Below are 140567 nucleotides of genomic sequence, written 5' to 3' on the forward strand. Positions count from 1 at the left end.
TTTAAACTTTCGATAGGCAAAATCCACTTAACTGGTGGCGGGACCCGCTTTGAAAGCACCCAAACCCAGTTCTCTCCCCAGTGGATTGTGGGAAGTGTAGTCCCGAGCTCCAGGTGCTTGAGTACAGAAAAGCGGGGAGTAAACTACAACTCCCAGAAGGGAAAGGAACGGGACTGTTTCCCAGTCGGGCGGTAGCGCTGTGGGAGGGAATTGGCAGTCTCGCTGCCTACGTGGGAGAGAAGGGAGGGTTGGGGGAAGTGTGGAAAAGCAGAACCAGAGCGGCTGCCGCCTGAGGCAGATTTGGTGGGAGAAGTAGAGGGGAGGAAACGGGTGGAGGGGTGAGGTGAGGAGGGCATCTGGGTCGCTGCTTCCGGGCGGCATAAAGTTCTTCGCGATGTGGCTGAAGCCCGAGGAAGTGCTCCTGAAAAATGCGCTGAAGCTGTGGCTGATGGAAAGGTCCAACGATTACTTCGTGCTGCAGCGGCGTCGGGGCTACCGGGAGGAAGGCGGCGGGGGGCTCACAGGTAAGCTTTGGCCATCCCCCTCACCCCCTCGCCTCTGGGCCGTGTTCGCTGGTACTTAAAAGGTGTTGAGGGACACAGTCGTCGCCGCCCGCCGCCCGATCCTAAACCCTGGGTGGGGGGGTACTGGGGTTCTTCTCCCGCCACCACCTTTCCTTCGCCCTCACTGAGTCCTGAGAACGCCTCCCTGGACCAGCAGTCGGTCTTTGGGTGGGACGGGGAAAGGGAGGAGGGGTTCCTTCTGAAGCCAAGGAAGAATCTGAGGTAAAGGAAGTGTTCTTTCTGAGGCAGAGTACCTGCCCTGTCGCTTTCCATGGGGGAGGGGGCTGGTAGCGTTAGACGTGGGCAGGTCGCATTTAGTCTGGTGACCCGGGCCAGTTCGCAGTTGTGCACTTAACTTTTTTCACAAGCCTCCCAGCCCCTCCCCTGCCCCCCATCGGTAACCGCCACGCTGGGGGTGGGAGGTGTAATTGTGTGGGAGGAGGGATGATGAGGAAAAAGGGAGGAGCTCCAATCCTGTCTCGAGGAATCGGCATCAAATGAGAGGTTAGGGAGTCAGGGGGAGGGTCAGAGGGAGTGCGGGGGAGGGTGAGGGGTAGGTCTCAGAATTGCTGAACCCTCCGATTTATCATCTTTCACTTTGTCTCCAACTTTTCAATCCTTGGGATCCCCTCTCAAAGCAACCTTCGTAATTCATTTCTCTCTGGAGGAAAGAGAGAAATGCCCTTTCTTTCAAAACCAAGGTTGTAAGCAAACCAGTTAAACAAACGGAAGTTTCTCTTCCCGCCTAATCTATCCTGCCTTCACTTCTTTGATTTACAAATCAAGAACTCTGTCTGGGTCTAGTGTTTAAAACCTCCAAGGAATTTTGGTCTGAGACCTGTCGTCTTGGGCAGGGGCATGCAAACTTTTGGTCATTGGGAGACCAGAGCTCTTTATCGTGACAACTTCTAGTTTGGTATTGTGGCCTTGAAGTGATGAACCAGGCTTAATTCAGCAGCGAGATGGAACGGGAAGAGTGAAGAGTCCCAAAACCTTCATGTTAGTCCCATCCTAATCTCCTGTTGAATTACATTCGACAAATTCTTTCATTTATTCAATCTGAAGCGCCTACTATGTGCCACATGGAATGCTAGGGTACAAAGATAATTAACATTCAGTTCCCTGCCTTCGAAGTGCTCTTAATCTGGCAGAGGGTCGGGTTTGGGGGAAGTAACCAGCAAACCAGGCAAATTATAATTATAACCCGTTAACTACTAAACCAGGCAAATTGTAATTAGAACCAAATAACTGAAGGGTTGGGTAAAGATTCATGGAGGAGGTGACATTGCTTTTTCTCTTCTGGTAAATGGTGTCTACCTCAGAGCTGAGAGGATAAAATGAAAGTTAACAGGAGCCAAATCAATGTGTTTTGTTAAGATGGTGATGAACATGTGCTGTTATTTCCTTTTTTTCCCAAGACCCCAGCAGTGTGGAGAGAATTTTGAGGTTCTATGGGACATTTAAAAAAAAATCTTGCATGACCTATTCATCCTATCCAGCGTCTGAAAAAGCTCTCTTGAAAATACGGCAACAAAAATTGCCTGATTAAACTTCACATTTTGTCGTTTTCTCATTCTCAAAAATTACGTGTTATTTTGCAGAGGAGTCTTTCCATTTATTAGATGTATATGTTTACCAGATTAAAACTTGAGAATCAATGGTCATAATTACCCAGTGACAATTCACCCACTTGAGTCCGTTGAGAACAGATCGGAATATATTTAAAACAGATTTTCCAGCCCAGTGTTACAGCACAATATTTTGGTTCCCCATAATCTTACTTTACCAGAATTTTTCTGGTACTCCTGGCCTCATCTACCAAAGAAGTGTATTTCACTTTGTTACAACTACTGTGTTCCTGAAAATTAATAAGTAAATCAGCTTTTTGAGAATTAAATCACTGTTATGTAGTAGTAAATGTTTTTTTACTTGTTGCAAATTTTCTTTATATAATCACTCCTTGCTTTCTGTGTTTGGTTTTTCATTTGACATAGTTTTTTTTGTTTGTTTGTTTGTTTTTTTGCCACGCGGCTTGTGGGATCTTAGTTCCCCGACCAGGGGTTGAACCTGGGCCCTCGGCAGTGAGAGCTCGGGAGTTGTAACCACTGGATCTCGAGGGGATTCCTTTGACATGCTTTCTTAGAGCATGGATCAGTTGCACCAGTTTCTTATCTCTATCCTACCCACTCCCATTTACTCTAGTCCTATCTCTTTAGAATAAGAGAGTGTTTATCTGAAGAAATAAACCAAGATTTCTTTTTATAAAAAATAAATTTATTTATTTTTGGCTGCATTGGGTCTTCGTTGCTGTGCGTGGGGTTTCTCTAGTTGCGGAGAGTGGGGGCTACTCTTCCTTGTGGTGCGCGGACTTCTCATTGCAGTGGCTTCTCTTGTTGCGGAGCACCAGCTCTAGGTGCGCGGGCTTCGGTAGTTGTAGCAGGCGGGCTCAGTAGTCATCGCTCGCAGGCTCCAGAGCACAGGCTCAGCTGCTCCGTGGCATGTGGGATCTTCCCGGACCAGGGCTCGAACCCGTGTCTCCCGCATTGGCAGGCGGACTCTTAACCACTGCGCCACCAGGGAAGCCCTAAACCAAGATTTCTGCCACACATGTATGTTGAGAACAGCCACAGCCCCATTTTTGTGGTCAGTTCGTATCTCTGCATGTTTGCTTTATCTGTTGTATTGTCAAGATGCTTGAAATTACCACATGAGAGCTACCACTATATTTCGTGTAAATTAAACAAAATAGATCAGAATGGAGCAAAGAGGTGTTTTTAAGGTTCGTTTGGTTCTTTGTGGTCCAGAGCAAAAGTGTGCTGATTTTCATGGCTGCTCGATTACTGTATTCTTACTTAAAATCGTGAAGCCAGAAGCTTTGATGTGCTTTACCACAAATCCACATTTGGATTAGCTCTCACAGGAGTTTGACTGTGTGCCAGCATAAGCTTGCCTTTGTCCATTTTGTTTGCTAAAATCCAATGTTACGTGCTCCCCCTTTAAGATATTCGTTTATATATTTTTTAATGAAGAAAAGATAATGACCATCTAGAAATGTTAATAGTTGTACTTTCTTTAAGATTTCATTTCTTGGCCATGTGATAATTGGCAATAAGCACCAGCAATGTAATGACTTTAGCTGTGGATTTGGTGAAGTTAGTTGACTCTTTTTTTTTTCTTTCATTCTAATAATGGAATTGGAGCAACAGAGAACGCTAGGATGGTTTTAGCAAGAGACTAATTTGGAAGTTAGAGTTCTTAAACCCTTTTCTAAATTTCTGAAACACTTCTAGTGGATATCTGGTAGATTACTTACCATTTGCCTAACTGTATCTTACTTAATTGTCCTGGTTCACAGCAGGGTGGAATATCTTGTGAAAATTTTTGTTATACATAAGATTATTTTTCAGATAAAGTGATCTGTACTTTATTACTTCTCATTTAGAGAAGTAATTCACCCTTCTGTAACTGTATTTTTGCAGTTACCTTGCATTATTCCTTGTTCCTCCTGTCTGATAAGTGTGATGACTTTTCTCTGGCACCTAAATTTAGCACCTGGCTTTATGTAATTAAAAATAATTTATGCATATTTGGCTTATTAAGCACAAATGAACAATTTGCTCTGCTTGGCAGATGGAAGCTACTACATGAGTGAAATTATGGGGCTACATTCTATTAAGTATTCTAGTGTATGGGACTTAGGAAGGTCTGCCAATTAGGAAGCTTTAATTTAGATAGTTTGTTGAGAGTATTTTGGTCTTGAATCTTCCATATCTGAACAGTGTAAGCAGGTTCTTGTGTGTTGGATTGACAGCCTCCCTCAGTAGGCCTCTTTTTTGGTGATGTAGAACAAGACTAAGAAATAAAACATGAAAATGGAGGATGTTTCCTTATCTCTTCTTTCATCTTGGCATCATTACTTTGAAATTAAACCATCTGTAAAAACTAGAACATGGTAATGTTTGAAATGAGCTTTCCATTTCAAAATGTTTTATGATATTTATATAAACTTAATAAATCACTATGTGAGTTATCATAATTAAACACATACATAAAAAACAATAAGGTAGCCTTTTTAAAAAGTTGTTAATGACCATCCCTCAAAAATACAAGGCTTTTCTCTCCTTTTTCCCTACCCCGAGCTCAAGGACCAAACTCTGAAAATGTTCTCAGTTTTCTTTGGCAAAATATCCCTGCATTCCATGCTCACAAAAGAACCATCTGGTAAAATTTTGGCCTCCCAGGTACCTCATTACTGGGACCAGGGTGCACAAATGGTGGCCTTGACATTTCATTTTACATAAGGAAAGATCAACCCTCCCCCCCCACACATACACTGTAAATTAGTAAATATAATTTGGCTTATTAAAGAGAAAATCCCATAGGGCAACCCCTAGGGAGGCAAATCACACTGTATGCTCCGCTCCTTTTTTCCCTCCCTGGAACCTGGATCCCTGTGAAATCAAGCAAACAATTGCCTTTAAAGATTTCCTAGAATGATAAAGGACAGCTTTGTAGGAGGTTTTGAGATATGAAGGATGGTCAGTGTCACCAATTTTTCTAGGTAGTAATGGAAGGATTATTATTTTTTTTGGTAGGGATACATCTATATTATTATCTGTCTAAAACATTAATTATGCTTACAACTGAATTTTTTAACATCTTTATTGGAGTATAATTGCTTTACAATTGTTGTATTAGTTTCCGCTGTACAACAAAGTGAATCAGTTATACGTATACATATATCCCCATATCCCCTCCCTCTTGCGTCTCCCTCCCACCCTCCCTATCCCACCCCTCTGGTGGTCACAAAGCACCGAGCTGATCTCCCTGTGCTATGCGGCTGCTTCCCACTAGCTATCTGTTTTACGTTTGGTAGTGTATATATGTCCATGCCACTCTCTCACTTCGTCCCAGCTCACCCTTCCCCCTCCCGTGTCCTCAAGTCCATTCTCTAGTAGGTCTGCGTCTTTATTCCTGTCCTGCCCCTAGGTTCTTCATGACCATTTCTTTTTTAGATTCCATATATATGTGTTAGCATATGGTATTTGTTTTTCTCTTTCTGACTTATTTCACTCTGTATGACAGACTCTAGGTCCATCCACCTCACTACAAACAACTCAATTTCGTTTCTTTTTATGGCTGAGTAATATTCCATTGTATATATGTGCCACAACTTCTTTATCTATTCATCTGTTGATGGACACTTAGGTTGCTTCCATGTCCTGGCTATTGTAAATAGAGCTGCAATGAACATTTTGGTACATGACTCTTTTTGAATGATAGTTTTCTCAGGGTATATGCCCAGTAGTGGGATTGCTGGGTCATATGGTAGTTCTATTTTAGTCTTTTAAGGAACCTCCATACTGTTCTCCATAGTGGCAGTACCAATTTACATTCCCACCAACAGTGTAAGAGGGTTCCCTTTTCTCCACACCCTCTCCAGCATTTATTGTTTGTAGATTTTTTATGATGGCCATTCTGACTGGTGTGAGGTGATACCTCATTGTAGTTTTGATTTGCATTTCTCTAATGATTAGTGATGTTGAGCATCCTTTCATGTGTTTGTTGGCAATCTGTATATCTTCTTCGGAGAAATGTCTATTTAGGTCTTCTGCCCATTTTTGGATTGGGTTGTTTGTTTTTTTGATATTGAGCTGCATGAGCTGCTTGTATATTTTGGAGATTAATCCTTTGTCAGTTGCTTCGTTTGGAAATATTTTCTCCCATTCTGAGGGTTGTCTTTTGGTCTTGTTTATGGTTTCCTTTTGCTGTGCAAAAGCTTTTAAGTTTCATTAGGTCCCATTTGTTTATTTTTATTTCCGTTTCTCTAGGAGGTGGGTCAAAAAGGATCTTGCTGTGATTTATGTCATAGAGTGTTCTGCCTATGTTTTTCTCTAAGAGTTTTATAGTGTCTGGCCTTACATTTAGGTCCTTAATCCATTTTGAGTTTATTTTTGTGTATGGTGTTAGGGAGTGTTCTAATTTCATTCTTTTACATGTAGCTGTCCAGTTTTCCCAGCACCACTTATTGAAGAGGCTGTCTTTTCTCCATTGTATATTTTTGCCTTCTTTATCAAAGGTAAGGTGACCATATGTGTGTGGGTTTATCTCTGGGCTTCCTATCCTGTTCCATTGGAAGGATTGTTGACTGCATACCTGTAAGCTTTGGGCCTTTCTTCAGATACCTGGTAATACACTGCTCTCTCTCCCTTTCCCTTCCCCTGCTTGCTGCTGGGGTCTTTCCTCCCTTAAGCATAGGCTGGAAAACACCACTCCAGTTTACCTTAGGGTCCTGAATCCTCAATCCTCAAGAGTTACGTTAAAGTAATAATGATGTAGATTGTATGCAATTAGGTTGGTTTCTTTTCTTTCTTTTCTTTTCTTTTTGTTAAGATATTGGAGATTTATAATGTAAGTAGGAAATTAATATTTGCTGTCAAGTAGATGTCGTTCTAATGAAGAGAATCAAGACTTAAAAGTGTTGATACTGACCATCCTTCATTTTTCAAAACCTACAGAGTTGTTCTTTATTATATCATTCAAAGAGATCTTTAAAGGTAATTTTTTACTTGATTTCACCTGTATCAAAATGTCCCAGGGAGGGAACTGAGCACAGTGTGATTTGCCCTCCCCAGGGGTTACCCTATGAGATTTTTAAAAATAAGTCAACTACAAGCTAAAATCCACAAATGCTTGAATACACCACCTAGTCCAGTGATTCCACTTACCCCATTCACCTTGCTTCCTTTATCTTCCCTGTTTCTTTAATATTTTTATGTGTCTATTCAGTTGTAATTGTTTTATAAAGGCTTTGTTTTGTCATTTGTAAAATGGGAACAAAACTTATTTTCCCTATCTCATGGCATTGTTATGTGAGTCAAATGAGTTTTGAAACCTTCGAGCAACTATATAAACATTTGAAGTTCATTTATCTATTAATGAAGGTACGAGATGTTAAGTGCCATTTTCTTTACCCGAAGACCAAATGAGGATCTATATTTGTACCATTTTCCCTAGTAATTACTTTTCCCATGTTGTATATAGAAATTGATTTGGAGTAGTAACATTGAGTATATACAATATGCAGTGATATCACTACAAAATCAAAACACTGATAGTTAATCACTCAAGAATTTTGATATGATAATGACTATGCATCTATGATTTTTTTGGTGGTTTTTTGGCCGCATGGCTTCTGGGATCTTAGTTCCCCAACCAGGGATTGAACCCGGGCCCTTGGCGGTGAGAGCGCAGAGTAATAACCACTGGACCACTAGGGAATTCCTGCATCTATGGTTTTTAATCAAAATAATATACAGCAATTAGAATAAAATAGCAGGACAGAATTTCTTTTTGAGCTACAATTTCCCCAAACCCAGAAGTTCTCAAACAGTGCTTCTGTAGATACAAGTATAAGCATCACTTGTCTTAGTGGTATTGAAGAGTATGTATAACTTTAGTTATCTTAGTTACAGTTTTCAAAACATAATACTTGAAGAAGAAATAATGATTCAGCTGGTGAGAGCCCGTGTTTCTGGTGGACAGTTGTGGAAGGAGTATAGATGTAAAGTAAGCTAAAAATTAATAAAATAAAGGGCACTATAAAGTTTACCATGTTGCTGTACAGCTATGACATGGATTTTATATTACCTTGATGTTAGAAAATCTGCCCAGTTTTTCACCTTTTGCTGCTGCCATATGAGCACAACAGGTAAGAGTAAATCCTAAATGTGATGTTACAAGATACATTCATTCAACAGATAATTACCTAGTGTCTTCTAAAAATCAAGCACTGTTTTAGGTGCTAGAGATAACAGCAGTGAGCAGAGCAAAATCCCCATTCTCATGGGGCTAACATTTTAGTTGAGGGAGGCAAATAAACAAATAATATATGGCTGGTGGCAGTAAAGGATATGAAGAAAAATAAAGTAAGGTATAGTAATAGAGAGGGGAGGGGATTGGTATTTTAGATAAATTTGGTGTAGGAACACTTCTTTAAGTAACCTATGCGCAGCGACCAGAGGGACTAGAGTATATGAGCCAAGCAGGTTTTTGGGAGCAGAGTGAATATACATAATTCTGTCTGGGAATTTCACTGTGAAGGGAAGCAGAGAAATGGGTAGTAGCTGGCTACTGTCCTGGGTGTTGGGTATACAGTGATGAATAAAGCAGAAATAGTTTCTACCCCCACAGACTTTATAATCTGGTGGGACAGACAACTAATAAACAAGTAAGCAAGCAAAAAACGTAATTATTGAGGTAGTCAGTAATAACATCAGCCTGGTTTGAGTGGCTTATAAATAGTCATGCATGAGGAGTATTTGAAACTCCCAAAGCAATTTTCCAGGACCAGATCTGGTGTAAAGTACGCTTATCTAATGGCCTGTTAAATGATACAAAGATTTCCTAAAAGCAGTGATTAATAACAATAGGTGGTATTCTGGTGGCAGAATCCCAGTGTGACATCTGTGGAGCAACTTGCCAAAAGCCAGTTTGGATTGTTTTTTAAAATTAAATCAGCCATCTCTCAGCACCAACAATATCTGGGCTGTGGTTTGGTAGAGAGAACTGGGGAGGACATTCTAAGTGGGAGGAATAATATGGTAGTGAAAAAGCAAAAGATGGCAGTTGTTGGGGACACAGCAAGTACTCCAGATCCATTTATTTGTGGTTGAAAATATGAGACTCAAGATATAGTGCCCTTAGCAACCAGAAAGGTTGTTGAAGAGCAATGTCCTCATCTATAGAAGAGGAAAACCCGGAAAACCAGAGAGAGAATATCAAAGGGACCTGAGAATTAAACCTTTGTTATTTTTTGTCTCCACTGCCATTTCAATTACCGCCTAGATGGTCTTGTTTTTTCCTCTCTCACTCCAGTATAAAAAAGTGAAGTTTTAATCATTAGTTCTCCTCTTGTTTTAAAGTAACCAAAATCATGGGGCCAGCTTTAGTTCTTCTAAATAATGATTTTAAAGCACTGTACCATGTATGAGTTTTCATTTGCTGCCACACTTACTTTTTGCTTTGCACCTGGGAATTCAGATGTTGTATTTTTAAAAATTTTCTGAGGGCTACTCATTTTGTACAGTGATGCATAAGTCTTGAAGTGTATTAAGGTACTGTAAATAAAGATGGTAACAATTCTCATATTTCTCTATGTTTTAATCTTTAGAAGTATAGCTGGATTCGATTAATAATTCATGTATGCTTTTTTATCCCCATGACACTGTAATCTGCCATTTATGTCGTCAGTTACTTACCTTTAAAAAATTCTAAATCCTTTAATGAAACAAAAATTTCAGTTAGGGAAGGAAAGGAGAGCTTAGGTATATCTAGTTTTCAAGTAAATGTCTTTAAAAAATGAAGGGAGAGGGAAAACAGGACAAAAGAGTTATTTTTATTAACAGTTTTCCAAAGCTCTTAGTGTAAAGTTGGCAGCTTTCAAAATGTCATCTGTGGCTCTTGGATAGTTGTAAAATAAGCATTCACAGTCTTGTTTTAAGGACTTAGAACTGGCAGCAAAAGCAGTAGAAACAGGAAAACCTACAACCTCTACTGAGAACACTACTTTCTCCTATTTGAATGTATTTCCTACTAAGAGTGCTGTCATTTTACTAATTAGTTTGTTCATCAACTTTTAATGAACTTGAGATTATAAAAAATTCAGTAAAGGTGTACTTGTTTGACTTTGTAAATACGGCAACTTAAGGCAAGATACAGAATCCACTATAAAGTTCCAGTAATCATTTCTATGGCCCCAAATTATAATCTAACATTTTACTTAGAATGGAAATTAAATCTTGTTTGTATTAGGAAGTTCATTTTAATGACTTCTGTAGCTAGAGCAGTGTTGCCTTACACAGTGTCCTCAATCTACTTTACAAGCAGAAAGAGCCACTTGTCAAATGAAAGTGTACTAAACTAGCACATTGATAATGAGTACCATTTTCAAGCTTTGGCTCTTTTATAGTGGACCTTCCTCCAACACTCAGCTCTTGGTCCTACTTGTTCATCATTATCATTAACCTAATATAAAAAAGAAATGTTTATCAAATTTGCAGGTGTCTGAAAATGGAAAGGGACAGTTAATACCATAGATCAGTTTTCTCAACACTGGCCGTAGATTCAACTGAGAACCTTTTAAACAAACTAAATGACACTGGAATATTTATGGGTAAAATGATATGATATCTGGGATTTACTTTAAAATACTCTAGGACGGATTAATGATAGAAGATTGGCAAAATGTTGATAATTATTGAAGTTATGTGATGGGCACATAGAAGTTTTAGTTTATTATTCTATTTTTGAAAATTTTTATAATACAAAGTTAAGGAAAAAAACAGAATACCCGGGCCCTGTCCCAGATGAATTAAATTAGAATCTCCAGGCTTTAGTAATTTTAAAAGTCGAGCTTGAGGAGTTTTTAAAAGTCCTCCAAATGATTCAAATTTGCAGTTAGGGTTGAGAATCACTATCATAGAAGGTAAAATCAAGATTCAGATAGAACTGGACAAGTTAGAATGCTCAGTTAAAATCAGTGAGCTAAAATTTATCATAGGTAAATGTAAACTGCATTTAGGTTTTTTTAAAAATCAGCTGTACAGGACAGAGAATACCTAGGTTGGTGCTTATGTTTGTGAAGAAGATCACAGTGTATTAGTTGATCACAAGCTTAGTATGATAATAATATGACATAAGGACTGAAAAAGCTGGTATGATCTTTGACGGCATTAATAGAACCATGTAGCCCACAATATAAGAAGCCTGCATTTGTTCAGATCTTATCTGGTATTCAGGTTTGAGTGACACATTTCATAAGAGACTTTGACAAATAGGTATGTTAAGAGAATGATAGAAGAAATAATAAGAGTCCCAGACAATCTCATGCAACAAACTGGTGAAAGAACTAGGTATATTTTAAGGTAGGCGAGGAGAAGAATAAGCAAGGGGAGACAAGGTAACTATAATAATACTTGAAGACCCATCATATTGAAGAGAGCATATGTTTTGTATTATCCCAAAGTTGCAAGGAAGTATTGAATAGCATTTTATTTATCCTAAGAAAGACCTTCCTTTTTCTTTTTTTTTAAGTGTATAAAGAAATACCTTCATTTTTCTATCTTAAGGGTTAAAAAATGTTCATTGTAAAAATTTCAGAAAATATGTGTACGTGTAAAAAAGAAAATAATGATCACCCATCATCCTGCTGCCTGGAGATAACCACTGTAACCAGGATTGGCTACCTAATGTGTGTGGCCCAGTGCAAAATGAAAATGCAGGGCTCTTTGTTCAAAAATTTAGAATTTTAAGATGGGTGACAGTAGCGTATTAAAGCAAGCACAGGGCCCTTCTGAGCATGAGGCCTTAATGGACAGGCCACAAGCTCATAAAGCCAGCCCTGATTATAACATCTGGATATATACAGTTCACCCTTGAGCAACATGGGGTTTGAACTGTGCAGGTCCACTTATATGTGGGGTTTTTTTCTCCAATAAATACAACAGTACTACATGATATGCGGTTGGTTGAACCTGAGGACGTAGAACCGCAGATAAGGAGGGCCGACTATGAAGTTATATGCAGATTTTTGACTGTGTGGCAGTTACCTCCCCTAACCCCTGTGTTGTTCAAGGGTCAACCATAAAATATTTTAGAAATAACTTTCTAATTAGTAGAAATTCCCACCAATGCAATAGGCTGCCTTGGGAGAACTCTGGAGTTTACAGGAAAAAGCCAGGCTTTCTATCAGGGATACCATAGAACAGACGAATGTATGGGTAGTTGGACTACATGACATGCTAGGGTGTTTTTCATCTCTGACATCAGTGATGCTCTATCTCTATCCATCCAAATAACTGGTTCATGAACAATAATCATTACCTGTAAATTGCCTATTTTTTAAAATCACAGAACCTTGCTTTTTTTGTTATCTTGCTGTGTCATTTAATAAAGTATTTCACATCACTTATGGTGATGAGTTTCCTTAAGAAGTTTGTTGCTACTTATATGTCAGGATGCTACCAAAACCACATAGACCTTTAATAGAGTCTAGAACATTGATACCTTACTCAGTTATAGACATTCAAAGAATGATTTGAATTTCTTGATATTTTTAAATCTCTTGTTCTGTCATGCAGCTGAGAGACCGTATCTATTCTGTTCCCAATTTAATATTGCTATAGAACTTCCCATGTGTAGGCTGATTCATGACCTTGGATACTCAGGCTGTCAGATGATAAACCTCTGTGTGTACGGAAAGGCAACCCAAAGTTGTCTGCTTGTTTTCTTGTACTTTTAGAACCCAGACATTGGTGCATATTAATTCCTAAATGACTTGCAGGGGCTTGATGATGATTATAGCTTAATGCGCTGGAAGACTTCCCCAAGTGACTAGAAATGTATTCTAGCACTAGCTTCCAAATTATTTGTTGCATGGTTTTACACTAACTGCCTGATTTAAAGCACTTACAAAAACCGAACAATTTCCTTTCTACGTAGTGTAAAGCACTTATAATCTTGCAAACATTTCTGTTGCAAAAAAATGACCTTTCCTGCCAGTGGTTTTGACCACTTTGTCTGTCCCCAGTCTCAAACTTTCTATCAAAGAGCTAATTGTTATTGTTACTCAGGAATGATTATCTGTGGCCTCTCCTTTCCTTTCTACCTCCTCACACATCCACACTCCCACTGTTAACTTTCAGCTGAGCCAAACTTTTCTTTACCTCTTTGTTCTTTTTCCCATTCTTCTAATACTGCTTTTTCTAGGATATATAAAGAAGAAAATAGAATTTGAGCTACTTTTATTTAAAATGTGGTAAACATGAAATAAATGATTTTCCTCGCAAATTTGAAAAAAATTTTTTGAAAGCTTTTTTAGATCTTAAATTCTTGGAAGCCAAATCCAGCAGCTTTAACAGTGCCGTGTTTAATGAATGCTTTTATTTGAACTCCTTTATTTTGACAGTTTTGTCAAGGTATTGCATGTTTATTTATATAAACAGACATTCATACACTTGATTTCATTTTTTCAACCTGAAGATAGTTACCTCTTTTGGTTGTTTTTTACTACCACTCTTTTATCTATTTTAGTATTTTCACTTTCCCATCTTCAAACTGAGAACATCCTCCTTTTTTCCATTTCCCGAATAATTTCAATTACATTGCTCTGAAGAAGCCAGCTGCATATGTTTAGCTCCCACGTTTATTTCTTTTTTTTTAAAGACTTAAAAAAATCATTTATTTATTTATTTATTGGCTGTGTTGGGTCCTAGTTTCTGTGCGAGGGCTTTCTCTAGTTGCGGCGAGCGGGGGCCACTCTTCATCGCGGTGTGCGGGCCTCTCACTGTCGCGGCCTCTCTTGTTGCGGAGCACAGGCTCCAGACGCGCAGACTCAGTAGTTGTGGCTCACGGGCCTAGTTGCTCCGCGGCATGTGGGATCTTCCCAGACCAGGGCTTGAACCCGTGTCCCCTGCATTGGCAGGCAGATTTTCAACCACTGCGCCATCAGGGAAGCCCCCACGTTTATTTCTTTATCTTTCACCAACTTCCACTTTTCTTACCTTATCCTTGATCTCTTAGCCAGATCTCCAATTTCTTACACTTTTTCACTCTGAAAGTGATAGATTTTGCCTTTTATCTTCAAGCCCTTCAGTAATTCCCTCATTATTAGTTGATATATAATCACTTCCTCTGTCTCTTCTCTTCATTCCCATTCTCTCTTCCCTGGTACTGTCTCTTTCATAATATTTGTTTGGATGTTCATATTTCTTTTTCTTAGTCTTCAATTCATATTATAGCTTTTTCATATCAGATAATTTCTTTTTTATGCAAACTTTACTTATTTATTATGTTTGCCTGCGTCGTCTTAGTTGCGGCATGCGGGCTCTTCCTTGTGGTGCACGGGCGTCTCTCTAGTTGTGGCGTGCAGGCTCCAGAGTGCGTGGGCTCTAGTTTGTGGCAGGCAGGCTCTCAGTAGTTGTGGCACGTGGGCTTAGTTGCCCCACGGTATGTGGGATCTTACAGCGACCAGGGATCGAACCAGTGTCCTCTGAATTGCAAGACAGATTCTTAACCACTGGACCACCAGGGAAGTCCAGATAATTTCTTCTTTCTATAAGCTGCACGTGTTGTGATTGCCAAAATCTTTCTTGATACTTGGCCCCCACTATCAAAACCCTCTGTAAGATTGCTAATTAATGTTATGCTGCATGTGACCCCTATTTTTACTTTTTACCAATTCCTACATCTACTTTCCCACCCATTTTTTTCAGCTGAGCCAAATTTCTCTTTATTTCTTTGCTCTATCTCCTACTCTTCTAATTTACCTCCTTCTATGCTTATAATAACTTCCTACCTCACATCTGCCAACCTACCTATCTTCTCATTCAAAGCTTGCTTGAAGTCTTAACTCCTTTTCAGTGGGTAAAGATAGGAAAATAGCCAAAGGCCTGTTTTATAATTGATTTATTTTTTCTAAGTCTATATGCTAAATAAAAGAGGAATGCCTCATAAAGTAAAACAAACACTCAACCAATCAAAGCTTCCAGAAAAGGAAGGTAAATTTATGTACTTCAGCCATCTCACTGATACAGTTAAGTCAACAAATTTTGCTCCTGTTGTGTCCAGCAATATGTTGAAAGTTAGGGATACAAACCCAGAGGTAGAAGACATGGTTATTGTCCCCAGAGAACTAATAATCTAGATAAGGAGGTAAGATAAATACACATGAAGCACTTAGAAAGTAGTTGTAATAACTAGCCTAATAATCAGAATTCTAGGTTGTGTCATATAGACTTTAAGTGCCATAAGTAATCAGACAAAAGGGAAGGCATAATTGCTTGGGGTTGCCAGTGAGGATTTCATAGGGGAATTGGGTCTTGAAGAAAATGTAGAATTTGGATTAGCCAGACTGGGCTACAAGACTTGCGTTAGCATTTCTAGGTTAAAAAGAGACTTGCTTAGCAAAGACTTTAAGGGAGAAATTAGTTGTTTAAGAAAACAGCAAACTTTATTCTAGGGAGGAGTAGGAAATATCAGATAATTAAATTGAAAAAGCTAAATGATCAAAGCCTTGAATTCCAAATTGAGAAATTAAATGTTAAAAAGAAATTCCCCTTACCTAAGCATTTTAATTAATCAAGGTTTTTTATCTTGTTTAAATATCCATTATTTTCTTATAATAGTATTAGCTAACACTGAGTCTTTTGCTATGTGCTAAGCATTGTGCTAAGTGTTTTATGTGTAATAATAACTCATTTCATCTTTACAACAACCTTTTGTGGTGGGCTCCATTTTTACCCGCTTATTTTACAAATGAGGATGAAGAAAACGTAATTACAACTGGCTCAAGCTGACACAAGTAAGTACCAGAGCCAGGATTCAAACCTAGGTAATCTCTGGTACCAGAATCTACATTCTTTTGTTTTGTTTTGTTTTTTTGCGGTACACGGGCCTCTCACTGTTGTGGCCTCTCCCGTTGCGGAGCACAGGCTCCGGACGCGCAGGCCCAGCGGCCATGGCTCACGGGCCCAGCCGCTCCGCGGCATGTGAGATCCTCCCGGACCGGGGCACGAACCCGTGTCCCCTGCATCGGCAGGCAGACTCTCAACCACTGCGCCACCAGGGAAGCCCCAGAATCTACATTCTTATCTGCTCTATACACAACCTTGTAAAGGAGGTAAATAAGTGCTGCAAATATATCATGAGGTTTAGACAACTGAACCTGACTTATTCTTTTATTGAAAGATAATATTTTCAAGAACTACTGACATTGGAGCAGTGTAATCTCTTCATTCTGAGTATATTTTTTCTTTAAGAAAAATCTCTATAAGGAAGCTTTGGGCTAGAAATTAAAAGAAAAAAACATTGGTTGTTAGTCATATGAAGCGATATTGATTTTATCTCTTGTAAAATCCTTGTTTCAACAGTCTCTTTATTACAATAGGGCTTCTGGTTGGGACTCTGGATTCAGTCTTAGACTCCACTGCTAAAGTAGCTCCATTTCGCATCCTACATCAGACACCAGATTCTCAAGTTTACCTGTCAATTGCTTGTGGTGAGTATGATTTTTAAAACATGGAATTCAAACAAATAAGGATCTTAAGAAATTGAATATTTAAATTTACTTATACTTCCCAGTTTTTTTTTTTTAATTGATTTTTATTGGAGTATAGTTGATTTACAAATAGAGTCACAGATGTAGAAAACAAACGAATGGTTACCAAGGGGGAAACGGGGGGGGGGTGAGGGATAAATTGGGAGATTGGGATTGACATATATACACTACTATATATAAAATAGATAACTAATAAGAACCTGCTGTATAGCACAGGGAACTCTACTCAATACTCTGTAATGACTTATATGGGAATAGAATCTCCCCAGTTGTTTTGATTTAGAAACGAGTTAAATGTGCAGCTCTATTTGAGAGACTAGAAAGATATCTATTTATTTAAGAAGGATTATAAATTATTTTTTAAAAATCCATTAACGTGAGGGACCTAAAGCATGTGTTCCAGCAGTGCTGATTCAGAGTAAATTTTGCTTAGTGCTACTGCTGTATGACTCCTTTCTTCAACTTATTGGGTTGGCCAAAAAGTTCGTTTGGGTTTTCCATACCATCTTATGGAAAAACCCAAATGAACTTTTTGGCTAACCCAATACCTCTCCTGCTTAACCCAACTGCTAGGAAGATGAGAACCTCCCCCATGAAGTACTTTGTTTCATCTCTAATAACTCAGATGAGGAGAATCAAGTTCAAAACTTAAAGGTTGATCCCTAAGAAAATTTAAGCCTAAAAATCTGAACCTTTTTTAGTTACACACCGACTTTCTCGCAAAAGGCACCATATCCTTGAAATATGAAGGGATATCTTACACATAATGCTACATATTCATCTATGCTGGGGTGGTTCAGATGCTTCCACATATATATTTTGTAGTAGAAAAGGAATTAGGATGGTTCTTCCTAACAAAGAAACTCAAAATTAAAAAAAATACAGTGACAGTTTACTTCTTTTATGATGCCATTACAATGTTGGTCTAAATTAGAATCCGAGATTTGTGGCTTTTTTAATGTTGAAAGGCTGCCTTTTTCTCATTCTTTCTCCCTTCTCCCCCCTCTTCTTTTAAGTATACATACTTTTTTAAAAACTAAAAGCCTGTCAATTTCTGGACAGTTCATATGTGTAAACATACAGCATACAATTAATTTTTTAAAATGTGTGGCTTGTTTTGTGCATCTCCCTCTAAACTTCCTTTAGTGTTTCTGGTGAGTGTTTTCTCCTGGCTCTTTTAAATTGAATGCTGTTTAAACTAAATGCAGAAGATATTACACCTGCTGACATCATGAGATGTCTATAACCTCAACTCTAAATCTCGTTGGTAGAAATTATTTAGAAAAAATTATCGTTTTTACTTTAAAAAATGGATGATAATACAACTTATTCCCCCAAATTAACCTGATACAGAAATATAGTAGTTACCTACTAATGAAGCTTCTTTATACCTAAAGGACCAAAATAAAGGCCTTAAAATTTCCCCATGGCTTTTATTTGTTGTTCATTAAAGAAAGATATTACACATGGTATGATGACTTGAGAAACATGAATACAATTCTAACTGAACTGTAGGAAATAGGCGATTTTGCAGTGTCAAATTTTTTAATGTATCACTCTTCCATATATTATAAAACGTACTTAGAAGTCAGGATATTTCTTTTGAATGAGATTTGTATAATCTGCAGTGCTAGAGAGATCTTAAAGGTATGTGGGTTATAGGGGGAAATTGATAGATATTGAAATGTTCTTCAAGCCAAAGCAACCCAGAGCTAAGTGTAGTATTTAGTCTGACCCTCAATAAACCACCTAACACTGATGCAGGAGGTCACAAGGATTTAACCTTGCTACAGGATTTCTAACCTCTTTCATAAAATTTCTTTAAGTTGAATAGACCTTTTAATGAAGGAGTTGACTCTGAGCAAAGGCTTCATACTTTCTGAGGTAGAGTTGCCACAGTTGAAATCCACATTTACACAGTGTGCATAGGATTGTCATGTGCATGCTGTTTTCAGTCACACAGATAGGCACAGTACTGACTGTATTATTTGAAGGCCAAAGATTAAATTATGTTTATTTATATTTTGGTACTCTATATATTCTCTTAAAAGAACTGGTTACCGTAGGCACCAGCTACTGGCACCTTGTTTTCAGAATTTTATATCTTTTCTCATGAGTTGTATTTACTTTTCTCCACTTTCCTTAAATATTTTATCCTTTCTACTTATAGTGTTCCTACCCACATATAGTGATGAAATAGAGAATAAATGTAGTACCCCTATTCTTTTATGATGATCATTTTTGAAAATGAGCAAATATAATTTTATTTCTTTTAAAACTAAGCTTATAAATATCAAGAACAGTTTTTTGTGTGTGGAGTTTTCTTTGACTCTTTCATTCTCTTTTATTATGAATCAGGAGCCAACAGAGAAGAAATAACCAAACATTGGGAATGGTTAGAACAAAATATCATGAAGACCTTGTCTGTGTTTGATTCTAATGAAGATATTACTAATTTTGTACAAGGAAAGATAAGAGTAAGTGGCATGGATATATTTTGTAGATGGAATACTAAAGTCTTTGACCCTCTTATTTGAGGATCGAAGCTGCATGGCAGGTCATTGTTTTACTGCCACCTTTCAGGATTGGCAGAAGCACATATATGAATATCAGAATCAGAACTAAAGACATTGTAAAGTTAGCAGTTAGTCTTTGGTGCCCTTGTGAGTGCTATTAGGGATATTTTCATTTCATAATCTTCTGCGTTTGCAGTTTGAATGAACCCTTCACTCAATCAAAATAATATTTAGCACCTCTATTTGTGGTAGCTCCTTGTGAGGCATTAGAAAAAGCCTAATTACAAAATTAAACAAAATCTGCTCACCTCTGTCCTAAGAGATGTGTGTGCACATGCATGTGTGTGTGTGTGTGTGTGTATACACAGTTTTATTCAATGAATTGTTTAAATATGTGAGAGATATTTTTGTTGGTAGGTAATTACTAATTTTCAGAAAATATTTTGTCTCCTTTAGGGATTAATTGCTGAAGAGGGAAAACATTCTTTTGCAAAAGAAGATGACCCTGAGAAATTTCGAGAAGCCCTTTTGAAATTTGAAAAATGTTTTGGTTTACCAGAGCAGGAAAAGTTAGTGACCTATTACTCGTGCAGTTATTGGAAAGGACGGGTTCCTTGTCAGGGTTGGCTATATCTTAGCACCAACTTTCTGAGCTTCTATTCTTTTTTGTTGGGATCAGAAAGTAAGTGGTTTCTGTTGCTTACTATGACTTTGAACTTGCAGACTGACCTATCAACTCTATGGTGGTGTTAGGTTGCATATAAAGTAATAGGATAGATATTAAGGGTAATTAAACTGTACGTTAAAAAGTTCACTTCATCTAGGGAAAGAATACTTTTAAGACTGGTTGTTTAACATTAAGAACCATTAGAATTGTGTATAGAATGCCTTGCATATTGTGGGAGACAAATGAATATTAAATGATGATGGTGATCTAGCATGTGACTCCTTTCTTTCACTTGTTCTAAACTACCTACTTTCTTTAATCTATGTTTTAATACTTGTTTTAAACATACAATATACATATAGTAATCATAGTACCTAATGGCTCACAGTTACAAAGAAGAATCAAACAGTACTGTTCACAGCAGATGTATAGCTTTTACACCAATGGTTATATAATTGTGTAAATTGAAATATCAAATTTAATATCAGGTTTAAATATCAAATCAGAAAAAATTAAAAATTATTTAAAATTATATCTGTTCCTAGGATCAACAATTATTGTATGTTCATTGTTATGCTTCAAAATTTTAACTAATATCTTGAACTCTAAAATATTTTAGTTGTTCATAGCATTTTTCAAGTGGTTAACTATTGTTTTGAAAGACCTGATTGATAAATATGAATCAACATTGAGAAATTTAATCATATCTGTTTATAATTCTTATTTGCAGTAAAACTCATTATCTCCTGGGATGCGGTCTCAAAACTTGAAAAGACTTCAAATGTCATACTGACAGAGAGTATTCATGTGTGTTCCCAAGGAGAGAATCACTACTTTTCAATGTTTTTGCATATTAACAAAACATACCTTCTTATGGAACAGCTGGCAAACTATGCTATAAAAAGAATTTTTGATAAGGAAACATTTGATAATGACCCAATCCTTGATGATCCTCTACAAATTACTAAAAGGTATTCAAAGCTTAATTAATATTTACTTTTTAAGTATTGTTTGACCAAAGAATGGTAGCATTGAATAGCATTAAAAGTTAACTGTTATTAAAAAAATTTAATTGTTCTATGTTATATGATAGTTTTTCTTTGGAATAATCATAGATGTGTGGGTTTTTTTAGTTTATTCATGTGCATTTCACAAATAGTATCCTCTCCATTCCATTATGGTTTATCACAGGATATTGAATATAGTTCCCTGTGCTATACAGTAGGACCTTGTTGTTTATCCATCCTATATATAATAGTTGGCATCTGCTAATCCCAAACTCCCAATATTTCCATCTCCCACCATCCCCCCCGCCACCAACAGCTTCATTTTTTATTAAAAGGGTAAGTTAGTAGAGTCAATGGAACATGCACTTCAGAATGAGAGTAGAGAAACCCTGGGACAAGTCATAATCTCTCAGGACCTCAGTTTTCTCAGCAGTCATTTGTACCTCAGAGAGCACTTGTGAAGAATGAGCAATATAACGTTTGAAAGCACTTTGTAAAATATAAAGCACTAGGTAAATGTTAATCATTATTAATGCCTGCATCAGAAGTATCTGTCTGGTAGCTGTTTGCCACTGTATTTGGTTTGCTGAAACGGACCAGAGCCATTTCATCCTGCTCAACACTCAGAACAGTTGACTGAAGTGAGCTGAGCATGCCAAAGGGGAGGGAGGGCAGAGAGGATCCAGAAATAGCTAGTGAGAACCACTTCTGGCAAGGAGGATGAGGGTATAGACTGCATGGGAAAGTGTAAATGAGACAAACCTAAGCTGCAGTCCTATGGATAGACCAGAACAAGTGACCTGGATGGTTGTGTGATTGCTACATAGCCCTAACTTGGGTACAGTTTTTCCTCTTGCCTATTCTTAAACCATTCCTAAAAGCTATATACATAAGGGTTCCTTTGTGAGCCTTTCTGCTTTTCTGGAAATAGATCAGTGAGGTGAATTTTTTTTTTTTTTTTTGCTATACGCGGGCCTCTCACTGTTGTGGCCTCTCCCGTTGCGGAGCACAGGCTCCGGACGCGCAGGCCCAGCAGCCATGGATCACGGGCCCAGCCGCTCCGTGGCATGTGGGATCCTCCCGGACCAGGTCACAAATCCGTGTCCCCTGCATTGGCAGGCGGACTCTCAACCACTGCGCCACCAGGGAAGCCCTGTAGGTTGTTTTGATTGGCCACCATAAACAAACATTTTTAGCCATTTTATTTCCCTTAAAATATTCTAAAAGGCCAGCTATCAATGAGTTATTCATTACCAAGTCTGTATTTAAATGAGGTATAGGAAATTCATTTTTGTCTATGTGCAGTTTTAAAAGAACCTATTGAAAATTGTATATATCTAAATCCTTTTTTCTAGTAAGTTAAAAAGAACAATAGCTTATTTAGACTTAGTCTCCAAATGACTTTTTTATAAACTGGAGTATCTTTATTGCTTTGGCTTATTGTTTTTACAAATATGTATTACAATAGCTAAATTCAGTGTATATCCTTCCAGGCCTTTTAATGCATGAATTAAAACTATTTGCCAAAAGCATGGAGGGGACCTAAACATCACATATTATTCTGCAATCTGCTTTTTCTCCCCCTTAAAATAATGTATCATGGACATCTTTTCATTCATGTAAAAAGTCCTTATCCTTTTAAGTAATAGTGAAATAGCCCACCAAATTACAATTTAAGTGAGGTAAAAATTAATGTGGTTCTCTGTTCATATTTATCAGAATTATTTTTGAAAGACATGGTGAACTGCCACATATTCAAATAGTATATGCTGGAAGGATAAATTTAGTTTTTAACTTTGTTGGCTTTGAGTTAGAACTTGCATAATTTACTCACTACCGCAGATGGCATTGCTGCTTAGCACAAGTGTTTATTGCCTCTAGAAAAACTGTACTATTTTAAGCAATTGTTTTTTATTATATACTTATGTATCAGTTAACAAATCATCTGTATTTATTGACACCCATTCTGTGCCCAATACTGTGCAAGAAGTGTTGTTTTATCTTGCCTCTACTTTTGAATTTTTTAAATATTCATTTACATTTTTGCTTCACTTAATTTTATTTATTTATTTATTTATTTATTTATTTATTTATTTATTTTGCGGTACGTGGGCCTCTCACTGTTGTGGCCTCTCCCGTTGCGGAGCACAGGCTCCGGACGCGCAGGCTCAGCGGCCATGGCTCACGGGCCCAGCTGCTCTGCGGCATGTGGGATCCTCCCAGACCAGGGCACGAACCCGTGTCCCCTGCATCGGCAGGCGGACTCTCAACCACTGCGCCACCAGGGAAGCCCCTTTAATATTATTTTTATGTACTAGTCTTCCCATCTAAATTTTGATGCCATAAATTTTCATTATTTTATTTTGTTTGAACTGGGTAACTCTTTTGACTTTCTGATAACCAGATGTAAAAATTATTGTCTGCCAAGATTGACTTTAGCCATACTCACATGTTATGAATATATAATAATATAGTAATCTTCCAGAAAATCACCCTTTAATAGATGGTTTGAAGACCTACATCACCTCTAACTGTTGTGCATTGTAATCTACTACTAATAACACAAAATTGGAAAAGAGAACAAACAAAATAAATTGGTTAGGAATCAGTGTTTCTTCCATTTCATAATTTGTTGAAGAACATAGCATGTAGTGCTTAATCATTCTGCTTTACAGTGCATTTAGATTAATCAATATGGACATGTGTATCCTTTAGAAGTCATCATTTGAGCCCCCCGTTTTTTTCTTTCCTATAGAGGTCTGGAAAATCGAGCCCACAGTGAGCAGTTTAATGCTTTTTTTAGGCTGCCCAAAGAAGAGACTTTGAAAGAAGTACATGAATGTTTCTTATGGGTACCATTCAGCCACTTCAACACTCATGGAAAAATGTGCATCTCAGAAAACTATATCTGCTTTGCTAGCCAGGATGGCAATCTATGTAGTGTAATCATTCCATTACGAGAGGTAAAATAAATTTAGTTACATATCAGTTTTTAGTTCAAAAATGTTACCATTCACAGAGTAAAATACCCTTTAATTCTGTAAATTATTAAAAACTCAATATGCAACATCCTTTTAGTAATTTTAAATAATAATTTTTAAGTGCAGTTATATTCTTCAGGGTAAGAGTACCATTCCTGAGGATAAGAGTACTAGGATAAGAGCCTTACAGCTCTTATTGAAAATGAAAAGAGAAAAAAATTAAAAATTAATAAACAAGATAAGGGTTTGGGATGACTCAACATGGAGCATGATCACTCAGATGTTTATGACATGGATACCAAAATTTATACTATCATATTTGATACACATGGTCAGAAAGAATAGAATTGATAGCTTTTGTGTAAGTCAGAAATCAATTGTCCATATTGCGGCCCTGAATTTTTACATTTGTATTGTCATTTTTAAAGGTTACATGTTAGTTAAACTTTTCCTTTAGAAGTGAAATATCTTGCACTAAGGTTGCTTGTATTAGTGGTACAACTAGTACCCAAAGTCTATTTCTTACTAAGTCCTACCACAGACCAAAACTTGTAGCCACAAAAAAATAAGCTAAACACATTTTGCCTGACCTTGTCAGTAACAAGGGAAAATGCGATTCATTTATCCCCCAGTCAAGAAAGATCATCTTGTTTTCATCCCCCAGGTCTTAGCTATAGATAAGACAAATGATTCCAGCAAATCTGTCATCATTAGCATCAAAGGAAAAACAGCTTTTCGCTTCAGTGAAGTTAAAGAATTTGAGCAATTGGTGGCAAAACTCTGGCTCAAGTGCGGGGCAGCTTCAACTCAGTATCACGATATTAGCACAGAGGTAAGTATCTAGCAATCAAGTCATTTTGATAAAAAGGTTTGTGTTTTGTGTGGTCCATACTTTCAAAAGGAATTCATAGTACCTTTCCTATTTATACTTAGGTTGAGTTTTTTTGAAAGATGAATACCAAAGAAATTATATTCTCTAAGGCACATCATAAAGCAAAAGTGAGAATTAAGGACTTTATCTTTTTTTAGGAACTCAGACTTTTAAAAAAATTATTATCATTTGATCTTTCTTGACTATATTTGCTATTTATCATATATACACTCCTTGTACTTTCACATAACATGGCTTTTAACAACTCAAACTATATTTGAGAATTCAATAAGGCATTGAAGAAGGACTCTCCTCTTATTGCTGTAGAGGGACAATCTATCTTTTTATTTAACATCAAGTAGGTCAGCCTTATTTGCATAATCTAGGCCAAAGCAAAATAGTGACATATCTATTTACTAGTAAAATATTAGAGAAGACAAATATTCTTGGCAGAGAGGGTGATCAAAAGCCTGATTTTGATGTTTGTCTTTTATGGAAATGTAGATAGTTTCAGTTCACATTAATTTTCTTTTTCAATGCCAAGGAATCTCATGTTTTAATAGATTGATAAAACATCACATTATAACTACATATATATATATATATATATATATTTTTTTTTTTTTTTTTTTGCCGTACGCAGGCCTCCCACTGCTGCGGCCTCTCCTGTTGTGGAGCACAGGCTGCGGACGCGCAGGCTCAGCGGCCATGGCCCACGGGCCCAGCCGCTCCACGGCACATGGGGTCCTCCCGGACCGGGTCACGAATCCGCGTCCCCTGCATCGGCAGGCGGACTCCCAACCACTGCGCCACCAGGGAAGCCCCCACTACTTATATTTTAATTAAAAATTCAAAGAAAAAAATCAACATTGGCTTTACTGGCTATATTATTTTACTTGGATTGGATTATAGAGGCTTTTACTTCTTTCTCCAGAGCAGAGACTGAAAATATTATGCTAAGTCAATTATAATGCAGGATTGACAAGACTAACTCTTCCTTTGATAATAGAAAAGCACAATGAAAACATAATTTTAAAAAATATGTGTATCTCAGTTCCAGACACAGAACTTTCATGTTGGCCATTAAGAGTTTTCTTGCCCCAATTTACTAATCTTTCACTCTTCAAATATATACCCAGGATATACCATAGTTTGATGTGAGGACATAAGTAAAATCTGATCAGTCTTGCTCCCATATTCTTGCTTATCTCACTTTTGTTTTTCTGTCCTAGTCCATTTCAGATTCAGTCTGTATGTTGGATGTAATGCTCTGCTTATATTTCCTTCTGTAATTTATCTGTGTCTCTTAAACCTGAATAACTGGAATTTTTTCCCCTGAAAACTCTCAGGCCCCTCTAATAGTTGGATATGCTCAGCAGTTAAGAAAGGATTTTGTTTCAAAATGTTTACCATCTTTTCAGATGTATGTCAAAGTTCTAAGCTTTCTAGTTTCTCTTAACCATTTTTAAAGGTTTTAATAAAGATATGTACAAAATACCAGTTGGTATACTGGGTCCTTGGAAATGTATTTTTTTAAAATTGTCATAACATTCTATTTTCCCTGAAGATTTTTATCTTAGCAATGAGGAAGAATATTAACTTGTTTTAGTATTATCTGTATATGTCTAGCTTTATTTATAGTACATTTTTTAAAATAGTAAAGAGAGAGCTTGTTAAACAGGAGCTGGTTCCATTTGATTTCTAAATAACAGAAATTGTAGTTACATTATTTTATAGCTATACCTAGCATACTAAAACAAAAAAATTATATTCTGTAATTTTACCAAATCTGGTAAAACTTACACAAACAACAAGAGTTTTTATTCTAAATCTCAAAGAAATTTAAATCAATGAATCTAAATATGAATACAGGAAGGACTAGGAAATTTTTCCTGTGAGTACATCAAAATGTGATACAAAGAACAAATGCTCCCAGAAACAATTGGGATTGTATGTACGTACCAGTTCTGTCTAAATTTTTAAATATGTCAATTAAAATTCTCCACATTTTGTTAAGTTATGTTAAAATCTGGGTGCATACATGGGTTTTGAAAAATTCTAATCAAATGCTTAGAAAACACATTAATTTTTTATTTTTTTATTAACACATATACTCAAGAAATATTACCAGATATGGTAATTTTTCAAAACTATACAAAATGAAAGAAAAGTGGGCCCTTTTAGCTTAATTTTAAGCAAAGTGGCCTAAGAGGGAAAATACTGCTAAAGATCCTTTACTTGATGCTTTGAGACTACATTATAAGTGGCTCATAGGAACTATAGAATGTCAAGAAGACGTAGAAGTTGAGCTATGTATGCATTGAAGTGTTTAGAAGGGCAAATATCTTCTACAGATTATCAAAGCATATATAAACATACTTGTTTCATTAGTTCTCATAACCAGCCCTATCTTTCTAAGTTTTTAAAATTAGAAGTAATGGCTTCCTTATCCTACACAATAATGCAGATAAGAATAATAGTTTAACCCACACAACTGGTGTTTGTTTGCCTTAATAAGAATAAAGTAATATGTTTTCTGTAACTATAATATAAATTAGGCTGTGTGGAGTAGATTTATTTCAATGTTAGGAAATCAGAAATTTTATTAAAAATAAAATTAGCGCTAATTTAAAATTACGTGCTATGAACAGGAGCCTATTTTAAGATAAGCTTCTGATATCTAAGAGAAGAATTTCCTTGTATTTTTGCTGTAATTTTTTATTTTACAGGTCAACTCTGGCCCCCAACCATCATTATTATGCTGAGTTCGTGAGATATTCTAATTTAAATCTAATAGTTTGTAGAAAAGTTACACATAAAGAAATATTAATCTTTACCCTGCCTTTTCTTCACCTTTAGAAGCCATATGCTATTTCTAAAGTCAATAGCAGATACCAAAAACCAAACCAAGTCTAAGAATACCTGTTATAAAGTCAGCAACCTGTGTTGCTTCCTCATGTGATTGGATTTTGCTCAGGCACCAAATGTCTGATGAGTGCCAAATTTATAACTGTCACAAGTGTGAGCACCCGAATAAATGGATATATAAAATTGGTATGGCCATGGGGTAAAATCCTCCCATTCAAAAGAGCCAGAGCCAAAAAAAAAGTTAAGTAATTTAAGCTTAGTTTCCTGAATACTTTATTATACTCTTCAAACAATTCAAATATTAAATTGATTTAAACCAGCATCTTTGGAGGCGAATATGTTGATGTGATTTTTGTGAATACTTAAAAGGTAATCATGGATAGAAGCAGCACACTTGTCATCCCTTTTATATATTGATGTTTGGGGTTTCATAACTTAAGGGTTAATTTTTCTTTTCCTTCTTGGCTACTTTTCCTGTACTTTAGATATACTACTAATAGATAAACTGGTTCCTCAGTCATATGGCCTAACTTAAGGGAATGTACTTTGCTTGAGACCCAGACTCCAGCCATGAATTTTTAAATCGGTTTTGCAAAAACATAATCCCTCATTAGAACAGCAAAATGTAACATTAATAGTAAAGTAGACTTGTCAAAACAAACTTTTTAAAAAAGAAAAGTGTTGTAATATAGGACGTATACTCACTAATAGTTTTTTCCTTTGTAAGATTCTTCTGTCCTACCCTTATATTCAGACATTGATTTGAATACTCCTTTTAAACTTTCCCTGAATCCTCTTAACTTCCAACCCTTCTACGTCTTGTTGGCTTCTTGGGTTTCAAGGTGAAATACTACTGGACTGCTTTACCCTAAACTTCTACTTTTCCTCCACCTTAGTCATGGACATTCTTTTCATCTTTCTTAAGCTACTAAACTGAAAGGGATGATGTTAAGTGAGCCTTTTTTTAGTACCTCTAGTGGTAACTTCAGACTTCTGGTATAGTTACAATCCACAGAAGCTGGGTAACTGATATGTATTCAGAGTAAAGCTTTGGAGATCATAAAATTAATGTGGAAATGCAAGGGACCCAGAATAGCTAACACAGTATTCAAGAGGAAGAACAAAGTTGGAGGACTCACAATTCTCAATTTCAAAACTTACTACACAGCTGTAGTAAACAAGACAGCATTATCCTGGTGTAAGGTTAGACATATAGATCAGTGTAATAGAATTGAGAGTCTTGAAATAAAGTCTTACATTTATGGTCAGTTGATTTTTTAAAATTAATTAATTCTATTTTTGGCTGTGTTGGGTTTTCGTTGCTGCGTGTGGGCTTTCTCTAGTTGTGGCGAGTGGGGGCTACTCTTTGTTGCGGTGTGTGGGCTTCTCATTGCAGTGGCTTCTCTTGTTGCAGAGCACGGACTCTAGGTGCGTGGGCTTCAGTAGTTGTGGCACATGGGCTCAGTAGTTGTGGCTCGCAGGCTCCAGAGCGCAGGCTCAGTAGTTGTGGTGCACAGGCTTAGTTGCTCTGCGGCATGTGGGATCTTCCAATACTAGGGATTGAACCTGTGTCCCCTGCATTGGCAGGCAGATTCTTAACCACTGCACTACCGGGGAAGTCCCTGGTCAATTGATTTTTCAACAGAGTGCCAAATAAATGCAAAGAGGGAAATACAGTCTATTCAACAAATGGTGTGGGCACAATGGATATCCACATACATATACAAAAAAACATAAAGTTGAACCTTTTTTTACACCATACACAAAAATTAACTCTAAATGGATCAAAGACCTAAATGTAAGAGCTAAAACTATAAAACTCTTAGAGAAAACATAAGAGTAAATCTTCATGACTTTGAATTAGGCAATTTTTTTCTTAGCTGTGACATAAAAACACGACAAAAGAAAAAATATGCAAATTGGCTGCATCAAAATTAAAAATGTTTGTTGTACAAATGATACCATTAAGAAAGTGAAGAGACAATACACAGAATGAGAGAAAATATTTGCAAATTATATATCTGATAAGGGACATCTATCCAGAATATATAAAAAACTCTTACAACTCAAAAATAAAAGGCAAAGTTATCTAATTTTTTTTAACGGTCAAAGGATTTGAATATACAGTTCTCTAAAGAAGATAAAGAAATGGCCAGTAAGCACATAAAGATCTTCAACGTAAATAGTCATTAGGGAACTGCAAATCAAAGCCACAATTAGAGACCCTTTCACACCCACTAGGGTGGCTCCAATAATAAAGACAGACAATAACAAATGTTGAGGAGGATGTAAAGAAATTGAAATCCTTCATACATTGTTGATTGATTCTTTGTTTTAATAATTTCTCTTTGTTGATATTCTCTATTTGATGGGACATAGTTGTCATACTTTCCTGTTTTAAATCGTTTTAATTAATAGACTTTATTTCTTAGAGCAGTTTTAGGTTTACAGAAAAATTGAACAGAAAGTACAGAGTTCCTATATACACCCGCCCACCCTCTACTATGCCCAGTTTTCCCTATTATTAACATCTTGCATTGGTATGGTACATTTGTTATAACTGATGAACCAGTATTGATACATTATTAACTAAAGTGCATAGTTTACATTAGGATCCACTCTTAGTGGTGTACAATTCTATGGCTTTTGCCAAATACATAATATATGTACCATTATAGTATCATACAAAATAATTTCCCAGCCCTAAATATCCCTTGTGCTCTACCTGTTTATCCCTCTCCCCAACGCTTGGTAACCACTGATCATTTTACTGTTTCTATACTCTTGCCTTTCCCAAAATGTTATATAGTTGGAATCATACCATATGTATCCTTTTCAGACTGACTCCTTAGCAATATGCATTTAAGGTTCCTCCATATCTTTTTGTGGTTTGATACCTCATTTATTTTTTTTTGAATTTTTAAAAATTCAACAAATATTTGTTAAACTTCAACTATGTGTGTAAGGAACTGTTGGGTTCTTTTTTTTCCCCCAGATTTATTGAGATAATTGACATATAACATTGTGTAAGTTTAAGATGTACGATGTGATGATTTGATACACATATATTAAAATGATTACCACAGTAAGGTTAGTTAACATATCCCCCACCTCATGTAATTACAATTTTGTTGTTGTTGTAGTGAAAACATTTAAATTCTACTCTCATAGCAACTTTCAGATATACAATATTGTTAACTGTAGTCACCATGCTGTACATTAGATTCCTAGAATTTATTTTTCATATAAACTGGAAGTTTGTACACATCGACCAACATCTCATTTCCCCTACTCCTAGCCCCTGGAAACCACCGTTCTACTCTGCTTCTATAAAGCTGGCTATTTTAGATTCCACATATAAGTGAGATCATACAGTATTTGTCTTTCTCTGTCTGACTTATTTCACTTAGTGTAGTGCCCTCAATGTCCATCCATGTTGTTGCACCTTGCAGAACTTCCTTTTTATGGCTAAATAATAATCCTTTGTGTGTATGTGTGTGTGTGTATATATATATATATATATATATATATACATACATATACATACACACATACACACATATATACACACACCACATTTTCTTTATCCATTCATCTGTCAACAGTTAGATTTGTCTTAGATTTTGTGAACAATGCTGCAATGAACATAGGGGTGCAGATATCTCTTCAAGATAGTGACTTCATTTCCTTTGAATATATACCCAGAAGTGGGATTACCAAATCATGTGGTAGTTCTAATTTTAATCTTGTGAGGACCTCCATACATGTTTTCCATAGCGCTGTACCAATTTACATCATCAACAACAGTGCGCTTTGGCTCCCTATTTTCCACATTCTTGCCAACACTTAACTCTTGTCTTTTGATAATAACCATTCTAACAGGTGTGTAATTATACCTCATTGTGGTTTTGATTTGCATTTCCTGATGATTAGTGATGTTCAGCACCTTTTCATGTATTTGTTGGCCATTTGTATATCTTTGTAAAAAAATATCTATTTAGGTCCCTTGTCCATTTCTTAATCAGGTTTTTTTGTTCTGTTTTGTTTTTTGCTGTTGAGTTGTGTAAAGTCCCTTATATGTTGTAGATGTTAATCCCTTATCTGATTTATGGTTTGCAAATACTTTCTTCTGTTTTATATGTTGCCTTTTCATTTTGTTCATTATTTCTTTCTCTTTTCAGAAGCTTTTTAACCTTATGTAGTCCTACTTATTGATATTTGCTTATGCTTTTGGTGTCCTATCTTAAAAATTGTTGCTAAGACCAATATGAAGGAACTTTTTCCCCTATATTTTCTTCTAGGAATTTTATAGTTTGGAGTTTTATGATTAAGTCCTTAATTCATTTTGAGTTAATTTTTGTGCATGGTGTAAAATAGCAGTCCAATTTCATTCTTTTGCATGTGGATAATCAGTTTTCCCAACACCATTTATTGAAGAGACTGTTCTTTCCACATTGAGTAGTCTTGGTTCCCTTTTCAGATATTAGTTGACTATATATATGTGGATTTATTTCGGGCTCTCACCTCTGTTCTGTTAGCCTGTGTGTCTATTTTTATGCCAGTACCATGCTGTTTTGATTACTGTAACTTTGTAATATAGGTGGAAATCAGGAAATGTGATGCCTTCAACTTTGTTCTTTTTCAGGATTTCATTGTCTATTCAGGGTCTCTTGTGGTTACATGTGAAGTTTAGGATTTCTTTCCATTTCAATGAAAAGTGCCATTTGAATTTTGATAGAGATTGCCTTGAGTCTGTGGATGGCTTTGGGTAGCATGGACTTTCTTTTTTAACATCTTTATTGGAGTATAATTGCTTTACAGTGTTGGGTTAGTTTCTGCTGTATAACAAAGTGAATCAGCTATACGCATACGTATATCCCCATATCCCCTCCCTCTTGCGTCTCCCTCCCACCTACCTTGTCCCACCCCTCTAGGTGGTTGCAAAGCACCAAGCTGATCTGTGCCATGCAGCTGTGCCAGGCAGCTGCTTCCCACTAGCTGTTTTAAATTTGGTAGTGTATATATGTCAATGCTACTCTCTTACTTTGTCCCAGCTTACCCTTCCCCCTACCATGTCCTCAAGTCCATTCTCTACGTCTGTGTCTTTATTGCTATCCTGCCCCTAGTTCATGAGAACATTTTTTGGTTTTTTTAGATCCCATATATATGTGATAACATACGGTATTTGTTTTTCTCTTTCTGATTTACTTGACTCTGTATGACAGACTCTAGGTCTATCCACCTCACTACAAATAACTCAATTTCGTTTCTGTTTATGGCTGAGTAATAGTCCCTTGTATATATGTGCCACATCTTCTTTATCCATTCATCTGTCGATGGACACTTAGGTTGCTTCCATGTCCTGGCTATTGTAAATAGTGCTGCAGTGAACATTGTGGCACATGACTTTTTGAATGATGGTTTTCTCAGGGTATATGCCCAGTAGTGGGATTGCTGGGTCATATGGTAGTTCTATTTTAGTCTTTTAAGGAACCTCCATACTGTTCTCTATAGTGGCTGTACCAATTTACATTCCCACCAACAGTGTAAGAGGGTTCCCTTTTCTCCACACCCTCTCCAGCATTTATTATTTGTAGATTTTTTTTTGATGATGGCCACTCTGACTGGTGTGAGGTGATACCTCATTGTAGTTTTGATTTGCATTTCTCTAACGATTAGTGATGTTGAGCATCTTTTCATGTGTTTGTTGGCAATCTGTATATCTTCTTCGGAGAAATGTCTATTTAGGTCTTCTGCCCATTTTTGGATTGGGTTGTTTGTTTTTTTGATATTGACCTACATGAGCTGCTTGTATATTTTGGAGATTAATCCTTTATCAGTTGTTTTGCTTGCAAACAGTTTCTCTCATTCTGAGGGTTGTCTTTTCATCTTGTTTATGGTTTCCTTTGCTGTGCAAAAGCTTTTAAGTTTCATTAGGTCCCATTTGTTTATTTTTGTTTTTATTTACATTTTTCTAGGAGGTGGGTCAAAAAGGATCTTGCTGTGATTTATGTCATAGAGTGTTCTGCCTATGTTTTCCTCTAAGAGTTTGATAGTGTTTGGCCTTTTAGGTCTTTAATCCATTTTGAGTTTATGTTTGTGTATGGTGTTAGGAAGTGTTCTACTTTCATTCTTTTACATTTAGCTGTCTGGTTTTCCCAGCACCACTTACTGAATAGGCTGTCTTTTCTCCATTGTATACTCTAGCCTCCTTTATCAAAGATAAGGTGACCTTATGTGTATGGGTTTATCTCTGGGCTTTCTGTCCTGTTCCATTGATCTATATTTCTGTTTTTGTGCCAGTACCATACTGTCTTGATTACTGTAGTTTTGTAGTATCTGCAGTCTGGGAGCCTGATTCCTCCAGCTCCGTTTTTCTATCTCAAGATTTTTTTGGCTATTCGGAGTCTTTTGTGTTTCCATACAAATTGTGCAATTTTTTGGTCTAGTTCTGTGAAAGATGCCATTGGTAGTTTGATAGGGATTGCATTGAATCTGTAGATTGCTTTGGGTAGTATAGTCATTTTCACAATCTTGATTCTTCCAGTCCAAGAACATAGTATATCTCTCCATCTGTTTGTATCATCTTTAATTTCTTTCATCAGTGTCTTATAGTTTTCTGCATACAGGTCTTTTGTTTCCATAGGTAGGTTAATTCCTAGGTATTTTATTCATTTTGTTGCAGTGGTAAATGGGAGTGTTTCCTTCATTTCTCTTTCAGATTTTTCATCATTAGTGTATAGGAATGCAAGAGATTTCTGTGCATTAATTTTATATCATGCTACTCTACCAAATTCATTGATTAGCTCTAGTAGTTTCCTGGTAGCGTCTTTAGGATTCTCTATGTATAGTATCATGTCATCTGCAAACAGTGACAGTTTTACTTCTTCTTTTCCAATTTGTATTCCTTTTATTTCTTTTTCTCCTCTGATTGCTGTGGCTAAAACTTCCAAAACTATGTTGAATAATAGTGGTGAGAGTGGGCACGCTTGTCTTGTTCCTGATCTTAGAGGAAATGGTTTCAGTTTTTCACCATTGAGAACGATGTTGGCTGTGGGTTTGTCATATATGTCCTTTATTAGGTTGAGGTAGGTTCCCTCAATGCCTACTCTTTCGAGTGTTTTTTTAATCATAAATGGGTGTTGAATTTTGTCAAAAGCACTTTTTCTGCACCTATTGAGATTGTCACATGTTTTTTTTTTTTTTTTTTTTTTTTTTTTTTTGCGGTACACGGGCCTCTCACTGTTGTGGCCTCTCCCGTTGCGGAGCACAGGCTCCCAACGCGCAGGCTCAGCGGCCATGGTTCACGGGCTCAGCCACTCCGCGGCATGTGGGATCCTCCCGGACTGGGGCACGAACCCTGTCCCCTGCATCGGCAGGCGGACTCTCAACCACTGCGCCACCAGGGAAGCCCTGTCATACGGTTTTTATACTTCAGTTTGTTAATATGATCTGTCACATTGAATGATTTGCATATACTGAAGAATCCTTGCATTCCTGGGATAAACCCCACTTGATCATGATGTATGATCCTTTTAATGTGCTGTTGGATTCTGTTTGCTAGTATTTTGTTGAGCATTTTTGCATCTATGTTCATCAGAAATATTGGCCTGTAGTTTTCCTTTTTTGTGACATCTTTGTCTGGTTTTGGTATCAGGGTGATGGTGGCCTCATAGAATGAATTTGGGAGTGTTCCTCCCTCTGCTGTATTTTGGAAGAGTTGGAGAAGGATAGGTGTTGGCTCTTCTGCAAATGTTTGATAGAATTCGTCTGTGAATCCATCTGGTCCTGGGATTTTGATTGTTGGAAGATTTTAATCACAGTTTCAATTTCAGTGCTTGTGATTGGTCTGTTCATATTTTCTATTTCTTCCTGGTTCAGTCTTGGAAGGTTGTGCTTTTCTAAGAATTTATCCATTTCTTCCAGGTTGTCCATTTTATTGGCATAGGGTTGCTTGTTGTAATCTCTCATGATTCTTTGTATATCTGCAGTGTCAATTGTTACTTCTCCTTTTTCATTTCTAATTCTGTTGATTTGAGTCTTCTCCCTTTTTTTCTTGAGGAGTCTGGCTAATGGTTTATCAAATTTGTTTATCTTCTCAAAGAACCAGCTTTTAGTTTTATTGATGTTTGCTATTGTTTCTTTCATTTCTTTTTCATTTCTTTCTGATCTGCTCTTTATGATTTCTTACCTTCTGCTAACTTTGGGGTTCTTTTATTCTTCTTTCTCTAATTGCTTTAGGTGTATAGTTAGGTTGTTTATTTGAGATGTTTCTTCTTTCTTGAGGTAGGATTGTATTGCTATAAACTTCCGTCTTAGAACTGCTTTTGCTGTATCCCATAGGTTTTGGGTCGTGCTGTTTTCATTGTCATTTGTTTCTAGGTATTTTTTGATTTCCTCTTTGATTTCTTCAGTTATCTCTTGGTTATTTACTAGCATTTTGTTTAGCCTCCATGCGTTTGTATTTTTTACAGTTTTTTTCCTGTAATTGATACCTAGTCTCATAGCATTGTGGTCAGAAAATATACTTGATCTGATTTCAATTTTCTTAAGTTTACCAAGGCTTGATTTGTGACCCAAGATACGATCTATCCTGGAGAATGTTCCATGGACACTTGAGAAGAAAGTGTATTCTGTTGTTTTTGGATAGAATGTCCTATAAATACCAATTAAGTCCATCTTGTTTAATGTATCATTTAAAGCTGGTGTTTCCTTATTTATTTTCATTTTGGATGCTCTGTCCATTGGTGAAAGTGGGGCGTTGAAGTCCCCTACTGTTACTGTGTTACTGTCAATTTCCCCTTTTATGGCTGTTAGCATTTGCCTTATGTATTGAGGTGCTCCTACGTTGGGTGCGTAAATATTTACAATTGTTCTGTCTTCTTCTTGGCTTGATCCCTTGCTCATTATGTGGTGTCCTTCTTTGTCTCTTGTAATAGTCTTTATTTTAAAGTCTATTTTGTCTGATAAGAAAATTGCTACTCCAGCTTTCTTTTGATTTCCATTTGCATGGAATATCTTTTTCCATCCCCTCACTTTCAGTCTGTATGTGTCCCTAGGTCTGAAGTGGGTCTCTTGTAGACAGCATATATACGGGTCTTGGTTTTGTATCCATTCAGGCAGTCTATGTCTTTTGGTTGGAGCATTTAATCCATTTACATTTAAGGTAATTATCGATATGTTTGTTCCTGTTTCCATTTTCTTAATTGTTTTGGGTTTGTTATTGTAGATCTTTTCTTTCTCTTGTGTTTCTTGCCTAGAGAAGTTCCTTTAGCATTTGTTGTAAAGCTGCTTTGGTGGTGCTGAATTCTCTTAGCTTTTGCTTATCTGTAAAGGTTTTAATTTCTCCATCAAATCTGAATGAGAGTAATCTTGGTTGTAGGTTTTTCCCTTACATCACTTTATTTATTTATTTATTTATTTTATCTCCCTTGCTCTATACACCATAATTTATTAAACTGAATCCATGACCTTTCCAAACATTTCTTATTTTATCGCATTCCAGATTTTTGTCATTTCTTACTCTTTTTTTTAATTTTTGAATTTTATTTTATTTATTTTTTCATACAGCAGGTCCTTATTAGTCATCAATTTTGTACACATCAGTGTATACATGTCAATCCCAATCTCACAATTCATCACACCACCACCACCACCCTGTCACTTTACCCCCTTGGTGTCCATATGTTACTTCTCTACATCTGTGTCTCAATTTCTGCCCTGGAAACCAGTTCATCTGTACCATTTTTCTAGGTTCCACATATATACGTTAATGTACGATATTTGTTTTTCTCTTTCTGACTTACTTCACTCTGTATGACAGTCTCTAGATCCATCCACGTCTCTACGAATGACCCAATTTTGTTCCTTTTTATTGCTGAGTTATATTCCATTGTATATATGTACTACATCTTCTTTATCAATTCGTCTGTCAATGGGCATTTAGGTTGCTTTCATGACCTGGCTATTGTAAATAGTGCTGCAATGAATATTGGGTTCCATGTGTCTTTCTAAATTATGGTTTTCTCTGGGTATATGCCCAGTAGTGGGATTGCTGGATCATATGGTAATTCTATTTTTAGTTTTTTAAGGAAACTCCGTACTGTTCTCCATAGTGGCTGTATCAATTTGCATTCCCACCAACAGTGCAAGAATGTTCCCATTTCTCCATACCCTCTCCCGCATTTGTTGTTCGTAGATTTTCTTTTTTCTTTTTTTTTTTACATCTTTATTGGAGTATAATTGCTTTACAATGGTGTGTTAGTTTCTGCTTTATAACAAAGTGAATCAGTTATACATATACATATGTTCCCATATCTCTTCCCTCTTGCGTCTCCCTCCCTCCCACCCTCCCTATCCCACCCGTCTAGGTGGTCACAGAGCACCGAGCTGATCTCCGTGTGCTATGCAGCTGCTTCCCAGTAGCTATCTATTTTACATTTGGTAGTGTATATATGTCCATGCCACTCTCTCACTTTGTCACAGCTTACCCTTCCCCCTCCCCATATCCTCAAGTCCATTCTCTAGTAGGTCTGTGTCTTTATTCCTGTCTTACCCATAGGTTCTTCATGACATTTTTTTCCTTAAATTCCATATATATGTGTTAGCATACGGTATTTGTCTTTCTCTTTCTGACTTACTTCAGTCTGTATGACAGACTCTAGGTCTATCCACCTCATTACAGCTAGCTCAATTTCGTTTCCTTTTATGGCTGAGTAATATTCCATTGTATATATGTGCCACATCTTCTTTATCCATTCATCCGATGATGGACACTTAGGTTGTTTCCATCTCCGGGCTATTGTAAATAGAGCTGCAATGAACATTTTGGTATATGACTCTTTTTGAATTATGGTTTTCTCAGGGTATATGCCCAGTAGTGGGATTGCTGGGTCATATGGTAGTTCTATTTGTAGTTTTTTAAGGAACCTCGATACTCTTCTCCATAGTGGCTGTACCAATTCACATTCCCACCAGCACTGCAAGAGTGTTCCCTTTTCTCCACACCCTCTCCAGCATTTATTGTTTCTAGATTTTTTGATGATGGTCATTCTGACTGTTGTGAGATGATGTGAGATGATATCTCATTGTAGTTTTGATTTGCATTTCTCTAATGATTAATGCTGTTGAGCATTCTTTCGTGTGTTTGTTGGCAGTCTGTATATCTTCTTTGGATAAATGTTTATTTAGGTCTTTTGCCCATTTTGGGATTGGGTTGTTTGTTTTTTTAATATTGAGCTGCATGGGCTGTTTATATATTTTGGAGATTAATCGTTTGTCCATTGATTCGTTTGCAAATATTTTCTCCCATTCTGAGGGTTGTCTTTTCGTCTTGTTTATGGTTTCCTTTGCTGTGCAAAAGCTTTTAAGTTTCATTAGGTCCCATTTGTTTATTTTTTCATTTATTTATATTACTCTAGGAGGTGGATCACAAAAGATCTTGCTGTGATTTTTGTCAAACAGTGTTCTTCCTATCTTTTCCTCTAAGAGTTTTATAGTGTCCGGTCTTTCATTTAGGTGTCTAATCCAGTTTGAGTTTATTTTTGTGTTTGGTGTTAGGGAGTGTTCTAATTTCATTCTTTTACATGTAGCTGTCCAGTTTTCCCAGTACCACTTATTGAAGAGACTGTCTTTTCTCCATTGTATATCGTTGCCTCCTTTGTCATAGATTAGTTGACCATAGGTGCATGCGTTTGTCTCTGGGCTTTCTATCTTGTTCCATTGATCTATGTTTCTGTTTTTGTGCCAGTACCATATTGTCTTGATTCCTGTTGCTTTGTAGTTTAGTGTGAAGTCAGGGAGTCTGATTCCTCCAGCTCCGTTTTTTTCCCTCAAGACTGCTTTGGCTATTCGGGGTCTTTTGTGTCTCCACACAAATTTTAAGAATTTTTTTCTAGTTCCATAAAAAATGCCATTGGTAATTTGATAAGGATTGCATTGAATGTGTAGATTGCTTTGGGTAGTATAGTCATTTTCATAATATTGATTCTTCCAATCCAAGAACATGGTATATCTCTCCATCTGTAGCTATCATCTTTAATTTCTTTCATCAGTGTCTTATAGTTTTCTGTGTACAAGTCTTTTGTCTCCCTAGGTAGTTTTATTCCTAGGTATTTTATTCTTTTTGTTTCAGTGGCAAATGGGAGTGTTTCCTTAATTACTCTTTCACATTTTTCATCATTAGTGTATAGGAATGCAAGAGATTTCTGTGCATTAACTTTGTATCCTGCAAATTTACCAAATTCATTGATTAGCTCTAGTAGTTTTCTGGTGGCATATTTAGGATTCTCTGTATATAGTATCATGTCATCTGCAAACAGTGACAGTTTTGCTTCTTGTTTTCTTATTTGTATTCCTTTTCTTTTTCTGCTCTGATTGCTGTGGCTAGGACTTCCAAAACTATGTTGAATTAATAGTGGTGAGAGTGGACATCCTTGTCTTATTCCTGATCTTAGAGGAAATGCTTTCAGTTTTTCACCTTTGAGAATGATGTTTGCTATGGATTTGTCTTATATGTCCTTTATTATGTTGAGGGAGGTTCCCTCTATGCCCACTTTCTGGAGAGTTTTTATCATAAATGGGTGTTGAATTTTGTCAAAAGCTTTTTATGCATCTATTTAGATGATCATATGGTATTTCTTCTTCCATTTGTTAATTGGTGTATCACATTGATTGACTTGCGTATATTGAAGAATCCTTGCATCCCTGGGATAAATCCCACTTGATCATGGTGTATGACCCTTTCAGTGTGTTGTTGGATTCTGTTTGCTAGTATTTTGTTGAGGATTTTTCCATCTATATTAACCAGTGACATTGGTCTGTAATTTTCTGTTTTTGTAGTATCTTTGTCTGGTTTTGGTAGCAGTGATGGTGGCCTCATAGAATGAGTTTGGGAGTGTTCCTTCCTCTGCAGTTTTTTGGAAGAGTTTGAGAAGGATGGGTGTTAGCTCTTCTCTAAATGTTTGATAGAATTCACCTGTGAAGCCACCTGGTCCTGGACTTTTGTTTTTGGAAGATTTTTAATCACAGTTTCAATTTCATCACTTGTGATTGGTCTATTCATGTTTTCTATTTCTTCCTGATTCAGTCTTAGAGGGTTATACCTTTCTACGAATTTGTCCATTTCTTCCAGGTTGCCCATTTTATTGACATAGTGTTGCTCGTAGTAGTCTCTCAGGATGCTTTGTATTTCTGCGGTGTCTATTGTAACTTCTCCTTTTTCTTTTCTAATTTTATTGATTTCAGTCCTCTCTCTGTTTTTCTTGATGAGTCTGGCTAATGGTTTATCAATTTTGTTTATCTTCTCAAAGAACCAGCTCTTAGTATTATTGATCTTTGCTATAGTGTTCTTTGTTTCTATTTCATTTATTTCTGCACTGATCTTTATGATATCTTTCCTTTTGCTAACTTTGGTTTTTGTTTGTTATTCTTTCTCTAGTTCCTTTCGGTGTAAGGTTAGATTGTTTATTTGAGATTTTTCTTGTTTATTGATGTAGGCTTGTATAGCTGTATACTTCCCTCTTAGAATTGCTTTTGCTGCATCCCATAGGTTTTGGATCATCATTTTTTCTCTTTCATTTGCCTCTAGGTGTTTTTTGATTTCCTCTTTGATTTCTTCAATGATCTCTTGGTTATTTAGTTACGTACTGTTTAGCCTCCATGTGTTTGTGTTTTTTACGTTTTTTTCCCTGTAATTCATTTCTAATCTCATAGTGTTATGGTCAGAAAAGATGCTTGATATGATTTCAGTTTTCTTAAATTTACTGTGGCTTGATGTGTGACCCAAGATGTGATCTATCCTGGAGAACGTTCCATGCGCACTTGAGAAGAAAGTGTAATCTGCTGTTTCTGGATGGAATGTCCTATAAACATCAGTTAAATCTATCTGGTCTATTTTGTCATTTAAAGCTTCTGTTTCCTTATTTATTTTCATTTTGGATGATCTGTCCATTGGTGTAAGTGAGGTGTTAAAGTCCACCACTATTATTGTGTTACTGTCGATTTCCTTTTTTATAGCTGTTAGCAGGTGCCTTATGTATTGAGGTGCTCCTATGTTGGGTGCATATATATTTACAATTGTTATATCTTCTTCTTGGATAGATCCGTTTATCATTATGTAGTGTCCTTCCTTGTCTCTTGTAACATTCTTTATTTTAAAGTCTATTTTATCTGATATGAGTATTGCTACTCCAGCTTTCTTCTGATTTCTATTTGCATGGAATATCTTTTTGCATCCTCTCATTTTCAGCCTGTATGTGTCCCTAGGTCTGAAGTGGGTCTCTTGTAGACAGCATATACATGGGTCTTGCTTTTGTATCCATTCAGCAAGGCTGTGTCTTTTGGTTGGAGCATTTAATCCATTCACGTTTAAGGTAATTATCCATATGTATGTTCCTATGACCATTTCCTTAATTGTTTTGGGTTTGTTTTTGTAGGTTCTTTTCTTCTGTTGTGTTTCCCACTTAGAGAAGTTCCTTTAGGATTTGTTGTAGAGCTGGCTTGGTGGTGCTGAATTCTCTTAGCTTTTGCTTGTCTGTAAACCTTTGGATTTCTCCGTCGAATCTGAATGAGATCCTTGCCGGGGAGAGTAATCTTGGTTGTAGTTTCTTCCCTTTCATCACTTTAAGTATATCATGCCACTCCCTTCTAGCTGGTAGAGTTTCTGCTGAGAAATCAGCTGTTAACCTTATGGGAGTTCTCCTGTATGTCATTTGTCATTTTTCCCTTGTTGCTTTCAGTAACTTTTCGTTGTGTTTAATTTTTGTCAATTCGATTACTGTGTGTCTCAGTGTGTTTCTCCTTGTGTTTATCTTGCCTGGGACTCTCTGCACTTCCTGGAATTGGATGGCTATTTCCTTTCCCATGTTAGGGAAGTTTTTGTCTATAACCTCTTCAGATATTTTCTCTGGTCCTTTCTCTCTCTCTTCTCCTTCTGCGACCCCTATAATGCAAATGTTGTTGCGTTTAATGTTGTCCCAGAGGTCTCTTAGGCTGTCTTCATTTCTTTTCATTCTTTTTTCTTTATTCTGTTCTGCAGCAGTGAATTCCACCATTCTGTCTTCCAGGTCACTTATCCGTTTTTCTGCCTCAGTTATTCTGCTATTGATTCCTTCTAGTGTAGGTTTTTTTAAAAATTTTATTTATTTATTCATTTTTGGCTGTGTTGGGTCTTCGTTTCTGTGTGTGGACTTTCTCTAGTTGCGGCGAGCAGGGGCCACTCTTCATCGCGGTGCGTGGGCCACTCACCGTCACGGCCTCTCGTTGCGGAGCACAAACTCCAGACGCGCAGGCTCAGTAGTTGTGCCTCATGGGCCTGATTGCTCCGTGGCATGTGGGATCTTCTGTTCTTCTTCTGCGACCCCTATAAGTCGAATGTTGGTGACTTAAATGTTGTCCCAGAGGTCTCTGAGACTGTCCTCAATTCTTTTCATTCTTTTTTCTTTTTTCTGCTCCCTGGCAGTTATTTCCACCATTTTATCTTCCAGCTCACTTATCTGTTCTTCTGCCTCCGTTATTCTGTTATTGGTTCCTTGTAGAGTATTTTCAGTTTCAGTAATTGTATTGTTTATCACTGTTTGTTTGCTCTTTAGTTCTTCTAGGTCCTTGTTAAATGTTTCTTGTATTTTCTCCATTCTGTTTCTGAGATTTTGGATCATCTTTACTGTCATTACTCTGAATTCTTTTTCAGGTAGGTTGCCTATTTCATGTTCATTTATTTGGTCTTGTAGGTTTTTACCTTGCTCTTTTATCTGTAACAAATTTTTTTGTCATTTCTTTTTTTTTTTTTTAATGGGTGATGCTCTATTCCTGTCTTACTGGTTGTTTGGCCTGAGATGTCCAGCACTGGAGTTTGCAGGCAGTTAGATAGAGCTGGGTCTTGGTGCTGAGATGAGGACCTCTGGGAGGCCTCACTCTGATTGATATTCCCTGGGGTGTGAGGTTCTCTGTTAGTCCAGCGGTTTGGACTCAGAGCTCCCACCACAGGAACTCGGCCCCAACCTCTGGCCTGGGAACCAAGGTCCCACAGCCTGTTCGCTGGGGGTTCCTCCTGTTCCCTTAGGTGTCTATAGTCCGTCACCAATGCCTGGTAGGTTCCCTAGTTGTGAGGAGCCGCAAATTCCGTGTACTCCTAGTACGCCATCTTGACTCTACCCTTCAGCGTGGACATTTTAACAATATTAATTCCTTTTTAAAATAAATTTATTTATTTTCCTATTTTTTGGCTGTGTTGGGTCTTAATTGCTGCACGTGGGCTTTCTCTAGTTGCAGGGTGCAGGGGCTACTCTTCATTGTGGTGTGTGGGCTTCTCATTGTGGTGGCCTCTCTTGTTTCAGAGAACAGGCTCTAGGCAGGCGGGCTTCAGTAGTTGTGGCTCACGGGCACTAGACTGCAGGCTCAGTAGTTGTGGCACACGGGTCTAGTTGCTCCATGGCAGTGGGATATTCCTGGACCAGGGCTCGAACTTGTGTCCCCTGCATTGGCAGGCATACTCTTAACCACTGCGCCACCAGGGAAGTCCCACAATATTAATTCTTTTGATCCATGAACACAAGTTATCTTTCCATTTATTTGTGTCTTCATCAGTTTCTTTCATCAGTGTTTTATCAGTTTTGGTGTATAGATTTTCACTTTCTTGGTTAATTTATTTCTAGGTATTTTATTGTTTTTGATGTTAATGTAAATGAGATTGTTTTCTTTATTTTTTTTTCAGATAGTTCATTGTTAGTGTATAGAAACACAACTGATTTTGTATCCTGAAAGTTTACTGAGTTTGTTGATTAGTTCTAACAGTTTTTTGATGGAGTCTTAAGGATTTTCTCTATACAAGATCATGTCATCAGCAAACAGTTTTACTTTATTTCTGATTTAGATGCCTTTTATTTGTTTTTCTTGTTAATTTCTCTGGCCAGGATTTATGGTACTTTGTTGAAAAGTAGTGGTGAGAGTGGGCACCCTTATCTTGTTCCTGATCTTAGAGAAAAAGCTTTCACCTTTTCACCATGGAGTATGATGTTAGCTTTGGGCTTGTCGTATATGGCCTTTATTATATTGAGGTATGTTTCTTCTATACCCACTTTATTGATAGTTTTTATTATGAAAGGATGTTGAATATTTGTCAAACAATTTTTCTGCATCTATTGAGATGATCATATGATTTTTACCTTTCATTCTATTAATGTGGTGTATCTTATTTTGTTGATTTGTGTATTTTGAACCATCCTTGCCTCCCAGGGATAAATCCCAGTTGATCATGGTGTATGATCCTTTTAATGTGCTGTAGAATTCAGTTTGCTAGTATTTTGTTGAGAATTTTTACATCTGTATGCATCAGGGATTTTGGCCTCTAGTTTTCTTTTCTTGTAGTGTTCCCATCTGGATTTGGTTTCAGGAGACTGCTGGCCTTGTAAAATGAGTTTGGGTGTCTTCCCTCCTATTTAATATTTTGCAAGAGTTTGAGGATTAACGTTAATTCTTCTTTACATGTTTGGTAGATTTTACCCATGACACCATCTGGTCCAGGGCTTTTTGTTGTTGTTGTTGAGAGGTTTTGTATTAGATTCAGTTTCCTTACATATTATTGGTTATGTTCAGATTTTCTATTTCTTATGATTAAGTCTTGGTAATTGTATGTCTCTAGGAATTTGTCCGTTTCTTCTGTGTCATCCCATTTGTTGGCATATAATTGGTCAAAGTAATGTCTTATGATCCTTTTAATTTCTGTGTCATCAGGCATAAAGTCTCTTTCATTTCTAATTTTATGTTTGAATCCTCTCTCTTTTTTTCATGGTAAATCCAGCTAAAGGTTTGTCAATTTTGTTTATCTTTTAAAAAAAAACAGCTCTTAGTTTTGTTGATAGTTTCTTTTTATTGTTGAAAAATATTCCATTCTCTGGATATACCAGGGTTTATCCATTCACCTACTGAAGGACACCTTAGTTGCTTCCAGTTTTTGGTAGTTTTGAATAAAGCTGCTATAACCATTCATGTGCAGGTTTTTATGTGGGCATAAGTTTTCAACTCATTATGGTACATACCTAGGAACACAATTGCTGAATCATACGGTAAGACTATGTTTAGCTTTATAAGAAACTGTCATACCATCTCTTAAAGTACTGTATTGCTTTGTATTCCCGCCAGCAATGAATAAGAGTTCTTCTTGTTCCACATCCCCAGTAGCACTTGGTGTTATCAGTGTTCTGGATTTTAGCCATTTTAATAGATGTGAAATGGTATCTCATTGTTTAAATTTGCAATTACCTAATGACATATGATGTTGAGCATCTTTTCATATGATTGTCGTCTTTATATCTTCTTTGGTGAGGTCTCTGCTTTGGTATTTTGCCCACTTTTAAACTTGGTCCTTTATTTTTTTAAACAGTTTCCTTTAGTTCTTTGAATGTATATATATAATAGCTGCTTTCCATTCCTAGTTTAAAAAAATCTAAGAAGTAAGCCCCTTCTGGGACATTTTTTTTTTGTTGGTTGCCTTTTTTTTTTTAGTTCTTGTTTGTATTTTTAAGCATGGCTTCCTCAGATCACCCCCTGAGTCAGTCTAAATCAGTGGTCAGTCGATGATGGGCCAGAAGATTTCCTTAAATGCCTTGAACCAGTAAGTTCTCCACCTTTTGCCAAGAGGATCTTTGTGTGAAGGTATACTTCATACTTTAGGAAGTTTATAAATCAGCCTTAGTTTTCATTTCTTATTTCCAGAGTTGAATGACTGGGGCCTTCTCCTGTCCCATTTCTTTCCTGGGTAGGTTCACAGTCTTGTATACTCATGCATACTTTCAGATCCCCAAGAATATGTTGGAACCTTTCAAAGTTCCCCTATGGCCATCTGATTTTCAAGGTCTTCCTTTTAAATTTTTAGCCAGGCTCTTGTTTGCCCCAAATTGAAATCACAGCCTTAGGCAGCTGTGATATTATCAGAAGATTGCTATGGTTTTCTTGGAATGCCGGGGGGAAAGGACTTTTTACATAGAGCTGAGCTCTGAGTCAAATCAAATGATAACAACACCCTAGGAATGGAGATTTTCCAGGTAGCTGCTAGTTTGGTGAAAATATTGACTGTGTTCTGGGGATGGGGCTTTTAATAAAGTTTCAAAAGATCCACTGGTGTGATAATGCTGGCTTTCATGGCTACCATACCTCTGAGCTTGGAAGGGAGGGAGGATGGGAATAACCTCAAGTTAAAACTTCACAGACTGGTGTTCTTACTGAGGTTCATTAGTTTTTTTTTGAATCGATACTTTTCAGTTCATTCTGTGCCTTTGGTTAATTTCCAATGTTCTGACCTGTTTTTTTGAATGTTTTTCCTGTATTTTATTGCCCAAGTAGGGGAATTCACTCACTAAGGTCATGAGCTTGATGTTCTGGACATTAGTTTGTTGACATCTCTAATTTTGGTGGAAAAACAATGTTCTTCTGAGACATTGCTTTAATATTTATTATGTATATAAATTGTGGTTTGTAAATGACAGATAAAACATTAGCACTTTTTCTTTTTGCGGAAACTTTTAGGCACACATTTGGGACAATTATATTCTTTCTTTTTCAGGTTCCTATTAGTTCTGAGTCTGTAGACCCATCTGATGATATTGAGGTACAATCTTTGATATGTCAGAGAGAATGCAGCAAAACTGTGAACACTGAAGCCTTAATGACAGTATTTCACCCTCAGAATTTGGAGACTCTTAATTCCAAAATGGTAGGAAAACAAACTATTTAAATCTATAGATTGAAACAGTTGATCAAAAATAAAAATCTTAGATCAGACTGAAAACTCTTCTTTTTGGGCTTGAAGAGGTTTTCTAGCAGGTACTACTGTGTGACATGTTTGGTTCCATTACAAAATAGGACTGTTATCAAGAATTAAGATGAAAGTTGAACCTTGGGCTTTATTTGCATAGATTTCTAACAGTCAATCCTAATTGGGATGATTGGTGAGAATGATGGTTCAAAGCTTTACCTCCTAGGTGTCATGGTTTTACCATTTTAATATGAGAAGAACTAAAATAGTAAATTAAACCTGTTATTCTCACATGGATTTTAAAGATTTTTGTGATGACAGTGGTGCAGGGTTTAGCCCATCTGTGAATACTGATTTTGACTTTCTGTGTTCTTGTTTTCCATAGGTATTGTTTCATGGTGAAGAGAGTTATTGAGTTATTTGAAACTTAATTTCAAATTAAGTTAATTTCTCACCATGTTTAGTTGCTTTGATTTTTTTGTTATAGTTGAAAGAAAAGATGAAGGAACAGTCCTGGAACATCCTGTTTACAGAATGTGGGCGTGGTGTTAGCATGTTTCGGACCAAAAAGACTCAAGATCTGGTTGTAAGAGGGATTCCAGAGACCTTAAGAGGAGAGCTCTGGATGCTTTTTTCAGGTATTACATTTATTCACTTTATTCATTTAACAGACATTATCTATGCCCCTTCTAGGAGTTATGTACTAAGCTAAATAAAAATAATTACAAAGATGGCTAGGACTAAGTCTTATCATGAGTTCAGACTAGTCACAGAGAGTACGGTAGTTATGTGTACTTACCTATATATCCATACATCCATTGTCTGAGCAGATTAGTTTATTAGGCAATAGCTAACTGCAAGAGACAGGATGGGAATCTCTAGTGTCAGAAGGAAGTTAAAGGGAAAAGACAGTTCATGAAAATGTTATTCTTTTGGATAAGATTCCTGTCCTGATGTTATAGATTCTAGTGGGAAGCTTTTCCTTTTATTTGTTTGTACTCAGATAACACTTGAGCATAAAGCTTAATTTAAAAGTAATCCAGTTCTTCATGTATATAGGCAAGTAGTAGCTTTGTTATGTTCCTCTTCTTTTGTATGTTAATGTGATCATCTGTACAGGTGCTGTTAATGACATGGCTGCTAATCCTGGCTATTATGCTGAAGTGGTTGAGCAGTCTTTAGGGACCTGCAACTTGGCTACTGAAGAAATTGAACGTGATTTGCGTCGCTCCCTGCCTGAGCATCCAGCCTTTCAGAGTGACACTGGCATATCTGCTCTGAGGCGGGTACTCACTGCTTATGCATTCAGGAATCCCAAAATTGGATACTGCCAGGTATGATTTCATTATGAGCTCAACTGTTATCGTGTTCCAAATGATAAAATCACATCAAATCCAACTCTACTAATAAGGACAGAGATTGGGCTGAGATTGATAGTGGATATTATTAATGCAAGAATGATAGTGGGAATACTTAGAATTGATATTCTATTAATTCATTTTTCTTTTAATTTAACAAATATTTACTGAATTCCTGCTCTGTAAAAGATACTGTGCTAGGTGCTCAAGACTATATAAAGCTGAATCAGATAATAATCCTGCCCTTAAAAATATATGGACTGGTAGGTATTAAAACATATTCAAGGACTTCCCTGGTGGTGTAGTAGTTGTGAATCTACCTGCTAGTGCAGGGGACACTGGTTCAATCCCTGGTCTGGGAAGATCCCACATGCCATGGAGCAGCTAAGCCTATGTGCCACAACTACTGAGCCTGCACTCTAGAGCCCACATGCCGCAACTGCTGAGCCCACACACCACAACTACTGAAGCCCATGCACCTAGAGCCCATACTCCGCAACAAGAGAAGCCACTGCAGTGAGAAGCCCGCGCACCTCAAGAGTAGCCTCCGCTTGCTGCAACTAGAGAAAGCCCGTGTGCAGCAACAAAGACCCAATGCAGCCAAAAACAAATAAAAAATTTAAAAACAAAAACAAACAAAAAAGCATATTCATTGGCAAAAGAAAAACAAATGAGACAATTTATTAGAGAAATATTAAGTCTCACCAGGATTTATAATAGGGATAAGTTGGAGGAACAGAGAAGGCTGCATGGAAGAAGTGGCATTTTTAGGTCTTGAAATTGGTGAATTTTAGATGTATGGAGATGGAATGAAATACCATTTGTAGGTGAAGGGATCAGTGTAACCAAACACAGAGGTAAATGTGGAATATATGTAGGACCATGTTCTGTTTAGTAGAATTGTAGAGTGAATGAAGTGAGGTAATTGAGGGAAAAAATCAAAAAGGTAGATTGGGATAGGTCAGGAGTTTGAATGTTACTTTGTAGGCAGTGGGGGAATCACTGAAAAAAATCCTTTAGGACACTAAAGGGTATGCCAGACTGCTAACACAAATAATCTCAAACACAATAGAAGTTTACTTAAAGGAATAAACAGAGGAGAGCAAATATTCAAGTCAGTAGGTAGCTCTCCTCCATGTGATTATTCAGGGATTTAGGCTGACAACAGGCTCTGTCATCTTCAAAACATGGCTTCCAAGGTGCTCTTTCATTGCCATTACTACTCACAGGAAGAGGGGAGAGAGCATGGAGAAACAATTATGAGAAATTATATTGGCCAGGCCTGGAAGTTGCATACATCACTTCACCCACATTTTATTGGAGGATCTTGGTCTCATGGCCACACCTATTCATAAAGAAGTCTGCAAAATGTAGCATGGTTGAGCACATGTACATCCAGATACTATGGAAGAAGGGGAGATTGGGTTATGGTGGATAGCTAGCACTCTCAGCCACACATTCATTTATGATGGGGTTGAGTACCCATAATGATTACATATCAGTCCTACCTATCCATTGAAACTTATCAATAGAGAGGTATTTTTGAAAAGCAATTTAAGTGAGTGGATCATCTGAATGACCAGTATTTAGCATGTTTTAGGATCTCTGAAAGGTAATAAAGAAGCATAATGCTTCTTTTCTCAAAGAGCTTACACTCAGCCTATAATGTTATCTATATGTGGTAGTTTAAAGGCAGCTTCAAAGTAGGCAACACTTGATTTTTGACTTCTAAAAAATGAAAGCAAAATTAGAAACATGGAGGGCCAGAGGAAAGTTATTCAGAGTTAGGTAACACTATAAGCAATACCATTCAGGTGAAAATAAGCCTGCCATGGAGATCGGACTGGCTAGGTTCGTGCTGGAATCAAGAAGTAAATAAGTTTGTGTGAGGCAAGATCATGGTGAATCTTTCAAGCTTGGGAGAAGTTTGAATTTAATATGATAAGCAGGTTTTGTTGCTTTTGACCAAAAACTCAGGTGAGCCATACTGACTCATGGCTGGCTGACTGGCTTTGTTTATCTTTTCTTCTTCCATCCTTCCCTCCCTTCCTTCCATCTATCTGATCTATCTTCTTCCTTCTTTTCTTCCTTCCTTTCCTTTTTTCATTCCTTTTTCCTTTCATCTATCTAGAGATAGAATTCACATACCAGAAACTTCACCCATTAGTGTTTTTTAGTATATTCACAAAGCCATGCAACCATCATCACAGTCTTAACCTCCATAACACTTTCATCACCCCAGAAGGAAGCCCCACATCCATTAGTAGTTACTCCCCATTTCTCCCTACTCCCAACCCTAGGCAATCACTAATCTACTTTTCTGTTTCTATGGATTTGCCTATTATGGATATTTTATCTAAATGGAGTGATACAATATGTGGTCTTTTGTGTCTGCCTGATTTCATTTAGCATATTGTTTTCAAGGTCCACCCATGTTGTAGCATGTATTAGTACAATACTTCATTCCTTGCTATGGCTGAATAATAGTCCATGGTATGGATATACAACATTTTGTTCAACAGTTGGTAGGCATTTTGGGTTGTTTCCACAGTTTTACTATTGTGAATAATGTTGCCATGGATATTCGTGTACAATTTTTTGTGTAGATGTGTTTTTTCATTCTTTTGGGTATTTAGCTAGAAGTGGAATTGCTGAGTTATGTGGTAACTTTATGTAACTTTAACATTTTGGGGCAATGCCAAACTATTTTAAAAAGAGACCGTACCATTTTACATTCCCACCAGCAATGTGTGTGATGGTTCCAATTTCTCCACATCCTCGGTGACACTTGTTATTATCTCTCTTTTTGATTATAGCCGTCCTAGTGAATGTGAAGTGATATCTCGTTGTGGTTTTGATTTGCATTTCCCTAACATGCTTATTGGCCATTTGTATATCTTCTTAGGAGAAATGTCTATTCAAATCCTTTGCCCATTTTAAAAATTGGATTATTTATCTTGTTACTGTTGAGTTGTAATGGTTCTTTATATATTTTGGGTACTAATCCTTCATCAGATATAGTATTTGCAAAATTTTTCTCCTGTTCTGTGGATTGTTTTTTTACTTTCTTTTTTTTTTGTGGTACATGGGCCTCTCACTGCTGTGGCCTCTCCCGTTGCGGAACACAGGCTCCGGACGCGCAGGCTCAGTGGCCATGGCTCACGGGCCTAGCCGCTCCGCGGCATGTGGGATCTTCCCGGACTGGGGCACGAACCCATGTCCCCTGCATCGGCAGGCAGACTGTCAACCACTGCGCCACCAGGGAAGCCCAGTTTTTTCACTTTCTTGATGGTGTTCTTTGAAGCACAAAAGTTTTAATATTTGTTTTTGTATGTTTTTCGTTTGTTGTGTGTGCTTTTGATGTCATATCTAAGAAGCCAGTGCCTAATCCAAGGTCAAGAAGATTTAGTCCTATGTTTTCTTCTAAGGGTTTTATAGTTTTAATGCTTAAATTTAGGTTTCTTGACCATTTTGTCTTAGTTTTTGTGTGTGGTGTATGGAAAAGGTTCAGCTTCATTCTTTTACTTGTGGATAGCCAGTTGTCCCAGTGCCATTTGTTGAAAAAAAAGCAGTCTTTGACTCATTGAATTGTCTTGGCACCCTTGCTGAAAATCACTTGACTATAAATGTTAGGGTTTATTTCTTTTTCTTTTCTTTTTTTTAGAAGATGTTGGGAGTAGGAGTTTATTAATTAATTAATTAATTTTTGCTGTGTTGGTCTTCGTTTCTGTGCGAGGGCTTTCTCTAGTTGCGGCGAGCGGGGGCCACTCTTCATCGTGGTGCACGGGCCTCTCACTGTCGCGGCCTCTCTTGTTGCGGAGCACAGGCTCCAGACGTGCAGGCTCAGTAGTTGTGGCTCATGGGCCTAGTTGCTCTGAGGCATGTGGGATCCTCCCAGACCAGGGCTCGAACCCGTGTCCCCTGCATTAGCAGGCAGACTCTCAACCACTGCACTACCAGGGAAGCCCTAGGGTTTATTTCTTGACTCACAATTCTATTCTATTGACTTATGTTTCTGTTCTCATGCCAGTATCACCCTGTCTTTTTTACTACAGCTGTGTAGTAAGTTTTGAAATTGGGAACTGTGAGTCCTTTAACTTTTTTTTTCCAAAATTGTTTTGGCTTTTTAGGTCTCTTGCATTTCCATATGAATTTTAGGATCTGTTGTCAATTTCTGGATAAAGAAGAAAAATCCAGCTGGAATTTTCTTAGTCATTGCATTGAATCTGTAGATCAACTTGGGGGATATTGTATATTAACAATATTAAATCTTCTAATACATGAACACAGGATGTTTTTCTTTTCCATTTATTTAATTCTTTTAAAATTTCATTCAAGGTTGTTTCATAGTTCCCTATGTGCAAGACTTTACTTCCTTTGTTAATTTTATTTCTGAGTTTTTTATTCTTTTTGACATTACAGTAAAGGGAATTGTTTTCTTGATTTTATTTTTGGATTGCTCAATGCCAGTATATAGAAATACAATTGATTTTTGTATATATTGATCTTGTATCCTGCAATCTTGCTAAGCTTATTAGTTCTAGTAGATTTTTTTGTGGATTCCTTATTTAGAATTTTCTATATGCAAGATCATGGAATCTGAATAGTGATATTTTTTACTTCTTCCATTCCAACCTGGATGCTTTTTTTCCCTCTTTTTATTGCCTGATTGACCTGGCTATAACCTTCAGTACAGTGTTGAAGAGAAGTGGTGAGAATGCATATTCTTGTCTTGTTATTTACCTTAAGGGGAAGCAATCAGTCTTTCATCATTAAGTATGAGGTTAACTGTGGGCGTTTTATAGATTCTTTTTATCATGTTGAGGAAGTTCCCTTATATTGCTAGTTTGTTGAGTGTTTTTATCATGAAAGGGTGGTGGATTTTGTTAAGAAATTTTTCTGTGTCTATCGAGATAATCATGTGATTTTTTTCCTTTATTTTAGTAATATCATTGTTGACCTGAAACAAATAGACCACCAGATATTTCTTCAGCAAAGATGGATTTATTCAGGATGAGCAGAGAATTGCAATTTGGGGTCTACAACCATGGCGAGCCATGGGCAAGTCCCCCAATGGCAAGGGGAGGAGAACACTTTTATAGAGAAGAAAAGGAAGTTGGAAGGGCTATAGTAAACTAAGAGTCCATGGCTTTTCATTGGCCTTGCCAGGAAAGAAGAGTCTTTTTTCTGCCTGTTGGTCTCTGCTGTAGTTGCAGGGTACAAGAGCGCCCCCTTCTGGTCTCCCAACTCTTTAATTGAGGTTTCCGTTTTTTAATTTTTTACATTGTGTATTACTTTTGCTGACTTTTTTTTTTAGTTTATTAGAAGTGCATATTTATTGTAATAAGTTTAGAACATAAAAATTACATAAAAGAAAAGAAAAATCATCTATAATCCCACTACCCAGAAATAACCACCACTAACATTTTTCAGTATTTCCTCTTAGTCTTTCCATGTAATTAAGTGTTCTTAAAAAGAACATAGTTCTTTCCTAAATTTCTCTATGGCACTCTGTTATACATCATAGTATATTTCATCAATGGCTTGTTTGGGGACATTGAAATTGTATTCTTGTGAATTCCCTGGTTGTCCAGTGGTCAGGACTCCACACTTTCACTGCTGAGGGCCCGGGTTCAATCCCTGGTTGGAGAACTAAGATCCCACAAGGCACGTGTTGTGGCCAAAAAAAGAAAATTGTATTCTTTATTTTTGTTTTATGTTGTCTCGTTTTGTTTTGTAAAACTACTCTTAACAAAACATCCTTGTGACTAAATCTTTACATACCTCCTTGTATTTTCCTTAGGACAATTTCTTGCAAGAATAATTGCTTTGTCCAAAAAAAAAATTCTTTCTTAGGCCTCTTATTAACATTAAAAAAATTGTGATAAAATATACATATTTTAATCACTTTATAAGTAAAAATGCAGTGGCATTAAGTACATTTACAACATTGTGTAGCTATCACCACTGGCTATTTCCAGAACTTTTTCATCATCTCAAGCAAAAATTCTCTACCCATAAAGCAACTCCCCATTCCTCTTCTCCCAGGCCCTGTTAATCTCTACTTTACCTATTATCTCTATGAATTTGCCTATTACAGGTACCTAATTTAAGTGGAATCATATAATATTTGTCCTTTTTGTGTCTTGTTTTTTTTTCTAACATCTTTATTGGAGTATAGTTGCTTTACAATGTTGTGTTAGTTTCTGCCATATAACAGTGAATCAGCTGTATGTACACGTATATCCCCATATCCCCTCCCCCTTGCATCTCTATCCCACCCCTCTAGGTGGTCACAAAGCACCGAGCTGATCTCCCTGTGCTATGCAGCTGCTTCCCACTAGCTATCTATTTCACATTTGGTAGTGTATATATGTAATGCTACTCTCTCACTTTGTCCCAGCTTACCCTTCCCCCTCACTGTGTCCTCAAGTCTGTTCTCTAAATCGGTGTCTTTATTCCTGTCCTGCCCCTAGGTTCATCAGAACTGTTTTTTTGTTTTTCTTTAGATTCCATATATATGTGTTAGCCTACAGTATCTGTTTTTATCTTTCTGCCTTGCTTCACTCTGCATGACAGACTCTAGGTCCATCCACGTCACTACAAAAAACTCGATTTTGTTTCTTTTTATGGCTGAGTAATATTCCCTTGTATATATGTGCCACATATTCTTTATCCATTCATCTGTTGATGGACACTTAAGTTGCTTCCATGTCCTGGCTATTGTAAATAGTGCTGAAGTGAACATTGTGGTACATGACTCTTTGTGAATTATGGTTTTCTCAGGGTATATGCCCGGTAGTGAGATAGCTGGGTTGTTTGGTAGTTCTATTTTTAGTTTTTTAAGGAACCTCCATACTGTTCTCCATAGTGGCTGTATCAATTTACATTCCCACCAACAGTGTGAGAGGGTTCCCTTTTTACCCCACCCTCCCTAGCATTTATTGTTTGTGGATTTTTTTGATGATGGCCACTCTGACTGGTGTGAGGTGATACCTCATTGTAGTTTTGATTTGCATTTCTCTAATGATTAGTGATGTTGAGCATCCTTTCATCTGTTTGTTGGCAATCTGTGTATCTTCTTTGGAGAAATGTCTATTTAGGTCTTCTGCCCATTATTGGATTGGGTTGTTTGTTTTTTTGATATTGAGCTGCATGAGCTGCTTGTATATTTTGGAGATTAATCCTTCTCAGTTGCTTCGTTTGCAAATATTTTCTCCCATTCTGAGGGTTGTCTTTTCGTCTTGTTTATGGTTTCCTTTGCTGTGCAAAAGCTTTTAAGTTTCATTAGGTCCCATTTGTTTATTTTTGTTTTTATTTCTCTAGGAGGTGGGTCAAAAAGGATCTTGCTGTGATTTATGTCATAGAATGTTCTGCCTATGTTTTCCTCTAAGTTTTATAGTGTCTGGCCTTACATTTAGGTCTTTAATCTATTTTGAGTTTATTTTTCTTTGTGTGTATGGTTTTAGGGAATGTTCTAATTTCATTCTTTTATATGTAGCTGTCCAGTTTTCCCAGCACCACTTATTGAAGAGACTGTCTTTTCTCCATTGTACATTCTTGTCTCCTTTATCAAAGACAAGGTGACCATATGTGTGGGGGTTTATCTCTGTGCTTTCTATCCTGTTCCATTGATATATATTTCTATTTTTGTGCCAGTACCATACTGTCTTGATTACTGTAGCTTTGTAGTATAGTCTGAAGTCAAGGAGCCTGATTCCTCCAGCTCCGTTTTTCGTTCTCAAGATTGCTTTGGCTAGTTGGGGTCTTTTGTGTTTCCATACAAATTGTGAAATTGTTTTTCTAGTTCTGTGAAAAGTGCCATTGGTGGTTTGATAGAGATTGCATTGAATCTGTAGATTGCTTTGGGTAGTATAGTCATTTTCACCATATTGATTATTCCAATCCAGGAACATGGTATATCTCTCTATCTGTTTGTATTATCTTTAATTTCTTTCATCAGTGTCTTATAGTTTTCTGCATATAGGTCTTTTGTCTCCTTAGGTAGGTTTCTTCCTAGGTATTTTTTTCTGTTTGTTGCAATGGTGAATGGGAGTGTTTCCTTAATTTCTCTTTCTGGTCTTTCGTTGTTAGTGTATAGGAGGAATGCAAGAGATTTCTGTGCATTAACTTTGTATCCTGCAACTTTACCAAATTCATTGATTAGCTCTAGTAGTTTTCTGGTGGCATCTTTAGGATTCACTATGTATAGTATCACGTCATCTGCAAACAGTGACAGTTTTACTTCTTTTCCGATTTGGATTCCTTTTATTCTTCTTCTCTGATTTCTGTGGATAAAACTTCCAAAACTATTTTGAATAACAGTGGTGAGAGTGGGAAGCCTTGTCTTTTTCCTGATCTTAGTGGAAATGATTTCACTTTTTCACCATTGAGAATGATGTTGGCTGTGGGTTTGTCATATATGGCCTTTATTATGTTGAGGTAAGTTCCCTCTATGCCTACTTTCTGGAGGGTTTTTATCATAAATGGGTGTTGAATTTTGTCAAAAGCTTTTTCTGCATCTATTGAGATGATCATATGGTTTTTATCCTTCAGTTTGTTAATATGATGTATCACATTGATTGATTTGCATATATTGAAGAATCCTTGCATTCCTGGGATAAACCCCACTTGCTCATGGTGTATGATCCTTTTAGTGTTCCGTTGGATTCTGTTTACTAGTATTTTGTTGAGGATTTTTGCATCTATATTCATCAGTGATATTGGCCTGTAGTTTTCCTTTTTCTTGACATCTTTGTCTGGTTTTGGTATCAGGGTGATCGTGGCCTCATAGAATGAGTTTGGGAGTGTTCCTCCCTCTGCTATATTTTGGAAGAGTTTGAGAAAGATAGGTGTTAGCTCTTCTGTAAATGTTTGATAGAATTCACCTGTGAAGCCATCTGGTCCTGGGCTTTTGTTTGTTGGAAGAGTTTTAATCACAGTTTCAATTTCAGTGCTTGTGATTGGTCTGTTTATATTTTCTATTTCTTCCTGGTTCAGTCTTGGAAGGTTGTGCTTTTCTAAGAATTTGTCCATTTCTTCCAGGTTGTCCACTTTATTGGCATATAGTTGCTTGTAGTAATCTCTCATGATCCTTCTTATTTCTGCAGGGTTAGTTGTTACTTCTCCTTTTTCATTTCTATTTCTGTTGATTTGAGTGTTTTCCCTTTTTTCTTGATGACTCTGGCTAATGGTTTATCAATTTTGTTTATCTTCTCAAAGAACCAGGTTTAAGTGGTTTTTTTTTTTTTTTTTTTTTTTTGCTTTTGCTGTACACGGGCCTCTCACTGTTGTGGCCTCTCCTGTTGCGGAGCACAGGCTCCGGACGTGCAGGCTCAGCAGCCATGGCTCACGGGCCCAGCCGCTCCGTGGCATATGGGATCCTCCCGGACCAGGGCACGAACCCATGTCCCCTGCATTGGCAGGTGGACTCTCAACCACTGTGCCACCAGGGAAGCCCCAGCTTTAAGTTTTATTGATCTTTGCTGTTGTGTCCTTCATTTCTTTTTCATTTATTTCTGATCTGATTTTTATGATTTCTTTCCTTCTGCTAACTTTGGGGGGTTTTTTTGGTTCTTCTTACTCTAATTGAGATTTTTCTTATTTCTTGAGGTAGGACTGTATTGCTATAAACTTCCCTCTTAGAAGTGCTTTTGCTGCATCCCACAGGTTTTCGGTCATTGTGTTTTCACCGTCATTTGTTTTTAGGTATTTTTTGATTTCCTCTTTGATTTTTTCAGTGATCTGTTGGTTATTTAGTAGTGTATTGTTTAGCTTCCATGTGTTTGTATTTTTTACAGTTTTTTCCATGTAATTGATACCTAGTCTCATAGCGTTGTGGTCGGAAAATATACTTGATACGATTTCAATTTTCTTAAATTTACCAAGACTTGATTTTGTGACCCAAGATATGACCTATCTTGGAGAATGTGCCATGAGCACTTGAGAAGAAAGTGTATTCTGTTGTTTTTGGATGGAATGTCCTATAAATATCAATGAAATCCATCTTGTTTAATGTATCATTTAAAGCTTGTGCTTATTTATTTTCATTTTGGATGATCTGTCTATTGGTGAAAGTGGGGCGTTGAAGTCCCCTACTATGAATGCGTTACTGTCAGTTTCCCCTTTTATGGCTGTTAGCATTTGCCTTATGTATTGAGGTGCTCCTACGTTGGGTGCGTAAATATTTACAATTGTTCTGTCTTCTTCTTGGATTGATCCCTTGATCATTATGTAGTGTCCTTCTTTGTCTCTTCTAATAGTCTTTATTTTAAAGTCTATTTTGTCTGATATGAGAATTGCTACTCCAGCTTTCTTTTGATTTTTATTTGCATGGAATATCTTTTTCCATCCCCTCACTTTCAGTCTGTATGTGTCCCTACGTCTGAAGTGGGTCTCTTGTAGACAGCATATATATGGGTCTTGTTTTTGTATCCATTCAGCCAGTCTATGTTTTTTGGTTGGAGCATTTAATCCATTTACATTTAATTATCGACATGTATGTTTCTGTTACCATTTTCTTAATTGTTTTGGGTTTTTTATTGTAGGTCTTTTTCTTCTCTTTTGTTTCCTGCCTAGAGAAGTTCCTTTTGCATTTGTTGTAAAGCTTGTTTGGTGGTGCTGAATTCTCTTAGCTTTTGCTTGTCTGTGCACTTAGTATGATTTAGGGAGCCTCCCTCCTAATGGGGGGGTTGTGTTCCTGTCTTGTTGGTTGTTTGGCATGGGGTGTCCAGCACTAGAGCTTGCTGCCCGTTGGGTGGAGCTGGGTCTAAGCATTGAGACAGGGATCTCTGGGAGAGCTCTCGCCAGTTGATGTTAGGTGTGTCCAGGAGGTCTCTGGTGGTCTGATGTCCTGAACTCGGCTCTCCCACCTCAGGGGCTCAGGCCTGTCAGCTGGCCGGAGCATCAAGACCCTGTCAGCCACATGGCTCTGAAGAGAAGGGAGGAAAAAAAGAGAGCAATAAAATAAAATAAAATAATTAAAATAAAAAAATCTTTAAAAAATATTATTAAAATTAAAAAAAATTAAAAAGTAATAACAAGAAAGAGAAGAGAGCACCCAAACCAATAAACAAATCCACCAATGATAACAAGCGCTAAAAACTATACTAAGATAAACATAAAAATCAAACTAGTCAGTCACATACAGCAAACCCGAAGTCTACAGTTGCTCCCAAAGTCCACCTCCTCAATTTTGTGATGATTCCTTGTCTATTCAGGTATTCCACAGATGCAGGGTACATCAAGTTGATTGTGGAGATTTAATCCGCTGCTCTTGAGGCTGCTGGGAGAGATTTCCCTTTCTCTTCTTTGTTCGCACACCTCCTGGGGTTCAGCTTTGGATTTGGCCCCGCCTCTGCGTGTAGGTCGCCAGAGGGCGTCTGTTCTTTGCCCAGACAGGACGGGGTTAAAGGAGCAGCTGATGCAGGGGCTCTGGCTCAGTCAGGCCAGGGCGAGGGAGGGGTACGGAATGCGGGGCGAGCCTGTGGCGGCAGAGGCCGGTGTGTGTTCTCCTCGGGAAGTTGTCCCTGGATCACCGGACCCTGGCAGTGGCGGGCTGCACAGGCTCTCGGGAGGGCAGGTGTGGAGAGTGGCCTGTGCTTGCACACAGGGTTCTCGGTGGCTGCAGCAGCATCCTTAGCATTTCATGCCCTTCTCTGGTGTCTGCGCTGATAGCTGCGGCTCGCGCCCGTCTCTGAAGCTCATTTAGGTGGTGCTCTGAATCTCTTCTCCTCGCGCACCCCAAAACAATGGTCTCTTGCCTGTTCGGCAGCTCCAGACTTTTCCCCGGACTCCCTCCCGGCTAGCCGTGGTGCACTAACCCCTTCAGGCTGTGTTCACGCCGCCAACCCCAGTCCTCTCCCTGGGATCTGACCTCCGAAACCCGAGCCTCAGCTCCCAGCCCCCACCTGCCCCGGTAGTTGAGCAGACAAGCCTCTCAGGCTGGTGAGTGCTGGTCGGCACCGGTCCTCTGTGCAGGAATCTCTCTGCTTTGCCCTCTGCTCCCCTGTTGCTACGCTCTCCTCCGTGGCTCTGAAGCTTCCCCCACCCCAACCCCGTTTCCACCAGTGAAGGGGCTTCCTAGTGTGTGGAAACTTTTCCTCCTTCACAGCTCCCTCCCAGAGGTGCAGGTTCCATCCCTATTCTTTTTTTTTTTTTTTGCGGTACGCAGGCCTCTCACTGATGTGGCCTCTCCCGTTGTGGAGCACAGGCTGTGGACGTGCAGGCCTAGCAGCCATGGCTCATGGGCCTATCCGCTCCACAGCATGTGGGATCTTCCCGGACTGGGGCATGAACCCGTGTCCCCTGCATCGGCAGGCGGACTCTCAACCACTGTGCCACAAGGCAAGCCCCATCCCTATTCTTTTGTCTCTGTTTTTTCTTTTGCCCTACCCAGGTTCGTGGGGAGTTTCTTGCCTTTTGGGAAGTCTGAGGTCTTCTGCCAGCATTCAGTAGGTGTTCTGTAGGAGTTGTTCCACATGTAGATGTATTTTTGATGTATTTGTAGGGAGGAAGGTGATCTCCACGTCTTACTCCTCCGCCATCTTGAAGGTCCTCCCCTTGTGGACTTTCATGTTTTACCACTCTTGTATCCCCGGGATAAATCTTACTGGGTCATGATGTGTAATCCTTTTTATATGTTAGTTCAGTTTTCTAGTATTTTGTTTGGGATTTTTGCATTTATATTCATAAAATGTATTGATAATAGTTTTCTTTTGATGTCTTTGTCTGGTTTTAGTGTCAGGGTGTCAAAGAATGAGCTAGGTAGTGTTTCTTCCATGCCTATTTTTTGAAGAGTTAATGAAGGATTGGTGTTAATTCTTCTTTAAATTGTGGTAGAATTGGCCAGTGAAGCCATCTGTTTCTAGAGTTTTCTTTGAAGAAAGTTTTTTCATTATTAATTCAGTCTCTTTACTTATAATAAGTCTGTTCAGATTTTTCTGTTTCTTCTTGAGTTGGTCTTGGTGGTTTTTCTAGGAAATTGTCCATTTTATCTAGGTTGTCTAATTTGTTAGCATACCGTTGTTCATTGTATTCCCTTATAATCCTTTTTATTTTTGTTAAGGTTGGTAGTAATGTTCTCTATTTCCTGATTTTAATTTGAGTCTCTCTCTCTTTCTCTCTCTCTGTCTCTCTGTATCTTTCTGTTTTTTATCTTTTTGGTTAGACTACCTACCTGTGTTTCAGGTTTTTTAATCTTTTCAAAGAACCAACTTTTGGTTTTGTTGAGTTTTCCTTATTTTTTTTCTATTCTCTATCACTTCCTGTTTGTGCAGAGCCTCAAGATTAGCCAGAGGTAAGAGCTTAGGGCTTTTTCTGTTCTATCATGAGCATGCATACAGCTCTGGGCAGGCATGAAGCCATATCATGCACTTTGCCTTCTAGATTCCCAGGAATAAGTTAGAGCATTCCAAAGCCCCTTTTGGATATCCCATTCCCCAGCTTTTTATTTTAACCCTTTATTAGCCTATTGTTTGGCCCAGTTGTTATCCACTGCCTCAGGCAGATGTATGTTCAACAACTGCTTCTGATTTTTTCAAGGAACATTTTTTCAAGGAAAGGCTGTTTGCCTTGGGTGAGCTCTGTGTCAGGTCAAATAAAGACAGCCTTATGAGTGCGGTTTTCCAGGGAATGACCAGACGGGTCAAATAATGACAGATCTCTGGGAATGGGACTGTGAAGGCGCTCCAGCCCCATTCTGTTTCCTCCCATGGCTGCTAGGTGCTGCTTTTCACCATGATTGCTGAGTGTTGGTTTTTCAGGCTTCTGTAAAGCTGAGGAGGAATGGGACTTGGACGATTTAAAATGCCACAGAGCTCACTGTTTTTACTGAGATTCAACCATTTCATTAAGTAAAGGCTTCCTGAATTGCTGTAAGCTTTTGGTGCATTTTCAGAGTTCTGAAAAATTGATTTTGATGATTTTTGCTAGTGTTCTTGTTGCTTTTATAGAGGAAAGCATTTTCGGAAAGCCTTACTCTGCCATTTTCACTGATGCTCCTCCCATTATGGCTTCTTGAACAGGAAAGTGATGGAGTAAAAACTGAACTTGAAGTCAAATATTGTACCAGATCTGACAAAGGATTGACATACTTAATATAAAAACCTATAAGAAAAGTGTTGAATTATAAAAATGAACAATGGGGGCTTCCCTGGTGGCGCAGTGGTTGAGAGTCCACCTGCTGATGCAGGGGATGCGGGTTCATGCCCCGGTCTGGGGGTATCCCACATGCCGCGGAGCGGCTGGGCCCGTCAGCCATGGCCGCTGAGCCTGTGCGTCCGGAGCCTGTGCTCCGCAACAGGAGAGGCCACAACAGTGAGAGGCCCGCGTACTGCAAAAAAAAAAAAAAAAAAAGAACAATGGACATGAAAAGATGAATCACAGAAAAAAATACAATTGATAATAAAGTTTAGAAAAGGAAGTTCAATATCAAAGAAACTCAAATTCAAACCATGAGATACCATTTTCACTATCAAATCAACAAAAGCAATTTTAATTATTACAATTCTTAGTATTGGCAAAGGAGCAGTGAAGTAAACATTCAAATGCTATAGGTCAGAAAAACAAATTGGTACAGTCAATTTCTGGAATACAATTTGGCAGTAATATCAAGTCGTTTAATAATAATATTCAGGAGAACCTCTTAGTTGTGCACGGAGAAAGAACGATTTAAAAATGGGTGATGTTGAGAAGGGTAAGAAGATTTTTGTTCAGAAGTGTGCTCAGTGCCATACTGTGGAAAAGGGAGGCAAGCACAAGACTGGGCCAAATCTCCATGGTCTGTTTGGGTGAAAGACAGGTCAGACTTTCAGATTCTCTTACACAGATGCCAACAGGAACAAAGGCATCACCTGGGGAGAGGAGATGCTGATGGAATATTTGGGGAATCCCAAGAAGTACATCCCTGGAACAAAAATGATCTTCACTGGGTTTAAGAAGGGAGAAAGGGCAGACTTGATAGCTTATCTCAAAAAAGCTACTAATGAGTAGTAGTTGGCCACTGCCATATTTATTACGAAACAAATGTCTCATGATTTTTTATGTGTACCATATTTAAATTGATCTCATACACTGCAATTCAGATCACGAATGGCTGAGGTAATATTTCTGTCCTGATTTAAATAAGATTGGTTTGTGGCTAAAAGAATATGATCAGCTTGGACTTCCCTGGAGGCACAGTGGTTAAGAATCTGCCTGCCAAGGCAGGGGACATGGGTTTGAGCCCTGATCTGGGAAGATCCCACATGCCACGGAGCAACTAAGCCCATGCGCCACAACTACTGAGCCTGCTTTCTAGAGCCCGCAAGCCACAACTACTGAGCCTGTGCGCCTAGAGCCCATGCTCCGCAGCAAGAGAAGCCACCGCAATGAGAAACTTGTGCACCGTAATGAAGAGTAGCTTCCGCTCGCCACAACCAGAAGAAGCCTGCACACAGCAACGAAGACACAACACAGCCAAAAATAAATAAATAAATAAAATTTAAAAAATAAATAAATAAATTGCTGTTAAAAATATATATATATATGCACCTAAATGGCATGTTGATTATATAAAAAAAAGAATATGGTCAGCTTTTTGAATTTTGATAGTGATTCCGGTTCAACAAGTACTATCACTCTTTTCCCCTTCTAAAGAGATGATTAAACTTGAATAAGAAATGTTAAACTTTTCAGGCATATAGTGAATGCCTTCTCAAACCCTATAGGAGATTGGTTTTATATTTAGATTTATATAACTGTTTATATTAATATATTTAAATATTGAGAAGATCTCTTCACTGTCTCATAGAACAGCAAGATTCACCTGTGTTTCAAGTTGTGTTCATTCGCCTGTTAAGGCAAGGGCTGAAGATACACTGGCAATGTCCACTTTCTCTTTTTGGCCTTAACTATGCCAATTTAATTAAAATTCTCTATCTATCTAAAATATTGCCTTTTACTTAATGAAAGGCATTTTAGTGTGGTTTATGTATAGCATCAAATAGAGAATATTTAGTACTTCTTACACACATACCACAAAAATAATAATATTCATTGACCAAATAATTTAATTTCTATGTATCTTTACTGAGAAAATATTGAACCACTTGGATGAAGATTTATATACAGAGATATTCATTGCATTGTTATATATAATAGTGAAGAGTTGAAATCAACCTAAATGTTCAATAATAGAATAGCTAAATAATTTATAGTATATTCAACTTAATAGATTTTTTACAGTCATTAAAAATACTGTTTTAGAAGACTTATTTAATGGCATTGAAAATGTATAATATAATGTTAAGTGAAAAATCAAACTTTAATATACAGTTTGGTCTAAATTTTAGAAGGGGAAAAAGGAAGGAAATACAAACACAAAAAAAGTACATCAACTTGTTAATGGTGGTGATCTCTAGGTAGGTAAGATACAGGAGATTTAATTTTCTTCACACCTTTCCATTCTTCCCAGATTCTATACATTATGGGTTTATTAACTTTATAATAAGGGCTATGGCCAAATGTTATATAAATGTAGTGATCTGACATTTGTATGGAAGATAGATTAGAAGAAGGAGAAAGTTAGGGTGGTAGTGGGAATGGAGAGGATAAAGAAAATCTAAAAGTCATTTTAGGAATTCCCTGGCAGTCCAGTGGTTAGGGCTCTGCGCTCCCACTGCAGGGGGCACAGGTTCAATCCCTGGTCGGGGAACTAAGATCCTGCATGCTGTGTGGTGCAGCCAAATAAATAAATAAATAAAAATAAAAAAACATTTTATAAGAAGAAACTCTAGGATGTGAAGACAAATTGGATGTGGCAGATAAAGGGTTTCTAGCGTGATCAAAATTAAGGTAGCAAAGAAGAGAATCCTATTTAATAGAGGAAAGATTTAGTTTTAGACACAATTGAGGATGATTGACATCTAAGGGATGTTCTCCTGTAGGTAGTTGAAAATACAGATGAAGTTTGTTTCTCCAATGTTAGTATGTCCTTGAAAGTATGTAGTGTTTTTTTTAAGACTTGGCGATAATTAATATTTTTTACTCATTGAAATTAGTCTAAATTTAGAGAGGTTTTACTTATTGTATGCTATGTTCATGATATTATTGCTTCATTTTCCTTGAATGTACCATGTAAAATAACTGATTAGCAAACGTTAGTGTGACTTCACCTTGTTTTGCTTTGGACTGGCTCAGAGTTCTCATGTTTCCATTATGATTACTCTCATAGTTGTTGTTATTGCTGAAAATTACTATGTTTGAATAAGAAATGTAATTATTACCCCAACAATATTTATTTTTTATTTTTCTATGAATTTTAGGCAATGAACATTTTGACTTCAGTATTGCTTCTGTATGCAAAAGAGGAAGAAGCTTTTTGGCTTCTGGTTGCTGTATGTGAACGAATGTTACCTGATTATTTTAATCGTCGAATCATTGGTAAAAAAACACATATACATATACGAACACATATTTCTTTTCTAAACAATTTATAGGCCTCTTGTCTATCCAGTTACCTATCAAATGGAAGAACTGATAATTAAGTTGCAAAATATACAAAATGCAAGCAATATCAAATGTCACATTCACTGACATGCTCAAGAGAAGAGCTTTTTGCACTGAACATATGATTGGAAAAACGTATTATTTAATACGTTGCTTTTTAAAAATAAAGTGCCTGGTCTGTTTCCATATAAAATAGAAGTTTTAAATTTACTATCTCTGTATTGCTAAAACAGTGGTAATCTGAAGCATCTGGAGCTACTGGAAAAATTTTAATAGTCGCTTTATGTGAGAGAGATTTTAATCAGCTTAAAATCTCCACATTTTTATGAATTGTATAGATATATTCAAGCTTTGAAAGAAGGATCAAGTTCTTAGTTTGTTACTTATATAATATTTTCTTCAGTCATCAAATATTTGTAGATCCATGATCCCCTACCTTAAAACCATAGGTGGTCTCCTTTGTACCCTCATAAGCCTTCGGTGTCATGGCTAGGTCGTTGACTGTATTGTCTTGTGTTATAATTATTTGTCTATTTATTGCAAGTTCTATTAGAGATTAAACGCTTTGAAGATGAGACCATTTAATTAATTGATGTATCTCTTATAGTACCTATTACAGGTTTTTGCACATAATAAAGATTCCATAAATAACTGTTCCAATGAATATGAATTGAGTTTCTCAAGTGCTTCTTGATGCATGATACTGCTAGCAGATAAAGAGATGCATGAAATATAGAAAAGGCACTGAAGAAGTTCATAATTTAAGGAAGAGAAATGAGATATATCAGCCTACTAATAGAAGTGGGAAGGTATTGGAAACAAGTCCTTTTGAAAGGTGTTCATTTTAAAATTTCTTTTTATGTTCTCCAGGTGCCTTGGTGGATCAGGCAGTCTTTGAAGAACTTATCAGAGATCACCTTCCCCAGCTGACTGAACATATGACTGATATGACATTCTTTTCCTCAGTTTCTCTCTCATGGTTCCTCACACTTTTTATTAGTGTGCTACCTATTGAAAGTGCAGTGAATGTGGTGGACTGTTTCTTCTATGATGGAATAAAGGCCATTTTACAACTGGGATTGGCAATACTTGACTATAATTTAGACAAACTTCTGGCATGTAAAGATGATGCTGAAGCTGTGACAGCTTTAAACAGGTACTGTGAGAATCATAACATTTAAATCTGGAGAGCCCCTTAGAGCTTATGTTGTTCAAACCCCTTATTTTATAGATGAGGAAACTGAGCCCTAGAAACTTTAAATAATTTGCCCAAAGTCACAAAGCTGGTTGAATGAAAACGCTAGGCCTAAAGTCCACTCCTCTGTTTCTAAATAGAATATAACAAAAGTAAGTCAGTCACTTTGAAGTAAACCACTAGGTTATATATACATTTACACTAACATCTAATATGGTTGATTCGGTATGCTGGGACTTTCATAGTCCCAGTTTGAGCTATAAAGTGTGTAAGAGTAATTTGAGGTGGGGGAGGTGGTTGATAATATTAAATGTCCAGTGGGGGGAAATTGTTCTGGTTTTCAAGTGGTTTCAATCAGGTAAGCTGAGCTTTATTTTCCTGGTGCCTTTTCTGTGAATTCTATTTTGTATTGAAACACATGTGTGGGATATGTGTGTGTGTGTTTGTGTATACACAGTATATGTTAAATGAATGAATATATGAATATTTGGGTAACTTGTAATGGTGCATCAAATCCCATTTATTTATAAAGAATAAAGTATAAACACCTCACTCTGGTATTTAGAACTCTCAATGTTAAGGCCTCAATGTATCTTTCTTAAATTATTTCTCCTCACGTGCCTCTACATACCGTATATTCCACCCTTACTGGGCCATGTGGTATTTTCTGAGAACTCTCTGAGCCTATCTGCTTCCCCATGCTCTCCTCCCCACCTCTGAAGTCATTTCATCACCATCCCATTTCCCACTCCCATGTCCTCCTAATTCCCAACCATCTTCAAATTCTCCTCCCTCATAAGACTGTCTCTTGTCCTCTCTGTAGAAATTAATCTCGAACTAGGGAGAAATTAGCTGTCATTTTCTCTGTATTTTACTTCTACTGATTCTTGTATTACTGTCACTTTTGGATAGGTTCTTTGACAATGTCACTAATAAGGATAGCCCGTTGCCTTCAAGTGTGCAGCAGGGTTCAAATGTAAGTGATGAAAAAAGCAGTCATATTAGAGTGGATATTACAGATTTGATTAGAGAGTCAAATGAGGTAAGTTTTTCTTATACCATAAATATAATTACATAGCATATTTAAAATGATAGATACTATAGTTATATCTCTAGTGGTATATTAAGAGTAAGATAATAATACATGTAAAGATGCAGTAATGTAAAATCTGATTTCACTTTAAAAATGAGTTCTATGAACTCTTCCTACGTTATATAGCTTCCTCTGCTTCAGTTTGCTTTTCATTAAATGAAACTATTCACATAGTTTTACAAATAATGACCACTTTTAAATATCTATCGCTGCATAAAAAGGTGAAAAATATTCTCTTCTTAGAGACTAAGAATTTTACCAGTGTTCTTGTACTTAGTCTAGACCCATAGTAGATGGAATCCTCTCCTGTGAATATACAGAAAAACTGAAACGTGGGAGGTGAAAATTTGCATAATCACTGAAGAAGTTGGGAAAATAGCTAGGAATAGAACCAAGGCCTCTGAGAATTGAATCTGATGAAATTCAATTGTAAGAAAAGTGGATATTTATTATGAATGAGTATCCACTGAAATCATATTTTTTGCAGAAATATGGGAGTATTCGCTATGAAGATATATACAGCATGCGCTGTCGAAATAGGTTGTATGTGATACAGACCCTAGAGGAAACAACAAAGCAGAATGTGGTGAGTATCCACCCAATGGGGGAAAACCAATTGGAGTAACATTTTTTTCCTGAACTTCATTTAAAAATTATCATTTCATGTTAAGAAAATAAAATAACTATACATTTGAGCTAGATTCTTGCCACAGCTTAGCTTACTGTAAATTTTTTGAGAGGAAATAAGTGATTTTCTTCTGGTTGAAGCATTGGTTTTCCAACATGTTTTGTGTTATGTGACCTTTAATATTGAATGCTATGATGTAGGCATTTAAGCATAACATATTTGTGATGTGCTTCATCAATAAGAACAGCTGACCTACATAGTACTCTAGGCTGCTAATATGTATTATTATCCTTGGATACCCAAGATAAAGTGAAAAAGGAATAAACAGTGTGTTTTAAGTACTCCTTTTTAGTATTTGGATGACTACATTAGAAGCTGTTAATATTGGTTGCTTCTGGTGAGTGGAATTAATAGATTTCTGGTTGGAAGAGAGAGTGTTTTACTTTGCTGTATGAATCCTTCTGTGCTGTTTGAGCTTTTATCATGATCATGTATTGTTTTTGTAAACCTACTTGCTTAAAGGTTAAGTCCTCAGAGATACAAATCTGGGAAAATTAACATTTCTGAATACATGCTCATTGTGAATAATTCAAACATTATAGAAATGTAAAAAAGTAGAAGTTTCCTACCCCAGGAGTAACTAACATTAAAATGATTTGGCATGTATCCTTCCAGATCTTTTTTCTAAATATCTATAGACATAAATGTGTATGTGGTGGGGGGGAGGGGGACAATATAGCTTTTCAAATGAGATCATACCAGTTACTTTGTTCTGCAACTTTTTTCACTCAGAGCTATATCATGGTCATTGCATATTATTGCATACCTCGCTTTTCTTAATGCACTGAATAGTATACCACAGTATGGGTATGCTATACTTTACATAACTATTCCTTGTTGATATGCATTTAGTAGGTCTCCCTCTCTCTTTCATTTTAATGTTTTTCACTTTTGCAAGTAATACCTTATCTAAACAACATGGGTTTGAACTGCACAGGTTCACCTACATGTGGATTGTTTTCAATAAACATGTACTACAGTACTACAAGATCCATGGTTGGTTGAATCTGCAGATGTGGAACCATGGATATGAAGGGCCAACTGTAAAGTATATGCAGATTTTTGACTGTGTGGAAGGTCAGCACCCTTAACCCCCGAGTTGTTCAAGGGTCAACTGCATATCTAATCTTACACATTTGTAAGAGTATTTAAACATTGACAGGTCCTGCTAAATTATCCTCTAAAAGATTTGTATCAAATTATAATCCCACCACCAAACAGTGTGTAAGAATGCCTTTTTCCCCACACTCCCACTAGCGTCACATTTTAAAAATATTAGTGGTATTAATTCTTTGTCAATTATATTTGTGGCTAACATTTCCCCCAATCTTGCTGTTTCTTTAATTTTTATGCTGTATTATGATGTATTTCAGAGTATATAACTTTCAAAATTTTATGTAGTCAAATCTCTTTTTTTTTACATATTGTGTGTTTCATGTCAAACTTAGCAAGGCCTTCCCCATATAAAATTATATAATTTATAAACATACTTTCTCATATTGGCTTATAGTACTGGTATTGCTTTGTTTTTTTAAAAATTAATTTATTTACTTATTTTGGCTGTGTTGGGTGTTCGTTGCTGCGCGCGGGCTTTCTCTAGTTGCTTCGAGCAGGGGCTACTCTTCGTTGCAGTGCGTGGGCTTCTCACTGCGGTGGCTTCTCTTATTGTGGAGCACGGACTCTAGGCGCACGGGCTTCAGTAGTTGTGGCTTGCGGGCTTTAGGGCGCAGGCTCAGTAGTTGTGGCGCATGGGCTTAGTTGCTCTGCGGCATGTGGGATCTTCCCAGACCGGGGCTTGAACCTGTGTCCCCCGCATTGGCAGGCAGATTCCTAACCACTGTGCCACCAGGGAAGCCCTGTGTTTTTTTTTAACATTTAGATCTTGAATACACGTAAAGTATATATTTTGTTTATAGTGTGATATAGGACTCTAATGGTATTTTTTTTTAATGGTATTTTTTTCCAACTGAAATAGCCCATTATTTGAATACCATTTATTGAATCCTCCATTGTTACTGTACTCTACTCTGCCTTTTTCATATGCTAATATGGGTTTATTTCTGTAGTTTCTTTTTTTTCTGTAACTGTTTCTTTTTTTTTTTTTAATTTATTTTATTTATTTATTTATTTTTGGCTGCGTTGGCTCTTTGTTGTTGCATGTGGGCTTTCTCTAGTTTCGGTGAGTGGGGGCTACTCTTCCTTGTGGTGGGTGGGCTTCTCATTGCGGTGGCTTCTCTTGTTGCGGAGCACAGGCTCTAGGCACGTGGGCTTCAGTAGTTGTGTCACGCAGGCTCAGTAGTTGTGGCGCACGGGCTTAGTTGCTCCGTGGCATGTGGGATCTTCCCAGACCAGGGCTCAAACCCATGTCCCCTGCCTTAGCAGGTGGATTCTTAACCACTGCGCCACCAGGGAAGCCCCACACTGTTTTAATTATTGTGGCTTTATAGTCCATTTTGAAATCTGGTAAGGCTTTTAATATTCCTTTTTAATATCCATTTTAATGATGTCTTTTTAAATGTCCTTTAGTAAGCATTTATTGTTTTCATCATATAGGTCTTACACATTTCTTGTTGGGTTTGTCTACTCCTATATATTTTATGGTTTTGTTACTAATATGAATGAGATCTTTTTTCTTTACATTTTCTAATTTGTTTATTATAGTATATGTAAAAGCCATTGATTTGCACATGTTGCTTTTTTAAGTGGCTGTGTTACTGACTCTCATTAATTCTAATTTTTTTTCAGTTGAATTTCTGAATAGACAAGCATATCATTTCTAGTCTTAGAGTTTTGACCCTTCCTAATATATATACCTGTTTTCAGTTTTTTGGTGTTATTGTAGTGGGTAGGACCTTCAGAGAAGTATTAAATAATAGCAGTGGAAGTAGCCTTCCTTGTCTCATTCTGGAATTTAATAGAAGTGCCTCTGGTATTTTATTATTAAGTATGATATTTGCTGTTGATTTTTGAAGGATGCCTTTTAGCAAATTAAGGAGTTTCATTCAGTTTCTAGGTTAAGGGATTTGGGACATTTAAAAAAAATCTATATTGAATGTTAACTTTGATCAAATAACTTTTCCATATCTTGAGGTTATATTTATTAATGTAGTAAAGTACATTAAAGAATTCCTAATATTAGACTTCCGTTGGATTCTTGAAATGAGTCCTATTTGTTCGTGTTGTATTATTCTTTTAATATTCTGCTTTGATAATTTTCCTAAATAGTTTAGCTTGGTTCTTTATATCTGTGTTAAAGTGACATTGGCTTACAGTGTGTGTGTGCTAACTTTAGTTTTCATATTAGAATTGTGCTCACGTCATAGAATGGATTTTGGAACAAATCATATTTTTCTATGCTCTGGGATAGATTACGTTTTTTGGCACAGAGAGGGAATGTACATCTCCCAGTGACTTTGAAGTGTTTAATGACAACCCCATATGGTGACTTGACAGATTGCTTATATAGCAAGACAGGAATATATGGAAAAAAACTATAGAATATTGTTGCTTATATTTATAGACATTAAGTGGCTGTCCTTTGGCAGTTATCTCTGGATATGAAGAGATGAAGGTCAAATTACATATCAGAATAGAATTGAGCTATAGTCTCTGTACAACTTTTTAAAAGGGAAAATATGTACATTTACTTTGTTATTCCTTTTAAAAGTTAAAAAAATATATTTTATTCTGGCAGAGGGAGATTTCTAAATTGATTCAAAGAGAATTTCTATGCTGAAGTGTTAAATTCTAAATTGCTTTTAATCCTTTTAAAGTTGCGTGTTGTATCACAAGATGTGAAATTGAGCCTTCATGAATTGGATGAACTTTATGTCATCTTTAAGGTACTGTTTTCCTTCTTTAAATGAAAAATAATATTCTTAGCAGAATTTTACCACAACTGTTCAACTATTTTATCTTTAATTACTTTAGTAGACGTGTTTAAAAGAAAAAAATCTTATAAAGTTACTTTTTCTGATATAATGACTTTGCTTTTTTTTTTTTTCCATTTCTTAAATAGAGAGAGTTGTTTTTTTCTTACTATTGGTGTTTGAGTTCTCCAGTATTGAAGCACCATGATCCTAGTCTGCCATATTTGGAACAGTATCAGATTGACTGCCAGCAGTTCAGAGTGTTGTATCACTTGTTGAGTCCCTGGGCTCATTCTGCAAACAGAGACTCACTAGCTTTATGGACATTCAGATTATTGGATGAAAACTCCGACTGCCTTATAAACTTCAAAGAATTCTCCTCTGCAATTGGTAGGATGATGTCCAATAATCTTCTTTTTTAAAGCAAAAAAATAAAGGTACCCCTAGAAATACTTAGTACTGCCTATCATTGCCAATTTAGTCAGATTTTATCAGCCTGATATCAGATTTTTTTATCAGATTTACATTGTCTCCAACTTTAGCAATAACTGGACCATTTTCTTTGTTTTTTGCTAAGTCTAAATATATTCATCTCATTTTGCCCCAACCCTCCCAGAAAAACAAGCTGTTAGATGTGGATGATTTAATGGTTAACATGAAGGAAGAGAATGTCCTGATTTTCCCACCTTCAGGCACATGGATTCTTCAGGAGGACGTTCTCCCTCAGTAAAAATCCAACCACATAGCCTAGAAAAGTGGTAGAGAAATATTCAATGAACATTTTGTGCCTGTAGATAGTCCACTGGTTATATCATTCCTTTGCTTTTCCAGACAACCTAGCATGCTTTCTTATCAGGGATTGCCTCTTGAAGAGGAGTTCTCTCCTCAGATGAAGCATAAGGCCTCATTCAAAAGAAAAAGTAAATTTTAGATTGGGATTGGGGGAAAGAGTTCAGCAGAAGAGCATTTTATTTATCCCTCTGATAAAGGGTATTTTGCTTATATACTTCAAGGAGAGAATCTGGCCTACTGGGTAGTTGTTTAACAGTTAGTTTAAGTAACAGAAGGTTTCTGAATCCTAATTCCTGGCTAGTATCTGTGTCTTAATTAATCTGTGTTGCTGGAATTGATTGAATGTTCTTTGGCTGTGATTATTTGCAATTTAATTTTATTGAACAGACATAATGTACAATGGAAGTTTTACTGAGAAGCTTAAGGTGCTTTTTAAGCTGCATATTCCTCCAGGTAAGAATTTAACAGTTGTTAGTGATATATAGGAGTTGACTCCATTTTAACAAGTATAATTACAGATATCATTCCATTTTAACAAATAACGTAATTTTCCATATGATATAAGGTCATTGCTTCATTGTGGCCCATGGATCATATTAGCAATATTTTTGCTGATATATAGTTACATTGACATCTATGGAAGAGTTTCTGTGCAACAGATGGGTTCACAAGTTTCCTTCCTGTTAGTGTTCAATCAATTTAATGATAAGTAGTTTGTGTGTAGGAACTATCTATCATTTGAATATTGTCATAATGTTGAATTTTTATTGTTGTTGTTGTTACTAGAGAGTTGAATTTAACTTTAGACAAACTGCTAAACTTGTGAAATACTACAAATTATTCAGAAAAATGAGACCAGGCAACAGGGATATTAAACATTTGGAAAAGGAAGCAAAATAGGGCTTCCCTGGTGGTGCAGTGGTTAAGAATCCTCCCGCCAATGCAGGGGACACGGGTTTGAGCCCTGGTCCAGGAAGATCCCACATGCTGCGGAGCAACTAAGCCCATGTGCCACAACTACTGAGCCTGCGTTCTAGAGCCCGTGAGCCACAACTACTGAGCCCGCATGCCACAGCTACTGACCCTGTGCTCTAGAGCCCGTGCTCTGCAACAAGAGAAGCCACCGCAATGAGAAGCCCACACACCGCAACGAAGAGTAGCCCCTGCTCACCACAACTAGAGAAAGCCCGTGCACAGCAACGAAGACCCAATGCAGCTAAAAATAAATATTTTTTTTAAAAAAGGAAGCAAAATAAAAGCTACCATTTATTGAGCACTTGCTCTGTCAAGGTGTTTGCTTTACGTGCATTCTTTTATTTAGTTCTCATGATATCCTTGAAAGGTGGTATTATCCTTCCAATTTTGATGATACGGAAACTAAGGGAAAGATTAAATTTGCTGAAGATCACATAGCTAATAAATTGGTTAGCTGAGATTCAAACTGAAGTCTGACTCCAAAGCACAGGTTTCTTTCTATTCTACCATACTGCCTTAATGTTACCACATCATTCCACTTTACTTAAGTATTTCCCTCTGACCTTAAGAGGCAGCCTTTTCCAGGCCTGATCCATAATTGGGAAACCAGTCTTAGACTTTAAAGGAACATTGCAAAAGTACCTTTTAGCTTAGATAGGGTGATTCACACACACACACAAAAAAGTACCTCATAATTTGTCTAAAGCTACACCTAAGATCTTTTAGAGCCTTCCCAGGATAGCTGGGAACCATTCTTTACCAGACCAGAAATCTAAAAGCCATCTTTAACCCTTCACAAACTCAAGTCACAATCACAGCATTTAAAACAAAAGACAAACCAAATAATAACTATGAAGGACTTTACATTGTCAAGTCAAATTAGAATGTCTAATATTGCCATGGAATGAGTACGCTTTCAATAGAAGGATCAAAAATAGAAAAAACACTGTGTATCTGTTAGAGCACTCAACTTCGTGTTTTCCTTCGTATTAAAGACGTTTTTAAATGACTGAGGTCACGTTTTCAGAGATTCCCAAGTGCCAGATTTTTTAAACATTTTTTAAAACTTTTTATTTTATATTGGAGTATATCCGATTAATCCATATTTTTAAATTTCAACTTGTAGTGGCTCTTGGAAAACTATTAAAAAGCAAGAAATTTGGAAAAATAATAGAACTCAAAGTGATCAAGTACTTCTTGTTATTTGCTATACGGTAGAGTAATACTACTTCCACATTTCTTCACGTATGTCTTTTTTTGACAGGGACCCTTTGTTTGATTCTCTGCCCCCAGATTTAATTGATCTATTATAGGACTCGTTTCTGTCCCTCATTGTTATAAATGTGATTTGGGTTATCTGTTTTCAGCTTATACTGAAGTGAAGTATAAGGACCCTTCAAAGGGAGATGAACTTTCCAAGGAAGAATTACTTTATTTCAGTCAGCTCCATGGTAAATATCTGTTTTAAATTTATCTGTTTTGGGACTTCCCTGGTGGTCCAGTGGGTGAGACTCCCTGCTTCCAATGCAGGGGACCCAGGTTCAATCCCTGGTCAGGGAACTAGATCCCGCATGCATGCTGCAACTAAGAGTCTGCATGCCACAACTAGGAGGTCCGCATGCTGCAACTAAGAAGTCTACATGCCGCAACTAAGAGCCTGCATGCTGCAACTAAGAGCTGGTGCAGCCTAAATAAATAAATAAATTTATCTGTTTTGATTATTAGTCACCCAGAGGTCTTTCTGGCTTAAACATTCTTTACCCAGCTACCACTAGTAAAATTTGGGTTAATTATACCTTACACTTCTTTTGTGCTACCATAACACTTAGCACAGTCCTAAATGCATGGTAAGTACTCTATAAATATTTGACTGATTAACTAAACTACATTTTGGGTTTTGATTTATGGAATTTCTTATTTACTGGAGAATTAGAAAGAAAATGCATTTTGTTTCTACTTCTGTAGCAGAAATTTCTAAAAGGTATCCAACCATTTTTTATGCCTTGTTAAAATGCGATGAAGACAATAGAATCTTTGATGATTGAAGGTCATAGCTATTATTCAAACAGTGAATACTTATCATAAATCACTGTAGGTGTAGGAGACCGGGATGAGTCTGTCTCCAAGACATAATTTGGAAGGGTTATGGCTAATTTTTGTGTCTTTTGCTTCTTTTTCATAAATATGAATGTCTTAAAGAGGGATAAGTTCTTATTAATGTATGTTTATGTTACTGTATGTTAGTGTTTGAAGTGACCTTACAAATCATCTAGTCAAGTCCCTTAATTATATAGAGGGCACTGAGGCCAAGAAAGGAGAAGTGACTCGTGTAAGAGTTTTCAATGAGGTTTTACCACAATCAGGACTAGTAGCTCAGTCTTTTGACTTCCGGTGTGTGTTTTTTTTCCCCTAATAAAAGAAGTAATACAATTTAATTCGAAGAAAATCACAAGGAAGAAAATACCACATACCACCCAGAAATAAATACTTAATATTTGGTATACTTCCTTCTAAGATTTTTGTTTGTTTGTTTTTTGTGGTACGCGGGCCTCTCACTGTTGTGGCCTCTCCCGTTGTGGAGCACAGGCTCTGGACGCGCAGGCTCAGCGGCCATGGCTCACGGGCCCAGCCGCTCCGTGGCATGTGGGATCTTCCCGGACCGGGGCACGAACCCGTGTCCTCTGCATCGGCAGGTGGACTCCCAACCACTGCGCCACCAGGGAAGCCCTGAGATTTTTTATATGGATTTTTCCCCAGTGTTCTTTTTAAAGTTCTTGAATACTTTGCCATCTAATGATAGGAGGTCAGGTTAGCTATAATTGGTTTGATGAATTGAAGAACATAAAGTGTGCTTATAAGTCTTTATATAAACTATTATTTTACTTTCAAAAGGTATTTGTTAAATATTTTACAAAATGCAATTGTCCTCTTTTCCTCTAGTTTCCAAGCCTGCAAAGGAGAAGGAAGCAGAGTCAGCAAAAAACAGCCCTGAAAAAGGTATATGATCTAGGAGTATCATTTAGTTTAAATTATTGTTTTTGTAAATAGGGTTAACTACACAAAGGGGAAATGTGGATTCCTTTTAAAGTCTATTGATTTGTCCTGAGAGCTTTTTCAGTTCCTTTGTTTTAGTTTAACAATTTCTTCTTCTTCTCTTGATACTTAAGTCTCAGAAGTTATAGAAAATACAACTGTAAATGACCTGTATTTATTTAATTTTATTATTTGAAAATATTAATTTTAATTACATAAGTAATAGATAATCCTTATAAAAGGAATTTAAATGGTACAGAAATCCTCATACCCTCACCCAACCCCACCCTGAAGTAAATATGAAAACATTTTGGTCTGTATTCTTTCCAGACCTGTTTCAATGTATAAACAAATATAGACATCTCTCTTTTAAAAAAGAAACATTTCATAAATATTGTTGTACAATTTGCTTTTTTGATTTTGTAGTATATCATGGACATCTTTTCATGTCAGTACATTTGGATCTATCTTATTCCTTTTAATGGGTGCAGAGTATTCCACTGTTTGGTTGTACCATCATTTATTTCAGTAACTAGCTCAATATTGATGAACATTTAGGTTGTTTCCAATTAATTATATTGCAAACTATTCTCCAACAAACATTTTTATACTTACATTTTATAATACTTTTGCACATATTTCTTTAGGATAGGATAAATTCATAGAGGTATGAGAATGCTGGATAACAAAGAATATGTATATTTAATATTTTGATAGAGGTTGTCAAATTGTTCTCCAAAGGTCCATCATTCTTTTTATGTTTTTGAGTAACATTTAGTTAAAAAATAATTGCTGAAGATCTGCTTAAATATGATAACTTTGCCAGGTTGTTCAGTATATCCTAGTTTTCTAAGAGATCTAAATAATTATTAATAAAGTCCCATTAATATCATTGTGATTAAACTCTTCAAAGGAATGAATGAATAAATACTGTTTTGAATTTTTGAAAAAGAGTCACCATAGTATGCTATGGTAACTGCATGCTAAGAACATCATATAGAAGCTATTTTAAACTTAGTGGTATGCATGAGAACATCTACATGAAATTTACATCATGTACTGTTTAATCTAAAAGGCATCCTTCTTCCTCTAGTCCCCAACCTTTCCAAAGTAAAAGTTTTAGTTTAACGGAAGTGGAGAATGTATTTTGAGAGCCAGTGAGTGAAATAAAAAGTATAGTCAGATCAATTTCTGGAGTAAAAAATGTGGAATCTTATATCTCAATGAAATATCTTTCAATCAAAATTGTTCTTTTGGGGATTTGGGAAAATATAATGGGCTGTTCATTATGAAATGGTTTTATTCCCCTCATTGAGGAAAAGAAAAAGTTGACATTCAAGCATATCTAAGTCAATGGCAAGAGGAGCTTTTGAAAAAAAAAGAAAACATTAAGGATTTACCAAGAATGAATCAGGTATAGTATTTTCAAAGAAAAATTCTGGTTTACTTGTGTGTTTTTGTATAAATGAATGTGGGTGTATCCAAATCTAAAATAGCTAACATGCTATTACAAAAATAAATAATCTATGCATCATCTCTGTAAGTTTCAAATGAGTATAGAAGAGTGGGAGTAAATTTTTAAATGATTTTCTGCTGTAAACATTTAAATGCATCTAGAGTTTCATCACAGTCCTCTGCTGTGACATTTGTACCTATAGAAAAGATGTGTGTATAACATATATTTCAGTGTTTTTTATTTCCCGCTTTATTAGAAATGTTCACTTATTCAGTAAACATTTCTTAGTGCCTACTAGATGACATGCCCAATGCTAGGTAGTGGGAATAATAATTAAAATAGGTCACACCCTAGTTCCTAATCATCTTAAACCTGCTCAGACAGTATTAATGACTACTATTGACACAATTCTATTTTTTTTTTTTTTTTTTTTTTGCGATACGCGGGCCTCTCACTATTGTGGCCTCTCCCGTTGCTGTGCACAGGCTCCAGACGCGCAGGCTTCAGCGGCCATGGCTCACGGGCCCAGCCGCGCCGCGGCCTGTGGGATCTTCCTGGACCGGGGCACCAACCCGTGTCCCCTGCATCAGCAGGCGGACTTTCAACCACTGCGCCACCAGGGAAGCCCTATTGACACAATTCTAAATCCATCTCTTTCTTACACACTATTCAGTCATTATATGTTCTTATATTTTTTAATTAAAATCTGTTGGTATAGGGACTTCCCTGGCAGTCCAGTGGTTAAGACTCTGCGTTCCCAGTGCAGGGGGTACAGGTTTGATCCCTGATCGGGGAACTGAGATCCCGCATGCCACACGGCATGGCCAAAAAATAAATTTAAAAAAATTGTTAAATCTTTTGGTATAGATACTGAGGATTCCCAGAACTTTACCAAAATGAGAAATATGAAATAGCGTAGTTTTTCTCAGTGGACTAGGTAATTTGATAGTTAAATAAGTACTTTTTAAAATTAATCATGATATATTTATTCTAAATTTTTAATAAATAAACAGTATTACAGACTAAGAAAGAAAGAGAAAACTTAAAGTATGGTACAATACATTTTTATGAAGTTTATCTTTTTTATTTGCTTTTTATTTACATATAAACTTTTCTGGTAGCATGATTGACTTATAGGACTTTTGTGTTGGAATAGTTTCTTTTTTAATTGACAAACATCTTCTAGGAATGTCTATGAATTATCTAGAGGCAATTAGCAGACAATCCAGGTTATTTCTTTACTTGGGCCCCACCTTAGCCTTTAAAGAGAAACATGTCCAGATGGGCTCCTTAGAGCTACCTTGTACTACTAGATAGGTCCTAAAACATTCTTCCTTATATTTAAGTCATCCTAGTTGAGCTGCCTACTCTAGCCCTTTGGGGAGATCAAGGGGAACTCATTCTTAATCTGTTCATTAAAATTGGTTAATGAATGAATGATTTACATGTAAGGAAATATGGGACTTTGCCTAATTAAAAGTACCACCTAACATTGATGGAATGCTGGCAGATACTGTCCAAGAATTATTGTATATATAATATATGTATATAATTTACTGTTATTATGCAACAGATGAGAAGTCTTAAGTGGAATTTTCTTTCATGGTTCATACCCATCTTTCTAGAATCAAGATTTATTTGTGGATTAATCATCAGTTCTTATAACTTCTGTGGTGAAGGTTATATGGTACAAATTCTAAATAGAAGACTATTCACTTCTAAGTTCTCCTGATATTTGCTAAGTCTAATATCAAATGTGATATTTCTAACTTGTGTCTTCTAGTCACAATTTATTCAGTTTTCAAAGACACTATATAACTTATTTCACGGGGACCCTGAAGAAGAGTCATTATATCAAGCCATTGCTGTTGTAACCAGCCTTTTGCTCAGGATGGAAGAAGTTGGAAGGAAACTCCATAACCTTGCGTCATCAACCAAAGGATTGTCTGGTGCAGTCTGTGCTTCTGGAGGACCCAGTGAGGGGCAAACAGAGAGCCACTTAGAGAAAGATCCCTCCTCTCTCAGGGACGAACCTCAGTGGTCATTTGCATTTGAACAGATTCTCGCCTCTTTGTTGAATGAACCAGCATTGGTGAAGTTTTTTGAGAAACCCATAGATCTAAAAGCCAAACTAGAAAATGCAAAAACCTCTCAGTTAAGTTCTAGAACCAGGAAGTAAATCTTTTAACAGGAATTGCTTATTATAGACATTTACCAAGATTCTCATAGGCGTCAGCTTGATTTCTAGCAGTAGGGATCAGGGATTTTCTTGTTACCAATGTATTTGAAGGTTAAAAAGAAGATATTTGGAAGCACAATGATTCATTCCTTTGTGGTGGTGTCTAATTTTGATATTCTCTAATACAAATATACTTTTTATATTTCACAAGGTATGCCATATCAGGGGGAGTATGCTAAATGCTAAATTTTACCACCAGAGGGCACCACCATATCACTTTTAGCAAGGAAATTACTAGTTTGTGCTGCTATTTACATATGAATTACTGATGATTTTTGAAAATGTGGTGTTATGTTTGAGTGTTAGTGATGCTGACACATCATATTGATAAATCCTACTTTCCAAATTGCCTCAGTCCTATTAGAATGCTTTAGAAAAGCAGGCTCTTAGATCTGTAGCCTTAATTATCTAGAAGATTACCATATGGGAACCTCATTTTCACGTTATCTAACTGAAATAATATTAACTTTTTAAAGTTAATCTCATTCAGTCTTCTAATAATAAATGGCTTTTTAATGAATTCTATCTTCTCCCTACCTGAGCAGTTCAGAAGCTGCTGACACACTTGTAGCTCTGTTACTGATAAAAATAAAGAACTCAAAACTCTGGGCCGATACAAGGAAAAACGATTTTGGATTTGGATTTGAGCTGGTTAAAGCCAGCCAATTCAGAAGGGTTAATAAACAGTACAATTAACGGTGTACAGGTCTCTCATTAGACTGAGAAATTACTTGAAATTCCGAGCACTGCTCTTTGTGACATTTGTCTCAGAGTAGCTTGAGACTGCTTTGGTTCTAGTTTTAGATTTTGGATTTTCACCAGTCATATTTTAAGTTACATTAGATAGACTGAATTATTGTATTAGTCTGGCAAGTTCGTAAAGTATATAGGCATACCTCATTTTATTGTGCTTCACTTTATTGCACTTCATAGATACTACATTTTTTTGGTTTTTGGTTTTTGGGTTTTTTTGGCTGCTGCAGCTTGCAGGATTTTAGTTGCCTGCAGGGATTGAACCCAGGCCCTCGGCAGTGAAAGCGCAGAGTCCTAACCACTGGGCTGCCAGGGAATTCCCACAGATACTACAGTTTTACTGAAAATGAAGGCTTGTGGCAACCCTGCGTTGAGCAAGTCTATCAGTGCCATTTTTCCAACAACATTTGCTTACTTTGCATCTCTGTGTCACATTTTGGTAATTCTCACAATATTTGGAACTTTTTCATTATTATTATGTTTGTCATGGTGATCTGTGATCAGTGGTCTTTTTTTTTTCCTTGTGGGTTTTTTTTATTCAAACAGAAAGTCACAAAAATTATAATCATCCTCATCAGTTCACTCAATCCCATGTAATTAATTTTTTTTTCATCTTGATCTTTTGCTAGCATTTTTATGAATTCATCAGTTTTCCATTAGAGTTCTGAAAATGCTTATTTATTCAGTTCAGCAGTATAGTCAGTTACCAGAAACCTGTACTTGTCAGTCTTTTCCATGAATTCCTTGAAGATGAAACCCTTTTATAGGAACATTTTTGCAAAAGCATCAGAGTGCACCCATTTACTGTCTGTAAATGACAAAAGAGTTAAATGATCAGTGATCTTTGATGTTACTAATAGGACTCACTGAAGGCCTAGGTGATGGTTAGCATTTTTTAGCAATAAAATGTTTAATTAAAGTATGTACATCATTATTTTAGACATAATGCTATTGCACACTTAATAGACTATAGTGTAAACGTAAGTTTTGTACGCCCTGGGAAAACAAAAAATTCATGTGACTCGCTTTATTGCAATATTTGCTTTCATCGAAGTGATCTGGAACCAAACCTGCAACATCCAAGGTATGCCTGTACTTGTGCGTAATGATTGTTAAGATAATGTATAGAATTTTGGCATCTATCTAAAAAGTTGTAATCTATTTGATTTAGATGTGTAATTTCTATATACTTTATGCTGCTTATATTTCAGTCATTACAATGAAAGTTCATTTAGAGATAATGGGCTTTGTTAGCACTTTAAAGAAAAAAAACACACCTATCCAATCTTCTGTGCTGTTTCTGATAAGAACAATTTATTAATCAGTTGATTTAGGAAATTGTGGGGAGAAGTCATCCACTGGAGCTTCTTTCTTCACAAAAGACTTTGGTTTTAAGCCTTTTGACTTTTCAGATTTGAAACAATGAAAGGGCAGATATCCTTTAGGACAACCCAAGAAGTCTCCCTTTCTGGAAAAGAATTAGTATAGTCAGCCTTTGGCAAGAATCCAATGTGAACAAAGCCTAACACAGAGGGCTTCATCACCACAGGATATGTTATTTTCAGAGATATTCAAGAATTTTCAAGTTGACCCTTTGAAAATTTTGTAAATTGAGCTTGGCCAAACACTTACTAGTAGTGTCTTGAAAATTATTTTGTCAACTTTGTCTTCTCAAGGAAATTACCACTTAAAGAGATGGTTGGTAAATAAACATCTGTGCCTTTTCTCAGAAATTATTTGCCTGAAACATGTCCAAATTTTAGAGTTTAGTTAATAGTTTATATGTGAACTATCACACATCTGCTATTAAGCAATGATTGTTAAATTACACTACAGTAGCTCTATAAAGACACAAGGCTCTATGCTTATATACAAAGGCACTATTGCACATACTTTGTTGAACATTTTGTCAATTGTATTTACAAAAAAGATACTTTCTTAAGAACATACGTTATTAATATTTGGTGATTTTTAAACCAGAATATTGAAGATTACTTAGTATTGTATTTTAGCCTAGATTAATTAAAATTGAATACCTAAAGATTTCTGAATTGCAGAAAGATTATAAATGCAAGTTAAAAAGACGAACATTTATTTTATGAGTCTGCAGGAGACATAAGCTGAACACATAGTTTTGTAGTTGCTACCTTGTTAAGCAAATGGGTTGTTCTTAATGTTTAAAATCTTATGTAGTTGTGTCACACTGAACTAGTGCATTATACCTTATGCATTAAATTGTTAAGGTGGCTTTACTGGTCTTTATAAAAAATGTTAAAAATCTGTTAAATAAATATGAAGAATGGCTTACTTAAAGATCTTACTATTATTTATTATGATGTACTTTTATAGATACTTAACTCAGTTATCACTTGAGGACTTCCCTCCTATATTAGTTAAGTTTCAGTTGCAGAGAACAGAATTAATTCTCATTAGTTTAGGCAGGAGAAGATTTATTACCAGATATTAAGTGGCTTACAGAATTATCAAGAGGACTGACTCTAAATTGAGCTTTCAAGAACAATTTCCAAAACTATACCACAGAACCAGGCGACCAAGGGAGTTGCTAATTCTTCTGCTGTTAGGAAACTGCTACTTCCTACTCCATGATGAAAAGCCAGCACTACAGCTGCTACTTCCAGAACCACGCTCCACCTGCTATGATTTATACCAGCAAAATGGATGCCAAGCGTCCTGCCTCTCAGCACCCACAAGCTAGTGGCTAAATTGCAATAGAACAACCAAACATCTGAACAACCATGTTTACCAGCAGAAATGGCAGAAACTTAGCCTCCACCTTCCTTCTGCCATTTAAGTCTCACGAGTGTGCATCTCATTGGCCTGTAATATCTCCAGAATTTTAGTTGCAAGGGAATCTGGGAAATGTACTCTTAGCTTTTTAGCCCCTGCAGTACAGGAAGGCACACTAAGAGGCTGGAATGGACATCGAGCACTGTATTTGCTTTCTCTTGCTGTGTAACAAATTATCACAACACACATTATCTCACCATTTCAATGCGTCAGGCCTCTGGGCTCAGCTTAGCTGGGTCCTCTGCTTAGGATCTCATAAGGCTGCAAAACCAAGGTGTCAGCCAAGCTGGTTCTCATGTAGAGGCTTAACTGGGGAAGAATCCACTTCCAAGCTCACTCAGGCTATTGACAGAAATCATTTCCATATGGTTATAGGTCTGGAGGCCCCAGCTTCTTGTAGGTGGTCTCCTGGAGGCCACCCTCAGCTCCTAGAGGCTTTACTCAGCTCCCAGCAACTGCCCTCAACTTCTTCAGGCTGCCCAACCTTGCCGTGTGGGCTGCCCTCAAATGGCCACTTACTTCATCAGTCTAGCAAGGAGAGTTTCTAAAGCAAGTCTGCTAGCAAGGTAGCGTCTTATATAATAAGAACCTAGGGGCAGGACAGGAATAATGACGCCGATGTAGAGAATGGACTTGAGGACACGGGGAGGGGGAAGGGTAAGCTGGGACGAAGTGAGAGAGTGGCGTGGACATACATACACTACCAAATGTAAAATAGATAGCTAGTGGGAAGCAGCCGCATAGCACAGGGAGATCAGCTCGGTGCCTTGTGACCACCTAGAGGGCTGGGATAGGGAGGGTGGGAGGGAGGGAGGGAGATGCAAAAGGGAGGAGATATGGGGATATATGTATATGTATAGCTGATTCACTTTGTTATAAAGCAGAAACTAACACACCATTGTAAAGCAATTATAGTCCAATAAAGATGTTTAAAAAAATAATAATATAGTCTCACAGTAGTGACATATCCCCTTTGCCATATTCTGTTGGTTAAAGGCAAGTCACAGGTCCCATGCACTTTCAAGGGGGGAGGATTACACAGGGCATGAGCATCAGGAGGCAGAGGTTATAGGGGGCGCATTGTAGAGTCTGCCCACCACAAGCATCTATGTTATTCACCTCTTTTCTCACACAGCACACCCTTCTTCCCATACTTCTACATAAGAACTAATAGCATCAGTGGTATGCTGCTGCCTGTCATAACATAAATCTCTCTCATACCAACAAAAATGCACTAATCTTCTCTCCTAAGGGAAAATCCAAGTTTCTGTTGGTCACTTGGATCCATCGATGGGTAATGTCCACTCCTCCTAATTCAATCTCAGTCCCATCTTGATATCCTGTAACGTGTGGACTACAAAAAGTTAACTACTATCAACTCACCTTATATAAAATAGTAGAGGAGAAGTAGGGAAATAAATTGATTATATAATTATGTACCTAAAAGAGAAAGGCAGAAACTATGGGTAGCTACTGCAGTCCTCATTTCTGCAACTGGTCATCAGACCATAGTTGTGTTTTATTTATTTAAAGTATACAATAAATTAACTACTTTTTGGTGTACAATTCTATGAATTTTTAAGGCAGGTATGTATTCCTGTGACCATCAGCACAATTAGAATACAGAGCACAATTAGAATTCCCTCACCCCATAAAACTCCCTCATACGGTCCATCCCTTCATAGTCACCACTCTCTCCCCACCCCTAACAACCACTCATCAGTTTTCTGCCCAACATATAAAAGACCAGATGTTTGCTTTCCCAGAATCCCTGCCCTTTGTAGCCATGTGACCAAGGACTGGTTAATCAGATGCTTCTGCCTGAATTTCTCAATCTATAGCAAAGCAGGAGGGAACGTGGAGAATACATTCTGGTGGCAGTGGTGGCATCTCCACATCAACACTCTGGTTCCGAAGTAGGACTTAAGGTGCTTGTGGATGCCCAGACTTCATCCCCCCTTTTTTTGAGGGGGGAGCTTCTTAGTGCATCTTTGAGCCCCAACAGTTCAATAAAGTCTTTTTCTGCTTTTGCCAGCCAGAATCTATTTCATTGGCTATCTAAAGTAAGATTGATACATGTGACACCAGGAGCCCTGTAGCACTGAATCCCTCGAGGTCAGGTAAGCAAATTATCCTGGTAGCTACATTCCTGGGCTTCCAATCACTAGCAGAAGGGCATTTTATCCTTAATCTCACATTATACTGCAGCTTCCATTTCTGTCATCAGAACTATACCTTTTCCGCCATCCCAAAAGCACCAAGCAGTAGATTTCCTAGCCTCTAATTCTGTTTGTCTTCCTTTGAGGGTAATGTCTTTTCTTTATGGCTGCTTTTAAGATCTTGGTGTTGCCAATGTTCTGCAGTTTCTTACGATTTATCTAGCTTTTAAAAAAGTCATGTTTGGCATTAATTATTAAATTTTGATTATCAACTATCATTCTCCAAGACCTGCATACCTTTTGCACAGGCCAAACAGGCAAGTTAAATGAGGATGTACTAGAAACCACCTCCCACCTCACATACACACACATATCCTTCAAATCTTTGGTGGGCACTCATCTGTGTGATTTCCCCAGGGATACAGTATTAACAGATACAGTGAATTCTACCTGGCCCTTCCTACCATAAATAGCCCTTATTACATCGGTCAGGGAGCAAAAGTGGTAGGTCTGCCAGTGGCTGGGTATTGCTATTTCAAATATTCATTCATAAACTAAGAACCATATGATGTACTTGCAGATCCACTGGACCCATTGTAGATGGATTCAGGGTAAAATTATATTTCTTAACTCCATGAGCCCTGACTCCAACCAATGGATGACTGTTGTGTTCTAAACTCTCCCGCTGCCCCCAACACTGGTCCTGGATGAATGTGAACTCATAGTCAGTGTCCAAAAGACTGAGAAGTATGAGTGTTTCCAGTTGCCCAGTGCATGGCTACCCTGGTAAATGACCACAGGCTCCTCTGGCTAGAAAGATAAAGGAAATCTAGGAAGAAAATCTACAACACATGCTTATGGTATTGCTGAGTCCTTCCTCAAGGGTACCTGGCTTTCCCTTCCAGGGCCTCTGGGTGTGTGAACTGACTCATATCTGCAAATAGGTGAGACTCATATCGAGCAGGACCCTGTGGGGCTCCTGGGCACACAAAAGCCTTCCTGTGTCCCCCATTTCTTACTTCTTTTTTTTTTTTTTTAGAAAAACATTTCTCATTTATACAATGGGATGAATACCTACCCCACGGAATTAATGTATATTATATATATATATATATATATACATATATATATATAAAACTGTTATTATTATTAGTTTGATTTTAAGTGTTATGTGGACCATCTTCAAGCATTTCTTCTTTTTTGTTGTTGTTGTTGAGGGTAGGAGTTTATTAATTAATTTATTTATTTTTGTTGTATTGGGTCTTCGTTTCTGTGCGAGGGCTTTCTCTAGTTGTGGCAAGCGGGGGCCACTCTTCATCACGGTGCGCGGGCCTCTCACTGCTGTGGCCTCTCCTGTTGCGGAGCACAGGCTCCAGACGCGCAGGCTCAGTAGTTGTGGCTCACGGGCCTAGTGGCTCTGCGGCATGTGGGATCCTCCCAGACCAGGGCTCGAACCCATGTCCCCTGAATTAGCAGGCAGATTCTCAACCACTGCGCCACCAGGGAAGCCCCCCCATTTCTTGATTACAGGAAATAGGCTTCATTCGGCCTCCATGACCTTCCCTGGGTTCCAGGGAGCAGGTTCAAACAGTTGCTAATCAGGGAAGGAAGGGGACGCGGAGACAAGGAAGGAACAGTCAAGAGAAACAATAGTGCAGCCTTGGGGCAGGGTCCTGGTTCCCCCTTGAGGGACATATATTACAGTATCTTTGACCTGTTTTGCAGATACTGAAACCACCACTAGGTGGGAGAAGTTAACTGTATGTTGCCCACACGCACGTAGACCCCAGACCAGCTGGAACCAGAAGGTTGATGATGCTGACGACCACTTACTTCACCACCAACCAATCAGAAGCATGTCCATGAGCTGATCACGCCCTCTTTGAACCATTACTATAAAACTTCTCAGTACCCCCTCCAGGTCGGGGACACACAGTTTGAGGGCATTAGCCCGCTGTGGCCCCCTTTGCCTGGCAAAGCAATAAAGCTATTCTTTTCTGCTTCACCCAAAACTCTGTCTGAGATTTAATTCAGTGTCAGGGTACAGAGGCAGGATTCGGCTTCAAGAGGCCATGAATCTCCATCATAATAACTCAAATTAGATCTTTATTCACCCAGAGAGAACTGTTTCGGCTACGCGGATCAAGTAGGAATTAGTAGGTTGCTCATCTGTTTCCATCTAAAGTATCTGAAGAACAATTAGCCATTACCAATTTCTCTGCAGGTCAAAAACATTCAGATTACTTCTCTGACCATGCTTCTGTCATGTTCACCATGCTCACCCCATCTCTGGTCATTAAGTGCTGCCGCTTGTTCTTTGCTATTCTAAGATCCCATTATTCTCATTGAAATTAGCAAATTACTTTCAGTGGCAGCATCTCTCATCTCTATCTCTGGCCTACTCAAGACTACCACTGTAGCATGTTCCAAGAGTGATAAGGCTCCTTTCATGAGTGTATTTTTCAGTGTCTTGGGGAAGAGAACATCCCCTAGGTCCTATTGGGGGACATGGTTAGGACGTAGGTGAGTGGATCATATATCATAAATGTATTCCAATGTTTCTATTTCCTTAAGCCTTTGGAGAACTTCCTCTACATTATACCAAGGATATCTGGCATATCAACTTCATTTACTATGGGCTAATTTTCAGCCTTGGCTTCAATCAACCAAGCACATAGAACGACTGCCAATTGGGCAAGCTAGTAATTGAATCCAGAACCTCTGGTAAGTATTCAGATGTTGATATATTTGGTCCAATCTAAAATTACATTCCTTCCTCCAAGGCATAGTAACCTTAAAATACATTCCCACACATATTCTCCAAATTTTCTGCCATTATAAGTTAGCAAAATTTTGCAATTTCCTCCTTCCAGTTCAGACTTATATTTGTATCCTTGGAGCATACTGTGTTCTAACTCTAGTTATAGGTCTGGAAGCCATGGGAGGTGGGTAGGCATGGTACGTGAGGAAAATTGGCATTCCCTTGCAAGTAACCTGAGGATGTTCAGGTAAGCAGGACCAGCCTCAATCAAACTAGGGATGCTTCTAGTGCAAAGAAGTCTCATTGGTGAAGTACTTAAGAGTTATCTGAATTCACCCAAACATCCTCATTTCTATTCTAGGAGGTCTCATCTAGCAAACAAATGCCCTTACTTTCCCAAAAGTGACACCTGGAAAGGCTGGTGAGTTCAACGTATATTGCAATTCAAAAACCCATAGGATAAGACTCTAATTTTCAGCTATGTGAAGCCGCATCTGCCTCTGTACCCCGACACTGAATTCTTGGAGATAGAGTTTTGGGTAAAGCAGAAAAGAATAGCTTTATTGCTTTGCCAGGCACAGGGGGCCACAAGGGGCTAATGCCCTCAAATCTGTCTGTCCTGACCTGGAGGGGGGTAATGAGAAGTTTTATAGTAATGGTTCAAAGATGGCATGAGCAGCTTGTGGACATTCCTCTGATTGGTTGGTGGTCAGGTAAGTGGGAGTGAGCATCATCAACCTTCTGGTTCCAACCGGTCTGGGGTCTTTGTCAACAAGAGATAAGAGAATACAAACTTACTGTCCTCTGTTTCTTGAGCTGGGAATTTAAATCCTAAGATTGCCATTTTCTGCCATTTTCTTTTTTCAAACCTCTACAGCAGTTAGAAGTTATCCCACTCCACAGTTCTTGAGTTCATCATCAGTGCCCAAATAATCTGTAGTAGCAGCTACTTGGACCATCAAGCCTTGCGTTCAATAGGCACTTCATTGTAGATGCCCACCAGTGATGATTTGATTGGTTTGCCGTTATGTGTCATGAACTACCAGCATCTCATCTTCTAATACTAACAGAATTATCACTGCTTTCAAATCCAATCAGGCTATCTAATCAATTCCAGTTCTGCATTTTCTTTTCTTTTTTTTTAAATAAATTTTTATTTATTTATTGGCTGTGTTGGGTCTTTGTTGCTGCACACAGGCTTTCTCTAGTTGCGGCAAGTGGGGGCTACTCTTCGTTACGGTGTGCGGACTTCTCATTGTGGTGGCTTCTCTTGTTGCCGAGCACGGGCTCTAGATGCGCGGGCTTCAGTAGTTATGGCTCGCAGGCTCTAGAGCGCAGGCTCAGTAGTTGTGGCGCACGGGCCTAGTTGCTCTGCAGCATGTGGGATCTTCCTGGACCAGGGCTCGAACCATTGTCCCCTGCATTGGCAGGCAAATTCTTAACCACTGCGCCACCAGGGAAGTCCCCCCATTTTCTTGAAACACTATCGCCTCTGAGCACTCCTGGTACTACATCCTTCATTGGTCATGGTTCAGTTTCAGAGAGCAGAAGCCACTCTAGCTAGTTTAAAGAGGAAGCAATTTATTACAGGATATCAATAGGTATAGAATTATATTTAGGAGGGCTGAAGAAACAGATGCTATGTTGAGCCTTCAAGAATGATTCTTGGGACTTCCTTGGTGGCACAGTGGTTAAGAATCCTCCTGCCAATGCAGGGGACACGGGTTCGAGCCCTAGTCCGGTAAGATCCCACATGCCGCGGAGCAACTAGGCCCGTGCACCACAACTACTGAGCCCGCGTGCCACAACTACTGAGTCTGCGTGCCACTACTACTGAAGCCCGTGAGCCTGGAGCCCGTGCTCCGCAACAAGAGAAGCCATGGCAATGAGAAGCCCATGCACCACAACAAAGAGTAGCCCCCGCTCGCCGCAACTAGAGAAAACCCGAGTGCAGCAACAAAGACCCAACACAGCCAAAAATAAATTAATTAATTAATTTAAAAAATGATTCTCAAGGCCACATCACAAAACCAAGCCATCAAAGAGTGCTGCTATCTCTCCATACAGTCAAGAAATTTCTGGCTCCAGAGCCATGTCACTATTGCCACAATCTGGAAGCCATGACTACTGCCACCAGCTCCAGAAACATGCCACATATAGTACAACCTGCACTAGCAAAATGGGTGCCACATGCACTGCCTCTTGACTCCCATGTATTTAATGACTGGACCGTGGGACTTCTGCTAACCCTCCTGCAGAATAACTAAACATCTCAACCGCTATGCTTGGCAGCAGAAATGAAGCAAAAGCCGTGTTACACCTTCCAAATCTCATGCCTGTGCATCTGATTAGCTGCACCTAAATCATATTCAGAATCTCAGCTGCAAGGAAATCTGGAAAGTGTGTATGTGTGAGTGTGTGTGTCTTTATATACTTTCTATCAACTGCGTGACACACTAGGATGAGGGTAGAATGGAGTTGAATACAAAGCTACCATATCTACCTCATCAAAGATTTGGTATATTTGCCTTGAACCCCAATTCCAGGATCACAGGAAATCCAGAGTTCTTTCTGTGATTTTGTCTCTATTTTCTTGTGTTTCTCTGAATCATTCTCTGCTTCTAAACGCACACAGGCTTTCTGGTGCCTCTAATCAGAACCTGGCCAAAAACTCCACCCTTCTCACTATCTTCTAAAAGAAATCAAAATACAATAAGTAGTACATGATGATTTTTGTATTTTCCCTCCAGATTTTGTGAGGTTATAGGAGAGAAAGTCCGTATCAAGGAGCACATAGCCATCTGCCATCTCACTGCTCCTGTCTTTTTCCTCACTTACTCTTGAAGCTGATCCCTCAAGTTCCTGTCCTTCCATGAGTCCACAGTCTTCGTATATGACTCTCCCTGTGGTACTTTTAATAATTTTATTTTTATTCCCATTACTCTCCTTTTTTTTTTTTTTTTTTGCGGTACGCGGGCCTCTCACTGTTGTGGCCTCTCCCGTTGCGGAGCACAGGCTCCGGACGCGCAGGCTCAGCGGCCATGGCTCACGGGCCCAGCCGCTCCGCGGTATGTGGGATCTTCCCGGACCAGGGCACAAATCCGTGTCCCCTGCATCGGCAGGCGGACTCTCAATCACTGCGCCACCAGGGAAGCCCCCCATTACTCTCTTTTAATCTTATTTTTTATGTTTCATTCAGCAAACGTTTTGGTCAGTTGGGATGTCTTCTACCATTTTTACTGTTGCTCTTGTGCCTGCGGTAATTCTTTTATAGACTATTTGTAAGTTTTTCCACTATTTTAGAGCACTTTTTAAATTTTCCAGTATCTTTTTGGAATTTGAATAGCGTGAGTCCTTAAGGTGGTTTCTAGAAAAAGAATTCATTTTGCTAACATGCTGAGTACGTTTGGAATGGCATAATATGTTCATTATACTCATATGTGAAGGCAGCTTAGCTTTGGAGAAATAGCATGAATTGAGGATTTTGTAAGCTATTGCCAATGGCAGCTACCAAACGTCACCACCCCCAGAAATTCGAGCAAAGCTACTGCTCCAATATGCACAGTTTTGTACACAGAGCCTCTTGGACAGCTTCCCCAAGTTGATTAGGAAATGGAGTATCCAGGAAAGTTGGGCAGACAGAAAAATGGAAATATTTCAGTTACCTCTAGGAGTGAAGCCACGAGCTTCAGTTCCTCCAGTAATTTACCTGAACTGCTTTTATGCCAGATCTCCAAGGGTTTCTCTCAGAAATGTCTGGGGCTTATGCCTGCATTTTTTTTTTTTTTTTTTTTTTTTTTTTGCGGTACGCGGGCCTCACACCGTTGTGGCCTTTCCTGTTGCGGAGCACAGGCTCCGGACGAGCAGGCTCAGCGGCCATGGCTCACGGGCCCAGACGCTCCGCGGCATGTGGGATCCTCCCGGACCAGGGCACGAACCCGTGTCCCCTACATCGGCAGGCGGACTCTCAACCACTGTGCCACCAGGGAAGCCCCTATGCTATGCCTGCATTTTGAAAGGCAGATTATTATACTGAAGTTTCTTTCACAGTGCTTATTAAAATGCAACTCTATATAACATTTTACAATTTTCAGACTGACTTCATCATCTAACTATTCACTCAAACCTCATATCCAGCAAACCTAAAGAGGTTGATAGGCTAAGGACTGTCCCCATTTTAGAGATGAGGACACTTAGTCAATAGTCCAACATATTACAGAACCTGAACAAGTACCTGAGTCAAGTCTCCTGATTCTGCTGCTCTTTCCTTTCCACAACACTGCCCCTACCTCAGAAACTACTAGCCATCAATAAAATCTGATAAGCTTACAAACAAGGGATTTTTACTGTAAACTTTTCTTACCTATGGAAATTGTCATCGGTTTTCCAAAAGTGCTTGATAATTAAACAAGTTTCCATGAATCGGTTTAAGCAGGGGATATTCTCACTGTTAGCCCAAGGCAAAGCCCCTACTCCCAGGCTCATAATTTCATGACATAGTCCCGACACTCCTGGGTGTCAATGAAAGAGCTACACACAACTAGAAGCTCAATATGAAATTTGAATTTAAATTGAAGTTGCTCCCCAGGTCCTCAGAGGACCTCAGGGGAAGGTGAGGAAATGGAACAAGTACACCCTCTCTGTCCAGCATAGACATGGGCTAGGACAAGACTCTGGCCCTTGGCAAACCTTCCTAGGTGTTGTGGGTTGAAGGAGGAGATTTCATGGCTGAATCCCACTGCTCACCCTGCTTCTCTTCAAGGCTTTCCACTGAGAAAGCACAGAACGATTAAAACAGCAAGCAAAGTGTCATTTATTAATAAAAGCTTGAATCGAGAATTTAGCATACACTAGGTAACCCCTCCTCCCCTCTTTCTCTCTTTCTGTTGTAGGTTTCTCTGGTTTAACAAATGGATTGGAAAACACAACTTAAGCTACTCCTTCTCCGAATCTGAGAAGCTAGGTCTTCAGAACAAATGTGGCCTGTGCCAATCATCCAGAGTGGGTGGACCCAACAATATGGTCACAGATGTATATTACTTTTCACTGTGATGACCGTGCTCCCTGGTACCCTAATGATTGATCTCAATCAGATTAGCAGCTCTTATGCAGGAAGATCTAAGAAAGAGGTATATCAAACACTGGAATTGTAGGTGAAAAACTTTGCTCTCTGCCATGGACCAAGACTGAAGTGTGGTGAGAGGGTTAAAAATGTTCCCTTTCCTGGGCTTCCCTGGTGGCGTAGTGGTTGAGAGTCCGCCTGCCGATGCAGGGGACACGGGTTCGTGCCCCAGTCCGGGAGGATCCCACATGCCACGGAGCGGCTGGGCCCTTGAGCCATGGACACTGAGCCTGCGCGTCCGGAGCCTGTGCTCCGCAACGGGAGAGGCCACAACAGTGAGAGGTCCGCGTACCGCAAAAAAAAAAAAAAGTTCCCTTTCCCTAATATGATAGAGAGTACACTTGCTGTTCCACACATGTCTGTTGTGGAGGAGTTGATTTTGATGCTGCCTCCCTCTCAGGTTGCCATGGTAATGACAGAGTGAGGAGCAAGTGACAGCAGAAACAAATTCAGTGCCACTCAGAGATCCAATGCTCCAGGAGGAAGTAACAAGATTCCCCTCATAGCAGAAACAAGCTTGCCAGGGTTTCCAAGTAACATAGGGCCTGAGGAGGAGGTCTTTGGGCTCAATGATCTGTTATCCCAGTAGGGCTTGTGCTGCTGCCAGTGTCTCAGAATGAGAGGAGCCCTGCCTCCGGTACTGACACTCGGGCATGCATTCTCTACCCCCCAGAGTCATGTCAAACGACACCAAAAGCTATTATCATACTGCTTCCCTTAGTGCCTGCACACAGGTGCTGCCATTGGGACCCACGCTGATGACACACATCAACACCTCCCAATCTTTGTACTGACTCAGGGCAGAGTTGCCCTTCTGAGCCCCTGATGGCTCTGTCCAACATGAGATGAGTGGCTAAATCAAGTTGGCTGTGAGTACAGGACAGCAGTTAATTTCTCAGCAGTGCCCACAGCTTGGCTGGGGAGATAATGTTCATTTCTCCTCAAACCTGTCATCTGACATTTAATTGTATTATTGGCATGTGTTGGAGATGTGGCTATCTTGGGTCACCAGTCCTAGTAACTTGCTGTCATTTCTTTTAGGAAAATAACATAGTTTGACAGTTTATTGGAGATACCCTGGCCTCAGTAGAAGCAGGAAACCTGTTGTCAGAGTGCAGTGATGTGGCTACCAAACAATAAAGCTGTACCCTGGGTTATAGACACGTCCCGTTTAGCCGGAGCTCAAGGCCCTGGACGATTGCAAGGGTTGGTGGAAAAACCCTGGACTCAGCATAAGATTCGGGGGTCCAGTCTTGGCTCCTGTACTGACTTGCCGTGCACCCCTGAGCCAATCACTTCTCTTCCCATCATATTCAGTTTCCTTGTTGAAAAATGGGAATATCTCATGGGGCGTAGTAAGAGACTTAAATGAGATCATGGAAGCCAAGCTGCTCTGAAGTGCAGAAAGAGCCCAGCATGTGTGTAAAACAAGCTTACTAACATTCACAGGACAGTGAAGGACAAAGATGTACAGTCCAAGGTACTTGAAAGTATCCCTGGAGAAAAGCAAGTGTCTTAGCCCATGTCTCGCCCACAAGCCTTAGGTAAGTGTTGACAGCACTTCCCTCGGCAAGACAGCAGGCTTGGAGGCACCAGGGGAAGTCAAGAGGAGTCAAAGATGTAATTACTGAAATGACAGCATCTGTCAAAAAAGGAAAATGATTATATATATGTACACATTAGATATATATCTACACACACACCACACACACAGATGTATTATCTCATATCTGTAATGTGCCAAGTACTCTGCTAAGTGTTTTACATGTACTGTCTCATTTAATCCATACAATTACCCTGTTAAATTAGTATTATTATCATCCCTATCTTATAGATGAAGGAACTGAGGCTTACAGACTAATTTGCTATTTTGGCCATCATCATTTAGCTAGAAAAAACCAGTATTTGAAACCCAGGTGTAGTGTGACTCCAGAGCCTGTTCCTATAACCACCGGGCACTAAATTGCTAGCCATAGAAGGTGCGTGGGCCTCCTGATCCCTTGCCCGGTGCTGTCGGTCCAGGCTCAGTTTAGAGCTCAACCACTAGGGGGCGCTGCCTCCACTGCTGTTAATGGACAGCGGTTGAATTGCTTAGGGACTTGTGGGAGCTGGCCGTTCTCTCCCAGGGATGGAAGACTTCTGGAAGAACCCAGAGCCCGACTCCAGGTTGTTCATGGGTTCTCCCTCAACCCCTTTTCACACTTGGCCCCAAGCCCCAGATGTCCCCAATGATGGGGCTAGAAATGCCTTTGCATGACAGTTTATGTGCTTCTCTTCCATGTAGGCCACAGACCAGGTGAGCAGCCTGCCCTTATGAGACTCTCAAGGGGGATGAGTAGAAAGGTAGCAGGAGCCAAGTGGTTAAGAGCCAGCACTCTGTAGCTACACAGTCTCGGGTCTCCCCCAGCTGCCCCACTTCCTGACCTCTCTGAGCCCCCATTTCCTATCTGTAAGCATGAGGATAGCACCCCGACCCTGCTGGGATTTGATGAGCCTTGCTCGGGATAAAGCATGTGCAGTGCCGACTCAGTGCCTGGCGCATCTCTGGAGAGCTGGGCCGCTGGTAGTTTCTCCTTCTGGGCCCAGACCCTTCATCCAGAAGGAAGCTCACCCAGCCAGGGCCCGGTCCACACAGAGGCTGCACAGCGCTGAGGGGCGGGAACAGAAGTCCCTCATCCGCCCCTGGCCTCTGGTAGCGGTGTGTCCCAAAGAGCCCAGGCTGCGTGAGAGGCTGCCACTGCCCAGCAGGAGGCCCCCAAATATCCCTCCCTCGGTGTCACCTTTCAGTGGCCCTCAGCTCTTCGTGGCCCAGAATTGTTCCTAATGTCTGAGTCACTTCCCTCCAGCTGGAATTGAAACCTTTTCTTTCCTGCCCTCCCACAAATTTAATCCTTCACCAAGCCCTGTAGATTCCAACTCCTGAAAGCACTGGGGCTCTGGAGTGAGACAGACCTGAGTACTGGTCCTGCTGCTTATCACTGGTGTAACCTGGGCAAATGCTGTAATCTCTCCAATCTTGGCTCAGCCACTGATTCATGGTGCAACCTCGAGCAGATTCCTTTACCTCTCTGGACCTCAGTTTTCTCATCTATAAAATGGGGATAATAATAGTACTTATGTCTCAGGGTTGTTGTAAGGATTAAATGAGGTAATAATGTAAAGTGCCTGGCACTTAGAAGGGGCCATGCTCCTAGTAACCTCCACGCAAACACACAAACCCAGGGACAAAAACCTAACTCTTAGTTTTCTCCTTCATAAAGGGGCATAATAACGGTGTCGCTCTCCGAGTGTTGTTGCGATCATAGTACTGTAGGAGATCATGGGGGTAATGTGAGCAGCGAGTGCCTGGCAGAGGGTGTGGCTACTACTTCCTGAGGACTCGCTCTTTGCCAGGTTTTCTACCTGGGTTTGTGTGCTTGCCTGGAGGTTGCTACAGGACTTGCCAGCTGGGGAGTAAACCCAAAACATAGTAACCAACACCAGGCCCCCGATAGGTCCAATCAGTGAACTCAGGCCACCTAACAACTTTGTTCGGGAGGATTCACCACCATTTTACAGCAGGGGCCTGGGGCAGAGAGGAGACAAACTGCCCACTAGATAACCACACAGGTACAGTCTGCGGGGAGGGGAGAGAGGAGGGGGTTGGTAACAACCACTGGGGTCGGGGAGGCGACCTTCCTTGCCCAGAGAAAGGGGAGAAAATAGGCAACTCTTTTCATGAGCATGTGCAGCATGTGTGTGTGTGTGTGTGTGTGTGTGTGTGTGTGTGTGTGTTATAATCAGGGACGACAGAGATGGAGGTGAGAGGGTTGAGAGCACAGAGCTGACCTTGACACCTGAGGGGAGTGGGTCTATGGAGAGAACCAACAGTGGCAGATATGGTATTTGAACCCAGGTACATCTGCCTCCAAAGCCCATGTTATTAATCACTACAATATTAATGCCTGGCACAGAGTAGGTGCTCAATAAATATTTGTTTAATGAAGGAATTTATACTGCTGCCTCTTTCTGGAAAGTTTTCTCTCTCCATCTCTACCTGAGCCCATCCTTCAAGGCCCAGCTCAAATGAAGTCTCACACTCAACCGATTCGCCCTCTTTCCGTTGCTATGGGGTGGGGGAAACGGGAGGCAGCAGTGCTGGGATGAGGAAGTATGCGGCACTAGGATGGGCCAGCTAGGGCGGAGCCAGAGGAAGGACTCAGTTTTGCAAAGATTATTTTTCCCCCTGAGTTTGTGCACTGGATCTGAAGTTGCTACAAGGACTGGATACACCCATAACAAGGTAATTCACACTGGGCTCTGATTAGTCAGAACGGTGAATTCCAATCACTTAGCAACCATATCTGGGGAAGAGGATTGGGAGCCATTTCAGGGCAGGGGACTGGGAGGAAAATGAGACAAAATGGCTACCACTGACCAAGGCACATGCGCAGTACGGGGGAGGGGGGAAGTCAGAAGAGCTCATTCTGAGTTAAGAATTACTGCTCCAAGGGTTTTAGGGTGTTTAAGCCACTGGGGATTTAAGGATTTGTAATTCTATGCTATATAATACCCTAAAACCAAGGATATTGGGATTCCAAGGATTTTAAACCTCTACTACCTATGGTACAAGGACTCGAGCAATTTCTGAGATATGAAATGCTCAAATGAAATGAAATGCTGGGAGCTTAGGACACAAAACAAGGATTTTAAACGGAACGCTGGACATGTGGACATGTTAAAATACTAATCCCCCTTTGACTTCAAATCAATCTTGGTTTAACCCTTAGGATAGTGGTTTCCAAATAGTCTTCCTCACAATCTAGGGATCTCTGAAGGTGCCTCACAGAAAGGGGGTGGAGAGAGTTCGTTTACAGAGAGAGGACACCAAGGTAGGAATTCTTTTTTATTTTTTAAATTTATTTTTTAAACAGCAGGTTCTTATTAGTTACCTATTTTATACCTTTTAGTGCATATATGTCAATCCCAATCTCCCAATTCATCCCGCCACCCAAGTAGGAATTCTGTGTCTCCCATTGTGGCTCCGGCCAGGGCAGCGCCATCTTTATTTGGTTGGTATGTTGGCTTTCTGCATTCAATTCAAAAGAAGGGTGTTACTGCTGAAGCACAAAAAATAAGTTGAAGCCACATTTGGCCTCTGTTTCTTTTTTTGTTTGTTTAATGGGGGACAAACACTACAAAGATGCTGTGACTGGTAAACCATCAAATGGTGCCAAGGAGCTCAGGTGGAGATGACCGATAAATCAGTCGTTAGTTGAACAAAAACCAGTCATTAGCTGACTCTAGCCTACTAATTCATTTCTGTTATAAAATTAATAATAACCACTACTACAACTATGATTACTATGAATACTACCACTTATTATTTGCTTTTACTATGTGCCAGGAGTTGTGCTAATTACTTTGCATATATTATCTCACTGAATCCTTCCAACAACCCTGAGAGGAAGTATCATGACTTTCCCCATTTTACAGATGAGGAGACGGGTTCAGAGTGGATAAGTAACTTGCCCAAGGTCATACAGCTAGCACATGGTAAATTCCACTTTACCTGCAAGCAGAAACAGAATGGCCTAAAGGAATGAAAGTGATCAAAGGTCAACTGCCTGGCAGCCTTAATTAAGGAACAAGGTTAAATTCTGACCAATAGGTGGCACCAGTGTGTGAGTTTGGTGGCCTGTTTAAGGCTGTGTCCAATTCAGGGAAGTCCCAGTGAGGGCTCAGAACTGAAGCAGCCTGTCTTAAGCTGAGAGAGGAGAGAAAGAGAGATGGCCAGCGTTTCGCTACTGAATCAGATAATGCTACCCTGTCCTGTCCGTAGCTCAGCAAAGATACGGGAAGCCAGCAAGTGGGGGGACAGAGCTCGTTCTACCAAGAACTGCTTTAGGAAGACCTGAGAATCTTTTTCCTTCAACATTTCCTGGGCACCTCCCTTGTGCCAGGCAGTGTGCTGTGCAAAGAAGTCTCGTAGTGATATCAAACACAGTCCCATCTTACTGCACAGAAAGGGAGGTAGATGCTATGGTAGATGAGGTACTGAATGATGGGGACACCCAGCCTGGGCTTGGGGGTCTGGGGAGGTTTCTCACAGGAGACGTGTCTGAGCTAGTCCTGTTGCATGCATGAGAGCTTATCAGATACAAAAGTGGAAAAGCATTCCAGACAGAGGATTAAAGCCACAGAGGGATTATAAAGCATGACACATTCAAAGACAGGCAGCATGAGTGTTGAGATAGGAATCTGAAGAGATAGGCAAGAACCAGGTAATTGAAAGGCCTAGAATATCAAGTTGAGGACTTGATTTGTGAATGTCTGAGTAGAGAAGCTATGGATTCTCAAGAGGACCTGTGATTTAAAAAAAAAAAAGTCCAACTGTTGGTGAGGCAATGAAAAGCCATGATAGGGCTTTAAGGAGGGGGCACAACGTGGTCTGATCTGGTGGCCAGTGTAGAGGATGAATTGCAGAGGGAAAAGGAAGGCTGATTGGGGCAGGGGTGGGCCTGAGGGCCTGAGCTGTGGCAGATACAAAGGGACTTGAGAAGGTAAAATTGATAGGACTTAGTAGCCTCCCAAGGCCCCTCCCCACAGGCACAGGCTCATAACCAAGGCTGCACCTCTCACCTCTTCTCCCAGCCCCAGCCCTGCTTCCGACATTTAAGCTGCCCTCTGGAGGCCTTTTTGTTCCCTTTCCAAGCTGTCTTTGAGGTTTAATCAAGCCTGATTGCACAAGCTGACGAAGAGGGCCTGGCTCCATGTTGGGCCTCCCGCGGTACATTCCCATGAAGAAGGATCTGTCAACTGACCTCAGGTAGAGCAATGAAGTGGCCTTGAGCTGGTGTCTGACCCTCTCCCCATGCGTTCACAACGCGGGCAGAGTTCAGTTAAGAAATCAGTCCAGTTCCAGGAAAAAAGGTAAACATCATCTAGTTTATTTTTCTCCTGATTCATCTCATGCCAACACACAGACCCCAGTAGACAAGGGCCAAAGGGGGGGAGGTCCCCAAAACAAGTTGAGTTTTTCGATGTCCCCTTCCTTTCCTGCAAGTTCCATCAGAAAGGCACCCCAGCTGTGCTTGCATCTGGTGTTGGTATCGTATCCGTGGAGGTGAAGCCAGAAGTCAGGCTTTCCATGGGGAGACAGGAGTATGTGGCCACGTAGAAGGCTGGGGAGTCAAAAAGCCCTGAAGAGTGACGGTTCCCCTCTGCGTGGCAATGCTCTGTCCTCATCTGCTCCCTGGGGGCTTCAGAAAGCAAGTCTTCCTTCCCCTAGGCTTCCTAGGACGCTCTCACTGGCAACACAACAGCAGCCCAGTGAGATGCCAGAGGCCTGGGCTCGCAGGCCTGTTGAGTATAGCCAGGGTGAGCCGGTGTCTTGAGGACCCAACTTTCAATCCAGAGAGCTGTGCCTGGAGATTCCTGGCTAATCGATGCCCTGAAGCCTTGCCAGGCATACCGGACCCCAATTAGACTCTGACTGGCTCACTTGGGACAGGTCAGGAGCAGGGAGGGAGAGGGAGCTGAGGCCCTGTGCGGCGCTGGCCCTGGCGCCTTCACACACCCTTCTGACCCTTTTTCATCTGCTTCCTCCTCCTCTTCTTTGTCCTCCTCTTCCTCGCTGGCTGAGTCCTCATAGAGGTTGATGGTTGCCTGGACAGGGAAGTTCTGCAGTAAAATCTCCCCATCGCTGTACAGGTAGTCAAAGGAACGGGATTTAGGCCAGAAGAGCCTGTGGACAGAGAAGAAACACGGCCCCCACTTAGGGCGCATATGTGCAGAGGGGTCAGTAGGGCCAAGAAGGAAGCCAGCCCGTAAACCCCTTCTACCTGCAGTAATGGGATGAGAGGGAAAAGAAGAAAGGGTGCTTTGTAACAGAACCTTCTGGATTGTTACAAAATGGCTCCAGACAGGAAGGTCCATAGCTCATAGCTGTGGGGAGCCCCAGCCCCGGCATGTATCAGTCCTGACACTGATCCCACCGCCCACCTCTGAAGGCCTCCAGCCAAGCATTCTCTAGCCCTGTGTCCTCCATCTCCTACTAAGGCTTTCTTCACTGACCCCTCCATAGGGGCTTAGGGGTCATTGACAATGACCCCAGGGAAGGCAACCTTGGCCAAGTCCCTTAACCTCTCTGGGCTTCTGTTTCCTGGTCTATGAAATAGTGATCATAGCAGTGCCTCCCTCCTCCTGCCTCACAGGGCTGTTGTGAGGATTCAAAGGGCGAATGGATCTATGTCAAGTTCCAAGTCTGGTGCCAGAAGCTTACCTGACAGGGTGATGGAACTCAGAGTCAACCTTGGTGACCTCGGCACCTGTTGCCCCACCGGCAGCCTGTCCAAAGCAAAAGCTAGCATGTGGCTCACAGTGCATGGCCAGATAACTGCCTCTTCCGTATCAGGGGTCAGCAACCTGTAGGTAAGATGGTCTAGAAGAGACCTCAGACATCTCTGGGGTCCAGTCCCCACCCCCCCAGTAAGGGGGTCTGTCCTGGTTCTAGTTGAACAACAAGTGGACAGAGTCCGGGGGGTTGTTTGCTTTCCTGCTCCTGTTCTAACACCTGTTTGGAGACCGTCCAGGGGACAGAGTCCTACTGGAGCAGACAAGATGCAGGGGCGGAGTGGAGGTGGGCGAGAGCACCGGGGTTGGGTGCCAGGAGACCGGGACGCTAGTGCCAGCTGCACCGCGGACGTGCTGTGGAGCCTGCCCTCATCCCTCCCGCACTCTGGACCTCAGGCTCTTCATCTTCTAAATTACCCAGAAACCTCAGCTCCGCCTTCCTCCCAGAGCTGTTGTGGGAATCAAAAGTGGGCAAGGCTGGGAAGGTGCTTTCCGGGGACTGCAGCCCTGGACAGAGGTCGGGGGCTCTCTGGGAAGGGACCAGTTCAGCGTGCCTGAACGTGGTCATGTATGTGTGCACGAACACATGGAACAGGGGCTCAAACTCACCAAATCCACAGGTTTCCTCACCTGCCTTGGGAGGTCATTTGTAGAGTAGAGCCAGGGTCTCCAAAGACAAGCTCCTCTAGGACAAAGGGGAGAGATCAGCTGGTGGAGGGAGAAGAGACGGGGCTCCCTGAGATAACAAAAGAGGCCTGCCAAAAACGTGGCTCGGACTCCATCTCCTTCAGGAAGCATTTCTTAAGGACCCTGAGTCCAGGTCAGGACAGATGCCCCTCCTCTCTGCTTCCACAGTGTTATCACACTGTTCGGTGATTATCTGTTTACTCGCCTTAGAGCTTCTTAAGGGCAGATTTATGTTCAATCATATTTGAATCCCCAACACCTAGCGTAATGCCTGGTACACGGTAGGTGTTTCTGTAAATGTTTGGTGAACGGTAAATGTTTGGAGGAATGAATGAGGGGTGGGTGAAAACTATCTTGCCCCTGCTCCAGGAAGTAGAGCTCACAGTTCTACCCTCTTCCTGGGCTGGGGAAAGGGGCCAAAAATATTTCTGGGTCCACTGCTTCCCCACTACATTTTCCTGCCAAAGGTAGGAAAAGAGCAAATGGAAATCTTATGGGGTGGTCAGGAAAGAGACGGTCCTTCAGTCACAGACCTCTGGGGACTTTGGACCTCTTTCCCCTCTCTGCAGCCTAGGTCATGTTCAACCCACATTTCATGGCAATCTCCCCCTTTGCCCCTCGGTGGACTGGGCGACTTGGCCCATGAGGGCCTGGCTGCTTGGCTTTCAGCTTTGGCAATGCCCACTGTCCCCAAGTCCCCTCCTGCCAGCCAGAAGGATTAGTGACGTGAAGAGCCAGTTGAGATATTGGCGCCTGAGATGGGGAGGGGGCACAGAGAACAGGGGTGCCCTGGACATCTCATTTCCTTTCCTCTCCCAGGAACCCCACTAAGACTGAGTTCAAATTGCCAAGGGCCAAGTTCCACTTACCGTTCACTTCTGTCTACTTCTTGTCTAGAGGAGAGAAGGGGCGATGGGTTTCCCAGGCCAGGGAGCGCCAGGGGGCCTTGTGCTAGGGCTGGGGCTGAGGCCGGGGCCAGGGCCGGGGCTGGGGCGCGAGCAGCAGGGTCCATCCTTAGGGTGTCACGGCCAGGCAGGCTGTGGGGTCCTCCTATTTCTCAGAATCTCCCGCACTCTTTTGGCTTTTCCTGGGAGACCCTTTTATAAGGCCTGCCTGGACTCATAAATTATTCAGGGCCGTGCAAGGATGGGCTCCCTGACGGGTAGGGGAGGGGAGGGGAATGAAGATATAGGAAAAGGGGCTCAGGGAGGGAGAACTGTGTTGCTGGGTGTGAAATCTCTCCCAGTTGAGTAAACAGAGAGTCAGTGGGGGGCAAGGGGTTCTCTTTACCTCCAAGTCAGAAAGGAAAACACAAAAGGGGCAAATCGCACACCGTTTGTGCAAATTCCCCAGGCAGTAGCAAGGCCTGAGGGGTGGGGAGGGAAGGAGGGAAGCTCGTTAGAAACCACAGAAAGTTCTCAGGCGCAGAGGGCAGGGTAGACAGGCCTTTAGCAAAGCTGGTTCCCAGTGAGAAGGCACAGCTGATCCGGCTAAGGCGAGTGAGGGACTCATGTTATTTCAGCTCAGACCCCAAATGGAGTTGCCAGGTGGACCTGATACGGGGTGACTTCCATTAAGCATATCACCGGGGTTAAGGAAAAAAAGGAGGTTGTGGGTAGGACGTGTCCGGATGCCTGCGGGGGTGGGGGGTGAACCTCAAGTCTTTCCACGCCCTCCTGTTTACTGGTCAGTTCATTTGCAAAAGTGCCTGAATCCCCTCTCCAGCCTCAGCAGTCAGTGGTCCAGGAAAGGAGCGCGGGTGGCATTTCTAGGGTTTCCAGGTCAGAATCCGGATCTCAGAGCTCAGCTTCCAGTCGGGGCGCCAGGGTGCAAAGCTGCTGACCATCCCTGGCCCCGGGGCCTTGGCTCCCTCACGTGTGAGAGAAGGATGCGAGCCCTGTGGTCCCAAAGGGCACCATCAGCCTGAACGCTCTGCGACGGGGGCTGGATAAATGGGTACTGACCCCGGGCAAGCCCAGCCGCTGAGCCACGGTCTCGGCCTCGGCCAGTCTTCTGGGTCTTTGCCAAAAAGTTTGCAGTTACAACTACTGGCAGGTTCCTTATGCATTAGAGGTCCGAAAATATGCCTCCTAACCTCAGTGTCGAGCACCGGCGCGGATTTATTTAGCTTCTTGGATATTCGTCACAGCCGGGTGTGTAATCGTCAAAAATTAGAGACCGCCTCAATGTCCAATAATAGGAAACCAGTTACGTTAATTAGAGGAAGTCCTTGTAACCGGGTACTAAGCAGGCACTCACAACCATGTTCTGGGAGGTATAATTATCGACACAGAATGTAAAAAAAAAAAAAATCAGATGCTAGAATAGTATGAATAATTTGATTCAAGGGCTCTTCTTTTCTCTGTTCACCTACCCACTACCTTCACCCCACTTCAAATTCCAGCCCCACTGTGTTCTTTGCAGCAAAGGAAAATTGGAAACAAGCCAAATGTCTCACTTTAGAAAGCTGGTTAAATAAATCATTGAACGGTTATACAATTTTATATTAAAATTGGCTTGGTAGAAGATTGGGAAAAAGTTAATATATTGAAGAGTGAAAAAAAGAAACCTGTACAATATAACTTAGAGGATGATCCTGTTTTGGTAAGAAAAAAAAAAAAGGTGTAGCATATACAGGAAAAAAAAGAGAGAGAGAGACTGGTTAGAAGAAAGGAGAAAGTTACAGTGGTCATTCCGGGGAGTGAGATTATGGTAGATTTTTACTTCCTTCTTTAGGCTTTTCTGAGTGTTTCTAAAAGTTCTGCAAGCCCTGATACTCCTTGGGTAATAAAAAGTAAAGACACATAAAAATAAAAAGAAAGAAAGAAAGAGATGCTTATCCACAGAGGAGAGAAAACGCCTGGGAAAATGACAGCCATTTTCAAATATCTGAGGATTAGACTGCAATGAGATTACACTTGTTCTGTGTGACTTCAAAGGTAGGGCTGAGGCCCATGGGTAGAAGCTACAGGGAGACACATTTTGGCTCAGTCAAAGGAAAACTTTGCAACAGTCCAGCCAACACCTAAACCAGAGAGCTGGCACTGTACTTGCCCTCAATAAACAGAGCTTTATTATATGCGGCGAAATGAGTGGAGCCTTGGGCTGGGCTAAGCTCTCTGTCCCTGAATTGTATAAGTGCAGGCTGGATCGCGGATCCTGGATCCTGGAGTGGAAAATCTAGAGGGTGGGGCAGGAGATAGTGAGCAGGGCTGCTGGGGAGCCCGAGTTTCTGTTAGTCTCTGAGGGTTCTTGCTAAATTTGCCTCCAGAAGATGAAAATGTGCTTGTATTGTGTCAATACAATGGTTCAGATGAGCGCCTGAGAGGGAACCAGGTTGAAGAGACTGGGCTGGAAGGAGATGGTATGTGAAGGAGAAAGAAGCAGACCTATTGTCACACCCGGGGATCTTTTTGATCTCTAGGTGGCCATGGACTCTGAAAATGGGCAGGAGCAGGGACAGAATGGGAGATGAGGTAGCTATTCCTCCAGAGCCCAGGGCTCATTCCCAACCAACCGTGAACTTGTGTTTATTCAGCCAGTCTTTCATGATCGGGGCTATCCAGCCCCTTCATTCCCCTGAGCAGCAATCCTCGGAGTTCCCCCCTCACGCCAACTCTCTCATCCTTTCCCAGAGCCCAGGTAGCCTTCAGGCCTGTGTTCATGGATCGTTCTTCTCCCTACACAGCTGCTCTGTCTTAACTACCTCCTAAGAATTACCTCCGTCTCATTCAGCTTGTGGGAGATGAAACCACTGGCCCCTCTTGGGGGCCTCTCCCCAGCCTGAAGGATTTAAGGCCTACAAGGGTTGCTGGGCAAAAATGGGAGCCTGGCTGTTCTCCATTGCCCTCAGCACGCAACAGGAGTGAGGTGGGCAGCAAGGGGGCAGGAAAGGTCTGGGACCACCAAAATGAAGCGCTTCCTGTCAGGGCAATTACGATCCTACCTCTGTTTCCCCTAACAGCCCTACAGTGCCTCTGGGTTTTGTCGGTGATGGCTTTGCCGGAGCATCGAGAGGGCTGGGTACCTCCTCTGGGCCAGACGCTGCTGGGCATTGCCAGGCAAGAGAATGGTCTAGAAAGAGGAACAGACACTGCCTCAAGGTTCTGACAGCCTAGGGAGGGAGACAAGACCTAGGGAGGGGGGAAGACTTGGTCAACCTCAGCCGGGCCTGGTACCCCTCCACCACCCTGAAGCATGTTCCCTTGTCGACTCCCCAGCTCCAGTCTCCACATTCCCTGGGCCACGTTCCAAACTTCCTTCAGCTCCTACCACATTCCCGCCCCACCCTCTCCCCACAGAACAACCTCTGCTCCCACTTCCCTGAGAAAACAGAGGCTTTCAAGCGTGAATTACCTCAATGCCCTGCCCCCCATCCAAACCTGGTCTGCCTCCCCAACTTCCTTCCCCTCCAGCCCGCCCTTCTCAGGGGACGATGTGCCCCTCTCGTTAAAGGCTAATCTGTTCACCCGGGGGGCCGTGGCCTCATCCACCCTCCTTCTCTGGGGCCTTCCTCCAGGCCCTTCTCTTCAGGAAACTTCAGCTTCTTTATTCCAGCTCTTTCCCTCCTGATTATAAAGTGTCTGTCTCTGTCATCCCCCAGAACAAGGTCCCTCCTTCCCTAGATGTGTTCTCTTGCTCCCCTAACTTGCTCTCTCTCTCTCTCTCTCTCCATCTCTTTCTCTCTCTTCCCCTCCCTCCTTCCCTCTCTCTTTTCTTTCCTTCACCCTCAGATTTGTTGAAAGTAGAGTCTATACTTTTCCCAACTTCCCATTTATATCTCAACCTACTCCACTTTGGCCTCAGCCCCCATCCTCCTAGGGAAAGTGCACTACCAAAGGTCCCCACTGACCTCCTAATTGCCAAGTTCAGTGATCTCTTTGAACTCTGGGTGGCCAAAGGCCCTGTTGGCCAAATCCTCATTTCTGAGGCTCTCCCTTCTCTTTTGGTCACTCTCTCCTGGTTTCCCTCCTACTTCTGGAACCATCCCCCTGGGTATCTTTTGCTGACCTCTCTTCCTCTGCTCAGTCCTCACATCTGTGGTTCTCAATTAGAGTCCACAAATGAGGCTGATACACAGTAATATTTTCAGTAGGTCACAGCAAAATGGGAAAAACATCAAAGGTAGAGCTTTTCAAAAATCTCAATGTATTCAATTATAAAACATTGTCTTTTATTCTGACATTATGCCTTTCCTAATTTTGGGGTGGCAAAATATTCTCTTTCTTGAAACGATGGCAATGATGGATATTAATTTATTTCTTTAAGATCCCTACTTGGCAAAATAAAAGTGTTAGTTTCTCTATGTCAGTCCCATTCATGTTTATTCAACGAATGAAAAATTGACCTATATTTCCAGCCTGAAGTTTTCCTGATAGGTGTCTCAAACTCATTCCAAAACCAAACTGGTTTTGTTTCCCACAAACTTCCTCTGTACCTGCCTCGATAAGCAGCATCATATTGGCCCAGTCACTCAAGCTAAAAGCCTCGGCCACCAAGCCCCATTGGTTGTAGTCTTCACCATTTCTCACGCTTGTCCTCTCTGAGCTCCCTACTCTCCTGGTTGTTTCTTCAATTATGGCCTCATCCGTCCTCTGTCACCTAGATGCTCGAAGCAGCTTCCAGAAAGGCTCCCCCATCCTTGACTTGGCCATTCTGATCCATCCTCCTCACAGCCACTCCAGTGATCTTTCTATAACACAGGACTGAGTATGCTTTTCCTGGGCTTAAGCACTTCCAGTGATTCCCAATTGCCTATGGGAAAAGTCCAATCTCTTTTGTGTGGCAGTCGAAGCCCTTTGTTGCCTAAGTGCAGCCTTCTACCTCCAGTGCCCATCCTCCACTGCAGCTCCCCTTTAGAGACCTCCACTCTATAAACAGGTCATGCCTTGCACCTGTAATCATTTCACGGTTTAGAGATGCTGAAGGTCTCAATCCCACCCTGTATGCCACTTGTCACGGGGAACACTGTGGGTCACAACCAGTGGCAGAGCTCAAAATCGATTTAGTGGGTTGCAGACAGCATTTGACAAAATGAATGAATAGCAGATAGAAAAGTGAATCACATGGGGCAAGGGTATATGTTGTTCTGTGAAGCTGTTGCTTTAGCCAAATATCTAGATCTAGATTGAAAGATACACAAATGCATGTCCTGGATGACGCTTTAAAATCCGTTTCTTACTGTGGGTCCCAGTCATAACATTTGACTGCACTCAAGGGGCTAGATGTTATTCTGGGACTCATTTAACTAGTGCTGTTCATGTCAGAGTCCTTGCTCTCAAGATGGGTCCAGTCTCACTGGGGAGTGTAACAGGGGTCAGGAGAACAGGTGATGCCAGGGAGACCTCATGGAAGAGGGGTGATTGAGTGGGGCTGGGCTTATGTGGGCAGAGAGAAAGGGAAATGTAATCCTGGCACAGGAGTGGATAGTAAGAGGACAGAACATTTGTTAAACATTTATGTACAAGGCCCTGTTCTAAGCATTTTGCATGGATTCATTCAAGTCTCACAAACAACCCTGTGAAGAAGATACTATTTCTAGCCTCATTTATAGGTGAGATTAAGGTACTTGCCCAAGGTCACAGAACTACAAGTGACAAAGCTGGGATTTGAACTCGGGTAGTCTCTGTGCTCTTAAGCACTGAGCTGCACCCCCTGCCACTGGGGGCTGGTGCAGAAAGCGGGCCGAGCAGAGGAGAGGGAGAGCCTAGGCCAGCAGGAAACCGGAGGAGGACCTAAAATGCCAGGTTGAAAGGCCCAGAACAGGTTCTGCTCTCACCTCGGGAAAGGAGATCTTACTCGTTCTCTCCAGCGTCTGCTTCTTGAGCCAGGGTCCCTGGGGTTAAGGGCAGGAGGCCTAAAACCCAGAATGGGGGCCAAGTGGACGCAAGAAGCTAGGCAGGGCCGGCTCTAAGAGAAGAGGGAAGGGGACAATTCTCTTCCTACCCAAGCCTGTCCCCAAAGCAAAACTAGCAAATGGTGCCTGGGGCTTCTGCCCTCAAGTCCAAATGTCCCAAATGTGCCAAGTCTTGGGCCCAGCCCCTTGGGTGCCTGGGACAGGGAGTCCCCTCTGGAGAACAGTTTGTTGCCGGGTCAGCTCTCCCCCTGCGCTTTTTGCCTCTTGGCCGCCATTTGAGCCAGGGCTGTGGCCCATGTGGTGCTGGGCTCTCTGGACAGAGCCCCTCGCAGCTCCCCATTTGCTCCTCGTTTGGACGGCAGGGGCCTAGAAAAACAGAGCGCTGAGGAGGCAGGAGGCGTGGGAGGGAGGGTGCCTGGGAAGGTCACTCCCTCCTCCATCAGATCCATCCAGCCCCATCCCTGGCTCCTCTGGCCAGACTCTCCAGCCTCTTCTCTGAGCCAGCTTCCTTTCCCAGCCTGGCCTGAGGCCTGGGGAAGATGCAGCGATGCTGAGTTCTCAGTAGTGCATTCTCTTCTCTTTTCTTTTTAGTCTTGGCATCCTGCAGATCTTGCCTAAGTAAACAACAGATACCGGTAACTAGCTCCAGATGTCTTCTTGGGAGGTGGAGCCTGACAAACTGGTAAGAATAACCAGCACCGCAACAAAAATAGTTAACATGTATTGAGCCCTTACGATGTGCCAGGCACTGTGCTAAGTGCTTTATTGCTTTATTATTTCATTTACTCCTTGTGGAAACCCTATGAGGTAGGTACTATGATTCCTCCCATTTAAAGGCACGCAGGAAACTGAAGCACAGGAAGATTAAGTGACTTACCAAATAGCTAGTGAGGAACAGATCTGAGACTGGGATTCAAGTCTGTTTTGTTTCAGCGCTCTTTGAGATTTTAGAATCCAGCTGTGTGGAGAGTGTGGTCCATTTAGCAATTGCCCCGGGTGCCCCACTTCAAGGCCCGTGTGCTGCTATAGAGTTAGGCGGGTGGCAGAGGGGGCCAATGAAAGTGGGTGACTGGTGTCACAAGCTGAGCTCATCTCCACCATAGCCATCACCAGTGCCCTGGGACTGGGCCTGATCCGTCCATGACACCACCTCTCGACTACAAAATAGGGACAACCCGAAGTTCTGTCCGTGCTTCCTTCGTGACAGCTCTGGACTCAGCCCTCCCTAGTCATTGCTACAGAATGGTTTGGCTACCACACTAGCTCAGGTGCTTATCATCTAACGTCTGTATTTTTGCAGTAGACCTTAAAGTGGAAAGGCTTGGGCTTTAGAGTTAGATGGACTTGGGAGTGTGTTCCAGCTCTAGCACTCAGCTGTGTGACCTGGGGCAAATGACTTAGCCTCTCATTTCTCAATTTCCCCATCTGTGAAATGAGATAGTAATGGCGCCTACCTCACAGGGTTGTAGTGAAGATTGAAGGAAAGAGCGTATAGATTGTCCAGCCTGACACATATTTAGGACAATATATGTTGGCTGTTATCATTATTGTAATTATTCTGTTTTTCCCCTCTACCACTGTGGTTATTCAGAGCATAGGCTTTGGAAGCAGGCCTGGGTTGGAATCCCTCCTGTATAGTTTACCAGCCAGGTGGCCTTGGGTAAGTTAACCAACCTCTCTGAGCCTCAATTTCCTGGAGATGAAAACAATAGTACCCACCTCACAGGGCCTGAGTGAGGATGGAATGAAATACTGTAGGTAAATTGGTATTAATTCTTTTTGTCCCACACACTTTCAGGTGTTTGCTGCATACTTGGCCAGATTCAGCTTCCTAAAGCACAGCTTCCGTCCTGCTCACACATCGCATTGGCAACCCGTGACTGACAGAATAAGCCAGGCATTCACAGTGTTCCCTATAACTGCAGCCTCACTTCTGACTCCACCCAGCTTCCCCTCTCACTTCCAGCAGGCTTGTTACTACATTGGCCCTGCACATGATCATCTCTACCCCTGCCTAGGTCTGGAATGCCTTCTGTCTCCCCCATGTCTCAAATTCTACCTCTCCCTTCCAGGTCCTCCTTGAACCCACACTTACTCCAGGAAGCCTCCAAGAAATCTTAATATCTGCCTACTTCCGTGGCCTTATCATCTGAGTTCCCTTCTCAGATGTGAAGCAAGGTACCCTATTGAGGTGATCAGGGGAGGGGCCGTGGCTTTGTCATTGCTCCTCCCTCCCATCAGCACCCGGCACAGGACTGGGTACACCGCAGGCACTCATTCCATGTGAATGGAATGCCATTTGACACAGGGTAATTGGTCTGAGAAGACTAACAGATTCAGTCTAGCAGAGCCTTGGGGCTCTAGGGTAGGGTGACAAATAGCCGTGACAGGTGCAGGGGCCTGGATGGGTTTCGCTGTCAGTATTGTAAGACAGAGTATCCAAGATCGCAGGATGGGGAGTTTTAGAGGGTAGCTGTTGACTTGGCTGGGACAGCTCAGGAGCAAGGCAGGTTATTAGTAAGGAGCTGCATAGCAGAGGTCCTCGGGCAGGGGGAAGCTAGAAATTATCTTGAATCCAAAAATTCTCTCCTCTTTATTCCCAGCTGTCTGTTCTATTTGACAGAACATTTCTAAGCATGTTTAAGGTTTCATCTCCACGCCTCCTTTCCCTCTCCTTCCAGCCTTGGCCTAGACCAGCAGCCCTAAAAGTATGATCCAAAGACCCATCGGGGTCCCTCAGATTCCATCAGGGGGTTCAGTCAAAGCTACTTGATAATACTGAGACATTATTTGCAGTTTTCACTGTGTTGACATTTGCACTGATGGAGCAAAAGCAACAGTGGGTCAAAGCACCTAAGCATGGATCAAAGTGGTGGCACCAAACTATATTCACGTTATTCTTCATCATCGATGTATTCCTGGTAGAAGAAATATCAGTTTCACTTAAGAATGTCTTGATTGAACAGTAAACATGATTCATTTTTAATAAATCTCAACCCTTTGAGTACATGTTGTTTTTAATGGTCTGTGTGACAAATAGGAAAGATATATAAAGCACTTCTACTGCATACTGAAATATGATGTTGGCATGAGGAAAAGCACTTGTTTGATTGAATTGCAAGCTAAACTAGCCAGTTTTTCATGGAACTTTTTTTAACTTGAAAGAACAACTGACAGAAAAACTATGGTTATTCAGACTTGGGTATTGGCCAGCATTTTGTTGAAAATGAATCAAGTGAGCCTGTCATCGCAAGGCAAACAATTGATAGTATCTGTTGTCAATGATAAACTCTAAGCTTTCAAGTAAGAAGTAGAATTTTGGAAAGCCTGTATCTATTACTGTAAGCTTGAGAATTTCTCAATACCCTAAGGAAATTTCTGATAAGATTAGTAGTGATATTAATGAATGTGGGTTTTTATATTGTATAATCATGAAATGAGTCAACAATTGGAAAATCTGCATAACTGGGTGGACCAATATTTTCCAAATGACTAACGCATGATGTTACAAAATCATGGATAATAGATCCATTCAAAGTGCAAGTTAAGCCAATGGATTTTAATGTAACTGAGTACAAAAGGTTCACTGATGTGGTTTTAGATTCAACATCGCCAATAAACATTAAGAAATGACCACTTGTGAAGTTTAGGTGTAGTATCAAAGAAGAATATCCACAGTGTATTCGTTTTCTATTGCTGCCATAACAAATTACCACAAACTTAACAACTTAATATGACACCTATTTATTATTTCACAGTCCAGGGTGTTTCACCTGAGTTCTCTGCTTAGTCGAGTTGTTGGCTGGGCTGGGCTGTTATCTGGAGGCCCTGGGGGGAAAAGGTGTGCTTCCAAGCACATTCAGAATGTTAGAAAAATTTAGTTCCTTCAGGTTGTAGGTCTGAGGTCCCTGTTGCCTTGCTGGCTGTCATCCAAAGGCCAGTCTCTGCTCCTAGAGGCTGCCCATCTTTTTTCTCATGTGGTCCCTTCCATGTTCAAACCATCAATGGCATGTCAAGTACTTCTCATGCATCCAGTCTCTCTGACTTCCTTTTCTGTCACTAGCCAGAGAAAGCAATCTGCTTTGAAAGGACTCATATGATTAGATTAGCCCACCTGGAGAATCTCTCCTTGCCAAATAACTAACATAATCATGGGAATGATAAACATCGTAAACACCCACTCTCAAAGGAGAGGAAATTTATACACAGGTGAGGGTCATTTGGGAGATCAGTCTTAGAATTCTGCCTAAAAAGCTATTAAATAACCCCCTTTTCTAACTACATATCTTTGTTAAGCTAGATTTTCTTCATATATCAATGTTTTTAACCAAAACAACGCATTGCAGCAGATTGAATGCAAGAGCAGGTATGAGAATCCAGTTGCTTTTTATTCCGCCAGATATTAAAGAGATTTGCAAAAATGTAATACAATGCCGGTTTTCTGCTAAATTTTTTGTTCTGGAAAATAGTAATTTTTCATAAATATATGTTATTTTTAAAAAAAGTTTATTCATTTATTTTTGGCTGCGTTGGGTCTTCATTGCTGCACGCGGGCTTTCTCTAGTTGCGGTGAGTGGCGGCTACTCTTCGTTGCAGTGCGCAGCCTGCTCATTGCGGTGGCTTTTGTTGCAGAGCACAGGCTCTAGGCACGTGGGCTTCAGTAGTTGTGGTACGTGGGCTCAGTAGTTGTGCTTAGCTGCTCCGTGGCATGTGGGATCTTCCTGGACCAGGGGTCGAACCCGTGTCCCCTGCATTGGCAGGCGAATTCTTAACCGCTGAGCCACCAGGGATGCCCCTATATGTTATTTTAACATGCAGTGGGTTTATCATTGTGATTTTAAATTAAAAAATAGTTTAAAAACTTTATCCATTTTAATTTCTAATATGTTAAATAACAATAGAGAGAATCCATAAAAAGGAGCCATTTTGGAGTCTTTAATATTTTTTTAACTAGTACTTTTTATTTCTTTCTTTATTTTTGCGGTACGCGGGCCTCTCACTGTTGTGGCCTCTCCCGTGCGGAGCACAGGCTCCGGACGCGCAGGCTCAGCGGCCATGGCTCACAGGCCCAGCCGCTCCGCGGCATGTGGGATCTTCCCGGACCGGGGCATGAACCCGTGTCCCCTGCATCGGCAGGCGCACTCTCAACCACTGCGCCACCAGGGAAGCCCTATTTCTTTATTTTTAAATTGACATACATGTTGTTTTATATTCTGTGTGACAAAATGTGAAAAGATACATAAAATTCACTCTTTTGGGTGTATAGTTCCATGAGTGCAGAGTTATACAACAACGTTTACAGTTCCAACACCCAAACTACTTCCCTATGCCACATCGTTTTAGTCAACCCCTTCCCCCATCCCCAATCCCAGGCAACCTCTAATCTGTTCTCCATCCCTATAGCTTTGTGATTTCAAGAATGTCATATAAGTGGAATCACACAGTAAGAAGTCTTTTGACTCTGTCTTCGTTCACTCAGCATAATACATTTGAGCCTCATCCATGTGGTTGCCTGTATCAATAGTACATTCCTTTTTCATTGCTGAGTAGTATTCCATTGTACAGATGTGCCATAGTTTATTTATCCATTCAGTAGCTGAAGGACATTGGGTTTTTTCCTAAATAGTTTTTAAAAGTATAAAGTGGTCCTGAGACCACAAATTTTGAGAGAGAGGTGATGGTAATGGATGGTAATGGACATATCATTTTTATATGGGAAACCAGTAGACGGATGAAAGAGCCATACATTGGAGGTAGGATTGGAAGGATTTACAGATCAGATGTGATGGGCTGTAGAGGGTCAGAGAAAGAGCAAAGAGTGAAATTAAGTCTAACTCTGGGGTTTCTGGCTTAAACAGCTGGCTTTCTCAAATGGAGAAGACGGAGGGAGGATTGGTTTTCTTTTTTGTCTTTTTTTAAACTTTTAATTTTATATTGGAGTGTAGCTGATTAACAATGTTGTGATAGTTTCAGGTGCACAGCAAAGCGACTCAGTCATACATATATATGTATCCATTCTGCCCCAGACTCCCCTCCCAGCCAGGCTGCCACATAACATTGAGCAGAGTTCCCTGTGCTATACAGTAGGTCCTTGTTGGTTAGAGGATTGGTTTTAGTTCAAAGGGAATCAAGCATACAATTTTGGACATGTTGAGTTTGAGGTGCTTTTGAGATATTCAAATGGAGGTTTCAGTTTGTAGGGGTCTGGATTTCAGAGAAGTCTGGGCTGAAAGTGATGATTTGGAACTCATCAGACTATAGAGGGTAATTGCAACCATAAGAGATAAATGAGACTTCCAAGAATGGAAATGCAGAGTGAGTCCTGCATAGGGAAGGAGTCCTAGGTCAGGCTCCTGAGAAACACTCATATTTAAAGATCTAGCAGAGGAGGAGAAGTCAATGAAGTAGTAGCCAGAGAGATACGAGGAATATCAGGGGAGAGTTGTATCACAGAGGCCAAGATAAGAAAACATTTCAAGAAGGGCAAAGTCACTGCGGTTGTTGAATTCTGCATAGAAGTCGAGGAAGTTAAGGACCGAGATGTGGCCATTGGATCTGATGAGTTAGGGGTCATTCGTGACCTTGATGAGAACTTCTTGGTTTGGTGGAATAGTGGGGTTGGACTGGCTCTAATCCTCTCTGCCCTGAGCCCCTGACTCCTCCCACACTCCTCTCATCGCTGCCCCTTTGCCCCTAGAATCTTTCTTATTCCTCCTTCTAGACTCCTCTTTTCATAGCACCATCGTCTCCCTCTCCCTCAAGATCTCGCTTTATACAGATCTCTCTTAGACTTTCCTCCTCGAAGACCCTGCTCCTACCTCTTCTGCTATCTTCCCTAAGCCATCTCTTCCCAGATCTCATTTTCCTCCTTTCATTCTCTCACCACTGACTCTTCTCCTTCACCACATACTGCTTTTCTCAGACTCTCTTCTTTCTTACCTTCTTTCACACTCTTCTCCATTCCCCCACCTATCTAGGCTCTCTGGACCTCAGCAGGAGTCCTAGCAGATTACTAAATAGCCTCCTAGGCTTAACGCTGAGGAGTCATAGTCTTTGGCATGATTCCACCAGGAACGGACAGTGCCGACCTGGGGCAACGCAGCGTCAGAACCTAGTCCTTCAGTGATTGCCAATCTGGTAACCACATCCTGCCCTCATCCGCCCTGGCACCTTCCCCTAAGATTCTGCCTTTTCCTCTCAATTACACAGAATCAATGTGAGTTGATAAGGCGCCCCCTCTACTACAAATTCTACCTCGCTTCAACCAGCATTTTCTACTTATCAAAATGTGTTCCTCTACGTTAGCCCAGGCTTGGGAAGTCAGCTGGGTGAAGCCTGGAGAAAGAAGGTAGGAAGACTTGCCCCAGGTCACACAGCAGGGTAGAGGATTAGCCGGCTCTTCCTTCCACGCCGTCGGTGTTTCTTGCTTTCATGCCCAAAGACTCCCCAGGCGTGAGCTCAGGCACGGCTGCCCTTTTAGCTTGTCCCAGCCAGCCACGGGGTAGCCCCCTGGAGAGACCCTGGCTCAGGACACTGCCCGGGGATCAGTACCCCACTCACACCTGCAAGACAGTTATAGGCCGCCTTGGGAAGGAGGATGATTTCTGATTTGCTTCATTGAATTCACACTAGGCAACAAATCGGACTGTTTGCTTTGATATTGCTTCCAAAATGGAGTAGAGCGTGATTCTGCTCTGCAGTAGCTCAGTCACACGATGTACATGAAACACTCAAGCACAGTGCCTGACACCTAGAAAGTGTTCAGTGAATAGCGGCCACTGGCCTTACCATTTGTAATGAGGAATTCTTGGGAGGGAGTCGGTGTGGTACACTGGCAAGCTTACTGAACCAGACATCTAGAGGCCTAGATTCCAGGTCTAACTATTCCTGCTCAACGTGAAACGCTGGGTGAGTCATTCATTTCATCTCAGTGGGCCCAGGCTTTCTCATCTGGAAATAGTAATAGCTGCCCTACTTCTGTAATATGTCGTATTAGCCTTTAAAGCATTCACAATCTTTGACGTAGCAGTTCTAATCCTAGGAATTTGTCAGTGTTATGTGCAAAGATGCTAGGTTATAATAGTGAAAACAATGGAAATCACAAAAATGTCTAATAGTTAATGGTTAAATTATATTTCCTTATGATAGAATGCAGCACATCCGTAAGAGAACGATGCAGATCCGTTTTTTTAATTGACATGAAAACAGGGCCATGTCAATGGACCCTGTCAATGTCTTATCATTATATTATTTAGAAATGATAGAAGGTTATAGAATGGTAGGGAATAATGTGATTCCATTTTATAAAAAAAAAGTTCTATTCATGTCTTCTACAGTACATCAAAATGTTAACAGTGATTAAAACTATACCTCTTGCTTGTGGTATTACGGGGACCTCCATTTTCCTCTTTATACTTTATAATTTTCTGAATTCTTTGCAATCGCATCTAGTATGTTTCTAATCACACACAAAAAAAACAACAGGAAAGCTTTTTTTTTTTTTCCATTTGGAGAGGAAACCCAGTTGCCGCAATCCACTCCACAGAACTTTGGAGAGACTCAAGTGACATAGACTGTGGTCTATGTGGTACTGCTGTGTGTGGTACAAAGGGGAGGCCCACCATTATCATGGCTGCCTCAGTCCCACCTTGTAGGGACCAGGTCCTGCACTTTGAAGCCACCAGAGTCTGACCCTACAGTACACATGTCTGCCCTTGGACTCAATCTTAGGGGTGGGGTAGGGCTGGGGGTTCGCTGGAGAAGAAGCTGGGTGGACGAGTCTGCAGGGCTGTAGGCAGTGCAGGGCTGCTGAGGTACTAGCTCACCAGGGCCGTGTTTGTGAGGCTTACTTCCTGCTGGGCCTCAGGGCCGCTAGCCAGGAACACTTAATGGGGGTTAACAGAGCCCCCTCCTCTCCCCACCCCAAAGCTGGAATGTTCCGAATTCCTCCTTGGGCCAAACCCCTCTCCCCCCAAGATCTCTCCTGGGCTCACAGAGGTCACTTCACAAAAGCTCAGCTGGAGTTTTTGACAGGAAAAACACAAAACTCACCAAAGTTTTTTTTTTAAAGTACCTCAATCTTCCACAGCCTCCAGGGGTTTAATTCTGATCTGTAATAAGTCTCTGACCCAAGGCTGAGATTTGCACATGGATTTTGCAAAGCTGCAGCTAACAATTAGAAATCCTTTATCACCTCAGCCTGGGGCCCCTTGCACCTTACTTCCCTCCCTCAGGATCCCTTCCTTCCTCTCCAGGGCCATACATCTCTTCCAAGGCTCTACAAAAGAACTGCTTCGTAAGTGTCTCAATTCTGATTTGTTTTTAAATTCACCTAGGTGGGCTCTTGCTTCCTAGTTGTTATCGCTTTGGCCCATGGTGAAGCCAGGCTGGGCCACCTTGGGTTTCTGAGGGGAGGGTACCGGAGGGAAAATTCTGGAGGCACTTGGGTTGGTAGTATTTGTTTCCTCAAGGCTACCACGAAGTTTCCAGTCTTTGAAACTGCAGGGCCAGAGGAAGCACTCTCCAAGTCAGATGATAATTTCTGGATGGAGCCTTTGAGGGCAAAAGGACTGAGACAAAGGGATGGGAGGAAAGGAGCTACAGTTTACCCCTCTGCTTAACTGTGGTGGTGGGAGAGCTGAGGAGGACGGAAGATGGATTTCTGAGTGAAGTCATAAAGTCTCCCCCTTAAGCCCTTAAGTAACTCTCTCCCACTGGTCTCCAAGTCTGTCAGTAGAAATTCCTTCTTTGAAGAAAATCCTGCTATTTGTGACAACGTGGATGGACCTGGAGGGCATTATGCTCAGTGAAATAAGTCTGACAGAGAAAGACAAATACTGTAGGATCTCACTTATATGTGGAATCTAAAAAAAAAAAAAAAAGAGCTCATATATACAGAGAACAGATGGTTATCAGAAATGGGGATGGGGATTGGTGGGTAAGATGGGTGAAGGGGGTCAAAAGGTGCAAACTTGCAGTTATAAGATAAATAAATCTCGGGGATATAAGGTCCAGCATGGTGACTATAGTTAACAATGCCGTACTGTATATTTGAAAGTTGCTAAGAGAGTAGATGATGGGAGTTCTCATCAGAAGAAAAAAGAAAAAAAATGTGTAGCTCTGTGTGGATGGATGCTAACTAAACTTACTGTGGTGATCAGTTTGCAGTATATACATATATCAAATCATTATGTTGTACACCTAAAATGAATACAATTTTATATGTCCATTACATCTCAATAAAGAAAAAAGAAATTCCTTTTTTTGGACTGAGACATTATTCTCTTCAAGTGGCCTCTTTGAAAATGGAGTTGGAACCATAAACATTACCAGCACTTATAGCTGGAGAGGTTGTAGGTGATGTCTGTTTTCTAAGTTCTGCCTTTCTGTGTTTTCCAGCATTCTAACGTGAGAGTGCTTTACTTTGATGATCAGGACAAAAAGAAACTTCTTTTTAAAGCAATTAGAATATCTCTCAATCCAGTTGTAGTTCCCTGAGCTGTCATCAACCAACTGATGCAGAAGGAGAGGTGAACTGCTCCAAGGACAAGTTTTCCAGAAAATAGGGCTTCAAAGGAATGGCTTTGCCACCTACTAGAGCCCTTGGGAGCTGGGGGTGAGGTGTGGAGAGGAAAGCAAGTATCTCAGATGTCTGTGAGACCAAGGGATGGAGCAATGAGACTGGCTGACAGAAGAGGGCTGTGGTGGCCTCCGTCACCCCCAGAGCAGCACATCAGATCCTTCCTTGCGCCTGAGAACCCCACCTATCTGATCCCACAGAGTCATATGAAAAGTACCCTCAAAGAAAGTGTACCATGCACAAGACTCTTGGAGCAAGAAGTGGGGAAGAGCAGGGCAAGGAGGGGTTAATTCAGGAGCTGCTGTCAGTCTTGACCCTCCTAATCCTCTCCTGCAGTTCCAATCCCTCCCCTAAGGAAGATTAAGTAAGAATCCTAAATGAAGCCTTCTTGCCCAACCCCTGGGCCATGGAGTGTGTTGGCCTCATGCCCAGAAGACAAGTTCAGCTGGCCAGGCCTAGAGTTCTCTGTCTCTCCCTCCAGAGACACCAGGGCTTGACTTCTAGGAGGACCCCTCAGAGAGAGGAGTTTCTTTCAAAGCTGCCTGCTTCTAATAACAACTGTTCAGTCTTCTATATTTATCAAAGTGGCTTCTTGTCCCCATTACCTTAGTTGAGACTCAAAACTTTGGAGACATTTTTCTCATCAAAACTAGGGCCTGGAGAAGTGAGGGGACTTCCGCAACAGGTTCCCAGCAGAACCGAGATGAGAAGTTAGTCTTGGTTCTCAGGCCAGGACTGGTTCTCTAAACCCTCTACTGCTCATCACACAAATCAAAGCAGAATCTAGACTGGCTCATCACTCAACCACTACCTATTTTGTCCACCCCTGCCTTCCTGACCCTGGCTGAAAGCTGACCCCATTGGGCCATTTCTCCCAGTTGAATAAGCTCCAAAGACTTGTTCTTCCTCCTGCTCAGCTCTGCTACGTCAGACTCTTTAGAGATTCCAAGCCTCAGTAATAGCATTTTTAAAATTCTGCCTTCCCCCTGCCCCAAACCACTTTCCTATTTCCTCCTACTGAGTCAGGATTGGCTCTGGGGAGAGGCTTTCCTCTTGGGGTCACTGTCGACTCCCATGGGAAACCTAAGCTGGGCTCTTATGTCACCATCCCAAGTCCTCAAGGCAGCTCACCAACCCTCACTGAAAGCTCAGATATGGATAGGGAGTACAAAGGGAAAGTATTTAAGCCAGCTTGGGTGGGAAGAGTGGTTAAAGGAAGGTTTCAAGGAGAGGATGAGTCCTGAAGGATGACTAGCAATTACCCACGCAAATGTTGGATGGTTGAATAGCATGCTTAAGGGTTTGGAGACACAGAGAAAGGCAACTTCAGATAAGGACACATGTTCAGGTATGGTTAGATTGTGTGTGTGTGCGCGCGTACATGCACACTGGAGCATAAAACATGAGGGTGGAGGTTATTCGTGCGAGATGAGCCTGGAACAAAAAGCAGGAGTCAGACATTGGAGGGATTTCCTCGTTTCCAGAGCTAGAGAGTTTGAACTTCATCATGAAAGCAATGAAGAGGTCCTGAAATTTTTTAAGCATGGCAAAGAGCTGGCGTGATACTAATGATTCGATTTCCATTTTAGAAAGATCCTTGTTTGCTGGATGGATAATTGATTGCAGGGGCGGGGCAGAAGTAGAATTAGAGAGACCAATTTGAGGTGCCTATGAGATTTCCAACTGGACAGAGATAATACAGGGTTTGAACCAAAGTCTAGGCAGTGCAGATGGAAAGAAGAGGATGCATTCAAGATGTATTTTGAAGGTAGATCTGATAGGACTTCATAACTGGTTATAGGTCAAGTAGAGGTTAGGAAACAAGGATGACTGGCTTGGGTTGCTGGATGAGTGATAGTCCCATTGAGATAGGGAACACTGTGTGAGGAATAGTTTGGGAGTGGAGAGAGAAGAGTGAATATGATTTCAACTTTGCAAAATGTTGAGTCTGAGGTGCCATTAAACCGTTCAGATGGGCTCATTCCAAAGGCAGTTGCATACACACATCTTGAGTTCAGGAGAGAGATCTGTGCCAGTTATATAGATTCAGGAGTCATTGGCATAGAGATGGAGTGGATGAGATCACCCGTGGAAGATGTAAAGAATAAGAAGAGAACTCTAGCTGAAACCCTGAGGTGGGGGAATAGTCAGAGTTATAGAGTGGGTAGAAAAGGAGGAAGTTATAGAGGAGACCCTGGAGGAATCATTTTGAGGAGCCGGGAAAACTGGGAGGGATGTTATAGAAAATGAGAAGACAGTTTTATGAAGGAGAGGGACAAGGTGAGATGACAGAGATAGGACCACTGAATTTGGGGCAAGGAAAATTGTTGGTAACCTTAGTGAGAACATTTTCAGTGGAGGGCTAACGGCAGCAGCCTGCCTTCAGAGAGTTGAGCAGTGAGTGGGAGGGGGAAGAAGTAGAGACATCAGCATTAAATGGCTTGTTTAAGAACCTTGGCTGCAAAGAGAATGATGAAGAGAGGGTGATAGCCGCATAGGTAGAGTAGGAAACTCAAAGAGAGTGGTAGGCATTTGAAGTGGTCACCAGCAGATGCTCACCAGGGACAAGCAGAAGGACTTCCAAGCAGCTCTGAAGGCCCCACAGAGATGCACAATCATGATCAGGTAGAATTGTGCCTGTTTTAGCAGTAAGAAAACCAATGGCTGGAAAAGACTTGCAGTGTCCCCACTGATGAGTGACAGAGATGAGATTCAAGTAGATTTCCCTCCATACCTCCCGTCAAGTGTTTTCTTGCCCCTGCTCTGCACTGCTTGGCATCCACACTGGCATTGTTATGTCCATCACTGATGAGTAGTATTGACTATCAACCATGTGCCCAATGCTATGGAGGCACAACAGAGGTTTCATATATGATTTCTTCCCTCAAATTGTTTAGAATTTGGTTGAAGAGACAAGATAGTCAACATATGCACAAACCTATAAAATGGTGGAACTCTGTCTCTCTCTCTCCCTCTCTCTCTCTCTTTCCCTCTCTCTCTTTCTCTCCTGTGTTCCCCACTCCCTCTTCATTTCCCTTCTTTTCCTCTGATCCTCTCTCTCAATCTTCTTTCCCAAAATTGCACAGCCCTGGTCTCTTACACTGAAGTGTCATTGACTCATTTAGAAAGTCTATATCTTATAGTCCTTGAAACCTCTTTATCACTTTTATTTACTCATTAAGAGGACATTTTTGAACACTGGCTTTGGGTGTGTAATGGGTGGGTAATGCACTGTGCAAGGCACTGGAGATACAAAGTGAATAAGATACAGTCCTTGCCCTCAAGCAGCTCACAGACGAGTGGGGAAGAATAAGGATATAAAGAGGAGAGTGCAACATAGTGAAATAAGTATTATCTGTATCTCAGTTTCCTTATTTATACAATAGGGATTAGTACCTACCACAAGACGTTGTTGTGATGATTGAATTAACATGTATAAAGTGCTTATAATGGTCACATAGGATACACTATGTTAGTGTTGCCATTTTATTAGTAGTATTAGTAGTAGTAGCATTACTATGATGGAGGTAAGTAAAGACAAGATACCATAAGAACACAGAGGATGGGAACTTGACCCAGGCTAGAGTAAAAGACATCTGAGTCCTAAAGGATGAGAAGGTGCTAAACAGAGAGAAAAGAATGCCAGGCATTCTGCATAGTAGGAACAACCTGTGGTCAGGTTTGGAAGCAAAAGGCAACAGGACATGATTGAGGAACTCAAAGTAACTTAGTTCAGCAAGAGCATAGAACATGCGGAGGGCAATGGCAAGAGATGAAGTTCGACAGGTCATAGAGTCCAGACACGTTTTGGACTTTATCCTTTAGCCGATGGGGAGCCAACTGGAATGTTGTATGTAGAGCAGAGACTTGATTAGATTAGTGCTGAAAGATCACCTTAACAACAGCATGGAGAACGAATTGGAGGGGGCAAGACTGGAAATAAGACCAGTTAAGAAACCGTTGCTATAGTCCAGAGGAGAGAGGATGATGAAGCCCTGGACTGTGGAGGTAGCAGTGGGGATGGAGAGAAGGATGCCATCGATTTGAGGTATCTTCAAGAATTGGTGAGACTGTGACAGTAGAAGGTGAGCGGTAAGTGTGAGAGAGGTGTCAAGAATCACTTCCAGGATTTGGGTCTGGTGCAAGGAGATAAATAGAGGTGTCACTCAGTGACCACAGGGAACCCACGGAAGAACTGTTTGGGGAGGGGTACAATGGGAGAGGTGATGAGTCTTCTTTTGAACATGTCCAATTTGAGATGCCTGTGAAATTTCCAGGTGCACATTTTATTTTATTTTTTTAAATGCATTTTATTTATTTATTATTTATGTATTTATTTTTGGCTGTGTTGGGTCTTTGTTGCTGTGCGTGGACTTTCTCTAGTTGTGGCGAGCGGGGGCTACTCTTCGTTGTGGTGCACGGGCTTCTCATTGCTGTGGCTTCTTTTGTTGCGGAGCACGGGCTCTAGGCGTGTGGGCTTCAATAGTTGCAGCACGCAGGCTCAGTAGTTGTGGCTCGCGGGCTCTAGAGCGCAGGCTTAGTAGTCGTGGCGCACGGGCTTAGTTGCTCCGCGGCATGTGGGATCTTCCTGGACCAGGGCTCGAACCCGCGTCTCTTGCATCAGCAGGTTCAACCACTGCGCTGCCAGGGAAGCCCCCAGGTGGCCATTTTAAATAGGTGATTGCTCTGGAAGTCTCGAAGCTCAGGAGGAAGGTCTATGCAGATTTGGGAGTGCCAGTGGGTGGGTAGGAGGTTATGTCATGGGGGTGGATAGTTTGCTCAGTGACAGAGTGTACATTGAGCAAAGGATGGATTTCTGAGGAATGCTCACATTTAAGAGATGATTACAGAAAGAGAAATCTTGAAGAAGGCTAAAATGGAATAGCCAGCTTGTGGTGGCTTGAAAAACTAGTGGGTTGGAGGGTCTTGTAGTAGATGGAGAGAAGGATGTGCCCTTGACCTTTAGTGTCTTGAACCTTGATAAGTGTTGGGGGCGGTGAGAGGGGGACGCTTATTGAACACTGCAAAATCCTGAACAGCTCTGAGATTCTAAAGGATTGACTCACATGCCTGCCTCTTACCAAGTCCCCTTATTCTAGAGCAGCTACCTTTTCCTTTGTCTCAGTGCCCCTAACAAAGAGCCTAGGGAATGTCAGGGCTCCCTCCGGGCCCTGGAACAACCTTTTCTGAATCCTGAATCCTCCCACATCACCCGAGAGGCCTAGGGATGGTGGCGCAACTATTAGGAGAGCAGACAGGAAATGTCTGGGTGTGTTATACACGTGGGAGGCCTCAGGCTAGCCTGTGGAGGGGGATTTGGGCAGGGCTGGGAGGACTTGAACTCTGAGACTGTAGACAGATGCTTCGTTGCCTGCCTCAACCTGCCCTGGAGTCAACTTTCACCATGGGCAGGATGACCCAGGGCTAGACCATTGCTCTCTAGGCTGCTGGAGATTCAAGAGGCCTCTAAGAACCTAGAGTCCAAGGCTATACCTTAGGGTCTGTTTCTCCTACTCCAGTCTCCTGGGGTTTGGCACCGGTGTGCAATTGAGGGGCCCTGTAGCCCTGTTGCCAGGTAATGCGTTAAACAGCATGCCTTGGAGGCGGAGCCAGCCTACAGTCTGACCTGGAGTTAACACGGTCACCACAACCGACAATGGCATCACCACCTTCTCGGAAAGCAGCCACTTGTCTGGCCCCTGGCTTTGTCTGGCTGCCAATCTAAAGCATGTGCCTACGCAGGAGCCGATGACATTTTGGCTCCACTTTCAAAGTTTTTTTTTTTTTCTTTTTCATGTGTTATTTCTAAAGAAGATAACAAAGGTCAAAAGGCATCCAGCATTTTCTGGTTTCTCATAAGCTTCTGGTCAATATTTAATCTGGTTTATGGATTTTTTTTAGGTCTTCTAGATGCCTTCTTGAGCCTGCCCGTGGCCACCCACAGACACTTGTAAGGAGGAGAGAAGTCGGCCTGGCACAGACACTCTGAAATGAGGGATTAGAGGCCGGGATCTAAGGAGGAAGAGCTACAGCCAGAAGACGAGGGAGCAGGCCCTGAAGACGCATCTACTGAGAGGTCTGCCATGGCCTCTCTTGGCCTCCAACTTGTGGGCTACATCCTGGGCCTGCTGGGGCTGTTGGGAACCCTGGTTGCCATGCTACTCCCCAGCTGGCGAACAAGCTCTTACGTCGGCGCCAGCATCGTGACCGCAGTCGGCTTCTCCAAGGGCCTCTGGATGGAGTGTGCCACACACAGCACAGGCATCACCCAGTGTGACATCTACAGCACCATGCTGGGCCTGCCTGCTGACATCCAGGCTGCCCAGGCCATGATGGTGACGTCCAGTGCAATCTCCTCCTTGGCCTGCATTGTCTCTGTGGTGGGCATGAGATGCACAGTCTTCTGCCAAGAGTCCCGAGCCAAAGACAGAGTGGCGGTGGTGGGCGGAGTCTTCTTCATCCTTGGAGGCCTCCTGGGCTTCATCCCTGTTGTCTGGAATCTTCACGGGATCTTGCGGGACTTCTACTCCCCACTGGTGCCTGACAGCATGAAATTTGAGATCGGAGAGGCTCTTTACTTGGGCATTATTTCCTCCCTGTTCTCCCTGGTAGCTGGAATCATCCTCTGCTTTTCCTGCTCACCCCGGGGAAATCAGTCCAACTACTACGATGCCTACCAGGCCCAGCCCCTGGCCACTAGGAGCTCTCCAAGGCCTGGTCAACCACCCAAAGGCAAGAGTGAGTTTAACTCCTACAGCCTGACAGGGTATGTGTGAAGGACCAGGGGCCAGAGCTCGGGGGTGGCTGGGTCTGTGAAAACCAGTAGACAGCCTCCCCCAGGGCCACAGGTGAGGGACGTTGCCACTGGATCGTGTCAGAAGGTGCTGCTGAGGATAGACTGACTTTGGCCACTGGATCGAGCAAAGGCAGGAATGGGAGCTGGTGTGACAGCGTGCAGGCTGAACTGTCAAGATGCTTGTCAAGTCAGACTTTCTGTTTCCTTCATCCTGGCTCCCCATCTCCCACCCTGAGTCCCCAACCCTCAACTCCACTCCACTCCCCCCTGAGGCCAGGCCCCAGAGTCTCCCCTTTACCTTCTGCTTTACCTGGGAATCCATCCCCAAACCCACTAATCACATGCCACTGACTGACCCTCTCTGTGATCAAAGACCCTTCCTCTTGCTGAGGTTGGCTCTTAGCTCATTGCTGGGGGATGGGGGTGGGTGGGAAGAAGTGGCGGGTTCCGTGGGCATGGCACTAACCTCCTTCTCAAGCCTCCCTGCAGAGAAACTGATTGGCCAGTAATGGGCCCTGGAGCCTCGTCCATCCCACTCTTGTTATGACTCCACAGTGTCTAGACTGGTTTGTGTATGAACCGAAATAAAGCCATCCCACAGTATGGAGGGAACAGAGAGCAGCTGGGTGTAGAATGAGACGGGGAGGGCAGCCTCGGAGAAGAAGCCGAGGACCAAAAAAAAAAAAAAAAGAGCAGAATCATGGCCCAGGGCTCTAGCCCCCGGCTAGAGGAGAGCACAAGGAAAGAAACTGTGGTGGGACGCACAAGGTGGCAGCAGACTCTGACTCTACTGAGGAACTCCCTCAGAAGCTCCAGCTCCAACGTTCACTGAAGCCCCTGCCTCCCTTTGACCTGGCTAACAACGAGGTTAAAGGGCCTACACAATGGTTTCTTTAGGAACAGGAAACTGGTTTTTGTAGAGATGGCCCTTGGCTGGGGGATGACAGCATGGGAGCAGGTGGGGACTCAGGAAGGCACCACTCCTTGATGCTGCCCGAGAGAGAATAAGAACTTGGGTATCTAAGAAGCTGGGTGGACATGTGTGGGAACCTCAGTGGGTATTTCTATTGGGCCAGAGAGGCAGCCCCCAGAGAGTCTTCAGGCCTAACGGAGAATCAGCCCAAAGGCTGAGATCAGGCCCCCGGGGTCTGCCCACAGAGCACTGCAGAGTCTCTGACAGACCAGAGCCCCAGATGGGCCCCCTGTCAGCCACCTTCATATTCTCTCCACCATCCTTCACCAGATATGGTAGAGCTGCTAGAAGGCCCTCATCTGAGTGATAGCTGAGCTGCTGCCTGGGATTTCAGTTGAGATGGAAGAGTCGAGAATGATTCCCAGGCAGCCGGTTCCAGCTCCAAGGTCTAAAAATGCCCCATTTCCCCTGGGGGGGGGGGCGGGGCGGGGGGGGAGTCACGAACAAACCGAAAGCTTGACCATGACCAGCTTCTGACAAACTCCAGTACACCTCCCCAAACCTCAGTGCCAGCAGGAGGGGCCCAGTGACTGTCTGTGACATGCCTTTCACAGTTCTACCTTCTTGCCTATATTTAAGCTCCTGCCCTAAGTGGGAAGGCCCTCTCCCCTTAGCCAAGTCTTCCTCATGTTGGAGAAGTTGCTCGGCACCCCTCCTTCACTGAGCCTCCACTGACCACTCCGTCCCTATCCTACCCCTCCGTCCTCTAACCCTCAGTGTAAAACTCACTCTTTGATGCTTATCATTCACAATTTTTGATGGATACTTATATTTCCATGTGCATGTAACTGATTTCACGAGTACATTGTAAACTCTTGGAGGGTAGGGGCCATATCTCAGACTTGTCTATATTTCCAAGACTATCTGTAAGAGTGCTGGGCACACAGTAGGCGATCAATAAACACTTGTTGATTGAGTAACTGTTTTATTAATACAAATTAATTCAGACAGGGCAGGTGTGACTGAGGGAATTGGGCGAAGGGGAGGGTAGAATGGAAATTGGCCTTTCTCCCCACTGGGTGGATAGAAAATTCTAGACTTTACTGGAGACGTTAAGAAAGCAGGACACAGGGCTTCCCAGGTGGCGCAGTGGATAAGAATCTGCCTGCCAACGCAGGGGACACGGGTTCGATCCCTGGTCCGGGAAGATCCCACATGCCGTGGAGCGACTAAGCCCGGGAGCCACAACTACTGAGCCTGAGCTCTAGAGCCCGCGAACCACAACTACTGAGCCTGCGAACCACAATTACTGAGCCCGCACACCTAGAGCCCATGCTTTACAACAAGAGAAGCCACTTCAATGAGAAGCCTGCGCACCGCAACGAAAGAGTAGCCCCCGCTCCCCACAACTAGAGAAAGCGCACGTGTAGCAACAAAGACCCAGCGCAGCCAAAGATAAGTAAATTTTAAAAATTAAAATTAAAATAAAAAAAATAAAAAGAAAGAAAGCAGGACACCCTCCCTCTCCCCAGGGAAACATTAACCTTTTCATAACGTCCAGGGATCCTCCCGTCTCACAACAGTTGTTTCATTTATTTGTTAAAAGGCTATGTGTTGGGCTTCCCTGGTGGCGCAGTGGTTGGGGGTCCGCCTGCCGATGTGGGGGACGCGGGTTCGTGCCCCGGTCCGGGAGGATCCCGCGTGCCACGGAGCGGCTGGGCCCGTGAGCCATGGTCGCTGGGCCTGCGGGTCCGGAGCCTGTGCTCCGCGGCGGGAGAGGCCATGGCAGTGAGAGGCCCGCGTGCCGCAAAAAAAAAAAAAAAGGCCATGTGTTTATTCCATTCAGCTCTGAGCCACCATTATGAGGAATGTGAAATAGATCAGAAAATCTCCATTTGGCGGATGGGGAAACTAAGGCCCACATCAGTAAAGAGATTTTCCCAGGGCCACACGGCTGGTGTTAGTGCCCCAGTCTCCTGACTCCCAAAACAGGACATTGCCGATCCAACAATATTCACAGCCAAAACGAAGAGTCTGCCAGAGGTCCCAAGTTGTCTGAGGAAAACAACGTGTGTGGCCAGCAAGGTAACATCGGGGACACATACGCTCTCTGGGTCTCCCGTGAGGGGAATCTAGGAGAACAGACCCAATTCACCAAGTGAACCACTTGGAACTGCCCCTCCTGCTGTGCTGGCCACTGGGCCAGCCTTGGCCCAGCTAGCTGTCCCATCCCAGGGATGCCAGGCTTACATTTGAATAAGACATGACACCTTAGCTCCAATTCCTCTACCTCTGGAGGTGTAGGAGTTTGGGAGGCCAGTGATTTGGCCCTGTTCTAACCTCACTGGGAGGTTGATTCTTAAACATGTTAACTGTGGCTACACTGACAAGATTGGAGCCCTACAAGTCTCAGATTCCCCAGTCCCCAGACCTAGCGGGCCTCAATGCAAAGGAGCCTGTTATAAGAGGCACTACACTTGCATTCCTGAGGTGGGCCTTTTTTGTTGCAGACGCTAGGACCGCAGCATCCAAGCCCATTTAGAGGGAATAGTTGCAGGTAGGAGTGAGGGTGGAGAGAAAGGGCTCTTTGGACAGAAGTTTAATAAGAGGTCATGCCTCTGCTCTGGTACCAGGAAACCCGGAGTCCTTGACTGGGGGCCACGGAGGCTGGAAAATGGATTTGCCTTCCTGACTCTGCTGTGCTGAGTGGGCAGCAGTCTGATACGGGCTCTGATGACCCACCACCTGGCAGCCAAAGCGCGTTCAGACCCACGATTTCACTGCATCCTCCAAATACCCCCAGTGAAGCAGGTCTTTTACAGGAGACAAAACGGAGGCCCGGGGAGGTGAGTAAATTCCCTGAAGCCACAGAGTGTCAGAGTCTGAACATAAGCTTGGAAACTCTTCGCACAGCAACACGGGTCTGGGATTTTGCCTTCAGATTGCTGCTGCCCCCCTGCCCCTGTCTGTCACTGCAGTGTAGGGGCTTTTGAGGAAAATAGGGCACAGAGCTTCCCTTCCTCTTAGGCTGAGGCTGGCTGAGAGAGGTCCTCCTTCCTTTTAATCTGGGAGGATTCTAGGGAAGGAGTTAGAAGTTCATCCTCAAGTAGAAAAACTAAGGCAGACCTGATAAAGATCAACTGTTCTCTTTGGCTGGTTGAGCAAGAAAAGCCTTGCTCTAGATAGTTTCCCAGAGTCTGGGTCCAAGTTGAACAGCTTTCAGCTCACCCCATTGCCTTCCATCATAAAGTAATTTAGATTAGCCATAGACCCAGGGGATAGTGAAGGCCATTGTGTTTATTCCCTGGCCTCATGGTTCTGACCCTTGCACAAGGAGAGATGTTTCTGCCCTCCCTCATTCCTCTGATAATGGCGTGACTCATATTTTCTCCCCCTGGGGGCCCTAGTGACCCACTGCTATGTGATCATTAATAGGGGAGGAGGAGGCCGAAACTGACTTCTTGGTGGAAAGACAAACTCCAGCTCTCTGAGAGACCTGCATTCAGCCAGTCAAACAGCCATTCAGCTAGCACTCTAGCCGGCGAGCTACCAGCCGGCCCACACTAACTGCGCTCTCACCTGGTGGCAGGCAATGTGCTGAAGGCTTTGAGGGTGACAAGGGTGAACAAGGTAAAATCTGTGCCTCGTAGGAGGCTGCAGTTGATCTAAGGGAGACATAAGACATGCACACCTACCTGTGGTACCAGGCGCGATATGGTCTGTCCTGTGAGAGATAAGGAAAAGGTGTCGTAAGATGGGATGCGTCAGGGGCTAGTTAAAAACGGTTTGTGAATCCCCTCAAATCCCAGCCCATAGGAAATGAGGGTCTGGCAACTACTTGAGCTTCTGGGGGAAGGATGATCAAAAGAAACTGCTTCCTCCAGCTGATGGACCATGGGAAATAGAGAAATAGGGGAGAGGGCAGTGCTAAGGAGGAAGCAGGGCTACAATGCACAGCGAACCTAGGAGCTCCTGGGACACCTAAGTGGCTCTAACGGCAAGATTGACACTGGGGCTCAGCCCCTCCCCCCTCATCTCCTTCTCCTGGGCAGGGCTCCCGGAAACTGCTGGGGGCAGCAGAGGCAGTGCCCATCCAGGTAACCTGAGGCCTTTTGGCTCTGGCACAGAGGACAAACACAGACGTGGGAGAAGGGAGAGAGGAGAGAGGAGGGGCCCAGTGCTAAAGGAAGCCAACTGAGGCCTTGCACGGTCAACTGTTCTCTCCCACTCAGCCCTAGGCTCACGGACGGGGTATTCTTTCGTGCCTGTAGCTGTCCACTCCGGGACATGGAGGCCCCGGGCTGGGAAGCCCATGGGCTCCTCCTCAACTGGCTGAAGCCTGGCCTTCGCCTAGCCTGGTCTCGCTTCCCCGGGCGAGCGGCTCCCAGCTTTGATGAGAAGTTCTGTTATCTCAACGGGAAGGAGCAGGGGAGACCTCAAACAGGAAGTCCAGCAGGTTATCTCTCTCTTTGGCCCTAAGTGGTGGCTCCCCACATGCTGTGATGTGATCACCGATAAAATATTAACAGGCTGTTATCAGGCACAGCAATACAGAAGCTGTCGTCTGACTACCCCTCCACCTCACACAACCTACCACCTTCCTGAGGATTGCAGCTCAGGGTTTCCTAGTTAAAACTTGCCTACACTTCCCTGCTCTAGGCCTCACTTCTCCACAAGAGAAGCAGGAGTCTCTTAGGGTTTGACGAAGCAGGAAGTCACCATGCAAGGGCAAATCATCAGGTGCTGCTTTTCTGTTATCCTGGAAGTCCCATTCCTCCAGAACAGCACCCTCTCACCGCTTCACAAGTCACTTCCCAGGAGGGCTTTGAAGAAGTTTCTCTTTGCAGACATGGCCTTGTGGAGAAAACACTGAGAAAACTCACGTGCTTTCAAACACATATTAGGGAGTGTAACGGGATGTGCAACTAGATGCCAAAGGAGTGTGAGTAGTGTGGCAGGCAACCCAGCGTTTCAGTGGTTAATCCCTTTTCTCCAATAGCACTTTCAGAGTCTGTGATATTTGACAAAGTTCTGTTTGCGTTGCTCAGGAGAAAGGCCAGTCACACCAAAAGTACAAAGAGAAGATGCTCTTGACTTGAATTTGTTTCTGGAATTACCCAACTGGATGCAAGAAGGTGGATCAGCAGCCCCACAAAGGATATCTGATGACACGGTGAAGATCCTGCTCCCTTGGTTTTAAAGGCACTGAACGCCCTGATTAAAAAGCAAGTATATTTTCTGGGAAGAAACACACATTCAGCCACAGATTGACCATTAACGCCAGAACTTGCACTAGTTTCTCAGTTTAGTTCTTGAAGGAGCCAGAATGAGAAGATGAGTCTAGTGAGTTAAAAAAAAAAAGGAACACTAATTCAGAGACTACGGACACTGGAATTTGGGGGACCAGGGGACTTCTCTGAGTAACACACACACCCTTCAACTAAATGGTTCAACAGCTTTAAGAATGGAGATGAGGTAGGACTCAAAAGCAAGGCAGACAAGATGAGAAAGGTGGTGCCACCTTCCCCTCGGCAATTCCAGAGGCACCTCGTGTGGTTAATTTTACTCCTCCATGTGTAATAATAAACCAATATGTTCTCAAGTGTCACTTTCTCACTCCCAAAGAGATTTGCCCAACTCAGCACTGTCTGGAGGGGGTGGTGCAAAGGAGCCAGTGAGAACACTCAAAGGCAGAGGCCAACAAGTCCAAGACCTCCTGGAGTGTAAGAATAGGATCTTGGTGGCTGTTTTGATATCAGGAAAGCTGCCAAGCGACAGCCCTGAGTGAAAAACCCAGTCAAGAGGAAATGAATTTCCACGTTGTTTAGAGGGATATTCGTTACAGAGTGAACGATTTCCTGATCATGAGGGCAGTTAAACATTGTGTGGGACTGTGGAACTTTCTTCCTTGGAAATTCCTATTAGTGTGGGCTGGCTGTAGCATTTTCTTATCAAGAGGTAGAAGACAAGACTGATCGTTTTCAAGATAGTATGGTATAGTGGGAAAAGAGCCTGGAGGCTCGTTAGCCGCACTCTAGCTGTGTAGTCTTCGGAGAGTCACTTCAATTCTTTACGCTTTAGTTTCCTCATCTGTAAAATGGGGATTATATCTGCCTCTCAGTGTGGTCATGGCATATAGTAGGTCCTCAACAAATGGTTAACTGTATTCTAAGCATAGGTGACCTAAAAAGTTGTGCCAAAGTCACACTAAAATGTATGTGTCTTTGGGGAAAGGAGGCAGACAAAGTATATTTTCTACCACAGATCAGAATCTGCATTAGCAAGGGGATATTCCTTCCCAGGACGAAACTTCTTAAGATTCTTCCCCAAAGTCTGAATGAATACCTTGAAGACTTTGAATAGGCTTCTACTCATCAGATTCCATTAACAGAAGCCAGGGGCAAAACAGACTTGAGAAGTTGGAGAGGAAAGAGGTGGTGATGGCTCTTTGACCTTCATCCAGATTTGTAAAAATCTGAGGTGGAACAGAATCATAACCCATCACGTCCCACTGCTAGAGAAAAGCTTAGTCCAGGGGAACTGCAAACTAGGCTTAATTTCCCAAACTCAACAAGTGGGGAGATTTCATTAGCCACTTTCCTAATTCATATCCTACGGAGGCTCTGTTGTTAAACAGATTTAGGGCAGCCCCCGCTCTTGCTGGCATTCCAAGCCCTTGGTCCATTCTGTTCCTTATGCTCCAAATCGAATAATTCACTATTCCTCAAACCTTCTTGGGCGTTCCCTTATTCACCCCACACCCAGTCTTGTGACTTTGCTTATACTATTCCCTACACCTGGAAAACCCTCCCCACACACCTCCACCTTTCCAATCCTTACAGGTTTCCATAGCCCATCTGGAAGATCAGGCCTTTGTGAACACTTTCCTGAGCCTCTGCCTAAAGTCATCTTGCCTGTCCCTGAGGACTCAACGGGCAAATGTATGGAATGTGGCACCGAAACATTTGAACTACTATCTAAAAGTGTGTTGGGGATTTCTGGAGATTCACATCAAAACTTTGGGTTTAGGTATAGAGGCAATTAACAAAACACATTACTCTTGCAGATTTTATTTTCCATTAGAAAATGAATGCTCTTTATGTCTCACTTAATGACTAAAGCTTTAACATACCCAAGAGTATCTAAGTCAATTCTTTCCAGTTGTGTAGTTTATTATCCAACCATGTGCCCTGACTTTGGAATCAGAAAGTATGGTTCCTGAATTTCCTCTCTGCCTAAGATAATTTGTGAGTTAGGGATGTCCTTGTCACCAAGCACAAGTTATTCTTTTGGGGAAATTACACTTGACTTAGCTTGAGCTCACCCCTAGCTTTCCTGGGCATACCCCAGTGCTTTACTCCTAACACAGTACTACAGAAAGAGGTTTTAATGCATAGTACAGAACTCTGAAACACGTTCTATCTGGAGATTACTCTTGGGAACTGAGAGCCTGCCAATTAAGCCCCTCTCTCTAAATTGTTACCCCAGATTATTTGCAGTCACTGGACTTGGGCAAGCAAATCTTCCTGTCCCCTGGGGCCTCAAAGTCTCTGATCTAGTCCTCTGGTAGGTGCCCATGTGTTCATCCAACAAGCATGTACATACAGTTGTCCCTTTGTATCTGTGGTGGATGGGTTCCAGGATCCCCATCGGACACCAAAATCCAAGGATGCTCAAGTCCCTTAGATAAAATGGTGTTCAATTTGCATAAAATCTATACACATCCTCCCGTATACTTTAAATCATCTCCAGTTTATAATACCTAATTCAATGTAAATGCCATGTAAATAGTTGTAAATACAATGTAAATGCTATGTAAACAGTTGCCTGAATGAGGCAAATTGAAGTTTTGCTTGTTGGAAATTTCTGGATTTTTAAAAAAATCTATTTTTAATCTATGGTTTGTTGAATTCGTGGATGCAGAACTCACAGATTTGGTGGGTTGACTGTACTTGTACTGATTTGCTAACTTGTGTGGGGAACTTACAGGTATACCTCATAGATATTTCAGGTTCAATTCCAGATCACTGCAATAAAGTAAATATCTCAATAAAGAGAGTCACAGGAATTTTTTGGTTTCCCAGGGCATATAAACTTATGTTTCCACTATACTGTAGTCTATTAAGTGTGAAATAGCATTAGGTCTAACAAAACAATGTACATACCTTAATTAAAAATACTTAATTAAAAAACTTTATTAATAAGAAATGCTAACCATCATCTTAGCCTTCAGTGAGGAACAGCAAAGATTGTTGATCACAGATCACCGTAACAAATAAAATAACAGTGAAAAAGTTTGAAATGTCATGAGAACTACCAAAATGTGACACAGAGACATGATGTGAGCAAATGCTGTTGGAAAAATGACACTGATAGACTTGCTCCACACAGGGTTGCCACAAACCTTCAATTTGTAAGAAAAAAAAAAAATCGCAACATCTGCAAAGCGCAATAAAACGAGGTAACGAGGTATGACTGTATTTCCTTGAGGTGTGTTCTGTCTGTCCTTTGAAAGAGGATAGCTCCTCTTTCTTCCCTTGAAATAAACTATCACTGCTCTTGGGAAAATGAGCAGAAGATTCCTCAGAATTTTTTTCCCTTTGAGTTCTCATTCTCAAGATCTGGTCTCTATAAACTTCTTCTGATTACATTCTGTAATTTTCAGTATTTTAAAATTGAAATCTAGGGAGCCTCCTTGTGACAATATTCAAATATTTGTCACCCATATTCCCTTTCTCCTTGATAGCCTTTCTAATTATCCAAATCAAAGATCAGCTAAAGAGAAACATTAGGCCTCCCATAACCTGTAGCACTTATTGTCTCAGGCTTTCATTTTCAGAATTTAATGCCCAGGATTGTTATCTACCTCACTCATACTGTATTTATCCAACCCCTTCTACAAACGAGGCACTGTTTCAGGCTCTTGAGGGAGATGCAGATATGAACAAAACACAGTTTCCATCATTAACTTGTTCAGTAACAACCATTGATCATCTCCTATATACCAGGTACCATGATAAGCTCTGGGGTACAGTGATTGGAAAAAACAGGCGTGGCCCTCCCCCTCATGGAAGTGAGGGAAGACAGCAACTGCGTGTTGTGTTCTCCACTGTATATCACACAGCACACAGTAGGTACCCAATAAATATCTGTTGAATACATGAAATTAAACGGCCAAATATGTGACTTCAAATTGTGAGAAGTGCTATGGATTCAACAAAACAGGAAAAAGTGATAGAATTGGGTAGATAGAGAAAAATGGCTGCTGGGGAAGGCCTGTCTGAGAAAGTTGGTAACACTAAGGCCTGAAGGATGAGGAAGAGTCCACCATGCCAAGACTGGACACACAGCATTCCAAGAGAGGAAACAGTATGGGGAAAGTCTCTATTTAAGTAAGAGCCTGAACTATTTCTGTGGGAAAAGCACAGTGAGCAAGGGGAAAAGCGAGATATGAAGAAGAGTTGCAGGAGACTAAGTAGAAGAAACAGGCAGGGCTCTTGTAGGACATAGTAAGGAGTGTGGATCTTATTCTAAGTGCAATGAGAAGTAGTGGAAGGGCGTTAAGCGGGGAGTCACATGTTCTGATGTGTACTTCTTAAAAAAAAAATCACTCTGGCTGTAGTGATAAGACAATCGTGGGAACAAGAGCGGAAACAAGGAACCAGTTAGGAGTTGCAATTATCTATGGGAGATGATGGTAGTTTGGACTAAGGTAGATGTGATAAAAATGAGTGGAGTCAAGATACACTTTGAAGACAGAATTGACCGACTTTCTGACAGACTGGATGTGTGGGACTAGAAGAGGAAAATTAAGGATGACTTCCAGGTTTCTAGCTTAAGCAACTGGGTGGGTGGAGGTGCCATTTTCTAAAATGAGTAAAATTGGGGGAAGGAACAGTTCCAGGGTGTGTGTGTCACTGTTTTTTAACATGTTTTATTTGAAATGTCTGTGAGACATAGAAGTGTAAATGTCAAGTAGGCAGTTGAATTTATTTGAATGTGGAGCTTTCTAATGGGGAGCACAGGATAAGGACACTTGTGAGAAGAGCCTAAGTGACACAAAACTTGCATGTTCAAAGAAAATGTCGTACCTGGCTAGGTTAATCGGAGGAATTTTCAGGAAAAAAGGTGATTTTAGAGCCAAAGGAAGGATAATGAAGGAAAATATTCCAGGCAAAGGGGATGGAACACGGCAAAGATGGAAAAGGAGAAAATCTCAAGGCAGGTTCAGAAACTGAAAACTAGTTCAGGTTGGATGGAACACGGTTGGCATTTGGAATGTTGGAAGAGTCTAGAGAGCAGGGTTGAAGCCAGATGGGAATTCGTACTGTACTTGGCGGGCAACTGAAAGCGCTGGCAAGTCGTTGAGCAGAGGCCTAACTTGATGAGGTCATTAAAAGCAATTTAGTGACAGAGTAGACTAAATGAACGAGAATTGGAGACAAGGGAGGCCAGCTAGGAATCTTTCAATTAGGAAGGCATGAGGTAGTAAGGACCTAAGTGTTGACTGTGGAAATGAAAAACTGAAGGAGAATTATGATTATGTTAACCTAACAGGATAGCCAGAACGAGGCACCCAACTTTTTTTTCTTTTGCCTCCACGCTACGTCATAACCTCTGCTAAGGCTGGGTGACACTTTTCAATTGCTCCACTGCTGCATTTAACTTTGCTTAAAGGGACCTCACGCTGGTAAGGTTTCACTGTAAACAGGTAACAGAGAGGTAGCTCTGGTACTGCAGGGAATGAACTCGCACAGCTAACTCTCGCTGGAAGGAGCACTTTGGGGTTGAGGCCACAGACTAGGAAATGGGCTGAGAGTAAGCACAAGTAGAGTTGAGTTAAACTGTTTCCCCTTTGCTCATTTTGAAGCCCAACTGCCTGACCTCCTTCCTACTCTGCTCCACCGCTGACCCAGCACCCGCCCCGCCCACATCATCTCTCTCAGGCTGAATCTCCAATGCTCTGAATTTCCCCCGGAACCATCCTCCCCTCCATGTTGTCCCTATCTGTGCAAAGTCCCACCGCTTCATAGCTCTCATCTGGAGAACAAGTATCCCAGAGAGAATGGCTGAATGTGCTACCTGCCTTCTCTCAGTAAACTTACATTTAGACAACCAGGGCCTTCCATATCATGGTCTGTCTGATGTGAGAGTTCATCACATGGCAGGCAAGAGCCAGCAGAGAGGTGAGGGAAGGGGGCGGGGCTATCTCTCAGCACTCATTCTACTGGTGAAGCGTGGCTCTAGCCTCCCCATTACTCCCTTGCAGTCCCA

The 140567-nt window shown here is 41.0% G+C and overlaps 3 protein-coding genes and 1 pseudogene across 6 annotated transcripts; 3 read left to right on the forward strand and 1 right to left on the reverse strand.

The window, feature by feature from the left end:
* The first annotated feature begins 229 nt into the window (after positions 1–229).
* On the forward strand, positions 230–84591 carry TBC1D8B (TBC1 domain family member 8B). 3 transcript variants are annotated; one of them, XM_004281502.4, is made up of 21 exons: positions 230–524; positions 16510–16620; positions 19039–19157; positions 19653–19878; positions 20594–20834; positions 23626–23833; positions 24516–24683; positions 47149–47298; positions 47828–47978; positions 48460–48674; positions 66002–66119; positions 67056–67341; positions 68293–68422; positions 68961–69059; positions 72935–73003; positions 73180–73420; positions 74210–74275; positions 76165–76248; positions 77738–77794; positions 79147–79244; positions 81070–84591. In XM_004281502.4, exons 1-21 carry the CDS (start codon positions 395–397, stop codon positions 81463–81465), a joined length of 3363 nt encoding a protein of 1120 aa, XP_004281550.1. In that variant the 5' UTR covers positions 230–394; the 3' UTR covers positions 81466–84591. The 3 variants fall into 3 exon arrangements, 2 of the variants coding, with proteins under 2 accessions (XP_004281550.1, XP_033264687.1); XM_033408796.2 differs by lacking the exon at positions 76165–76248 and having other exon boundaries at positions 249–524; XR_007474691.1 differs by lacking the exons at positions 79147–79244; positions 81070–84591 and having other exon boundaries at positions 247–524; positions 74769–76248; positions 77738–77795.
* Positions 60934–65995, forward strand: LOC125962874 (cytochrome c-like; annotated as a pseudogene).
* Positions 84592–102533: 17942 nt separating the features above from the next.
* RIPPLY1 (ripply transcriptional repressor 1) lies at positions 102534–105161 on the reverse strand. Of its 2 annotated transcripts, XM_012537341.3 has the most exons (4): positions 105019–105161; positions 104072–104147; positions 103392–103456; positions 102534–102854 (listed from the first exon to the last, which is right to left on the reverse strand). In XM_012537341.3, the coding sequence occupies exons 1-4, from the start codon at positions 105159–105161 to the stop codon at positions 102608–102610; spliced, it is 531 nt and encodes a 176-aa protein (XP_012392795.1). In that variant the 3' UTR covers positions 102534–102607. The 2 variants fall into 2 exon arrangements, with proteins under 2 accessions (XP_012392795.1, XP_033264758.1); XM_033408867.2 differs by lacking the exons at positions 103392–103456; positions 104072–104147.
* Positions 105162–125215: 20054 nt separating this feature from the next.
* Positions 125216–129038, forward strand: CLDN2 (claudin 2). Its single transcript, XM_004281503.4, has 2 exons — positions 125216–125669; positions 127486–129038. Exon 2 carries the CDS (start codon positions 127668–127670, stop codon positions 128358–128360), a length of 693 nt encoding a protein of 230 aa, XP_004281551.1. The 5' UTR covers positions 125216–125669; positions 127486–127667; the 3' UTR covers positions 128361–129038.
* Positions 129039–140567: the final 11529 nt, after the last annotated feature.

This window comes from Orcinus orca, chromosome X (assembly GCF_937001465.1).
Source record: "Orcinus orca chromosome X, mOrcOrc1.1, whole genome shotgun sequence".
Classification (NCBI taxonomy): Eukaryota; Metazoa; Chordata; class Mammalia; order Artiodactyla; family Delphinidae; genus Orcinus; species Orcinus orca.

Bases quoted from the DNA above. Each gene is read 5' to 3' on its own strand.
- TBC1D8B (XM_004281502.4), top strand. From the start codon at position 395: ATGTGGCTGAAGCCCGAGGAAGTGCTCCTGAAAAATGCGCTGAAGCTG. The intron at 23,834-24,515 runs GTAAAATAAATT...TTCATCCCCCAG, and splicing joins TAATCATTCCATTACGAGAG to GTCTTAGCTATAGATAAGAC. The intron at 76,249-77,737 runs GTAAATATCTGT...CTTTTCCTCTAG, and splicing joins TTATTTCAGTCAGCTCCATG to TTTCCAAGCCTGCAAAGGAG.
- CLDN2 (XM_004281503.4), top strand. From the start codon at position 127,668: ATGGCCTCTCTTGGCCTCCAACTTGTGGGCTACATCCTGGGCCTGCTG.
- RIPPLY1 (XM_012537341.3), bottom strand. From the start codon at position 105,161: ATGGACCCTGCTGCTCGCGCCCCAGCCCCGGCCCTGGCCCCGGCCTCA. The intron at 104,148-105,018 runs GTAAGTGGAACT...CCTTTGTCCTAG, and splicing joins GAAGTAGACAGAAGTGAACG to AGGAGCTTGTCTTTGGAGAC. The intron at 103,457-104,071 runs GTGAGTTTGAGC...TGCTTTGGACAG, and splicing joins TGAGGAAACCTGTGGATTTG to GCTGCCGGTGGGGCAACAGG.